Source organism: Rhinolophus sinicus, linkage group LG09 (genome assembly GCF_036562045.2).
Source record: "Rhinolophus sinicus isolate RSC01 linkage group LG09, ASM3656204v1, whole genome shotgun sequence".
Lineage (NCBI taxonomy): Eukaryota > Metazoa > Chordata > Mammalia > Chiroptera > Rhinolophidae > Rhinolophus > Rhinolophus sinicus.
Genome location: NC_133758.1, coordinates 40,825,238 through 40,969,416, shown reverse-complemented (window position 1 = coordinate 40,969,416; position 144,179 = coordinate 40,825,238). Strand labels below are relative to the sequence as shown.

The 144,179-nt window shown below is 35.5% G+C and overlaps 1 protein-coding gene across 6 annotated transcripts; it reads left to right on the top strand.

The window, feature by feature from the left end:
* The first annotated feature begins 37,242 nt into the window (after positions 1–37,242).
* On the top strand, positions 37,243–131,784 carry RBBP8 (RB binding protein 8, endonuclease). 6 transcript variants are annotated; one of them, XM_074340243.1, is made up of 20 exons: positions 55,729–55,815; positions 58,545–58,735; positions 70,778–70,820; positions 75,659–75,754; positions 84,646–84,702; positions 88,647–88,759; positions 92,775–92,841; positions 99,642–99,817; positions 101,777–101,881; positions 105,790–105,887; positions 107,526–107,638; positions 108,702–109,599; positions 109,682–109,808; positions 113,593–113,681; positions 114,986–115,103; positions 118,283–118,426; positions 122,518–122,587; positions 126,499–126,595; positions 129,578–129,719; positions 131,429–131,784. In XM_074340243.1, the coding sequence occupies exons 6-20, from the start codon at positions 88,693–88,695 to the stop codon at positions 131,524–131,526; spliced, it is 2,409 nt and encodes an 802-aa protein (XP_074196344.1). In that variant the 5' UTR covers positions 55,729–55,815; positions 58,545–58,735; positions 70,778–70,820; positions 75,659–75,754; positions 84,646–84,702; positions 88,647–88,692; the 3' UTR covers positions 131,527–131,784. The 6 variants fall into 6 exon arrangements, with proteins under 6 accessions (XP_074196343.1, XP_019596831.2, XP_074196344.1 ...); XM_019741273.2 differs by having other exon boundaries at positions 55,786–55,921; XM_074340242.1 differs by lacking the exons at positions 55,729–55,815; positions 84,646–84,702 and adding an exon at positions 37,243–37,361.
* The last annotated feature ends 12,395 nt before the right edge of the window (positions 131,785–144,179 follow it).

The window sequence follows — 144,179 nt, the reverse complement described above, 5'->3', positions numbered from 1 at the left end:
AACATTTAAAACGGAAGATGAAATTTTAAAAACTCTTAGCCATGAACGCTATAGGAGTAATGAAATCCTAAAATATGCACTATATTGTACTGAAATAAATATCAGTAAGAGTAAATGACAGAAAATGGGGATTATGAAAAAAATCTAGAAGTATGATTGTCAATAACAAATTGCTTGAAACTTCAAGTTACACAGCTAGAAAACAGAAACTTTGATAAGCAATATCAATTACTACCTTTTGCATTGAAAAGATGAAGTCTTTAAGTAGTTCTGCCCCCCTTTTCCCTTTCTCAGCTATAACTTTCCCAGTGACCTGAGATTCATACTGTCCTCATTCTCTAGGGAATAACATGAAAGTGATTGTTTGAAAATAAAATGAGGGATTGAAACACTGTACTTCAGAAGACAGAATCAGTTACCTGACATTCAATACCAACCCTCACTGTGTTAAGAATGTCAGTGTTTCACATGCTCCACTCAGGAAAAGAGTTGTTTCAATACACGCTTCTGTGGCTTTATTCAGTTTGGTTACACCTCAGGGAGTTTAATTTCATGCAAAGCTTCCAGAGAATGCTTTCCAGTGGCAGGAGCAAGTCCAGGTACCATAAGACAGCACTTAGAAGTTTAGGGAAAATGAAAGCAACCTGGGCTGCTAATGCTTGTCCAGAACTTTGGCCTTGCCCTAGAGTTATCCTTCCGGAACTGAGGAAGAAGTAGAGTGTTGGCAACTCCTGAGATAATAAAACAAATGTAAACATAATGGAATGAGAGATGATCTGGTTGTATTTGGGGTTTATATTATGTCCATAAAGGGAAACAACAATGAAAAGTGGATGTCAGAGATTTAACTAAATTGAACTGATTTCATGAAAGGCTTAAGAGTCAGCCTGGCTGGGAAAAGAGAGGTAAAACACCTGCACTACTAGTCCACACATGAACAATGCATTTATTTTCAAACAAAAAGCAGATAATGCTCAAGCTTTGGAAGGGGAGATCTATTTTTCAGAGAAAGTATGGATGCCTGAAAGAAACACAAGGGGCATTGTGCTTAGGAATGAAACATGTGATCTAGGGAAATGCCAGTTTATCCAAGCTTTGGCTGGGTTACTGCTTTGTTAAGAGAAAGGACATATTTCTGAAACAACCGTGATTAACTGAGGTTTAATGTACCTTCTTGTAATTACCTATAATTTTAAAAGATTATATTGTATCTTATAAGCCTAGTCAAAAAACAAATCAGGTGATTAAAAAAATAAAACAACAACATCACATATGTTTTAGGGTTTAGAATTTATCCCCAAATGCAGAGCAATTTTATGTTTTTCTATCTACTAAGAGTAATTTTGTTGATTCAATTTGGCTTCTCTCTCCACCTTTGGTTTCTTAACATGGTTATATCATCATGAGTTATTTAATATTTCTCAAAGTTTATGTAATCATGCTAATTGACTAAAAGTTATACTACACAAATGGAATTTCAAGTAAGATAAACTTTCACAATTTATCTTTAGTGCTCCATGTTCTGTTTAAAGGATAATACCTGAGTGAATTTTTCTTATATCATTCTATTAGTTTGTTGCAAAAGTAATTGCGGTTTAAACGGTTAAAAATATGTGCAAAAACCCCTATTACTTTTGCACCAACCCAATAGATGTCATAGACACAAAAACTCTCTGAGTCACAAGTTAGCCTAAGAATGAACACAGATTGCTAGTGCTGCTTTTTGAATCTAAAGCATTTCTGAATGAAAGGGCATTCTCCTAGATCTAGTCTTCTTTAGCTGTGTGACCACACAAATTTCATAATTTAGCTTCTCCATCCTTCTGTTCTCTATCTGTAAAAATGAAAAACCAACTGCCTCACAGGGTCATTCTTAATATTATATTTGATAGTTAGTGCTTATAAACTTTTACCAATGTATCTACCAGTCTCTTTGATCAACAATGTTTCTTACACACCACTCCTTTTCTTCAGATTTTTTCTGACAAAAATACAGTGTTCTTTCTGGAAAAGATCTGTGAGTTTTGCTCTTTAACATTTTGGGAAGTTAGTGACTTTTAAGTAACAGTTCTTTTACCTCAGCTCTTAGAAGATATTATTTCATTATATTGGTGCTGATAGAAATCTTCCATCAAACTGGCATTCATTTATAAGCAATTGATCTTTTCTCTTTATAAGACTAGAGGAGGATAATTGGAATTAAAGTAATTTAAAGTTCCTATCTTATTTATCTGAAGGATAGATATTAACATTAGCTTTGTTAAGAAATTTATACAATTTAAGAAATCCACTGAAATTATAGAATATATAGCTATTAAACCAGTAGATGGGGAGAGAAGGAACAAAATTGATTAAATCATGGAAGGAAAGAAAGAGGGAAAGCAGGAGAAAAAGAATAAATGGAAGCACAAAATAAAATGATAAAAGTAATTTTAAATATGTCAGTAATCACTAAGTGGGGTAAACTCACCAGATACAAGACAGACTTAAGAACTGTTCCTTTTTAAAATCCAGCTATATGCTGTTAACAAAAGATATTTAAAGCCTGAGAACACAGAAAGCCAAAAAGAAATATTATAGAAAAAGATCTAGAAAAAGAAATATTATAGAAAAAGAAATGTTATAGACAAAGATATACACCTTTCCAGGATCCTGGAAAGGTGGCAGAGTAGAAAACACCAGCTAGACAACAATTATACTGGCAGAATCTGTCTGCTGTTAATTATTTTGAAACTCTGGAGTCTGTCAAAAACTTTTAACTTCCAGGGAAATATTTGGATAGTAAATTGATGTTAATTTTGGTCACTCTCAGCTCTTACACACTACCAGCTACATATCCTGCCCCTTGGCACATGACAGGCAGATGTGCTCATGTTTTTGGAGCAGCTTGCACATAGATATAGGAGCCAGGGTGGACGAAAATAACTCTGTCCTCCAAATATCAGGGATCTGTTCTCTGATCACTGATTGTTGCTCCTGAGCACAGAGGTTCAGACAAACAGGTAGGCAGCCATTGTTGTTGCCCTTCCCCACATTGATGCAAGCTGTTCCTCTTCTGGCTGAAGTGATTTCCAGGGGATTTAAATAGCTAATGCTGCTCCTCAACTCTTTATTTTTATCTTTTTCCCATTTGGAGAGCCAGATATTAAAGACTATTGTGTATATTTTTTAAATTGCATATATGAAGCAAATTAGAAAGTGACCACACGTGCTCAGGGAAAGACACAGAACAGAATTAAGAATTTAAGATTACACCTCAAGCTGACCCTCAGCATAGTAATAGCCTATGACAATAAAAATAAAAAAAAGAAAGAAACAAAATTCATAGACACAGACAACAGTTTAGTGGTTACAAGAGGGTAATGGGGGAGAGTGGTGGTAGATGAGGATAAAGGGGATCAAATATATGGTGATGGAAAGAGAACTGACTCTGAATGGTGAACACACAGTGTGATATATAGATGATGTATTACAGAATTGTACACCTTAAATCTATGTAACTGCTAACAATTGTCACCCCAAAACACTTTAATAAAAAATAAATAAATAAATAAATAAATAATAACAAATAAACTAGCAAACCCAAGGGAATGGGGAAGAATATGATTTCCAGAGTTACCATATTATTAGATTAAAATGTCCAGTTTTCAACAACAACAAAGAAATCACAAGGCATACAAAAATAAAAGGAAAGTATGGCCCATTCAAAGGAAAACATAAGTCAATGGAAATGGTCCCTGAAAAAGAACTGTTAGCAGATATAATATACAAAGAATTTAAAACCATTGTCTTAAAGGTGCTCTGAAAACTAAAGAAAGATGTGGATAAAGTTAAGAAAAAGGTGTATGAGAAAATTGGAATATTAATAAATAGAAAACCTAATAAGAAATTCTTAAGTTAAAAAGTACAATAACTGAAATGAAAAATTCACTAGAGGGATTCAAAGGCTGCTTTGAGCAGTCAGGAGAAAGAATTCATGAACTTGAAGATTGAAAATGGAAATTATCAGTACAATAACCAAAAAAAAAAGGAAGAAAAGTAAGTAGAACCCAAGGGACCTGTGGTACATAATCAAGCAGACCAATATACACATTTTGGAAGTCCAAGAAGGAAAAGAGAGAGAGAATGGGGCAGAGGGAATATTTTAAGAAATAATGGTCAAAAAAAATTCCCAAATTTAATGAAACACATGATTATAAACATACAAGAAGCTCAAAAAACTTCCAAGTAAGACTAACACAAATAAACACACACTGACACACATTGTAATCAAACTTTCAAAAGACAAAGATGAAAGCAGTAAGAGAGAAGTAAATCATTACATACAATGGATCCTCAATAAGATTATCCGCAGCTTTCTCATCGGAAACTTTGGAGGCCAAGAGACAGTGGGCTAATATAGTAAAAAAGCTAAAAGAAAATAACTGTCAACCAAGAATCCTATATCTGGCAAAACTGTCTTTCAAAAGTGAGGGGTAAATTAAGACATTCCCAGATAAACAAAAGCAGAGGGAGTTCATGACCACTAGAACTGCCCTGAAAAAAATACTCGAGGGAGTCATGAAAGGTGAAATAAAAGGCCATTAGTCTGTTGCTCAAAGTCATATGGAGAAATAAGATCTCAAAAAAGGTCAATATATGTGCAATTATAAAAGCTGGTATTGTTATAAACGTGGTTTATATCTGTACTTTTTGTTTTCAACATAATTTAAGAGAATAATACATATAAGGGAAAAAAGTAACCATTAGCCTAAAAGCTAGTCTTGTTGCAACTATGGTGTATGACTCCAAATCTTGATATCTACATAATTTAAAAGACTAATGCATTTAAAATAATTATTATTAGTTTATGTTTACTTATGATTAACTTGTTTAGGAATACAATATGTAAAAATATGATTTCATAATATCAACAACCAAAGGGTTAGAGACACAGCTATAAAAGAGCACAGTTTTTGTATGTTTTTAAGGTTAAACTGGTATGAATTCAAATTAAGAGTGTTATACCTTAAGAATGTTAAATGTAATCCCCACAGTAACCACACACAAAAAAATACTTATGGAATGTCACACAAAAGGAAATGACAAAAGAATTTAAACATTTGACTACAAAGTCAATGCAAGAGAAAAGAAAACAGTAATGCAGAAAATAAGGGACAAAAAAAAGCTATAAAGAGCATAAAAACACATAGAAAAATGACAAAGTCCTTCCTTCTCAATAATTACTTTAAATATAAATGAATTCAACTCTCCACTCAAAAGACAAATTGGCATAATGAATAAAAGCACATGATCCAACTATATGCTATCTACAAGAGACTCACTTTAGTTTCTTTTTAGTTTTTTAAAAAAAATTTTCAGTGCCGGCCCAGTGGCTCAGGCAGTTGGAGCTCCATGCTCCTAATGCTGAAGGTTGCCGGTTCGATTCCCACTTGGGCCAGTGGGCTCTCAACCACAAGGTTGCTGGTTCGACTCCCACAAGGGACGGTGGGCTGCGCCCCCTGCAACTAACAATGGAAACTAGACCTGGAACTGAACTGCACCCTCCACAACTACGATTAAAAGGACAACAACTTGACTTGGAAAAAATCCTGGAAGTACACACTGTTCCCCAATAAAGTCCGTTCCCCTTCCCCAATTAAAAAAAATCTTTAAAAAAAATTTTTTTCAATTACAATTGACATTCAATATTACATAAGTTTCAGGTGTACAACATAGTGGTTAGAGACTTATATAACTTACAAAGTGATACCCCCTATAAGTCTAGTACCCACCTGGAACCATACATAGTTATTACAATTTTATTGACTATATTCCCTACTGACTATATTCCCTTTACAGCCCCATGATCATATTGTAACTGCCAATTTATACTTCTTAATCTCTTCACCTTTTTCACCAAGGCCCCCAACGCCCCTTCCCCCATCTAGCAACCATTAGTTTCTTTTCTGAATCCATGCATTTGTTTCTGTATTGTTTGTGCATTTATTTTATTTTGTAGATTCCACATATAAGTAAGATCATATGGTAGTTGTCTTTCTCTGACTTATTTCACTTACGTCAATACACTCTAGGTCCATCCATGTTGCCACAAATGGTAAGGTTTCATTCTTTTTATGGCTGAGTAATATTCCACTGTATATATGTATCACTTCTTTAGCCAATAGTCTGTTGATGGACACAGGTTACTTCCATATCTTGGTTATTGTAAATAATGCTTCAATGAACGTAGGGGTGCATATATCTTTTGAATTTGTGTTTTGCATTTCTTCAGATATATACCCAGAAGTGGAATTCCTGGGTCATATGTTACTTCTATTTTAACTTTTTTTGGAACTTCCCATAGTGGCTGCACCAATTTGCAATCCCACCAACAGTGCACCAGGGTTCCTTTTTCTCTACAACCACTCCAATACTTGTTGCTTGTTAATTTATTGATGCTGGCCATTTTGACAAGTATGTGGTGATATCTCATTGTGGGGTTTTTTTGTTTGTTTGTTTGTTTGCTTGTTTTTTGTATCTTTCTTTTTTTTTTTTTAAGGATGGCACAGGTGGGGATCGAACCGGCAACCTTGGTGCTATTATTAATAGCACCAGACTCTAACTAACTGAGTTAACGGGCCATCCCTCATTGTTGTTTTAATTTGCATTTCTCCAATAATTAGTGACGTTGAACATCTTTTCATATATCTATTGGCTATATGTAAGTCCTCTTTAGAGAAATGTCTATTCAGGTCCTCTGCCCATTGTTTGGTTGTTTTTCATTTTAAGTTGTATGAGTTCTTTATATATTTTGGTTTTTAACTCCTTATCAGATGTATCATTGGAAAATATCTTCTCCCGTTCAGTAGATTGTCTTTACATTTTGTTGATGGTTTTCTTTGCTGTGCAAAAACTTTTTAGTTTGATGTAGTCCCTTTTGTTTGTTTTTTCTTTTATTTCCCTTACCCAAAGAGATATATACCAAAAATATTACTAAGAGCAATGTCAAAGAGTTTACTGCCTATGTTTTCTTCTAGGAGGTGTATGGTTTCCAGTCTTACATTTCAGTCTTTAATTCATTTTGAGTTTATTCTTGTATATGGTGTAAGAAAGTAGTCTAATTTCATTTTTTAAAATATATCTGTCCAGTGTTCCCAGTGAACAGACTGTCTTTATCCTATGGTATAGTCTTGCTTCTTTTGTCATAGATTAATTGACCATATGTGCATGAGTTTATTTCTGGGCTCTCTATTCTGTTCCATTGAGGTATGCATCTATTTTTATGCCAGTACCATGCTCTTTTGATTACTATAGCCTTGTAGTACCGTTTGATATCGTATAGCATGACACCTCCAACTTTGGATTTCTTTCTCAAGATTGCTGTGGCTATTTGGGGTCTTTTGTGGTTCCACATAAATTTTAGAATTACTTGTTCCAGTTATGTGAAAAATGCCATTGGTATTTTGATAGAGATTGCATTGAATCTATAGATTGCTTTGGGTAGTATGGGAATTTTAATGATATTAATTCTTCATATCTATGAGCATGGTATAGCCTTCCATTTATTTGTACCTTCTTTAATTTCTTTCTTCAATGTCTTATAATTTTCTGAGTACAGGTCTTTTACCTACTTGGTTAAATTTATTCCTATGTGTTTTTGATGCAATTTTAAATTGAATTGTTGTCTTAATTTCCTTTACTGGTAGTTCATTATTGATGTATAAAAATGAAACTGATTTCTAAATATTAATTTTGTATTCTGCTACTTTATTAAATTCATTTGTCAGTTCTAATAGTTTTTTGGTGGAATCTTTAGGGTTCTCTGTATATAGTGTCATGTCATCTGCAAATAATGACAGTTTTACTTCTTCCTTTCCAATTTGGATGTCTTTTGTTTCTTTCTCTTGTCTAATTGCTGTGGCTTAGACTTCTAGTACTACGAAGAATAAAAGTGGTGAAAGGGAACATCCTTGTCTTATTCCTGATCTTAAGAAAAATGCTTTTAGATTTTCACCATTAAGTATGATGTTAGCTGTGGATTTGTCATATATGGCTTTTACAATGCTGAGGTATGTTGCTTCTATCCCCACATTGCTGAGAGCTTTTACCATAAATGGATGCTGGATTTTGTCAGATTTTTTTTTTTTTTCATCTATTGATATGATCATATGTTTTTATCCTTCATTTTGTTTATATAGTGTATCAAGCTAATTGATTTGCATATATTGAACCAATTTGCATATATTTATCCCAGGGATAAATCCCACTTGATCATGGTGTATGATCTTTTTTAATGTATTGCTAAATTTGGTTTGCTAATGTTTTGTTGAAGATTTTTGCATCTATGTTCATCAAGGATGCTGACTTGTAATTTTTTTTTTTTCTTAGCATCCTTGCCTGATTTTGGAATCAGAGTAATGCTGGCCTCATAAAATGAGCTTGGGAAACTTCCTTCCTCTTGAATTTTTAAAAATCCTTTGAGAAGGGTAAGGGTTATACAAGAGAATCACTTTAGATACAAAAACAAAAATAGACTGAAAGTAAAAAGATGGAAAAAGATAGTCCATGCAAATAGTACCCAAAATAGAGTAGGAGTATCTAAGTAGTATCAGACAAAATGGACTTTAAGTACAGGAGACAGAAAAAGTGACATTATATATTAATAAAAGGTAATGATATCAATGCAACAAAATACAGTAATTGTGAACATTTATGCACCTAATAACAGACCATCAAAATATACGAAGCAAAACCTGACAGGATTAAAGGGAAAAAACATATAGTTCTACGATAGTAATTGGAGGCTTCGATATCCCTCTCACAATAATGGTAGAATAATCAGACAGAAAATAAGTAAGGAAATGGAAAACTTTAACAACACAACAGACTAACTAGATATATAATAACAAATACATACATAACGCTCTACCCAACAATAGAAACACATTCTTCTCAAGTGCACATGGGACATTTTCCAAGCAGACTGTATGTTAGGCCACAAATTAAATCTCAATAAATTGTAAATGATAGATGCCATAAAGTATCTTCTCCAATCACAAAAGGATAAAGTTGGTAATCAATAAGAGAAGAAAAACTGGAAAATTTACAAAATTGTGGAAATTAAACAAAAACAACCAATGGATCAAAAAGAAATCAAAATGGAAATTAGAAAATACTTAGAGACCAATGAAATTGAAAATAAAACATTCCAAACCTTACAGGGCACAGTGAAGGCATGGAGGTATGAAGACATGAATCCATAAAGGTGGAAATTCATAATTAAATTCTTACATTAAAAAACAAGAAATATCTCAAATCAACAACCTAATGTTATAATTTATGGAGCTAAAAAAAGGAAGAACAATCTAAACCCAAAGTTATCAGAATAAAGGATATAATAAAGATTAGAGCATAAATAAATGAAATAGAGAATAGAAAACAATGCAGAAGTCCAATGAAACAAAAAGTTGGTTCTACGAAAAGATCAACAAAATTGACAATCCTTTACCTAGATGAACTAAGGAAAAAAGTAAAGACTCATATTTCTAAAATCTGAAATAAAATTGAAGGCATTACTATCAATTCTACAGAAATAAAAAAGATTATAAGAGAGTACTCTGAACATGTTCATAGCAGCGTTATTTACAATAGTTAAAACATAGAAGCAACCCAGTGTTCGTTAGAAGATGAAGAGATAAGCAAAATGTGATATATACATAAAATGGAATATTATTCGGCCTTGAAAAGGAAGGAAATTCTACAGTATGCTACAATATGGACTAACTTTGAAGACATTATGCTAAGTGAAATGACCAAGTCATATAAAGATGAATACTGCATGACTGCACTTATATGATATACTTGGACAGCCAGCAAGGAAATGGGCATCTTAGTCATACAACTACAAGGAGCTGAATTCTACCACAATCATATAAGTTTAGAAGAGAACCTCAGCTCTAGATGAGAACACAATCTGGCCAACCCCTGGATTTTTAGCCTTGTAAGACCCTGAGTAAAAGAATGAACAAGAGAGAAAAAATAGTCAATATAAATCAACTCTGAGATGATCCAAATGTTAGATTTAATCAAGACTTTTAGAGCTATTATAAACATACTCAGTGATATAGAAGAAAGTATGTACAAAGGAAACACGTCTTAAAAAGTGAATAAAAAAAGTGAATAAACAGCAAAGCTCAGCAAATAAAAATAAACTGTAAAAAATAAAATCCATTGCTTTGGGTTAGGCAATGAATTCTCAAAAACATGAGCAATAAAAGACAAATAGATAAATTGAACATCATCAAAATCAAAAACTGTGCTTCAAGGACACTATTAAGAAGATGAAGTTATAGTCCACAGAATGAGAGATTACATGATTTGCAAAGCATATGTCTGATAAGGGACTTATATCTAGAATATATAAAGAATTCTTAAAACTCAATAATAATGACAAACATCCCACTTAAAAACTGAGCAAGGATCTGAATAAAAAGAAGATATACAAAGGCCAATAAATATATGAAAAGAGGCTCAACATTATTAGCCATTAAGGCAACGTAAGTCAAAACCACAATGAGCTATCACTTCACACCCACTGGGATGGCTTGAAACAAAAAGTCAGATAATAACAAGCGTAAGTAAGGATGCAAAGAAATTAGAATCCTCGTACACTGCATGTGGAAATGTAAAATGGTATAGCCACTTTTGGAAAACAGTCTGGCAGTTCCTCAAATAGTTAAACATAGAGTTACCATATGGCCCAGTAATTCCACTCCTAGGTATCTACCAAAGAGAAATGAATACAGCCTTCAGCCTGTCTGACCAGAGAAGCTAACCAGAGCACACAGGGAACTGTGTAACCCATTCAACAGCCATACATATAATGGCACTTGAATAGAGAGCACAGCCCATGACTTCTCCCATCTGTACAGCAAAACTGGTGGCTTCACATGAATAGGGAATTCAGTGCACACTCTGGCCTGATTCAGGTCCCCAAACAACAAGTTGTACAGGTTCCTATCCTGCTGCCCTGCCAGGGCAGTAAAGCTAATTCATAGTACCATCTGCTACTGAATATAGTACCCAGTCTCAACCAGCTAGTAACTCTGACCACAAAATCTAGGCAACCACAGAGCTCATCTTACAGCCTCAGTTGGGTAGGGAATCAAGTCATTAATCATATCCAAATGTTCTCATCCAAGGCACACCCATCCCCATGCTCACAGCTTGAACAGTTGCCTTGCCCCCAAATAGACCATAATAGCAGGTCCCATCAGCCCAAGGACATTACCAGCAAATACACCCAAGATCCTAACTGAGCTGAATGGTGAAGAATGGTCTCTGCCAAAGCAAACCTATAAAGATTACTCAAATACATGGATACCAACATAAGAAATCAAGGATCACAAAAAAATCATGTAATATGACACCACCAAAGGAAACAAATAAAATGATAATACCCTAAATAAATGGAGATCTATGAACTGTCAAAGAATTCAGAATAATCCTCTTAAGGAAGTTTAGCGAACTACAAGAAAACAAAGATGGACAACTAAAAAACTATATAGGAAAACAATGAATGGGGAAAAAAACAAGAAGTCTCACAGGAAATAACAACCATCAAAAAAAATCAGAAATCTTAGAGTTAAAAAATATAATAACTGAACTGAAGAATTCAATTGTTTCTAAAGGAGATTCAACCTTGCAAAAGAAAGAATCAGCAACCTGGAAGTCAAAATATTAGGAATTACCCAGTCAGAGGAGCAAAAATTAAAAAATTAAAAAAGTGAAGAAAGCCTACAGAAGTTATGAGACATAATGAAAAGCAACAATATTCACATTGTGGAAATTCCAGGAAAAAAAGTGAAAAATAAAAGCCCAGAAAATATATTTAAAACAATAATGGCTGAAAACTTCCTGAACCTGGGGAAAGAAATGGACATCCAGATCAATGATGCCCAGTGGATCCCAAACAGGTTAAATCCAAATAGGACTACATTGACACATATTATAATTAAATTGTCAAAAGTCAGAGAGAAAGAAAAATTTAAGAGCAGCAAGAGAAAAGAGAGAAATTACATACAAGGGAAACCCTATAAGACTAGTTGTGGATTTCTCAACAGAAACTTTTCAGGCCAGGAAAGAATGGGATAACATATTCAAAATATTGAAAGAAAATAACTGTCAACTGAGAATTCTACTTGTATACTGGCAAAGCTGTCTTCAGAAATGAAAGACGGATAAAGACTTTCCCAAGCAAACAAAAGCTGCAGGAGTTCATTACTACCAGACCGGTCATATAAGAAATACTAAAGGGAGTTGAGTGGAAGTAAAAGAATGCTAATCAACATCATAAAAACATAATAAGGTAGCATAAATCTCACTGGTAATAGTAAACATATAATCATAGTTAGATTCTGCAATATAGGAATAGTGGTGCATAATTCATTTACAACTATAGTTTAAAAGTTTTTTAAGAAATGAATATAGCAAATATAAGCATAAGTACCAAAATCTGTCATTAGTTACATAATATAGAAAATTTGTAAATTGTAACAGCAATTACCTAAAATGTGAGGAAGAGGAGAAGTAAAGTTTATAAATTCCATTGAAGTTATTATCAGTTTAAAACAGGTGTTTTAAGTCTAAGATATTTTATGTAAACTTCATGATAATCACAAGGTTAAATTCTTTATTGATTACACAAACGAATATGGTAAATAGATCAAAGTATCCTAATGCCAAAAGACATCAAAACACAAATACACACATAAAAAAAAATGCATCAGGATAATAAACAAGGAAAAATGGGTCTACAAAACAACCAGAAAATAAAGAACAAAATGGCAATAGTAAATCCTTACTTAGCACTAATTAATTTAAATATAAATAAATTCTCCAACTAAAAGACATAGAATGGCTGAATGGATTTTTTAAAAAAAAACAAGATCCAACAATATGCCACTTACAAGAGACTCACTTTAGCCTTAAAGACATACATAGACTGAGAGTGAAGGGATGGAAAAAGATATTTCAAGAAAATAGTAACCAAAAAAAATCTGGGGTAGCTATACTAATATCAGACAAAATTAACTTTAATAACAGAAAAAAGATTACACTTGTAGCAAAAAACGTAAAATACTTAGGAATAAACTTAACAAAGGATCTGAAGGACCTATACACTGAAAACTGCAAGACATTATTAAAAGAAATTAAAGAAGACATGAAGAAATAAAAAGATATTCTGTGATGATGGATTGGAAGAATCAATATAGCTAAAGTGGCACTATTACCCAAAGCAATACACAGATTTAATGCAATCTCCATCAAAATTTCAATGGTACTTTTTAAAGAAATAGAATTAAAAAATCATCTGATTTACATGGAATCACAAAAGACCCGGAATAGCCAAAACAATCCTGAGAAAAAAAAGAACAAGACAGAAGATATCACACTGCTGAGTTCAAATTATACTACAAAGCAACAATAATCAAACAGCATGGTATTGGCAGAAAAACAGATACACAGACCATTGGAACAGAATTGAGAACCTAGAAATAAACCCACTTACCAGGGGTGCCAAAAAAATGTATACAAGTGGACACTAGTCAACGTTGCTCAAGCAGTAGTTTGCCATAATCAGAAGTGTCTGGACACTGATGGTAACCACTTTGAGCTCCTCTTGTAATTGCAGAAGTCAAACGTGACTTGTGTTCATCTTTTGTTATTGATTTTTATTGAGTATTACAACTTTAATACAGATTTCCTTTCCTTTCTTAAAATGTGTATACACTTTTTTGGCACCATATATATATTTCATGAATTATATATCTATATATCTATATCTATATACAGATATAGATATATAGATATATATGGTGAAATATTATTCAACCATAATAAAAGAGGAAATCCTACCATTTGTGACAACATGAATGGACCCTGGAGGCATTATGCTAAGAGAAACAAGTCATACTGAGAAAAACAAATACTGTATGATCTCACTTACATGTGAAATCTAACAAGAACAAACAAAAAACAACTGGTAGAAAAAGAGGTCAGACGTGTGTTTCCCAGAGGCGGAGGGTGGGGGGAGAGGGAAATAGAGGAAGATGGTCAAAAAGTACAAATTTCCAGTTATAACATAAGTTAGTACTAGAGATGTAATGTACAGCATGATGGTTATAGCTAACAGTGCTGTAGGATATATAGGAAAGTTGTTAAGAGAGTAAATCCTAAGAACTCTCATCACAAGGAGAAATATTTTTTTTTCCTTTTTTATTTCTTTCTTTTCTTTTTATTGTATCTATATGAGAAGATAGATGTTAGCTAAACCGATTGTGGTAATCGTGTTACAATATGTAAATGAAACCATCATGCTGGATGCCTTAAATGTATACAGTTATGTATGTCAATTATTTCTCAATAAAACTGAAACTCGGGGCCGGGCCAGTGGCTCAGGTGGTTGGAGCTCCGAGCTCCTAATGCTGAAGGCTGCCTGTTCAAGTCCCACATGGGCCAGTGGGTTCTCAGCCGGGGGGTTGTCGGTTCGACTCCTCGACTCCCGCGGGGGATGGTGGGCTCTGCCCCCCCAACTGGGATTGAGCATGGCACCTTGAGCTGAGTTGCCGCTGGGCTCCCAGATGGCTCAGTGGATTGGAGCACGGGCTCTCAGACACAAGGTTACCAGTTCAACTCCCTCAGGAGACGGTGGGCTCTACCTGCCGCAACTAAGATTGAACACAGCATCTTGAGCTGGGCTGCCGCTGGGCTCCCCGATGGCTCAGATGGTTGGAGTGCATCCCCTCGACTACAGGATTGCCAGTTCAACTCCCACAAGGGATGGTAGGCTGTGCTCCCTGCAGCTGGCGACGGCAACTGGACCTGGAGCTGCGCTGCTCCCTCCGCAGTGATTGGGGAGACAGCAACTTGGCTTGGAAAAAGGTCCTGGAGGTGCACACTCTTCCCCGGTGGAGTCCTGTTCCCCTTCCCCAATTTAAAAAAAAAAAAAAAACCTTAATAAATAAATAAATAATAAAAATAAAACTGAAACTCTTTCAAAAGTTTAATATCTTACACAATTGAATAAATTTAAAAATTAATTACAATAAGACATTTTTTAAATCAACAAATATTTGAAAATTAAATCACACAATTCTACTTAATACTCAGGTCAAAGAAAAAATTCACAAAAGAAATTATAAAATATTTCTGGTGTGCCCTATGACTCCCCTCCGCTTTCTTTTCCAGGGTCAGGGAAGGAGTAAACACAAAGGCTGATGAAGAGCTAATCTAAATTCAGTCTCTTGCATTCTCTTAACTTCTTATTTTTAAATAATTCCAGAATCACAAGAAATTGCCAAGACAGTACAGAGAGGTCTCACATACCCTTTACTCAGTTTCTCCCAATAGCTACATTTTAGTAATTATATTTACTCAAAACCAGAATATAGACCTTGTCATTTTCTGTAGCATTTAGTCATATGTGTATATGTATGGAACTACCACCACAATTAAGACACAGATCTATCACCAGAAAGATCTCTTCTGTGTTACCCTTTTATAGTCACACTTTGCCCTCACCGACCCTAAACCCTGGCAATACCACTAATTTATTCTCCATCTCTATAATTTTGTCATTTTCAGAATGTTATATAAATGAAATTGTATAGTATGTGGGCTCTTAAAATTGATGTTTTTCACTCAGCATAATACTCTTGAAATCCATCCAAGTTATTGCGTGTATCAATAAACAGTCCATTCCTTCTTATTGCTTAGTAGTATTCCCTGTTTGCTTAACTAGTCACCTATTGCAGGACATTTTGGTTGTTTAAAGTTAAGAGCTATTACAAATAAAACTGCCATGAACACTTATGCAAAGGTTCTTGTGTGAACATAAGTTTTAATTTCTCTGGAATAAATGCAGGAGTGCGACTGCTGGATTGTATATCAAATATATGTTTAGTTTTTTAAAAAACTGCCAACTATTTTCCAGAGTGGCTCTACTATGTAACATTCCCACCAACAACATATGAAAGATCCAGTTTCTCTGAATCCTCATCAGCAATTGGATTTTTTCTTTTTAATTTTAGCGGTTACAATAGTGTTAAAAATATCTCATTGTGCATATATTTTTTCGAATTAGCATTTTGGATTTCTCTAGATAGATACCTAAGAGTGGAATTGCTGGGTCATAAGGTAGTTCTATTTTCAGTTTTTTGAGATACCTCCATACTGACTTCCATAGTGGCTGCGCCAATCTGCAATCCCACCAGCAGTGCACGAGGGTTCCCTTTTCTCCACATCTTCATCAGCACTTGTCGTTTGTTGATTTATTGATGATAGCCATTTTGACTGGGGTGAGGTGGTATCTCATTGTGGTTTTTATTTGCATTTTTCTAACGATTTGTACACCTGAAATTAATATATATGTGTATATATATATATATATATATATATATATATATATATATATATACATATATATATATATACACACACACACACAAATAAAATGAATTAAGAAATAACCCATTGTGGTCTTTATTTGAATTTTCCTAATGATTAGTAATGTTGGCCATCTTTTTAATTTTTTAATTGGGGAATATTGGGGAACAGTGTGTTTTTCCAGGGCCCATCAGCTCCAAGTAGTTGTCTTTCAATCTAGTTGTGGAGGTTGCAGCTCAACGCTAAGTCCAGTTGCTGTTTTCAATCTTTAGTTACAGGGGGCGCAGCACACCATCCCATGCAGGAATTAAACCAGCAATCTTGTTGTTCAGAGCTCACAGTCTAACCAACTGAGCCATCCGGCCACCCCTTGGCCATCTTTTCATGCAATTATCTGCCATCTCTATAGCCTCTTCAGTGAAGGGAAGGTGTGAATGTTACCTTGGAAGAAGATCATGCAGGATGGAAGAGTCTGTTGCTGCCATTTTTAGAAAATACAGTCTAAAAATAAATGTATTTATTTATAAATTATATACATGTACCTCTATCTAATAATAGGCTGCTTGGAAAAGGTGGAACTTGAACTAGGCAGGATTTGGATAGGCAAGTAGCAAGGAAAGGCATTTTGAGTGTATACTGTTGTATGCACTCTGTCATTGAGGAATTTTAGAGTGCAGCATTTTTATTTAATCAAAAATATATAACATGAACAAAGCAAGCACAATACCAAGCAACAAGAAAGCAACACAATCTCTTCATCATTGGCCTATCTTCATTTTAAAATAGTAATAGTGTAATCACACCTGGCGAGAAACCAGCCAAAATAATTTAAAATTACTCCTTAAATATTTTTAATTAATTGCAATTATTGTTAACAATAAACTTTATTTTGCATCGAGATGTTACTAGTAATAGAGGTACATGTATACAATTTATAAATAAATAAATAAAAATGTCAAGAGTCAAAAAGGTTTAGAGACCACTGGACTAAAGCATTGGTAAAACTGTTCTCTTCACCTCCCTGACCCTGCCCTGCTCTCCTTAGACTGCCTTTGTGAAGATCAGACTGCTGGTTTGAGCTCCTATCCCGATCTCCTGAGTTCCTAAGTTTCTCTTTTCTCTCTTCCCCCAAGATACAGATGCTTAGAGGAAGTCTGGTCTTGGGTACCAACTGAATGACTTGAGCCTGTTTTTCTTTGCCTCAATTCTGGATAGATTTCCTGAGTCTGCATCTTACATTCTAGTCCCTCCTCTCAAAATCCAAAGCTGGGACCAGAGCCAATCTTCCAGGTTGACTATCTCCATCATTAGGAGCTTGATGCCCACCTGGCTGTCCTCTACCTGATATTTAGGAAAGAGTCTGGCAGCCTGTGTGGCTGAGAAAGAACTAAGAACAGAGCAGAGAAAGCCAGTACCTACCATTCTAATGAGTCATTTATAGTATTTGCTCTGAGGATAAAATTCTTAAAATCCAAAGTTAAGAATGAACTTTATTCATATGTATTTTTAAATAAAATAATGTAGTACTTAATGAAAATACGAACAACCTCTATCAATTACCACATGCCTTCCCAGTAGAAAAATACATTTACGGTGCTACTTTTTGAGTCTCACACTTCTATTTGTCTATGAGTTCCTTCAAGACAGGGACCATACCTCATGAATCTGTTTTCTCAGGCCTAGCATTGAAAATAATGATTAGCATTATTTTTAAATACATATTGCTACTACTTTTTAAATATTTTCTATTTAATTGCTACTGCTAAGGCTATTGCCAGGCTATTGCTAAGCACATTGCAAACCTTATCCTGTTTAATCCTTGTAATAATCTTATGATCCCTCTTTATGAATGAAGCCCAGTAATTTACCAAAGAACTTACACCTAATGCATGGTTGAACTGGGGTCTTTTTCATTTTGAAACTCTAACTTCTAATAACTATACGTACTATAATGCCAAGGAGGAAAGAATTAGAGGGGTAGGAAGAGAGATATAAAAGCTTGCCACTGCCTTTCGCACCATAAGTAAGGGCATGTTGCTACTTAGAAAATGTGACTTCCAGCCATTTTCCAGCTAATTACATCTTCTCTGGTATTAAATACACTGGTCAGAACACCCTCAGCCATAGGAAATCTTTTTCTAACATACATCACAGAAAAAGTTGTAGTGACACAGGTATACGAGGTAAGACAATAAAGTTCACGAATTCATCCTAGAAAAAGTGCTACATACCTCATTACTGAATATCATTATGGTCACCTTCGAAGTACTCCCCTTGGGAAGCTAATCCATGCTTCAAAGCAGTTTTGGAACTCTTTCCATCAGAGCTGTCGTCTTATTACGCTTTATGTCCTGAATGTTACCAAAATGTCTTCCTTTCAATATTTCCTTTAGCTTTGGGTAAAGAAAGAAGTCATTGGGGGCCAGATCAGGTGACTAGGGAGGGTGTTCCAATACAGTTATTTGTTTACTGGCTAAAAACTCCCTCACAGACAGTGCCGTGTGAGCTGGTGCATTGTGACGCAAGAGCCATGAATTATTGGCGAAAAGTTCAGGTCGTCTAATTTCTTCACACAGCCTTTTCAGCACTTCCAAATAGTAAACTTGGTTAACTGTTTGTCCCTCTGGTACAAATTCATAATGAATAATCCCTCTAATATCAAAAAAGTTTAGCAACATTGTTGCAAAAAGTTCACAACTTAATTGTCACGAAGTGAAAGAAAGAAAGAAATAAGAAATATGAACTTTATAAAAGTGGCTAAGGATGCTTTTCATTGGTGAGTCTAATTATTATTGTTGGCATGTAAAATGCAGCTGTTTGCAAATTCATATCTCTTAATTTGGCACAAGGTAGCAATTTAAAGGAAAAAACCATGGATGGAAAAAAAAAAAATCACTGCTTACAACAGCACACAGAACCAGAGTGAGGCAATTTTGATTGCATGTCTCCTCAAGTTGGAGAATTCATTAGCACCTATATAGTACTTAGGTAATTTCAGACGAAGCAAGTTGCAATATTTAACCACAAGTTCATTTTCCTCTGTAGTTCTATAACTTCATTTTAGAAGTTTAAATACACCAATTACTTCAGCATTAAATACAGTTATAAAATACTCATTTCAAGTTCTTTCTCTTTCAAGTCTTGATCTATCTTAAATTTTTTTAAGTAATAAATTCTCAAAGGTTTATTCTACTATTGGAAAATATACCGTATTGCTTTTTTCTATTAAATTCTAAATAAATTATAATTTACACTGGTCTTTTAATGGTAAATAATGCTTAAGGTAACTGACCAGTTCCTAACTGTTCTCACTTCACTGGAAACTGTCTCAGGTCAACAAGGATGGGACCATGTGTACTAAATAGCCTGACCCTGGTCAAAGCTGAGTTATTTATATAATCTAACCTCCATCAATCTGATTTTTCTTCCTGGGGATTTGGAGTTAAAACTCAATTAGAATCAGCTAAGTCTGCTTACTTAAGTTGAATTGCTGCCTGGAGGACTTTTTCTCCCCCATTAACACTAATAAGCAAAAGTAACAAAGGTAAAAATTTATTATCTTACCGACAAATAGCAGTGCTATGTGCTGAATTATGTCCACCTCCAAATTCGTATGTTGAAATCCTAACATCCAGTACCTCAGAATGTAATTGTATTTAAAGATAAGGTCTTTAAAGGAGTAATTAAAATGAAGTCATTAGGGTGGGTCTTAATCCAATATGACTGGTGTTCTTATAAGAGACAGGAAATTTGGATACAGATATATGAAGAGGGAAAACACAAGGCGAAGATAGCCATCTACAAGCCAAGGAGAGAGGCTTGGAACAGATTCTTCTCTTATGGTTCTCAGAAGAAACCAACCCTGCTAATACCTTGATTTCAGACTTCTAGCCTACAGACTACGAGAAGATAAATGACTGTCTGTTAAGCCACCTAATCTATGGCACTTTGTTACAGCAGCCCTAGCAAACTAATATATTCATAAAAAGATGTGTCCTTGTTTGAGTTGCTTATGATAGAATATAAAAGCCTGAGGGCATAAATACCAGAAGCAACAGAAACAAAGGAGGTGGTAAAACTACTCTATGACACCAGAAAAATCTGTTTCCCTCCCGAGGAAAGAAGGAGAAAGAATTCAGCAGCAAAGTTTAAAGTGGAAGAACTTTTGTGGGTGAAGGACCAAATGAAATTTCTCAGGAGTCACTGAAGTTATCTCCAAAAGTCACTGCTGGTTATATTGCTGTGACATAAACCGCAAAACCTTTAACAGAGGAGATCCAAGATGGCAGAGTAGAGAAACACTGTGCCTGCTTCCTTCTGTGAACAAATTAAAATTACAAGTAGATTACAGAACAATCAACCTGGAGAACCATCTGAAGTCTGGCTGAAGAGAAGTTTTATAACTAAGGATATAAAGAAGAAGCCACATTGACACTGATAGGAGGGGGTGGAGACATGAAACGGACTGGCTCCAAACCTCTATGTGGTGGTTGAGAACCAGGAGGGATATCTTGGCCAGGGAGGTTCCTCCTGGAGGAGTAAGAGACAACAGCCCCACATCGACCTCCCCAGCCCAGAGTACTGGTGTCAGGAAGAGCCCCCACAGAATCTGGCTGTGAAACACAGTGGGGATTCTGACCATCCAGGTGGGGCAAAAGCTGCAGGAAGCCCAGACATCCTCTTAAATCGCCCATGCAGACTCACTCACAGGCACTCACCTTGGGCTTTGGCAGAGGGACAGTAACTTGGCGGACGTCGGAGCAAGGGTTGAAGTCAAGTGGCCATTTTCCCTGTATGTGGTCTTTCTCCCATGCAGCCAGCAGGCAGATGCCATCTTTCCTGTGTTGAACCTGCCCCCTCCAACCAATACTGAATCTGATTGGCCTGGTGATCTCTGCTGCTCTACCCTGCTTATCCCCTGAGACACCACCCTACCCAGCTTACCCAACACCAGAGGCACTTTCTCCAAGAACAGCCAGCCCTGCCCTCATTGCATTCTTTCTTAAACAACTACTGGGCCAAGACATGGAAACACCCAAAATGTCCTTTGATAGATGAATGGATAAAGAAGTTGTGATACATATACACAATGGAATACTATTCGGCGGTAAGGAAAAATGATATGGGAACATTTATGACAACATGGATGGATCTTGAGAGTATAATGCTAAGCAAAATAAGTCAGACAGAAAAAGCAGAGAACCATATGATTTCACTGATATGTGGTATATAAACCAAAAACAACAAAAAAACAAGACAAACAAAAACTCATAGACACAGACAATATTTTAGTGGCTACCAGAGGGTAAGGGGGGTGGGGGGTGGGAGATGAGGGTAAGGGGGATCAAATATATGGTGATGGAAGGAGAACTGACTCTGGGTGGTGAACACACAATGGGATTTATAGATGATGTAATACAGAATTGTACACCTGAAATCTATGTAATTTTACTAACAATTGTCACCCCGATACATTTTTAAAAATTAAAAAATTTTAAAAAAAAAACTACTGGAGTCCACAGGACCTAGGCAAGTGGCAGCTGGCTTCGGTGTATGCTAAGACTTGCTGAGTAGCTCCAGGCATAGCACTGGCATCAGACCAGTCTACACTAAGCTGTTAACCACAACTCTTCCCACTCTAGTTGACTCCCTGAAATCCTGCCTCACTCAACTTGTGTACCACATGAGGCTTTATCAGGGGCTGAACTTTAAGAGAGCTGGCAGGTGGCAGCAGGCCTCAGGGTGTCCTGGCTTTTTGCGGAGCTACCCCAGGCCCAGTACTGGTGGCAGCCGTCCTCACTTCACAGTGTGGCCTCTCCCATGCACCTCCAGGGTTAGCACAGGCAGTAAACAACTACAGAACACTTTGTAGCTCCTACCAAGTAGTCCTCAGCCAGTCACAGGCAGTGGGTGGCCTGGGCCTGCACCGGAGCCCCTTGCAAGAAGCCTCAGAACCAACATACTTGAAGATTGGCTTCAGACCACAGCAGCGAACCACCCACTTAGCCCTACAAGTGGCAAACCCAAAAAGCGGTCTCAATAGGCACCAAAAGTCCACTCAGTGTGGTAAGCCCCCTGCACAGCAGCCCATAAGCTGTGGACATGGCCAAACCCCACAGCCAATCAGCCTGAGGGTCAATCCCATCCACTGACATGCCAATAGCAATCAGGATTCAACTATAAGAGAAAGACACACACAACCCACACAAAGGACACTCCCGGAGCACGTAGAGCAGGTGACCAGGGAGACTGTGCCACTGGGTCCCACAGGACACCTACTACATAAGGCTACCCGGTCAAGACTGGGAGACATAACAGATCTACTTAATACATAGAAACAAACAGAGAGACAGCCAAAATAAAAAAATTAAATAAAAAAAAGAAGAAAGAAATACATCCCAAAGGAAAGAACAGGAGAAAGAACTGTTCTATCCCAGAAGTAGAACTAAACAATATCGAGTCAAGCAACCTACCAGATACAGAGTTCAAAACAATAGTTATAAGGATGCTCAAGGAAATGCTGCCAAAAATCAAAGTTGTTTCTCAGCTTCAGGGCTACCTCTGCTCTGTGTTTGCTCTCACAAATGGGGTTTATCATCCCACACTGGTGTTCTAAATTAATTACGAAGAACCTAATTAAATGCCTGAACTGTTAAAAAAAGGGAGGGGGGAGGATGCTCGAGGAACATAGTGAAGACATCAACAAAAAGACAGCAAGCATAAAACAGGACATAGAAACCATAAAAAAGAACGAGTCAGAAGTGAAGAATATAATAACTGAAACGAGGAATGCACTGGAAGGAATCAATAGCAGATTAGATAAAGCAGAAAATCGAATCAACAGTTTGGAAGATAAGGCAGCAGAAAACACACAATTGAAACAGCACAAGGAAAAAAGAATTTTTAAAAATGAGGATAGTTTAAGAGACCTCTGAGACGACATCAAGTGTAACAATGTTTGCATCATAGGGGTACCAGAAAAAGAAGAGAGAAAGCAAGGAATTAAGATCCTAGTTGAAGAAATAATGACTGAACACTTTCGTAGAAAATAGACATAGAGTCCAGGAAGCACAGAGAGTCCCAAACAGTATGAACCCTAACAGTTAATGAACACTTAGATACATTATAATTAAAATGGCAAAGGTTAAAGACAAAGAGAGAATCCAAAAAGCAGCAAGAGAAAGCCAACTAGTAACATATAAGGGAGCTCTGCTAAGACTGTCAGGTGATTTCTCAACAGAAACTTTGCAGGCCAAAAGGGATGGGCACAAAATATTCAATGTGATAAAAAGCAAGGACCTACAACTAAGATTACTCTACTCAGTAAAGCTATCATTTAGAATTGAAGGACAGGTAAAGAGCTTCCCAGACAAGAAAAACTAAAGGAGTTCATCACCACCAAACCAGTATTACAAGGAACGTTAGAGGGACTTCTTTAAGATTAAGTAAATAAATATTATGAATAATAAAATGGCAAGAGCTACATATATATCAACAATTGCCTTCAAAGTAAATGGATTTAATGCCCGTCTCAAAAGACACAGGAGAGCTGAATGGACAACAAGACAAAACCCTTACATACACTGCCTACAAGAGAATCACTTCAGATGAAGACACACATAGATGGAAAGAAAGTAAAGGGATGGAAAAAGATATTTCATAAAATGAAAATGAAAACAAACAAAAAAACTGGGGGAGCAATACTTATACCATACAAATTAAACTTTAAAACAAAGGCTATAACAAGAGACAAAGAAGGACCCAGTAATCCTATGTCAGGGTATTTATCTAAAGAAACTCAAACACTACTTCAAGAAGACATGTGCATCCATATGTTCTTTGCAACATTGTTTACAATGGCCAAGATGTGGAGGAAGTATGGGTGTCCATTGATGGATGAATGGGTAAAGAGGAGGTGGTACATATATACAATGGAATATTGCTCAGCCAGGGAAGGGTTCTTGCCATCTGTGGCAGCATGGATGGACCTGGAGGGTATTGTGCTGCGTGGAGTGAAAGACAAAAAAAGACAGATGCAATGTGATTTTGCTTACATGTGGAATCTAAAGAACAAAATAAATAAACAAAACAGAAACAACTCATAGATACAGAGAAAATATTGATGCTTGCCAGATAGGAGGGGGTTAGGAGTGAGCGAAAAAGTTGAAGGGATTAAAAGTACAAATTGGCTGTTACATGGTAGTCATGGGAATGTAGGATATAGCATAAGGAATATAGTCAACAATATTGTAATAACTATGTATGGTGTCAGATGGGTACTAAGTTTGTTGGGGTGATAGATAGGAAGGGATTGGGGAGCAGGGTGAAAAAGGTGATGGTTGTTTTTGCTGTGCAGAAACCTTTTAGTTTGCTTTTGTTACCTTTGTTTTCAGTGTCAAATCCAAAAAATCATTGCCAAGACCAATGTCAAAGAACTTACCCCCTATTTTTTCTTCGAGAAGTTTTATGGTTTCAGGCCTTATGTGTAAGTCTTCAGTACGTTTTGAGTTGATTTTTGTATATGGTTGAAGATAGTGGTCCAGTTTCATTCTTTGGCATGTGGCTGTCAAGTTTTCACAGCACCTTTTATTGAAGAAACTATGCTTTCTCCATTGTATATTCTTGGCTCCTATGTAGAAGATTAATTGAGCATCTATGCATGGGTTTATTTCTGGGCTCTCTATTCTGTTCCATTGATCTATGTGTCTGTTTTTATGCCAATACCATAATGTTTCGATTATCAGAGTTTTGTAATACAGTTTGAAATCAGGGAGTGTGTGATGCCTCCAGATTTGTTCTTCTTTCTCAAATTATTTTGGCGACTCGGGGTCTTTTGTGATTCCATATAAATATTAGGATTGCTTGTTCTGTTTCTGTGAAAAATGCCATTGAAATTTTCATAGGGATTGCATTGAATCTGTAGATTGCTTTGGGTACTATGTACATTTTAACAACATTAATTCTTTGAATCCATGAACGTGAGATATCTTTTCATTTATTTGTGTCTTCTTCAGTTTTTTTCATTCATGTTTAGTAGATAGATCTTTGACCTCCTTAGTTAAATTTATTCCTGAGCATTTTATTCTTTTTGATGCTATTGTAAATGGGATTGTTTTCTTAATGTCTCTGTCTGTTAGTTTATTGTTAGTATATAGGAATGCAACTGATTTTTGTATATTGATTTTGTATCCCAAAAATTTACTGAATTCATTTATTAGTTCTCATAGTTTTTTATGGATACCTTAAGGATTTTTACATATAATACCATGCCATCTGTAATTTTACTTTCTCATTTCTGCTTTTAATGCATTTTACTTCTTTTTCTTACCTAAATGCTCTAGCTAGACCTTCCAGTATTATGTGGAATGAAAGTGATGCGGGTGGCACCCTTGTCTTGTTCCTGAATTTAGAAGACATCCTTCTAGCTTTTCACCATGAAGCATGAGGTTAGCTGTGGATTTGTCATGTAGAACCTTCTTTATTTTGAGGTACATTCTTTCTATACCTAATTTGATGAGAGTTTTTATCATGAAAGTTTGTTGAATTTTGCCAAATGCTTTTTCTACATCTATGGAGACGATCATATGATTTTATCCCTCATTTTGTTTATGTGGTGTATCACATTTATTGATTTGCATTTGTTGAACCATCCTTGCATCCTAAGAATAAATCCCACTTGATCATGGTGTATGAATCTTTTAATGTAATGCTAAATTCTGTTTTCTAATATTTTGTTGAAGATTTTTGCAACTATGTTCATTATGGATATTGGCCTATTGTTTTCTTTTTGTGTAGTATCTTTTCTGGCTTTTGTATCAGGATAATGCTGGCCTCATAAAATGTATTTGAAACTATTTCTTCCTCTCCCATTTTTTTAGAAGAGTTGGTATTAATTCTTCTTTCAGTGTTTGGTATAATTCACTTGGGAAGCCCTCTGGTCTTTTCTTCTTTCAATGTTTGGTAGAATTCACTGGTGAAGCCACATGGTCAAAAGCGAGAGCGTTTCTACTTCTACGTATTTACCCAAAGAAACCCAAATTTAAAACTTAGAGGGGACGTGTGCATCCATATGTTCATTGCCGCATTGTTTACAATGGCCAAGATGTAGAGGCAGCCGGGGTGTCTGTTAATGGATGAATGGATAAAGAGGAGGTGGTACATATGCATATATACAACAGAATATTGCTTGGCCATGGAAGGGAATGAGTTATTGCCATCTGTGGTGGCATGGATAGACCTAGAGAGTATTGTGCTAAGTGGAGTATGTCAGGCAGAGAAAAACAGAAGCAATGTGATTTTGCTTATATGTGGGCTCTAAAGAACAAAACAAACAAACAAAACAGAAACAAACTCATAGATACAGAATACATTTTGATTGTTGCCAGATGGAAGGGTAGTTTGAGGGGTGGGTGAAAAAGAGGAAGGGATTAAGTACAAATTGATTGTTATAAAGTAGTCATGGGGATGTAGGGCATAGCATAAGGAATATAGTCAATAATATTGTAATAACTATATATAACGCCAGCTGGGTACTAGACTAGTCAGGGGAATCACTTCTTAAATTATATAACTATCTAACCACTATGCTGCACACCTGAAATTAGTATAATATAATATTAAATGTCAACTGTAATTGAAAATTTTAAAAAGAGGGGGAAAAAGGGAAAGGGAATATAAAGACCAAAATTTCAGGAATGATACAAATAAGTCATGAGGATGTAATGTACAGCATAGGGAATACAGTCAATAATGTTGTGATAGCTTGGTATGGTGTCAGATAGTTGCTGGACTTACGGTAGTCACTTCATTAGGTATATAAATGTCATTGGGTATATGTTGTACACCTGAAACTAATATAATATTGTATGTTAGCTATGTTTTAATAAAAATCTTCTTTTAGAAAGCCAGGACTTTTCTTTGTTGGAAGTTTTTTTATTACTGATTCAATTTCCTTACTATTAATAGTACTTGGTCTGTTCAGATTTTCTATTTATTCATGATTCAGTCTTGATCGGTTATACGTTTCTAAGAATTTATCCACCTCTTCTAGGTTATCTGCTTTGTTGGCATATAATTTTTCATAGTAGTTTCTTATGATTCTTAGTATTTTTGTGTTAAATGTATCCCCTTTCATTCCTGATTTTATTTGAGTCTTCTCTTTTTCCTAAACTAGGTAAAAGTTAGTCAAATTTTTTAAATCTTTTAAAAAAAACAATTTAGTTGCATTGATCTTTTTTATGTCTTTTTAGTTTCTGTTTCATTTATTTCTGATCTGATGTTTGTTATTTACTTCCTCCTACTAACTTTGGACTTTGTTGTTTTTCTAGTTTCTTGCAGTGAAAAGTTTGGTTATTTATTTGATATTTTTTCTTAATTTATCACTATAAACTTCCCATTTGCAATTGCTTTTGCTGCATCCTATAAGTTTTGCTATGCTGTGTTTCCATTTTCATTTGTTTAATGATTTTTTAAAATTTCCTTTTGATTTCTTCTTTGACCCACTAGTTGTTCAGGAGTGTGTTGTTAAATTTCTACACATTTGTAAATTTTCTGGTTTTCTGTCTGTTATTGATATCTAGTTTCATACCATCATAGTCAGAAAAGATATTTAGTATGATTTCAATCTTACCATTTTCTAAAGTTTGTTTTGTGACCTACATGTGCTCTATCTGGGAGAATAGTTCATGTGCCCTTGAGAAGAATGTGTATTCTTCTGCTGGATGGAATATCCTATGTATGTGTGTTAGGTACATCTAGTCTAACGTGGATGGAATGTTATGTATATATCTGTTAGGTCCATCTAGGCAAATGTTTTCTTATTTATTTTCTGTCTGGATGATCTATCCATTGTTGAAAATGAGGTATTGAATTACCCTATTTTTTTTCCATCGGTGAGAAATGTTAATGGGCGTGAGACTAAAGTTTAAGAAAAGCAAACCATAAAATTTCAGAATTGAAAAGGACCCTGGAGAGTATCTAGCCCATAGCCCTAATTTTATAGACAGGGAAACTGATGCTCAAAGAAAAGAATAAATTGCTCAGGTAACAAAGTCAAATAGAGTTTGGTTCAATTTATGCAATATATATTTATTGAATGCTAACTCTATGCCAGGCAGACCCTATGCTAGGTGTTGGAGGTACAGTGGAGAAAAAGGCAGATATAGACTCTCACCTCATTGAGTTTATTTTTAAGTGAGATATAATTGACATGTAATAAATTATTAGTGTACATATATATTATATACATATAATATATATATAAACGATCATCACAATAAGTCTAGTTAACACCTATTACCACCCTTAGTTACAATGTTTTTCTTGTGATGAGAATTTTTAAGATCTACTCTCTTAGCAACTTTCAAATAGACAGCACAGTATACAGTTTTTTATTTTGATGTAGTCCCACTTGTTTATTCTTTTTTTTTTTTTTTTAGTGGTATTTTATTTTATTTATTTATTTATTTATTTTTTTCCAAGTCAAGTTGTTGTCCTTTCAATCTTAGTTGTGGAGGGTGCTGTTCATCTTCAAGTTGTTGTTCTTTCAGTCTTAGTTGTGGAGGGCGCAGCTCAGCTCCAGGTCCAGTTGCCGTTGCTAGTTGCAGGGGGCACAGCCCACCATTCCTTGTGGGAGTCGAACCGGCAACCTTGTGGCTGAGAGGACACACTCCAACCAACTGAGCCATCCGGGAGCTCAGCGGCAGCTCAGCTCAAGGTGCCGTGTTCAATCTTAGTTGCAGGGGTCGCTGCCCACCATCCCTTGCGGGACTCGAGGAATTGAACTGGCAACCTTGAGGTTGAGAGCCCACTGGCCCATGTGGGAATCGAACCGGCAGCCTTCGGAGTTAGGAGCACGGAGCTCTAACCACCTGAGCCACCACCTGGCCGGCCCCCCACTTGTTTATTCTTGTTTTGTTGCCTTTGCTTTTTATATCAAATCCAAAAAATCATCACCAAGACCAATGTCAAGCAGTTTACCACCTATGTTTTCATCTAGGAGTTATATGGTTTCAAGTCTTACTTTCAAGTCTTTAATCCATTTTGAATTGATTTTTTTATGTGGTGTAAAGCAATGGTCCAATTTCATTCTTTTGAATGAATGGAAAACTGGCTATCCTGTTTTCCCAACACCGTTTTTTGAACAGACTACCCTTTCCCCATTGTATATTCTTGGTTCCTTTGTCATAAATTTATATATATGGATGAAGTCCCCAGCTTTATTGTATTGCACTCTCTCTCTTCATATCTGTTAATATTTGCTTTATATATTTAGGTGATCCAATGTTGGGATATAAATATTTACAGTCATTATATCCTCTTGATGAATTGATCCCTTTATTATTTCTTAATGACCTTCTTTGTCTCTTGTTGTAGTTTTTGGCTTAAAGTCTATTTTTTTCTGATATAATTACAGTAGACCCTGCTTTCTTTAGGTTTCCATTTGCATGGAATATCTTTTCCATCCCTTCACTTTCAGTCTATGTGTGCCCTTAAAACTGAGATGAGTCTCTTGTAGGTAGCATATAGTTGGGTCTTTTTTTTTTTTAATCCATTCAGCTATTCTATGTCTTTTGATTAGATAATTTAGTCCATTTACAGTTAAAGTAATTTTGGTAAGTGTGGACTCGCTATTGTAATTTTGTTAATTGTTTTCTGGCTATTTTGTAATTTCTTTGTTACTTTCTTTTTCTCTCACTCTCTTCCTTTATGATTTGGTGATTTCTGTAGTGGTATGTTTAGATTCCTTTTTCTTTATTTTTTGGTGTATCTACTATAGGATTTTTGCTTTGCAGTTACCATGAGGCTTACATAAAACATCCTATAGTTATAATAGTCTGTTTTAAGCTGTTAATAACAACTTTAAACATATACTAAAGCTCCCCATTTTTACTCTTCTCCAACCAACATTTTGCGTTTAATGTCAAAATTTGCAAGTTTTTACCTGTGTACCCATTAACAAATTGTTATAGTAATTTTAATACTTATAATTTTTAGCTATCTTGTTTTATAAGTGATTTACTCACCACCGTTACGTTAAAGCATTCTGAACTTAACTATATATTTACCTTACAAATTTTGATATGTTATATTTTCATTATCATTTGTCTCAAAATATTTCCTAATTTCTCACTTTATTTCATCATTGATCCATGAGTTATTTAGGAGTGTGTTATTTAGTCTAACAATATTTGGGGATTTTCCGCACATTACTCACTTACTGACTTGCAATTTAATTCCATTGTGGTCAGAAAACAGACTTTATGTAACTTGAATCTGCTTAAATTTGAGACTTGTTTTAGGACCCAGAAAATGATCTATCTTGGTAAATGTTCCACGTACACTTAAAGAGAATGTACATTCAATTGTTTTTAGGCCAAGTGATCTACAGATGTCAAGTACATCAAGTGGGTTGATTGTGTTAAGCCTTCTACAGTCTTATTGATTTCCTGTCCACTTATTCTAACAATAATTGAGAGAGGGGTAATGAAATCTCCAGATCCAATTTTTAAATATAATTATGAATTTGTTCTGTTCTCCTTTCAGTTCTATAAACTTTTGCTTCACATATTTTTATTTATGTCATTAGATGCATAAATACAAGGTCTGACAACTAAGTTTGTGAACTTGTTGCAACAATGTTGCTAACATTTTTTGATATCAGAAGGATTATTCATTATGAATTTGTACCACCTGGACAAATAGTTAACCAAATTTACTATTTGGAAGTGCTGAAAAGGCTGCCTGAGAAAGTTAGACCTGAACTTTTCACTAACAATTCATGGCTCTGATATCACGACAATGCACAAGCTCACACGGCACTGTCTGTGAGGGAGTTTTTAGCCAGTAAACAAATAACTGTATTGGAACACCCTCCCTACTCACCTGAAGTGGCCCCAATGACTTCTTTCTTTACCCGAAGGTAAAGGAAATACTGAAAGGAAGACATTTTGATGACATTCAGGACATCAAGGGTAACACAACGACAGCTCTGATGGCCATTCCAAAAAGAGTTCCAAAATTGCTTTGAAGGGTGGACTAGGTGCTGGCGTCTGTGCATAGCTTCCCAAGCGGAGTACTTAAAAGGTGAACATAGTGATATTCAGCAATAAGGTACGAAGAAATTTTTCTAGGATGTGTTCATGAACTTCACTGTCTGACCTTATATGTAGGATTAGGTTTCCTTGATGAATTGGTCCCTTAATCATTTTGAAATGACCCATTTTGTTCTTGGTAATATTCTTTCATCTAAAACCTATTTTGTCTGATATTAATATAGCCACTCCAGATGTCTTTTGATTAGTGTTAGCATGGTGTGTCTTTTACGATCGTTTTACTTTTAACCTACGTGGGTTTTAATATTTTATAAAGTATGTTTATTGGTGGCAGCATATAGCTGGGTTTTGCATTTTTATCCAACCTGACAATCTCCGTGAGACCACTGTAGTCTATCTAGGTTATCCCTCTGCTCGCCATGACCTGGAAACTCTATGGAGGCAGTATTTTGAGGTGAATATAGGACTCACCTTGTTTGTTTGCTTTCTCTTAGACAGATAACTAGTCTCTGTTAATTGACATACAGTGTTTTGAAAACCATTGTTTTTACATTCTGTCCTTGTTTTTTTCAGGTGTTAAGGTAAATCTGATTCCTATAACTCCACCTTGGCTGGAAGCAGAAGTCTTAATGATTCATTCTTAATGTTATAGTGCCTGCAAACTTCTTCAAAGGAATGTTCTTGGGTTACTAGACCATTTGTCTTGGACAGCCAAAAGTGCCTGGAAGTTTACAAATCCCTGAAGTAGCCAGTAGCCGTGACTGGTTCAAGGGTGTGAACGCCTAGTTCCTTTGCCTCCAAGTGGGATAAACTCTTTCTTTATAATTTATGCTCTTGAGCTCCCTGGGGCCAGGCTGATGATAACGTCATACTTTTGCTTTTTTTTATTCTCCTTTCTAGTCCTGCCTCCCTGACTGGTTTCATATTGGAGCACATTTCTAATAAATCACTTGCACCTGAACCCGTATCTCTGTCAGCTTTTGGAGGACACAAGCTTGCGTTTTAAAATTGCTCTTCTGTAAAATGTCTCTTTGATTGGCCTATCTTGCCTTTGCTCCCATATTTTTTTTAATTATTCACTTGCCCAAAAAACTTTCAATTAAAAGTTTTGAGCTAAATAGATATTGAGAATATATCCAATCAAACTCCATCATTTAATAAATGAAGCAACTGAGGCTCAGAATGTTAAATAAATAACTAATCCATGTTTATATACCCTAAGAGTAACTGAGGCAAGCTCAAAATCAGGTTTCTTGATTTGGGCTTATTCAGATAAAATAAAGAGAAGGCTCTTAATTTCATAGTGATCATGTTTTACTAGCTGTTGGATAGTGTTTTGCAAACACTTACTTATGAATATTGGCAGATATAAATGTGAACACTTTTTTCTGCAGGTGCAAGTTTGTACTTGTAACAGTTTTATTGCCTTCCTCATTTTATGATCTTTGAACATTAACTCTTGGTGAAAAGTGAATTTAACACTTGCAATTTTAAAAACTTTTAAATTTAATTCTCATAGTAAAAACCAATCATGTTCACATCTTCTCTCTCTCTCTCTCTCTCTCTCTCTCTCGCTCTCGCTCTCTCGCTCTCTCTCTCTCCTCCTCCTCCTCCCTTTCTCCTTCCCATCCTCTCTCCCTCTCTCTTCCTCTCGCTCTCTTTCCTTCTTTCAGTCATAGGCAAGATGATTTTAAAGTAAAAATCCCAGTCTCCATAACTTACTGGTGTGCAAGGACGCTATTTGGTGCTGTGGTGCTGTGGCCGTGGGACTGGTGGCCATGTTAAACTTTAAGCAAAGAGAAGTGGAGACACTTCTGGATTCCATGTTTTCATCTTTCTTAATTTACTCCTACTTCGTAGCACATCATTTAATAGTTTCTTAATTTTACTTTCTGGTAGATTTCTTCAACTTTACCTTCCAACTGCTGTTGACTTTATTTCTGCTATCATATTTTTTACTCTCCAATACCTTTTTTATTCTCCAAAAGTTTCACTGTTAGATAGCCTTCTGTTCTTATTTTATGTAATCAGTATCTTCTGGGTTTTTGAAGATATTAATATAGGTGGGGTTTATTATTATTATTATTCTCCCTACATTGACAATTTTCTATAAATTCTTTTTATCTATTGGTTCCTTTTTTGTCTCTTTCATGTTAGGTGCCCTCTACATCTTAGAATGAGGCATAAAAATGCTCTGTGTGTCTAGGTGGGATTTATTTGTTTATATTAGGGTGATGTTGACTATAGGCTTAATATTAGGCTAGGGTTTCTCATCTTTGGTGCTATTGACATTTTGAACTGGATAATTATTTGGGGGTTGGGACAGGGAGAGGGGAGGACGTACTGTCCTGTTCATTTTAAGATGCTTAATAGCATCCCTGGCCTCTGTGCAGTAGAAGCCAATGGCATACCTCTGCCCTCCACACCCTTCACACACAGTTATTTACAATCAAGAATTTCTCCAGACATTGCCAAATGGCCCCGTGGGTACAACGATGCCTAGTTAATAACCACTGCATTAGGGTGAGGAGAGTTTTGACATTTCCTTAGAGAGAATTTCTCTAGTTTCCTGCTTTCTGAGTGAGGAGTATGAACCTGGTTACTAGCATTCAGAAACCAAGCAGAGGTATGGACCTGGGCATCTCACCATTCAATGTAGAGACTTTGAGGCAGGATACAGTCTCTCAAAGATGTCCACATTCTAATCTCCTGAACCTATGAATATGTATGTTACATAACATGGGGAGATTATCCTTTATTACACAGTTAAATTTAAATATGGAAGAGGAAGGCAGCAGAGTCAGTGTTAGAATGATGCCATGTGAGAAAGACTTGACTGGCCATTGCTGGCTTTGAAGATGGAAGGGGGCCATGAGCCAAAGAAGGCAGGCAGCCTCTCAAAGCTGGAAAAGACAAGGAAACAGATTCTCCCCCAGCGCTTCCAGAAAGGAATTCAAACCTGCTGACACCCTAACTGTAGCCAGTAAGACCCATTTTGGACTTCTAACCTCCAGAACTGTAAGACAATATATTTGTGTTCTTTTAAACCACTAAGTTTGCGGTAATTTGTTATAGCAGCCATAGGAAACTAGTACAATCTCATTGCTTTCAGTGTAGTACTTTACCATTCGCCTTCATCTCTGCCTGGTATTTTCAAGTCTAGAACTGATCTGAGACAATCTCTCCCAGCATGAATCAACAAGTCCCACCTGTCTTCTGTCAACCAATCCTTCCATTGAAAGCCTTCCCCCAAACTCCCCCAAACCATTTAGAGATACCTTGTGCCTCCAATTCCAGAAGTTTTCTAGGATTCTGCAGCAAAGATAGACTTTCTTTTATCATTGCAAGTAGACTTCCTCTTTCTCTATTCTGCTAAATCAGTCATTACCTATGCACATTCCTTCTTCCAAAATTTATGAACATCTCTTGTCTGCTACCTCTCTCATTCTGTTTGATCCTTAAGAGTTCATGCTGTTTTTGTTCTTTGCTATTTACTGTTTTTGTCATTGTAGTGGGACTTTAAGAAACAATGAAAATAAACAACCATGTCAACTACTATGTTTAACTACAGTTTTATTTTTAGCTGACATTTTATTGGGTGCTTATTGTGTACTAGATTTTTGGATAAAGCCTCATGTGAATTACTTTATTTGAACCATACAATAACTCTTGGAGGTAGCAACTATTACTTTCATCCACATTAAGTAAATAAAATGAATGCTTGACTCAGGTGACAAAGCTAATATGGAACAGAACTAGGAAGGACCCCATTTTTCTGACTCCCAAGTCCATTTCCCTAACCAATCTTGTTAATTTTCACCAGTTTCACTCTTGAGCAGTTGTCAGCAAACCATGGCCCATTGGTCAGATCCAGCCTGTCACTTTATTAAGTTTTATTGGAACAAAGCCACACCCATTCATTGACTATTGTTTACATCTGTTTTTGTACTACAATGTTAGAGTTCAATAGTTGAAATAGAGTTCAATAGTTGAAACAAAAACCCTAAAATATTTACTCTCTGATCCTTGTGGAAAAATTTGCTAAGCCCTGCTCTAGAAAATAACCTTATTATTAAGTTTTCAGGTCATGGTGCCCTCAAATACTTAAAACTTTTATTACTGTATCAAATCAAAGGCATTCTTTTCATTGTTCCCTCAACCTTATGTTATATTGCAGATATCAATCTTTGATCACGGTTAAGAAAGGAAAGGCTCTAAACCCATCTCCTTTGTGAAGTTTTTCCCCTATTCAGTCATATTTGCTCCCTTTTCTGCGCTCCTGTGTACCTAATGCAGTTTGAGTCACATAATAGTTAATAATTGTAATTCCCCTTGGATCTAGCAAGTGCTGGTGTTGAGTAGATATTTACTTAAGCATTTATTAAATACTTTCTAAGTGTCAGAGTTTTAGACACTGGAGACACAAAAATAAATGGCAACTTTGGATTAATATGTATCCTATTTAATTAAGTACAAAAAAATAGAAAAGAAGCAGGAGTCTGGGCCTGTGGTCCCTGCAACAACTGCAGCATAATTACAAGTGCTTGAGTAACACCCCAGACCTATTGAATCGAAATCTCTGGAGGTGAGGCCCGGTGATTTGTGTTCTTAATCAGCATTTCAGGAGGTACTTAAGCAGAGAAGTTTGAGAATCGCTGCATCAATAGATAGAAAAGACTGATTCGAAATGTGCAAGTATTATGACAGAATAAGAACAAATTTCACATGGTCTCCCTTAATACAAACCAATTTCCATCAAAATATGATCTTGTGTTGCTCATTCCTTCTTTCCAAAAGATTACTAGACATGTTTATCTAGAAATTTGGACATTCCTCCCATCTCTTACTAAATGTGTCTTTTTCACATTCCTCCCATCTCTTACTACATGTGTCTTTTTCACCATTGTAACCCTGTACCAGGCACAGCTTCTGGCACCTAGTAGATATCAATAATTTCAGCTGTTGCATATCCAAAGTAAAACCTCTCCAAGTTGTCCTAGCGTATAGAAATAGGAATTTTTCCGATTTTAGACTGGGATGGTATAAGGATCATTTGAGTACAAGGAAGATTAACACACCCAGGTAAATGTTTAGTCAATCTCCATCTTGTTTTCCTCCCTCTAGAAATGCTTCCTCCTAGCTCTCAGGGCCACTACTCTTGTGGGAATATCAACCTCCACGTTGAGGCTAAGTTAGACTGAATAGAGCCAAGTGGACTAGTGGAAAAGGTTAAACACTATGGATTCTTCATGTAGATATTCTCTTTCTAGAAGCTTTAGCCTGCAGAGAGCCCTAGAGTACATTTAAAAAAGGATTACCTACCGCTGAGAACGATAGATACTCACGGAGAGTATCTCCGTGATACTTTATAACAATGGACTCTTGCTATACCTGACACAGATCTACCCCTCCCACTAGAACTCTGAATTATTTTGCTGGAGGCTACAACATTCTGAGCAGTTTATTGGAAGTTGCAGGTGGGGATAACTCACCCAGTACAAGCTTAGCAGAACTGAGCCGCTGCAGCTTGTTAGGCTAGCCTTTGATGCAGACTGGTTGGACAGGTTCTGGACCTACAGAAGAACCGGTTTGACTGGCCTGTTATGCCAACATATTCTGGTTTGATTCCATGTTCCACAGACGATAGAAACCTGCCCAGCCAGTTAAATGAAAGACATATTAGGTTATCCATTGCACACTGTATATAGCTTAGATGCAGCACAACTCTTCCACATAGCAGTAGTGTCTAGTAAACTCTAGCGTGGTCCAGAGAGGTGGCTTCCACTGATTTACTGTTTTTAAGTTCATAGCTTCAGGGAAAGTCAGCAGTGAAACACCTGCTTTTGACCAAGAGCAGAGGGTTTCTAAATAAATTGAAGGGTAAGTTAATACATTTTTTTTTATATTTCTCAGTTTTCTGTGCACTTTTGGAAGGTTAAATTAAATGATGTTTTAAGAGGATGTCTATTTTTAATATGATAATAACTGCATTATACCTTTTATGTAAAACTGGTTCTATATGGTTTTGTAACACTTGCATATATGTTCACTGATTTGTTTGGATAAAGGTTATTTGGTATATAATACACTTTGGCTATACTTTTTTGTAAATTGGGCATGCCTACAAGTCATTTAAAAAGCTGAGTTGAACAATTTTGCTAAATGTATTTCACCTATTAATGATTCATCTTAAGCCATCTACTTCTTTGATAATATTATGTTTTATAGACTGTTGCTATACAGGAACAATTTTATATGATAAATCTAATTGTGGATGAAATAATAATTGTTTTAAGGTGTAAAAAAAAATAGTTTTGGCTTCCTTGGTGATCCTAAGTGCATTAGAGGAACAATTCACAGCAAGAATTGAGGAGTGTGAAAAAAAAAAATGTTGTGGAATCTGGTAACTGATTAACTATTGGAGCTCAAAAGCACTTGCTGAGCTGAATAGAAAGGAATGAAGACAGGTTTTGTCATGCCTTATTACATCTGAACAACTTTTGGGGTTAAAGAAAATTTGTATCTTCCGTTCCTTTATATTATATTTGAAAATAATTATTTTATGTCTCTCTTTCATTGATCTGATTAATTTATGTTAGGAGTTTGTGTCATTTAAAATGAGAGTTACCAATCCCTTTAGATTTATTTTGGCATACCAAACTACCCCCTTAATATTAGGTTGAATTGAACGCATGCATCTTCTTGGCATTCAATTTAATGTTACAATTTACACATGAATTTATTTGGAAATTAAAATAATTTTTTAAACAGATTTATACTGAATATTCCCCTGTCTAAAGCTATTTGTAAGCTATCTTAATATAACTTTGCCTTGAGCCTAGCAAGACTGATGCACACTTTTCATTGTCACTAGAGTCCTTACTTTGTCATTGTGTTCAAACTCAAAGGCTATAAATTTCTTTAGAATGCTAATAAAGAATTTTTTAAGTGAGAATAAATATTCAGATAAGATTTCTTTCTTTTTTTTTTTTTTTTTTACCCTTTGGATGCTTTTTCACTCCAAAGCAATTCTGCACAAAACTGCTGATAATTCAACTAAACTTCTAAAAAGCCATGTAATGTTGAATCTGCAAAAGGAATGTGCTGATTCAGCAAACCAAAATTAATTTTATTCAGCATAAGCTGTATTTTGACAATTTGAAGGAAATATGGATCAAAATTTAGTTGGGTGAAATTTTCTCTTCTCAGGTAAGATATAGACATGTCAACAGAGTATACTTTTAGTGTTTTTGGTGAATATATTATATATGGTAATTAAAATTTTTTAAATCATATAGTGTTTAAAATACAGGGCTTACTGTTTGAAAATAAACTTAACATGGAATTCAAATTTATTTATTGAGCATTTTTATATTTATGATTTTAAGAAAAGCAATTTAAAAGCTAGATGTATATTTCATAAAAATCCTTGGGCAAAATTTTAAGCTTAACTCTACATTTTGGAGAGGGATTCTACAGTTTTCATTTAATAGGATTTTCTGTTTCAAATATATGAAAGTGCTATTAAATATGAATTTTATGTATTTCCATAAATTGATTCATTTAAAATATTCATACATTGTGATGTTTTGATTAAAATTAAGGATATACGGATTTATCAATCAAATTAGGAGTGTGTGTGTGTGTGTGTGTGTGTGTGTGTGTGTGTGTGTTTTATACGGCCCTAAATTATCTCAGGGCCCAGGTCAAAAATTGTTCTACTCATTTAAAAATCTTTCAATTCTTTAAGTCTCATTGGATGAATTCCTTTATTCCTAGCGACACAGTTTCACACAATGACTGTTTTTGTCAACAATGTTACCTTTCTTAACAACAGTAACCTCTTTCCTTCCTGAATATCTTCATGGGTTTCCTGCCAAAAGCACTTAGAATCCTAACATTTTTGAGCTAGAAGGACTCTTAAATATAACTAAGGAATCCAACTCCTCATGCTTGAGTTGAATGAAAAGCCCCAACAGGTAGGTGAATCACCACTATATAACTTAAGGGTCCCTCTGGCACCAGAACATCTCAGTTTCCTGAATACCAGCCCAGACTAATAGTTTTTTTTTCACTACCCTACATTGACTCTTCTGAATGCTACATGAAATCTAATCTGTTTTCTAAAGGATTTGTAAAAAGATAAAATTGTATTGTAGAGTTATGTTAATGAGTCTTTGCTGAACTAAGAAATTATTTGTTTATTGTCCCCAAACTTTTTTTGTCATAGTGGCTAAATTTATGGAGTTACCATTGGTAATGAAGGTGACTACCACTTCAAACCCTAATCTCTTAATGCCATCATAAAATTTTGTATCAAAATGACACACTCCTTAATATTTGCTTCTTATTCCCCTTCATGTTTGAGGATCTTGCTGTCGTTTTCTGACTTAATATTGCTTTCAACTATCTCAACTGTTTATTTTCTTAGTATGCATGTATTCTTGCATTGTTTTAGTCACTCTTCTATTGATATAGTTTAGGATTTTTGCCTAAAAAGTTAGTACATCTAAAATTTGGTTAGAACTGACAGGAAAGTTTCAATAAGGTTATGAAGACCAGAACTGCAGGATTCAAAACCCATGTCTGAGATGATAGAACTTGTTATTTAAGTGGTGAGCTCTTAATACAGTGCTATGCTTATAATTGATCAAAAATTCTTTGAATGTTTTTACCTTCAGGAATTCCAAGGAAATGGGCCTGAGAACAAAAATCTCAAAATTTTCAATTCTAACTCCTGGAACTAAATGTTAATTTTCCTAATCCCCTTATCTTTTCACAGGGAAAATCCTACCTGAGGGATGCTTCTAAATTTGGTAAATTTAGTTCAGTCCAAGTGGACTCTGGAATATAATCACCTCCATTTTTTTCTTATCTTTACAGACAAGAGCAAGGGTAGTATATTGAAAAATATAGAGGTTTTTGAGATGGGTTTGAATATTGACTCTGCTGCAAACCAGTTTACCTTTGCAAATTACTGAACCCTCTGAATTCTCTTTTCTTCATCTCTAAGTTAGGGAAACTAATACCATTCTCTAAGAATTGTTGGAAGGCTTACATGATCTATGGTGTATAAAACGCCTAGCACAGTTCCTAGAACATAGTAGGTGCAACAAATGTCAATATACTTTCCACCCCATTAATAGAATGTATAATAAATTTCAACAAATGGCTTGAATAAGCAAAGTCAAAGCTTAACTTAGAACATATATTTTATTTTTGTCAGAGAGATAAAAATTAAATCAGCAACCGTGGAAAGCATTAAGATCTAATATCAGAAAATATTTTAACCTTATTAAATTAGAAACCCATATAATTGAATCCACTAAAGAGTCAAGAAGCCTTTGTTAAACAGATTTGAGAGCAATATACTAAAGTAATTAAAAGGTTTAAATAATTTTTAAAAATTCAAATTTCAATCATCTATACCAAAGAAAGGAACTATGACATACATAGACCAAATTACACTTTACTTGTGCCTAGTAACTGAGTTTTTCAAGGACACTTTATATCTATTTATCTCTATTATCTCATATGACATCAAATTATTTGTCCAATGATTTCTATATGCTCAAAGGATTATGTTCTTTCTACTATAAATTGAATTCTTCAGGGCTCTAGAATGTTTTTTTCCTCCAAAAGATTCTCTTCCAAATTAAATTTATTATAGGTCAATATTAAATTGTATTGCATTTCCTTGATAGGAAATGATAAAGAGGGTGAGTCCAAAATGTTTTGGGTGTAATACATAACATAGAATAGAATTTAACATTTTCTAAAAATAATATTAAGTTAGCTTCAGACCCATTTGTTGATTAGGAGATGGAGCCAATGAGAAAAGTTCATATGCAACATACGTATTTATGAAATGTATGTCATCATCAGAAGGTAGTTCAAGAGCTAAGAGCGGGAACATGGTTATGACTTGATATTAGAACCAACAAATAGATTCACAAACTGATCTTATTGAGCTCTTGCAAGATGTTCAATTGCTATACAAATAAGCTTAGTACTGATAATATCATTTAAATTTATATCCATGGTAAATAAATTTGTTTTTCTCTTAAATTGAAAAGTTTGTACGTAGGTGGTATACCTAAAGACAAAAGTACCACTTACCAGTTAAGCTCACTAATTATACATTCTTATTAAAACTATTTTATTAGCTACATAAGCAATTTAATCTTACGTAACTATTAATTTGCATTTATTTTCACACATTTGGAGTGGATATTACTATAAACAATTGAAAAGAAGGCAGGGAGTAGTAACATAAATTTAAAATATATTTTTTAAATGTTTCTACATAAATACAGATGCTTCTCAGCTTTTGATGGTGTAATACCCCAATAAATCCATCAAAAGCTGAAAATATCATTAAGTCGAAAATGCATTTACTATCACACTGTAGAGTAACAGTTGCTTACCCTCGTAATCACATCACTGACTGGAAGCTACAGCTTGCTGACATGCCCAACATCAAAGAGACAGTATAGTACTGCATATTGCTAGATAAGTTCGAAATTCAAAATTCCAAATATGGTTTCTACTAAACAAATTCACATCACTTTCACATCATCTTAAGACCAAAAAGTCAAACCATGTAAATCGGGGACTGTCTGTAGCTAATTTAAATAATTCAGGACTAACAACCAAATTTGCTAAGCATCAAAAATGAACTGGGAAATAGAGAATGTTATAGCTCATCATGTTAAAGACATATAGCCTTAAAAATAATCATAAAACTGTTATATTAGAAGTTATTATTACTGACAAAGTAAAAATATAAGTTGCATGGCAAATTTTTAGTTTCAAAGTTCTATCTTAAGTCTATTCCCCTGAAAGTTCATTGCCTATTGTTTCTACAACGATTTAGAGTAAGAGTGAGAAAAACTTCCTTCCAACATGAAAACATTTGAAGTCTAATGAATTTCAGAAATACATTTAGAAATACAAGACCAATAACTTTATGTAGTTTGCAGTACACTATTTTTGGAGCAATTCTCTTCATCTCTTCTGTGATGAAGTCTTCTATAAATAAATTTACATTTAATATATGCAGGTCAAAATTTGGAGGGCAGGGGTCTCCTAACTTAAAGTAGATGAAATACAAGCTGAGATGGTAGAATCATTCACTTTTCTGAAAATATAAATATTGTAATCAATTTTCAATAACATAATAAGAATTGAATGGTAAATACCATCTACATAGCATTTTAGTGAGCTGTTAAATTCTGCCCTAGTCACTTTTCAAGTAATTATCTGATAAAATGTAAAACAAATATATGTTGCTGAAGAACAAGTATACTGTTTTTTAACTATATCATAGAAAGAACCACTGGAACTTGGCTACAGGCCAGAAACCTGTGCACTAGATCTGGAACCTGGCTACACTGGAAGCTGGCTACAGGCCATTCAGTAAGAAATTGGTTCAGTCCATTCCAGCATGACAATGCCAATCTCTTTTCCCACAGTTTTAGTTCTTAAGACGTAAGTGTGTACTTCTTTGAGACGAATGACCTTTTCTAATTCCACCAGTAAGCATGCATTAAACACATCTAGCGTAAATTAAATTCTCAGTAGTTCCTTGGTACCATAACCAACCACATGTTAATACTAATGTTAAAGCCAAGTAAGTAATATCAAATCAAATTTCAACAAAGAAAGAGCAAAGTGACTCTGAAATAAAAATTTAATTCTTTTTAATCTGACTTCTCAGTCTGTGGTTTGTTGGCTCAATTTATTAGAACATGTGATTAATGGTACCATGACACTAACCGTCCCTGTGGAGTCAGTTATTTTTCATTTACTTCATAATGATTATACCCAGCAGTATTATTACTATAATAATGTAGCAATGCTTCTCAAAGTATAGTTTCTGGACCATCTGATTCACCTGGGGGTGCCTATTAAAAATGCAGATTGTTAAACTCTGTTCTAGGCATATCACATTAGAATCTCTGGCAGGTAGATCCTATGAATCTGTATATTTACATATTTTCTAGATTATGCTAATGTCCAATAAAGTTTGAGAAGCAGCAAGAAAAAATTCTCTCGCCTGTAAGGGACTGAGTGAAAGTATTTGAGTTCCTTCAAATCTAGCCATTATCAATCACTATCAGAAAAATAGTCTCAAATGCAGATGTTCAACCTATCTTGGATCATCATTAACATTCTTACAAAGTACTGCATGAAATTAATCTGACTCCCATCCATGCATGCAAACTTTCAAATTTAAAATTTTCCATTAATAACAAAGATAGTAAAATAGAAATCTCATGTTTAACCTTTATGTCTTAGTTTGGATTCTCCCTGGAAAGTAGAGCATAAATCCTCCAGATTATGTGCATACTCTCTATTTGGGAAATCATCCCAGGGAACAGAAGTGGGGGATTAGGAGAAGGAAATGGGGAGGAAAGGAAAACCAATACAGAAGTGCATTCTGGAGTGTATCCCCTACTAATGGCTAATAGGTCTCAATCCCAGTATCTTCTTAGGAGCCATGACGCTGAAGACATGAAAGAGGAACGTTTATCCACCAGTTCTGACTTCTATCAGTTAAACGTTGCCTCATGAGTTGTTACTTTCCTCACACTTTCAGGTTGTGCTTCTATTGCCAAACGCTTAGATAAGCCCCCAGGACAGAAAGTCAGGTGAGGGGCTGTCAGGTTTCACCTGGTTGCCACTGCAATGGCTGGAGTAAGCAGAGCCCAAAGCTGTCCAGCACATCACTGTTATAGGACAAATATGGTCAAACTGCTTTTTCTTTAGTTTACCAATATAATTTTTATGCCCTATACAACTAAAATGGATTTTCTGAGAAACGAGTACAGCAATTTGAATGGAAAGTGAGGAAGTTTAGCCAATTTTGTCAGATGGATTTGATCCATTCCCACAAAACCTGAGATGCACTGAAATTTGATCTTCTGTGAGAAAGGTATTTTCTAATAAACTACATTTCATTTCCTGAATTTGGTTGCCAATTTTTAAAGGGCCAAACATCAGCAAAATGAACAATTAGTGTGTATTCTAAAAATACTTTTGTGTCCAACATTGATCCAAAGACTTTACTGTTTAAGTTTACATTGGTAAAATTATAGTAAAAACAGATTAACTACATTGGACCCTCAAGTAACACTTTTCATTATAGTAAAACACAGAATTTTGAATAGTACAAGTTTGTCTTGGACTGTGTCCAAGAGGGTCTGGTTACAAGAACTAATTCATTATAACCTATAATGTGATCACAGAGCATGGCTCTGAAGAATACATTAGACAAAGACTCTAGTTGAAAAGATTAAAGATAGAAAACTAAACAGCCAGTTATGTGCTTTAATTAAGTAAATGCCATATTTGTTTGCATAATGATAGAAATAGTTTAAAGAAAATGAGGAAAAAATCGGTACAAATAAAAAAGAAATTTGATTAAAATATTATATATCATCTTTTCATTTAACTTGTTAAAATAAAATAATCATCTGAGTTTTAAAAAATAACCCTCAAAATAGGGAAATTGGACTGAGGAGGGCATAGAAATAAGAAAAAGTAGGATACACATTGCCAAACAAAGCCCAATAATAACAGATAGTATTTTCTAAAGGAAGAATCAAATATACTCAGGTCTTCACTAAATTAGCTCAGATCACAATCAACTTGATACCAACACTCCCTTTTTGGACTTGAAGCTGAGAAGATCATAAGTCTCTGTTAAATAACCACCAATTTCTGAAATAAACAAATAAATTAGTTTTCCCTTTCTACACAATTTTGCAGTTGGGCTAGATGATTTTAAAAGTACCCTGGAATAAAGTGGAAATAACAATATAATAATACTCCCTGACTTATTTAAACTTAATTATGTTAATCAAATAAGATATGTAGAAGCACTTAACAAATTGTAATTTAAGCCCTTCTATAATTATAAATCTCTCATAATTTACATAGCAATTCAACAATTTCACTATAATTATATAACTAGTGATTGGAGAGATCTCTCAGATTAGTTGTAGCTCTTAAATCTATCTACTATTAACTGCAGTTTCTTACACTATTTAGATACATGTAGACAATCATTCAATCCTATCAACAATCCTGTGAAATACCCACCATATGTATTATTATCTTCATATCATTGATAAACAACTGAGGCACAGAGATGTTAAATTACTTGCTTGAAGGATTACATTTAAAAATTAGAATCCATTAAATAAATTTAGTGGAGCTGCTGCTGATTTTCCAATATCAATTTATACAAATACATTCTATATACTTAGTTTCAGAACTCACAATGATAACTCACAGCTGAACCTTTGCACATGCCTTCTGCTCCCAATAGGCAAGCTGCTGCTTCTACCAAGCTGCTTGCTCCCAACAGGCAAGGTGCTTCAAACGTCTGTGAAATCTTCTTTAAGAAATTTCACATACATTATTTCATTCTTTAACAACCCTTTTGGACACAGAAAGTACGACTATTCTAATTTTTCAGTCGAGGATAAGACTAGTCTAGGAAACATGCAGATAATCAGAGATAGAGCCACAGCTTTAACCCTGGTCCTATCCTCCAGTTCAGGACGTACCTAGTGCCATATACGGGGAATATGGATGGCTATGCCATCTTTGATTGTAGAACACAGTCAGTTTTTTGGAGCGCTTCCTGCTGTGGTCCCTTCTGAGACTACAACATAATTCAAGGCCCTTTAATCTATTTAATTTTAAACTAACTACGTGGAAGAATCCATGGGGCTGGGAAAGCTAGTATAAACATGTTTGCTAATTCCATTAGAAGTCAATTTATACTCATCTTTCAAATGTCCACACCTATTGTAAGGCAAGTAAAAGAGCATGCGTATCACAATTGCTAAGAAATACAATTATTAAGGCAAAAAAAAGTCTAAAAAATGAACTGAAATTGATCCATATAATAGGTGCTTCACTCCAACCCTGACTGAGAGAGCCCAGTTTATTTTCATTTTCTCAATTATGACTTAAATTAAGTTGCTATCAGATGTAAAAGTCCTTTTGGTAACCTCATAAAATGTAAAGCTTTCTGAAGTAAATAGAAAAATGTACTGGAACTGCAAATAGCTTGTAGGTAATAAGAATTTTTTTAATCATAATTCAGAAACTTTATTTGTTTTCTCAAAAACATTCTCTAAATTAAAAAATAGAAAAGCACAAGATAAGTTTTATATAGATTCTACTACTCAAAAATCTACTCAAAAATAGCACAGTGTACTGCAAAGAGCATAGATATAGGATTTATGGCAAGAAGACTGGATTTAAAATCTTGGGTCAACTTATCTAGTAGTTTGTACATACAATGCTAGTCAAAGCACCCAATTTCTCAACTTTTGTGAAAAGATGAAAATTGTACCTGTTCTATTTTTATGACAGTCATTTTTAGACTCAAAAGAAAAATATTCAGGAAAAGCACTTAGTATTTTACCATCACTAATTGTTCTTGAATCCACTTCCTATCAGAATTAAACAAACCACTTCTCAACTCATAGGAATTTCAGAGCACCATCAATAAATCCAAGAATATTATGGCTTATATTATCTGTACCATAATACTCTTTAAATAGAGTTTAGATAGGTCTGTATATAGCTGAGAAAGAAATACTTCCGACTACCGTTTATTTTAATCTTCCCCTTTTTATTAGTTTATATTTCAAATTCCTTAAAGCTTCTGACCATAGGATGTATCACCAAAACCAGGATACTTTTTAGAGTAAACAGGAGCCCTATTAATAATTAGCCAGAACAACAGACATTAACCAGAACTGTTGCTGGTAAACCAGGGCATACAGTCACTTCATATAAGGAGTGCACTAAATTTGGGGAGAGGAAGTCTATCTATTTCAGTCTTAATATCCACAAAAACATAGTTTGTAAAAACTATAGTTAAAACAGTAGTCTACAAAAACAAATTGCTAGCAAGGGTGTGAAGTGAATTAAAACATAATTTAATTTCACTATATATTTCTAATACTGATTATACTTAAGTAAAATTGGAAAAGTATTGGCTGAAACTGAAGGTCTCCTCTAAGAATTTTGGATGGAAAACATTTTTGGAAAGGTAACTATCAAAGGTTCCTTAACCTTTGACTACTATCTGGATTAGGAAAAGCACAAATCCAATATTTAAACAAAGTCTTCTTTTTTCAAGCATTGTTAGAATAGGGAAAAATTGGGGTAAAAAACAGCCAATGTGTTTGAAGACATTATCTGTAACTTGTGAGGCATGCATACATTAAAGACCACAACTATTCACTGCTTTGCCAGCAGTGAATAAATTTATCAATTCACAAATGGAAAAATTAGCATTTAAGATGTGAATCATTATTTTCTTAAAAGTGGACAAAGCAATGAATATTAAACATGCTTGCTCTTGTGAACCTATCAAGGAATGTTTTAATAGACTCTAAGTGTCAGTGACTCATTCCTACAGTTAACCCTTCATAGTATTTTCCATTTATATTACTGCAAATAAATATTGTTCTCTCAGCTTCCATCATGGTAATATTATACATATCTATATAGGACAATGCAGTATAGTAGTATATTTACTAGATAGAAAGGTAAAGATTAGTTTTTCAAAATTCCCAAACTAAAATCTACTTTTCTACTCTACAGTTTTAGGAATCACTCTTAAATTCTTTTATCATCTCTACAGCAGTTAAGCCCTGAGGTTCTTATAAATGCCAGTGTTCACTAGCAGTTTTAAGTGTTAATGCCAATCTTATAAATGCCAGGGCTAACTATCTAACAAAATTCCTGGGCTTCATAAACCTATATGCATAGGTATGAGATACTGCCCAAGCAGCCACTGGATGACCTGAAAGAAAGAGATGCCCCTTTCCATTGATAATAAATCTTTCTGCAATAACAGATCATTAACATTCTTGATCAGCCCACCATCATTTAAACCTAGGCAACTACGCAATTATACAGTATACGGTATAGACATTTTCACCAAATATAATAAGATAGTTCCTAAATTGAGCAAAGTACATATCTAGTAAAGTTTTGCCCATAACTGATATGAAATGAAGGAACTAAGTGAATGATATTTAAAAACACAAACACAAAACTAATAGTTTATAAAAAGAAAAGAAGTAGGTATATGTAGCTGGAGTGAAAATCAAAATAAATAAAGCTGCTTTATCTAAGTTGGAAGTTGGCCAGACTACTTGAGGCTAATTTTTCTAATTGGAAAGCAATGTGTAATCTTTAATGTGTATTATAGGCACTTTAATGACCACCTAAGACTATCAAAATAAAATCTGTGATACTGACACCCTCCATGAATGTTAAATATATCTCATAGAACAATTATAAAACTGCTCAACCTAACTGGATCTTGGCATCTTCAACTCAAATCAGAGATAAAACATTTTGGCACTTGGGGCAAGATCACTAATTGATGTATATACCTACCCCAAACAACACTTAAGAATTACTGTAAACAACATTTTAAAAATTAAATCAAGTGTTCAAGTTGACATAAATGTTGACAGTTAACATAATTTTCTTTTGTTTTAAAGTTTTATCTCTCAAACAGCCTTTTGTCTCCTCAAAATAGGTCTAACTGTAGGTACACAGTTCACCCGTTTTTTAGTATAGTGTGTTCATATTAGAGGTGCTGACCAGTATTATGTAAATAGTCATAATGGGTTTAATCATTTACTTTAAAATTTTTGCCTGAAGATACAGGCCCTCAATGCTGGAGGAGGTGGGGGATGGGATGACATGGGGAGTGGGGGAAAGACGGGAAATGCCCAGCACAAAGCGCAGACATAGCCTTAGACTAGAAATCGGGTATCTGTGTTCCAGTCCCAGCTCCATCCCTGTTCTTCAGGTAATCACATAACCTCATTTGTTCACTCATCATTCATTTGTTCATTATGTATGCTAGGCCTGTGCTGTCCAGTACAGCGGCCACTGGCTACATATGGCTTTCAGCACTAGAAATGCAGCTAATCCAAATTGCGATGTGCTCTAAAGATAATGCACACATCCAATTTCAGAGACTCAGTACGAAGAAAAAGAAGGTAGAAAAGCTCATTAATAAATTTTTATATTACAATGTGGAAATATTTTAAATAAATTTGATTCAATAAAGTGTATTAAGTTAATTTTACCTGTTTCTTTTTACTTTTTTTAATGTGGTTACTAAAAAATTTTAAATTATATATGTGGCTCTTGGAAAGTGCTGTGCTAGGACTCACTAGTGAAAACTAGGAATACTGAGAAGAATAAAGGACAGTCTCTGCTGTCAAGGAGCCTCCCACAGCCTCGTTGGGAAGGATATAAAAATAATTACAATATAATGGTGTTAAACGCAGTGATAAAGATACACATACAGGGGTATGGGAGAATGAGGAGGGCAATTTCTGGAAGGGGGTAGGAAGGAGGGGTGAAGAGAGATGTTAGATTAGCTTCCTGGAAGCAGCACCACCTAAGCTGAGTCTTAGATAAGCAGAAAGGTAAAATATAAAGGATCTGGGTGTAAGTAATTCTGAGAGGAGAGGATTGTATGAGCCACAACAAAGAAACAGCAAATGGGATGAGGGAGGAATAAAAGCAGTTCCCTATTGATCTAGGGAAAGGGTGAGATGGGTGGTAGAAAGTGTGCAAGGCCATAGGAAGGGCTTCTGTGACATTTTAAAGGTACTGAATTTTAACCTTAGGCAATGGAGAGCCATTGAAGGGATTTAAGCAAGGGAATGCCTACAGCAGAAATAATTTAAATCTGGCAGCTGTGAAGAGATTGGATGGTGAACAGACTTGAAGCAAGGTTTTAATCTAGGTAAGTAATATCAGGTCCTAAACTAGAGCAGTAAGAGGGTGGAAAGGAAAGCACTAATTCAAAACTACATTAAGGAGGTTGTTATGTCGGCTCACTGGCAGGCCGTGAAAGAATTCACGAGTCAGGTAGAAACATAGAAGGAAGATTTATTAAAGAGAAGGGTCGGCTGGGCAGAGTCTGCTGGAAACTACTGCAAACTACTGTGTCGCGTCTTTGTTTGTTCTCAAATTTTATATTTTCTAACCAGGATATAAATTTCTTGGGCCTGTAGTGAGGGGTGGGGCGGAAGATGGGGTTGAGCTGGTTATCACAACCTTTGCATATGTTATGTAGATTTAAGTTGGAGCCAGGAGTGGATCCCATACAAATGCAAAACCTCTCCCAAGTCACAGGGCCTGCACTGGGCTGAAGTAAATAGAAAGACTGAAACTGGTGTGTGTAATGACGAGAGGGGAAAAGAGAGAGGAGGACACACGCCAGAGTGGGGCTAATTAATCAATTTAATATCTAATCAATTTATTTACCAATAGCAAAAGACAAAGGCAATTAATAGAATATGCTAATGGCAGAAAGTAAAGGTAGTTAAGACTAAACTATATACATTGATAATGATGTCATGTCAAAGAGTATACATACATATAACTTTGAGAGATCCCAACACATGTTTACTATTGGTCAAAAATTACTTGGCTAATAAATACACAAATACCATCAAGTAAAGAGTATCCAAAAGCAGTAATAAGCTTTATAGGATAGTAACGATTACAGTAGATGCCAAAAGCTCACCAAACCAGGGGCAACAGCACTGGAAAAGTCATAAATCAAAACCTTGCCAGGTCTGTAGCTGAGAGAAACTCAGGCATCTCCCACACCGCTGCTTGCTGGTTCCCAAGAATGCTGCTGCTGTTGGCGTTGTTGTTGTTGTTGCTAGAAGTTAGGGAGTCTTCTGATACAGCAAGCTGCAAACTGCATACAAGTTCCCAAAGATGCTATAATGATGACAATTCACCAATAAAAGAAGTCTCTACTGTCCAGTGAGGCAAGTTCCGATCTCTTATTCTGAAACAATCCTATCCTGAAAAGCAGTCCTGAAACAGCAAATCTTCTGAATAGCAATCTCTTGAAACAGCAATCAATCAATATCAATATGCAGTTAATGATAAGAACACATCTGGCTGATGAAAATAGTACCTACTGTTCTCGCCTGGGACCACTGGCCCAAGGCCTTCCAAAGACGGCAACGTGCCTGTCACGTCATCCTGATATAACTTAGCTACTTCTTCACTTCATCTGCTGATGTGGGGGAAACAGACAGAAAGCAACTGCATCTCGTATCTCCCCTGCAGGAATGAGACAGAAGGGGGAATTGCAACCTCGTCTCATGTCTTCCCTGCCCGGGAGAATGAGACCAAAGGGGGAATTTACTCAACCCCTGATCACAGCACAGAAATCACCTCATCTGCAGGCATAGACAGAAGTTAACACCAACCAATGAAGGCAAATTTTCCTCAACATCTTCCCTACAGTATGCATAGTAAACGTACAGCAAGCAGAGCCAAAGAAAGCTTTCAAAAAGTTCCAAGCAAAATTACATGTTAATTTGAATTATACTAGAGATCCAAATCTCAAAAATAGAAGATTTAGTGCCACCATGACAATCCCCTGTCTTAACAGAGGTAACATCAGTAAAATAGAGTGGTTGATTTGTTCTATGGAAAGGGGCTTGATTTTATTCTTAGGTGATGGGAACATCCTGGAACGTTTTGAGCACAGTAGCATCATGTTCTGACTTAGGTTTTAACGGACCACTCGGACTGATGTTAGAGAATACACTGCAAGGGGAAAACAGTGGAAGTAGAAAGATCATTGATTTTTTTTTTTTTTTAAAGGAGGCTATTGCTGCACAAGAGGTTTGAGATGATGAGGGCTTGGCCCAGGGTGTATGCAAAACTGGGGGTGAAAAGCAATTGGATTCAGGTTGCATTTTTACCTGCAAAATGGGACTGCTTAATTCACAGGGTTGAGAAAGGGAAAGAGAAGTTCAGGAAAGTCACACCTGTTGAGCTCAATTGCCTGATGTAACCAGGAGGCTCGGGTGTCTGCTGAGAGTGAGAATACTGTACAGAGGCTTGAAGAAAATAGTGAAGATTTGGGAGACAGCAAAGGAAACAGAAGGAGCGGAACAAAAGTTATTTTAAGGATTAATTGATGCCCTACATGAGGTTTGAAACTACGTAAATTTAGTGATATTAGTCTAACCTATTATGTGATTTCCATTCACAACTCTCAGCCACCCAGCTGTAGGAGTTAGGCAGATTGTAGAATCAACAGAGTTTCAGTTGTAAAATGGTTTAAGTTAGATGATTTTAAAATCTACATAGTTCCAAAATTCTGCAGTTCTAAGAATCCTAGAATTTTTACCACATAATTTTTCTTAGTGTGGTTAACTGTATATAAACATAAAACTTACCCTTTTAACCATTTCACTACACAATTTTTAAAAAAGCTTCCTAACCAGGGAAGCTTTGGGTTTTAGGTATGCTGGGACAGTAAAATCCCACCCCTCAAGGTGGCAGTTCTGGGCCTGGTGTGGCTGGAGTCCCACCTTCTGTTGCCGCTGAATGAAAGCAGCCTCAGCTTTTTTTTTTATCGCAATAAGTAATACAAGTATTCATTTTCTAAGTATCAAAAAAGTTTGGGAAGCACTATTCTAAGCCATAAAAAAATGAGAAACCCAGTATTACAAAGAGTTCAAAATAGCTGCTTCTCTATTAAAGAAGTTTTCTCACATCTTCAGGACTTCATAACTTATTCTACCATGTAGGGCTTAAAGCTTCTTATTGGAAACAAACACCCATCATTATGCCCATCATTTCCACTGTTTAAGAATCTCTGAAGAGGATCTAAGAATTTTGAATGGATTCAAGGATTTCTCCACCTACGTAAAAAATAGGAATCCTTCAAGGGATGCCTAATTCATTTATCCACAGAGTACTGACTATGGCAGGCACTGAGTTGGTTTCTGGAGATAAAAAGGTGAACAAGACATGGTTTTGACTTCAAAAAACTTAGTCTAGGGAAAGACCAAATTAATTAAACAAATAATTAAAACTGTAATAAATGTAGATGGAAAGGTACCTAATATTATAAGAGGATCTAATAGAAGAGACTACTAAAACAAGATAAAAGGATTAGTAATCACTTGGCAGGGGTAGGGGTAGGTTTGGTAGAGAATTTTGGAGGCAACAGCATGCAGAGTCCTAGGAGACACTAAAAAGCCAACAAGGCCAGAGGGCAGGAAATGTTTGGGAATGAACCTGGGAAAGTAGTAGGGGGAGTTCAAAGGATCTTCCTTCAGAGAGTTAACAGTAAGCCCCTGAAAGGGTGTAAGCAGCATAGAATCTTATCAAATTTATTTTTCAAGAAGATCACAGTAGCTATAATGTAGAGAAGTGGTCTCAAAGTGGGCACAATTTAAGGTGGGAGAACATATTAACTTTTTCTCATCTTTAGAATGTGTTATAATAGTCATAGTGTATTAGCTCAGAAGTACTAATAAGAGCTAGCTTTTTGTTGAACACATACTATGTACCTGAAAAGTGTACTAAGCTATTTACATATGAGTGTATTAACTCATTTACTCTTCATAACTCCGTGAGGTTGGTACTATTAGTATCCTCACTTTACAGGTAAGAAAAATGAGACAGAGAGGTAAAGAAATCAGTTCAAGTTCACTTGGTAAGGAAGTACTAAAGCAGGATTCAAAGCCAGGTCTGGCTCCAGAGTCTGTGACTTACTGTTTAGATTATATACCATTTTTTTCAGCAACACATGTATACAATTTAAAACTTAAATGTATACATGAATTGAGGGTAGATGCTCAAAATTATGTCTGAATACCAGTGAAGAGAAAGGTATAGGCGTGGTTGTTGGTTGGGAAAATATAAAAAGTAGACTAGCAGTAGACTAGGTAAGACATAATGGTATCTTGGAATATAGTGGTAGTAATGAAGAGAAGGGAATAAATTTGGGAGTTATTTGGTAAATAAATTTGACAGGACTCAGTGATAGATTGGATATGTGGGTTAAGGGAGAAGAAGATGCCAAGGAAAATTCTTTGGATTCTGACTTGCATAAATGGATTGGACAGTGGAGCCATTGGCAGGAGACCAGAACAGGTTAAGTCATTCAGTTCTGGTAGTTTTTCTTTGGATCACAACTACACTGTTCTTTCAATGTTGAATGACAAACTGATTACATGTTCTTTCCATTTGTAACAAAACTTTCCATTTCCATTGTAAACATTTATACAAGCAATTATGCCTATGTTGTATTGAAAATGGCATGGTCAATTTTTCACCCATTTTCTTGATAAGTGTTATGAATTAAGTCTTATAAAATTTGGAAGTGAATGCTAGTTGGTATAACAGGATAATGAAGCGTCAACAGCCCTTTTCTTTAAAGATACCGATGTCCCTATAGCATTGCTAACATGGTACTGAGACATCCTGTTATACTCAATCATATCCTGTTATGAGGAAGCTGTGATATTCATTCGGGGATGACTGGAAAAATTAACTTTACATTTTGTCTTTATGATTTTCTACATACTAAACTTTTAAAAGTTTATAATATTGTCCTCTGTCTTCCTCCCAGTTTTTAGAAGTATTACAGAAAAGTACTGAACTGGTTTAATAGATACTGTGATTCTAGACTATTCGGTTTATTTTCTTCAACTTCATTTGTAGAATTTCTAATGCTAAAACGCTTCTTTTAGAAAACAAGATAAATAGAAAAACATACTAACAGTTTGAATGTTATAAACTAACAGCCACAGGGAATGATTTTTTAAATGTTATTAACAGCATGTTGCTCCAACAAATAATGCTGGTCACTTGATTCCTTCTCATTTCAGGTTCTCCAGAAACTTTCCATTTAACCTCTGAAAAACACACATCATTTTGCCACATGGCCCCACCGCCCAGTCACATCACTGAACTGTATGTAGGTAATAGCTCCAAGGCAGAGAACTATGTTAGATTGATCCGTGTCCATTCCCTCATCAGTTCATGCTCACTTTCCATTTGGTACAGGCCACTCACACATGCTTTCCCTGAAATGCGCTTAAGTCAGACACATCGATAACCTTCCTGTAACACCAAGGAAATGAAACTTTCCAAGACAGAATGGCTTGAGCTTTCTCCAGGGCATCTCAAAAAACGCAGGGGTGGTCGCCAGCTCTAGGAGCCGCTCCGGATCGCTCAGAGGTGGCCCTCCAGCCCCCAGTCACCGCCCTCCGGGTGGCACACCCGCCCTACCCCGCTCTACCGCAGGGGATTTATGGGTCTCAGAGGCGGAAGGAAGGAGCGTGACGTCCCGGGAACTCCCGCGTGACGTCGCAGGGGCTTCAGGCGGGGCGGGTCCGGCCGCCTCCGAGCCCGGCCGGCGGCCCTCGGGCCGTCCCCACCCCCGGAGGACGCGGGCTGCCCTAAGGGGCTGACTTTCCCGCCAGGCGTTTGGCAGGTTAGTGAAGGAAAGACGAGAAAAGTGGACGGCAGTCTCTTCACCGCCCCGGAGCGAGCCCCCTTCTCCGCGGGCTTTCGAGAGTCTCGAGGCAATCTTGGAAGCCGTGAGTAGGAGAATTTCCCCCGATCCAGAGCGCTGGGTCGTAGAGGCCATTTCCGGTCGGGAGCTCCGCGCTGACCGAAGGCGTTTGGCCCGCGGGATGGGGACGGCCGTACGGCTCTGGGGCTGAGTGTGAGGAAGTAGGCTAGGGTCGGGCTAAACTTCGCGGGACGGCGGGAAGGACGGGCTCGCGCTCCGCGCTGTTGGCGGCTCCGTGCCCGGTCCGCCCCGCGCATGCGCCGACGTATTCCCGGCGCTGAGGGCGCCTCTTGCTCTTCCCGCGCCAGGCGCGCTGTTAGCCTGTGGAGCATTTGCGGGATGGAGAGGCTGCTGGCTCAGGGTCGTGGCATGGGAGCCTCTGGACCTCTGCGTTGCTAGTAAGAGAATCGCTCAACGTCCCCATTCAGTTTGTTTAGAGTTCCTGTGTGACTCAAGGCTCGGCTTTTACCTGTGTGAGACTACGTGTGGTGTGACAGGGAAGAAATATTTTATTGAGCACCTTAAGTGTGATGGTTTACACTGCCACAGGATGCTCAGAAATGTATTATGGTACTATGTACCTTTGAGCCAAGAATGCAACTTGAGAGGCAAGAAGCGCATTTCTGAGATACCAAAGGGCAACATCGTGTAGCAAATAACGGTTCATTGCCAAAAGAGATGCCAACAAAAAGTGCTGGTCATGCAGGATAAGTTGGAGATGGTTTTGTGAGCCAGAATTTACCAAGTTTACTATTGATAAATTGTTTTTATATGGGGGAAAAAACCAACAACTTTTTTTTTACTATCTCCGAAGATAGCTGTATTTCTTAAAGGACACTTTTTTTACACCGCTGGTTTTAAGCTATTGAGTACTATGCATTTTTAAATTCATTAAAATAACTAAAACTTTGTTTTACACTATTTACTTAATAGAAATGATTGTTCTACCTTTTTTTTTTTTTTTTTTTTTGGCTACTTAGCAGTATTTTGTAATTAGTTGGCATTACAATTTGAATTCCAGCCTTGACAAAGCCAAGTTGTAGCAATGTGACCTTGGGCAAGTCACTTCACCTCTTAAACTTCTTTCTCCAACTGTAAAATGAAATTAATAATGGTAGCTGTTTATGGAGTTGTTCTGAAGATTAGGTTAAAAATGAGTATCAGACATCACAGTCCGTGGTATATAGTGAACACTTAATAAATGGTGGCTTTTACTGACAGTATAGGCCCACTGATTGATCTTTTAGGGTTGAAAAATAGTAGAATATAAGCTTCTTTGGACATAAAGCTATACTAGTGCAATGTACCCAGTCTCACTTAAAAAGAACTTTATTATGGAAATAATAAACTTACACAAGAGAGAGAGACTAGAATTATGGACTCCCTCATATACTCATCCACTGCCTCACTTCAATAATTATCAAAGTTCAGCCTTTCTTCTTTCATCTCCCCACCCAACATCCATTTTTTGTTTTAGCTGGAGTATTTTTAATCAAATCTCAGAGAACATATCAGTTTACCTGTAAAGAGCTCAGTATATTTCTCTTTAACAGATAAATGACCTTTTTTTAAATTAATATGACCGCATTATCATACCCAAGAAAATTAAAAATAGTTCCCTAATATTATCTAAAATCCATGTTCTTTTCATTGATTGTCTCAAAAAAGTATAACAAATTTTGAAAACTTAATAGAAGTATTATTATTTTTGCACTGCTTTACAGTTTACCAAGTGGCTTCACACATAATCTTGCTTTCTTTAGTAATTTCACTGCTTATTTTTGCTTCATCAGAGACCTCAAGAAATGGTTAATAAGAGACACTTAAATTGGGCACTTGTTAGCAATAGTAAGGCATTGGCTAAGGAGCCAGATGTGAGGTTTAGTGGACTTGTTTATCATTTTGTTTTTTTGGTGGTAGCCAGTTAATGGTTTCAGTTTAAGAACACATTAAAATATTTATTAATCCACTTGAACTTCTTAATAGCCTGTTGCTTCCTTCAAGGGCTGTACAAAAAAACTTAATTATTCACCTTTACTCTGAGAGAGGCACAAAGTAGCTTTAGCCTAGTTGCTTTGATATTAAATGTTTCTGTATTCATAGATCTTTGCTGTGTCTGTATCTTGCTCACTCATTGCTCTTATTATGAGAAAGGTAGTCAGATGCTTGTATTAATATGTCAGTCATCTTTCTTGCTCTGTATTACGTGTGTCTTTGTATGTGTGTAAGTCAAGAATACTTCAGAATTTTTTCAGTTTTTGGTTCAATATATTGTTGCACTCTGTATTGACTCAAAAGTTTAAAAAGCTGTAAATTCTTTCGGAATGGTGAATCAATACCATGAATGATTATAAACCTCCCCATATCAGAATCCTTTCAATTTAACATAATTTAGGTAATTCCTTCTAGGAGGAATAAGAGAAAATTTGCTGGAAAATTTAACTTAACTAAAGTCCAGATTACTGAAATCAGGACTTTTCTCACTATAATCATTTTTCCTCGCTTCCCACCCCTCAAATTCTCAAAGTCATTGATTACAGGTAAATAAGGATAACTTGAGAACTGCTAGCTGGACTTGACGTCATCCTGACTTCAAATTACACAAAGGTATATGCAGAATTCATTTATGTTACAATATGTCATTTCAGGTGTTTCAGCTGTCCCAAGACAACCTGTATAATGTAACAGAAAAGGTCAGAAAACATTAGGTAAATAGAAGTGTGGAGCAAGATGAACGTCTCTGGAAGCAGTTGTGGAAGCCCTAGTTCTGCAGATATATCTAATGACTTTAAGGATCTTTGGACAAAGCTAAAGGAGTATCATGATAAAGAAGTACAAGGTAAAATCTTTTCTTCAATACTTACAGCAGTATTCTGCTGCGACTAATAATAACTAGTTATGTATGACAGTTCAAAGATCTCATTTTTAAGGGACCTTTGCTATTTATTTTTTTGTGATTCATTTTATGGTTGAGTTGTTGCTTTTTAACTATAGACAACTACTACAGCATGTAGCTCTCACACAATTTGTACCGGGGTGCCAAAAAAATGTATACAAGTGGACACTGGTCAGTGTTGCTCAAGCAGTAGTTTGCCGCAATCAGAAGTGTCTGGACATTGATGGTAACCACTTTGTAATTGCAGAAGTCAAACGTGACTTGTATTCCTCTTCTGTTTTCGATATATATTATTACAATTTTAATAGTTTTTTCCTTAAATTATGTATACATTTTTTTGGCACCATATATATTTTTATACATACACACACGGATATATACATATATACATATATATTCACGGGAGGTGGAGTACAACATAGGAAATATAGTCAATGGAATTGTAACAGCTATATTCGATGTCAGAGGGGTAGTAGATGGGGGGGTTATCATTTTGTCCACCTATTACATTGTTTTGTATACCTGAAACTTAAAAAAAAAGTAAAAGACAGTTTGCCTTCAAAGAACCTGTAGTCTAATAGAGTCGTGTAAACAGATCATTGCAGTGTAATGAAATAGGAGCTTAAAAGGCTTATATGAAGTATAGTTGCATGAACAGAGGATTAAGTCGTTGTGGTTGGTGTGAGTTATATAGATATTGTTTGTGATTGTTTTAAACTATATTCCGTATAAAAGAATTTTCTATTAAAGCGAAATTCAAGGTTTGATATTAAGCTTTAATATACCTATATAATTCTGAAACTTTAATACCTTTTTTCTATGTGTGGGAAATGCTTCATATTATATTTGTTCCTTGCAACCATAGGTTTAATTCTATAGTGCTTTTTAGTTTTAACATTACACTGGAATGCCATTAAAGCTTGATCCGCCTGAATTTGAAGTATAGTGTGTGGGTCTGTGTTCAAATTTTCCAGTGGTACATTTAGTTGCTAGCAAAACCTCATGATAATGGACTCAATTAATGGGTTCTGAAATATGAACCCCAGAAGTATTCTTGCAAGCACCAGTGCATTTGAAGATACTTGTTCAAGAAATGTTTTTTGGGACACTTACTATGTGCCAGATCTTATGAGCAAAAATGAATCATATAGTTCAAGTTTTAAGGAATTTTGTAGTGTATCATGTTATCTGGAAATATAAAGGAAGAAGCAGATGTGTGTTTAGGGGCAGGGGGATTACTGTCAGACCAGGCTTACCAATTGAATTAAGTTTGATTAACCTGTATATGCTATGCTGAAGGCATGGTTGTCATCATGCCTTGTCTTTAGGATTAAGTCTAAAACTTTTATCTTGAGTGACTATTCTCATTGATTGCAAGTGGACGAGAGAAGTGCTGTGTTGAGAAAGAGGCCATGTGATAGAGTGGTTAAATCCGTGAATTCTGGATCTAGACTGCCAATTTTCAAAAGCCATATATGTAAAGCATTTGGAAGAGTGTCTGGCATATAGTAAGAAATATGTGTGTTAGCTGTTGCTGTCATTCTGAAGCAGGAACCATTATGTATCAATTCCTGCTGTGGACTGTCTCCGAGGCAATGGGATACTAACAACAACTTGTAACAGAGGTTTCACATACTGATTACTTATTATCCCCTTTATGGTTTTTTAGACTCTTGATTCTAGAAGGAAACAGAAAAAGAATGAATGACCAAAGTAATAACATGAGAAAATTTAAATGATTAGAAAATCTTAGAAAATTCTTAACTTTCCATCTCTTTGGCAAGGGGGAGGAGTGGGGATACTTTAAAAATTGTCATGTAATATACATAACAAAATTTACCATCTTAACCATTTTTAAGTGTACAGTTCAGTTAAATACATTTTCTAATGTTGTGCAGCCATCACCACCATCCATCTCCATAACTCTTTTCATCTTGTGAAACTGAAACGCTATACTCTAATTAAACAGTAACTTCCGGTCCACCTCTCCCTGCAGCCACTGGCAACCACTATTCTACTTTCTGTCTCTAATTTTGACTGCTCTGAGTACCTCATATAAGTAGAATCATACAGTATATGTCTTTTTGTGACTGACTCATTTAACTTATCCTAATGTCCTCAGGGTTGTAACATATTGCAGAATTTCCATCCTTTTTTAAGACTGAATAATATTCGGTTGAATATCATGGACCACATTTTGTTTATCCATTTGTCTGCTGATGGACATTTGTGTTGCTTCCATCTTTTGACTATTTTGAATAAGGTTGCTATGAACATGAGTATACAAATAACTCTTCAAGACCCTGCTTTTAATTATTTTGGGTATATAACCAGAAATGGAGTTGCTGAATCATGGTAATTCTATTTTTAATTTTTTGAGGAACTACCATGCTGTTTTCCATAGTGGCTACACCATTTTACATTCCCACCAACAGTGCACAAGCATTTCAATTTCTCTACATTCCTACCCACCTTGTTTTTTTTTGTTTTCTTTCTTAGCCATCCTGATGGATGTGAGGTGCTGTCTCATTTTGGTTTTGATTTGCATTTCCCTAATGATCAGTGATTTTGAGCTTCATTTCATGCACTTATTGGCCATTTCTGTATCTTTGGAGAAATGTCTATTCAAGTTCTTGCCTATTTTTTAATCAGGTTTTTTGTTGTTGAGTTATATATAGTTCCTTGTATATTCTGAATATCAACTTCTTATGAGATATAGGATTTACAAATATTTTCTCCCAATCTGTGAATTACTTTTTCACTCTGTTAATTGTGTCCTTTGATGCACAGGAGTTTTTAATTTTGATACAGTCTAATTTATTTTTTTCTTTTGTTGCCTATACTTTTCGTATTATATCTAAGAAATTGTTGCCAAATCCAGTGTCATTAACTTATTGCCTTATGTTTTCTTCTAAGAGTTTTATAATTTTAGCTCTGATGTCTAGGTTTTTGCTGCATTTTGAGTTAAATTTTGTATGTGGTGTAAGTTCCGAGTTTAACTTCATTCTTTTGAATATGGATATCCAATTTTCCAGCACCATTTGTCGAAAAGACTGTCCTTTCCCATTGGATGGTCTTGGCGCCCTTGTCAAAACCATTTGGTCATGTATGTGAGAATTTATTTGTATTCTATTTCATTGGTGTACATGTCTGTCTTTATGCCAGTACCACACTGCTTTGATTTGTAGCTTTCTATTCAGTTTTGAAATCAGGAAGTAGGTGACCTTCAGCCTTGTTCATTTTCAAGATTGTTTTGGCTATTCAGAGTCCCTTGAGATTCCATATGAATTTTAGGACAGATTTTTCTATTTCTGCAAAAAACATTATTGGGATTTTGACTGAAATAGCATTGAATCTGTAGATCGCTTTGGGTAGTATTGACATCTTAATACTTTCCAGTCCATGAACGTGAGATGACTTTCCACTTGTGTTTTTAATTTCTTTCAGCAACACTTTGTAGTTGTTGTTAAGCTTATTCCTAAGTATTTAATCTTTTAGATGCTATTGTAAATGGAATAGTTTTCTTAATTTTCTTTTCAGATCGTTAATTGTTAATGTATAGAAACACCACTTATTTTTACTTGTTCACTTTGTATCATGTAACTTTGGTGAAAATCTCTACTTCTTAGTTGTAGTTTTTGAATTCCTAGCTGAGATAAACATTAGAAACTCTTAATTTTTTTAATGGAAGTTGGGAGTTTAACTACTACTACTTCACCTGCATCCTTTACTGCTCTATAAGCTCATTCTTTGATAGATGATTCTGATTCATGTTTGCATTAAAGCTCTCTTTCAACATATAGGATTGCTGATGCAATCAGGGCACATTAATGTTCATTTAGAAATCCAGGTATTGTTTTATCTTTGTTTTTAAACTTAAGCTTTTTTCTAAAAGTGTCAAAACACAAAGTAAGCAGTGATAAGTTTTCCCTCTCCTCCACCCCCACACAGGTAACCACTTGTATTATTTTTATTTGTGTGTGTTTATCTGTGTTCTTTTCTATTTTAAACTTTAAGTTTTTCTTTTTTTTAATTTTAGGAACTATTACACATATATGAAAGTAAAGATAATAGTATAATGAACTCATATATACCCATCACTCAGCTTCAACCATTGTCAGTACATGGCCAATCTTTATTTACCTATATTCCGTGTGCTTCTCTATCCCTCTTCCACTGAGTTATTTTGAAGTCTCTAACATAATTTCATCTATAAATAGTTACATATAGTTCAGTAGTCCTTTTTTTTTTAACAGCTTTATTGGGGAACAATGTGTACTTCTGGGACTTTTTATAAGTCAAGTTGCTGTCCTTTCAATCTTAGTTGTGGAGGGCTCAGCTCAGCTCCAAGTCCAGTTGCCGCTGTTAGTTGCAGGGGGTGCAACCCACCATCCTTTGTGGGAGTCGAACCAGCAACCTTGTGGTTGAGAGCCAGCGCTCCAACCTAATGAGCCATCTGGCCCTGGCCCATGTGGGAATCGAACCGGCAGCCCTGTTGCCCAGAGCTCGCGCTCTTAACCAACTGAGCCACCCGTCCGCCCCTCCTGTAGTCTTTTAAAAAAAAATTCCATTGTGACACTAACAAAACAAATTCTCTAATATCATCTAATAATACCTAGTAGATGATAGTGTTCAAATTTTCCCACTTATCTAAAATGTCTTTTTTAGTTGGTTTGTTCAAATATGTACTTAAAAGACATTTCCATGTTGTATTTGATTAATATATCTATTGGTTTTTTTAGTGAGGTTTCAAATTTGTTGTTAGTGATAAAGATCTTTTTTTAAAGTGAACTATTCTTTTGGTCATATGTCTAGGGACAAATATGAATATTTTACATTAATTCTGCTCTTCACTTGACTACACTGTTTTCTCAGAAAATCTAGTGTGAAACACTGAGGAAGGTTTCAAGTTTTAGAACTGATTTGCCATTCATTCAGTGAGTAGTTATTGAATTACATGCCAGGAATGGTGGTAGGTACTGAGGACACATCAGTGAGGAAGATACAATACATTTTGTGGGCATAGTATTCATTTTTCTTTAGGAAAATATTTATGCAATACAATTATATAAAGAAATGATAGCAAAAATAAGCCAGACACAAGATAGTCCGTCTTGGTAACACTGTTAACAACAATGTAATCAGCTTAATGCACTTCTTTTAAAACTAGCAAGGAATAAACAATGTCTCCCAAGGTCTGCTGAAGAGCAGCTGTATCTTCCTTTTGGCTTATTATACTGTGATCCCAGGACGTACGCTTACCAATAAGAACAGCTTCAAGTAAACTATTTATATTATAGGAGCTACGTATTATAAAGCTTATTCTTTGTGACCTGGAAGTGAAGCAAATGCAGTACTTTGAAATAATTGAAATAAAACCAGATGTACTTGAATTTTTGTTAAACATTTTATAAAGGCAAATTAGCGGTCTGCCATAAGGTTAAATTCTTCATCCTTCAAATAATTACTTTCTGTTGTTTTAAACTGGTTATACAAAGATCATTAAATTTTTATTATGCAGAGTCCCTTTTTTACTCATCTTTACATCCCTCTAGGTAAAAGTGCTTGGCACATAGTATAAAATCAATAAATGGTATCTGAAGGATTTGCATAGTTTATAGCTAGATCAATGGAACATTTTCTTGGACATCAGTTTCTAAAATCCCATAGTATATGGAAATACTTGACTACCATTTACTTTAAATTTTCTTTTTTTTTTTTTTATAAGACTGTAGAAAGTTGGGAAAGGAAAAATAAGTCACCTTTCTACAGAATGACATTTGTTTATTCTTTTCTAGTTTTAAATGATATGCACATAGCTTATTATATTGTGATAAGTGTACATACTGTTTTATATCTGGATTATTTTTGCTGTTTTATTATTTAACTAAAGTGATGTTTTTAATGTTGCACATTGTCAGAATTTTTATACATACCTATTTATTTTAAAAATAAAACTGGGCCAGTTTTATTTTTAGGTTCTTAATTTAACAGCGATAAAATATTTGGAGATTTCTTCTTCATGTTTTCTGTATTTCAGGGTCTTCAGGAGACCTCTATTTTATGATGAGGATGCATCAAGAAAATAAATAATCTATTGTTTGATAAGAACAATATGCCATATTCATCAGATTATAGAATACATAAAACTCATAAAGATTATACAGTATACAACTTTTTTAATTGTCTACTCCTCATGGCTATACTCTAATAGTCATCACACTCACAAGGGAGTTAGTTTATATTCACTGAAAACCTTTAAGAGCGGAATACAGCAGTTGTTGGTATATTTGGTTAATATTCATATGCTTTATGAGTGGTAGATATTGGATATATATTTGAGAGAAGATAACGTCTGGTACATTATATTGATCAGGCTATATTTTTTGAATCTTAAAATCACTTATGGAGTCTTAAAGGTATTAAATGAGCACTATTTTTAAAAAATGAATATGTTATTTAGAAACATTTTGGTTGAGCCTAGGCAAATTTGCTGAAAGCAGGATTTTTTTAAGAGTCCTTTGTCAATGTGTTTCACATAGTTCCACATAAAATTAGAACCTTCCACTGTGTGATAACATCAAAGACATGCCTGAAGGGTACTTAATTTTTTTTTTAAGGTGGGGAATCCACTTGGAGAAACCAGTGTAAGAGGCTATTTGAAAGACATCAAACGTGGACTTGTCCGGACTTCACAGGTTTTGAAGTATATATAGGAATCAAAATTGACTCATTACTTTTAAACTTTCACGTCAGTTTGAAAAAAGGAAAGTTACGGTAGTACTTAAGATATGTAATTTTTACTCAGGTATCCAAGAAAGTCTACTCATAGGAACTTAGATGGTGTTGTATATATCTAGAGCTTTCTTTTTTCCGTATTGACCAAAGCGTAACAAAATGATAGCAAAAACATATATACGAAACAGCGTGTACACTGATTACAAGAATATAACAAGCTACATGCATTTCTTTTAAAACTAGGAAATAATAAAATCTCTCAACTTCTGTTGAAGAATAGCGATAATGTGAACCCCAGGCCATTTTTGTTGGGAAATTTTAGAGACATTTGTGACTGAGTTTTTATATCTTTTATCTTTTGGATAATTATATCCTTTCATGATTGTTCATTCTAGTGTCTTATGTTACTTTTGTGACAAATGCTGCTAGTGTCAGGGTTAAACACAAGTTATTGATCATGTATAGTCTTTAGGCTTTGAATTCAGAAATAACAAGTTTTAATAGAATTTAATAGAAATTTCAGAATTCTTTAAATTTTAAGTTTTAGTAAAGCGTTCATTTGGGTATGATTTTATTTTTTTGCCTTTTTAAATCTCAATATCAGGTTTATTATTTAAAAAACACATAACAAAATGGAATTTAGAATATTTATTTTTCAGAATGCCACCATTTTAATAAATGGTCTCTTGTCCATGGCAGGTTCTGCAATAAGCATCCCATTTAATAATATTTTCTATATCTGGTAAATGTGGTTATCAGTTTCATAGGAAACCAAACAGATTTTGGGGGACACAGTTGAAACTCCTTTGAAGAAAAGTATGGAGGCTCTAATATAACAGGATAAATATTTCTTGATTCAGTTTTGGATTGCTCCATTTGTTTTCTCAGATGTTTCATCAACAATCCCAAAAAGATTTTTGGATAACATTTATATTAAGACTACACAAATTAACAGTGAAAGGAATTATATGTAATTTTGGTCCATTTTCATTATTAAGAATACTATCAGTAACTCTCACATCTGTTATATTTGTATTACCATCCATAAGTTCAATAAAATCCACAAAAATTAATTTATCCATTTTGAGATAATTAAATTTTAAAGAGCAAACCAGGCACAGCTTAAACATGACTGCATCTCACTTTGAATTCTCACTTTGAAGTTGAAATAATTTATTAGGCAATTAAAGAAACACTAGTAGTAGTATTTTTGGTAGAAGTTAAATTACCTGGTCTATGTATAAAGCCACTGTTTGTCAAGAAAGCTGTTATTAGGCTTATTTATAATTCAAAACCATAAATAACTTGTTTTAAAATGACAGTACATACATTATATATGGTTTGTTCTGGGTGAAAATTAACAGCAATGATTTTTATTTGGTGTATAACAAATTGAATTCCTCTTCATTTCTGAATTCTTACTTAAATTTGTTTCGTATATTATAACTATACTGTGGGCCCTTAATTGTTTAATTTCCTCCAAAATTCATATATGAATAGATGTAAGGTTAATTGTAGTACAATGCTTAGTCTTTTGAGCGCTGTTTCCTCAATAGGTGTCTCAGGTTGCCAGTGTTACAATCCTAAATACTTTGTTGAACAGACAACCTGTTCATACAGGAGCTGCATTGTTGTATAGCCTCATTCCTTCCGATGGGTGTGGAACAGGCTTAAAGCACACTTTATAGGGGTTCTAATTGTAGATGCCTAATTGACTTGTTGAATAGCAAAATGCTAAAATTTAAACACACACACACACACACACACATAAACCTGTTTCAGGGCTGATCTGCATGACAGAACAAATGCCTCACAGGTGTTGAATGCTTACAAGATAAAAGAGTAGTCTTTCCATATTTCCTAAGAATTTTCTTTTGAAGTTCATGTGGATTTTCTATCTCATTGTTTCTTTTTTAAAAATGGTTCATGGCAAGAATCCATTTCATCTTTGGATGTAATTTTCACTTCCTAAAGGCAGACCCAAGTTTTAGAAGTCAGCCAAAATTAAAAACAAGAAAATCAGTCAACAAGTAAATTTTCACACACTTTGGGAAGGGAAGAAGAGAGTGAAAAACTGCTGACTCTATAATAATCTGGCTTAGTAGGGTCACAGTTCTTTTCTTAATTCTTCAAGAATGACTTAATGCATTACTAAGTACTTCCACAGTCTCGCTAGTTTGGAATCATTACCTGAAAAAGAAGGAAGCTTCTCAAGCTAAGAACTTGACAGATACATGGAAAAGACTTTAAAAATCAAAAGATCACACCAGTTTTTTATTTTTATCATTTTTTAAATTGAAGTTTATTGGGGTGACAATTGTTAGTAGTTACATAGATTTTAGGTATACAATTCTATATTACATCATCATCTATATATCACATTGTGTGTTCACCACCTAGAGTCAGTTCTCCTTCCATCACCATATATTTGATCCTCTTTACCCTCATGTACCCCCCCCTATTTTTAGCATTCTTAAAAATTGTTTTCCCTTTATTATTATGTTTTATATTTTAAGTTTTCCAACTCTCTTAGGGCAAATATTTTTCGTAAATTTGTCTAGCTTTTTATTTTGAGCTTATTGTAGATTTACACGTAGTTGTAAGAAACAATACAAAGAGATTTCTTATATAAACTTTACCCAGTTTCCCTAATGGTAGCATCTTGTACAACTGTAACAATATCACAAGCAAGAAATTGACATTGATACAGTCTACCAGGCTCGTTCAGATTCTATCAGTTTTTACATGTGTGTGTGCGCGCGCGCGTGTGTATTTTGTTCTGTGCAGTTTAAGCACGTGTAAATTCCTCCAAGGATTCCTCAGGCCACCCTTTTAAGTCCCCAGCCACCTTCCTCCCACCTCAATCCCTCTAACTTTTGGCCACCCATAATCTCTCTCCATCTCTATCATTTTGTCATTTCAAGAATGTTACATTAAGTGGAATCATATAGGATGTACCCTATAGGATTGTGTTTCTTCTATCTAGAGATGGAATTTGAGATAGAGGGCAAAAGTATAACACAAAAAATTCTCCAGGCCCTTTATTTTATCATAATATCTGAATTTCTTGGCATTAACTCATTACCACTTGGGGCAATAGGAAAAGGTGACTTCCCTATCAGTATTTATGTGACTTAATTTTATCTCCAGTTAGCATCATGGAAGGGATGATGGTGGTTTGTTTTTTAAAACTCTTACTTGTCTTATGTTGTTCAAAAGATTGTCCTAAATTAAACAGATAATGAAAAATCCTCTTCGATATGACAAATTTATTAATTTTTCTATACATATTATCTGGAAAACTATTCTAAATGTATAACTTATTAGAATCCATAGATAAACAACCAAAGACAAACAAATCTTTGATTTTTCAGAAATCAGTCAACCTATAGCTGTATACTGGGGACTAACTCTGCCCCAAATAAATTCTTGAGTAGATATGGAATTTTTAAAACTTTCTAGTTATTATTTTTTAAAGTAAATAAAATATCCACAACTGGGAAAATTATAGAATAGTAAAAAGATTGATTTAAGTACCAGAGAAAGTACACACAGAAGTTTCCCCCCCTTTTATGAGAATCACATCGCAGAAAATAGAGAACATCAAGAAAACCAGTTTTGTTTTGTTTTCCCTTCTTCCGCCTCTGCTCACCCACCCCCACCCCCACTCCTGTTCAAGCTGTTGTTTCTCAGTCTATTTGTGTAGGACACAGCTCCACTGAGGCAGTCAGTCGCCGTCATTGGTCGAGGGGCTCACAGCAGCTCAGGGCCGCTCTCTCCCCGCTGCCAGCCGCTCAAGGCAGCTCAGCTCCAGTAGAGGACGCAGCTCACTGGCCCTTGTGGGAATTGAACCAGTGACCTCTGCGTTAGGAGCACAGTGTTCGAGCCACCGGGCCAGCCCGAGAAAACCAGTTTAAATGTTGCTAAATAGACTTAATTTTTTACTGACTTTTAACAGCTATATATTCCATCAAGTGGTTATATATTTTATTTAAACATGTCCCTATTTTATTTTATATTACTGTAAATTGTTCAGTGTTCTTTGTAACTATGGGTTTCTCTATAGTTTGGAATGTGTTCTTCACCCCCCCCACCCACATATTATAAGATTCTATTTATATGTAATGTCCAGAATGAGCAAATATATAGAGACAAAAAGTGGATTAGTGATGTATAGGGCTGGGGTGTTGGAAAAGCTGGGGGATGATAGCTAAGGGGTACAGAGTTCTTTTTGAGGTGATGAAAATATCCTAAAATTAATTGTGGTGATGGTGTTTGGTAGAAGTTAGAAAATGTAGGAGAAGGAGGAGGGGTGGGAGGCGGTCTGGAATGTATTCTTAGGTTAGAATCCAAGAAGTGAGATATTGATGAAAAAGGGTCCTGTTATATATTGCTAAATTGCTTTCCAAAAGAATTGTGCCAATTTATAATACCACCAGCAAAGTTTGGGAGTATAGTTTTACAACACTTTTATCAACATTTGGTATTATACTTTTGCTAAGTAATTTCTTTTGGTTTGGATTTATATTTAGTTGCTAGTGATGTTGGATATATCCATGTTTGTTTAATGGCTGTTTTTCTCCTTTTAATTATTGTTTCTGAAAATTAGAAATGTTGCTGTATTTTGTCTTTATCTTCCTTGCCTGTCAGCCTGCTTTCTTAACAATAATTACCTAAGTCCCAGAGGCAGTGGTCTTTTGTTACGTTTTTGTCTCAGTCTCAATTAAAATTAAAAATACATATAACAGATATCTTGAGATTAAAAACACTAGTGCCCTTTGTTAAATGCTTTTTGTAAGCAATTTTGCTCCTTGTCCAGGACTTCCTGCCACAGTCTATTTTAATCCAAGAAGGCTTGAGCCTACATAAGCACTGCTGCTGTTAGCAAGTACACTGGCTGTGTCAGAACATAGACCTTCATTTATAGTGAACTTCTAATTATATGCTTGCCCCTGCTATTAGAAAGGAAGTAACTCACTTTAGGCGGAGAAAATTTCATTCTATTTGGCTGTCATATAATAGACTAAAAGAAATATGTTACAGATACACTTTTGTGACCTCAGGTTACAAGTAAGGAAAAGTAACCCTTTTCAAACTAATGGGACTTAGCTCATTATTTAGAGGCCAGATTCAAGTGACTTAATAGTGTAGCATTAGACTCGTAAAGAAACTTACGAGTAGATTAACTGCTTTAGAAATGGTAAGATGTATAAATAAAGTACTCTGTTTTTTTTTTTTCTTTTTCAGGTTTACAAGTAAAAGTAAACAAACTGAAAAAAGAACGAATTTTGTAAGTATCAATATATAACACTGATGTCTTATTAGTAAGTAATTGATATCAATGTCCTATTTGACCTCAATGTCTTATTTATAAGGAAATTAGCTTTAGTTAATGTGGACGCTGGATATTTAGTTGACAGTGAGTTTTTCAAAATTCTAAGGTAAAAAGAATAACTTAGTCATTTTGAGTAGTCTTAGGTAACATTTGCTTCTATCTATATTTTAACATAACTTTAATATGTAATTATTTTCTGTGATGTATTAAGATGGAAATTGATCTGTAAACTCATTTTGATCTGTCAACAGCATTCTTTTCTCAACTATCATTAACCCCTGGAATTTAAGATACTACATGGGGGAGAAGAATAATTCTGGGATTTCTAAGGTCCTATAAGAAATGGGTAGTTTAGACCCCTTTTAACTCATTTGAAATTACCAATTTCCCTAAATTGTTCCCCTAAATTGTTTTGGTTGTTAAGCTCAGAATCAGATCTGATTTTCTAAGTCAAGAGCATATTTCACTCATGGTTCTTTAGAGCTTCCACATTCAGGATATAGTAGAATATTATTACTTATAACAACAGCTGTGGTCATTGTGACTAATACTGCATTTGCTTTATGGTATATACCAATGGGTCTCAGTTACTTCATATTCCTAAAGCCTCCAAGGCTATAGCCAAAAGCCAGTTTACCAACCACCCATCAAACACACCTACCTGTTTTCTTCATTATAATATGAATAATGAATATTGGAAAGTTCTTCTTTACACCTACAAAGTCATGTTGGAAGATGACTTAGATTCAGAAATACAAAATACTAAATTTTTAAAACAGTTTTTTTGAAGAATAATTTTATGATTCTTCTTAATTAGTGATAATTTTAAATGCTTTGCACTATTGATAGTGTACATGTTCTTACCTTAAAGGTGTGTTTTTTTAAAATATCCTACCCGTAGAATAATCCATTTTTCTGTTTATGCAGTAGAGCTGTGTGTAGTTCCCATAATGGAGAGATGTTTCTTATAGAGTAAATTAAATAAATTTATTTATGAATAGTAAGTTTAGGATGTGTATCTTATTAGGATAGTTTCTTACTGAGAGGGAAAAAAAAACACCAGAAGTGACTTTTACGGTAAAGAATATGTATTTTTTCATATAAAAGGCCCAAAGTAGGGAGAGTCTAGGACTGGTTATTCAATGACTCAAGAATCATCAAAGACTCCAGTTCTTTCTGTCTTTTTTCTCTGCCATCTTCAGCGTTCTGGCTGCCCTGTTAGCCTTCAGTTGATGCAAAATGGCAAGATGGCTGTCATCCTGGTTATCACTTGCAGAACCTCCCTGTGTCCCTTTCTACTAATTATAAAAGTTTTCCAGACGCAGCCTCCAGTACATTTCCTCTAACTCACTGATGATTATTTTGTGTACGTTCTTAAACAGTAACTGGCAGAGAAAATTAAATTGACAGGATTCACTTAGACTAATAAAGATATGACAGTACTTTATATGTATTCTAGGATTGAGCAAATAAGTAAATATATTATTGATAATCAGAGCCAGGTTTCTCACTGTTAGTAGAAAGGAGTTACAAATAAGAAAAGAGAGAAGGTTAGGATGAACCCTACGCTGCTGGGTAGGAATTGGAGTTATTAATATGAATTCATGGTTTTTAATATAGAGATGGATACATATAGAAATAGATGAAGATATGTATTAATGTTTGTGAGGATATATATACATTTCCTAGGCGTGGTCCTTTGAGAGGGCGTAGAAACAGTGATTCCCAATGGTAATGAGCACATCTAAAGCCCAGATACTGATTTCCAAAGAGGATTCTCCAGTAAAAGGAATCAGGTTCTTTGGAGAATTGTCTGATTTTAGGGCTTGTGGGTATGTAAAGTTCAAGATGAGCTGGAACATCTTGTGATGCCAGAAAATAAGGAAATGTGCATAAAGCAGTGGGGAAATGTTGAAAAAATACAAAAGAGAACTTAAAAAAAAAAACTCCTAATGGCAAAATCTAGGACAATCTGAACAATGAAATAATGATAATAATGAATATTCTACCCGTGGAGTAAATGGAGAATCCTTTTTTAGTAGAATTCCAATTACTAAATGTAGAAAGAATGTTAGAAATAGTAAATCACCATTTGGCAAAAGATAGCAATAATTGTTGAAGGCAAGAATGGTCAATTAGGTTAAAATTAGTGAAAGTATGATGAAAAACAATAATTGTAAATGTTGCAAATTACTCAAAGTATCTCCCACAAGATAGGTAATAATTGTAAAGGGAACATTATAGTATTACAGTTGGAGGGACCAGGCAGATCTCATCTCAATCAAATGATCAAAGTTAATATCACTAGTGATCAGATATGTCAACCTCATGTACCTCCTCGTATGATGCACTAAGAAGAACACAACATTACTTCTGTTGTATTCTTACCAAAAATGTTATCATGGGATTTTATCGTGGGAAAGACCAGGCAAATCCTAGTTGAAGGACAGCAAAAGAACTGGCCAGTACTTTTCAAAAGCATCAAGGCTGTGAAAGACAAAAAACTGATGAGGAGACATGACATTAAATGCAATGTAGGATCCTGGATTGCATCCTTGACCAGAAAAATGATATTAGAGAGATAGTTAGCAAAATTTGAATAAGGTCTGTTGGTTAGTTAATGGTATTGTATTGATGTTAATTTTTTATTTTGATAATTGTATTATGATTATATGAGCTATTACCACTTTGAGAAGCCAGATGATGATAGGTATACAGGTACTCTTTGTTCTATGTATATAACTTACTTGTAAGTCTGAAGTTATTTTAAGCTGAAACATTAAAACCATTTTTTAAGATTCATCCCTTGAGTCTGGAGAGAAGATCAACTTCCCTCCAAACAGCTGCTGGATTTTGAAAAAAAATCGCCATTCTTATAGCAAAGAATAAGAAGATGACTGTTGGATAGGCAACCAAAAGTATAACTGCATTTAGACTACTGTGTTTCCCGAAAATAAGACCTAGCCGGACCATCAGCTTTAATGTGTCTTTTGGAGCAATAATTAATATAAGACCCAGTCTTATATTATATTGTTATGTTATGTTATATTATATTATTAAAATAAGACTGGGTCTTATATTAATTTTTGCTCCAAAAGATGTGCTAAGAGCTGATGGTCCGGCTAGGTCTTATTTTCATGGAAACACGGTAGTACTACTCTTGTGGCTCAGAGAATTACTCTTGTGACTCAGAGAATAGTAGCCAATGCAGCTCTTAAGGCATGGTTTACTTTTATGGCACAAATTTTGTTTCTGTGAACAATATGGATATCAAAAACCTTTCAGTTTTTTAATGTACTTTAATTACTATTGATGATATTACCTTATGTATATGTATGTATGTGTTAAAATTATCCAAATACAGAAAATTCTGTGTATAAGTTCTCCCTATAATAAAAGTTATTCCAAAACAAAATAATGAAATTGTATTAGTTGGACGAGGAAAACAGATTATTTTCGTGTTAAGTAAAATTTCTCTTTTTCTATTCACTAGAAATCAAAAGGAAAATATCTTTGTTTCACTTAGGAATAAATAGCCTTTTCTTCAGCGGTGAAAATATTTTGAGTGGTCTGAGATTAAAAATTATTATGAAATACACTTATTCTGTTTTTTTCATTTTCATTTTTGTTTATAGCACAGCTAGTGATAGTTGCTACAAGCATTTTTAATCAGAAGATGAATGCTGTGGGTGACTTGATGTGGTGATTTAACATACCAAACTAAGTAGCTAATTACTGTTTGTCAGAGTTATTCTATGTATTTTATGTAGATAATAACACTACATAGGACGTCTGATTCTTTCTGACCTTTTCTGATACTAAAAGTGTAATGTTTCAAAGTTGATTGGTAGATGTTTGAGCTACAGTAGTCTATATTTTCAACTTCAAGACCACACAGAAAAATCCCAATTAAATTTCTAATGAATCTTCTTAAAATATATGCATATGTTATATAATAATGTGATTTTAAAAAAAAATATGATAGTGTGTTAAATATTACACAACCTTGGAAAGTAACCAGGTAATCTACTAGAAGAAAGCGTTAGATGTCTGTTTTTTCTTGACTATAAAATCGTAATAATAAACACCTTAAATAGAACTTAACAGTGTGCCAGCACTGTTCTGCATGCTATATATAGTACTTAGTCTTTGTACATGAGGTAGATACTAATATATCCACATTTTTTGAGGCACAGAGAGTGAGGGTCACACAGCTGGTAAATGACAGAGCTTAGATTCAAACTTAGGCATCAGGATCTAGGGTTCGTGTGCTTCCACTCCACTATACACCCTGGCTTAAAAGTAATGCCAGGTAGAAGTTTAAGCAGCGCAGAGATTAATAAAATAGAAAGTATAAATGTCCCATAATGGAAAGACAGATGATATGAGTAGAGTACCTACTTTATTAACTCAGTACATTAACAAATGTAGACAGTAATGAAAAACAGTGAGTGTACATTTTAATGGCACTTTTGACAACAACGTTGAGTCAATGGTGGAACACAATCCACTCCTTCATTGTGTTCCAGCATTATATAATGAATGCCTGGTACTTAAGATAGTACTTCCGTAGTACATAAAAATACTGCAGAGCAAATTCTAATATACCTTGAACTCTGATTAATAAGATATTCAAACCTTACTTTTTAAGTTGTTTGTTTTGATACAGCAAATTCATGATATATATGTAAGTGATGGGACCATACTTTGGAGTTCTTATGACAGAGCTATCCTGTGAGAAAATTTTTCCCTAAAAAAAACAAAAAACAAAAAACTTATTTGTTGACTTTCAGAGATGCACAAAGACTTGAAGAATTCTTCACCAAAAATCAACAGCTGAGAGAGCAACAGAAAGGCCTGCATGAAACCATTAAAGTTCTGGAAGATCGGTGAGTCTGGTTCTTGGATATTCTTGAGTAAGAGATGATTTCCCCCTTAGTGGAAAGTACATTGGTTTTAATTTGTAATCAACTCTGGGACTGAAAGTGATCTTTTTCCCAACCTTACGTCAACTTAGGATAAATACTTTATGAAATTAAGGATACACTCTTACAAGTTTGTTTTTTCACTAATTACAGCAATCACATCAATTTGCCCTTTAAATGGTGTTTCTTTATCTGGTGTTTTACGTGGAATGTGCTTACCAGTAGCAGTGTTCTAATTCATTTGATGTTTCAATTCCATTTTTACTTCTAGCTGGGTGGAAACTGCTTCACAATTGTATTCCTGTTTTCTTAGTGCTGCCATTCTTTTTCTTTCATGCATGGTTTTCATTTCCAGGCAGTCTAGGACTTTTTCTTTTTGAAATTCTGCCGCTTCTTTTGAAACACCTGCCACTTACTTCACCTCCACGTACAGACTTCTTTCTTTCCCACTCTTAGGAGGTTAACACCATATGTTAGTAAAGACTTCCTGATTTTGCTGTGTTCCCTTGCCTGAACTGTAAGTGCTATTTAGGACCTTGAAATATCTATAATAAACAATGTTTCTTGTTTTCTTGATAGTTAGTATTTTTTCATTTATTACTATTTTTGTTTATGTTACAGAGGGCTGGTGCTTTGAATTTGCTACGGTGCCTTTAGTGGTTAAATAAGCTAATATTCTGCACGTATGCAAACTGAAGTTGAATAATCTTCTATAAGTACTATCTCAGTGGATGAACATTTACTGAAATAGGCAGCCTATTGTGGAATAAAGTTCCATGTGCTTTAGAATCATAGATGTGAATTTGAATTCCAACTTCACACTGTATCCTTAATTTAGATTCAGCAATAGTTTTGTCCTTACTATGTTCTAGGTATTGCTCTAGGGGCTGGGGATGATGTTATCCCTAGTATGTTACCAAACCAATATTTAATTTTCAAAGGTTGGAAGTGAGTCATACAAATAAGATAATTCTAAATTTTAAGTGCTATGAAAAAAATAAAATTGAATGATGTAATTGAGTGACCACAGGCATTGGGAGATGAAGGGATTCTGATTCCCTTCATCTAAAGAGGTGGCATTTGAACTGAGACCTGGATTATACGAAAAAGAGCCAGTCATTTGAAGAACTGGGTATAAAAAGAAAGCAGACAAATGCAAAGCCAAAGGTGGAAATAAGTTTTGAAATATTGGAGGAATAGAAAGTCCGCTGTGGGTCTAACTTAATGAGTAGGAGGATGAATGATAGATAAGATTGGAAAGGTGGGAAATTACTAGATTGTTTAGGGACATGGGCAAAAAGCTTGGATTTTAATTGTAATGGGAAGCCATTGGAGGGTTTAAGGGGAATGTTAAAGGGACATGAGTGTACTAATAGCATCTTTTTCATCCAGATGGAGAAGTCAGATGGGTAGCTGTATATGTGAGTCTAAACTAACTGGAGAGATAAGAGGTAGAGAAACAAATTTGAAAGTCATCACCTGCATATAAATGGTATTTAAAATCTGAGGACTGATTAAGATCTCCTAAGGACATCTTAAAGAATGTAGGAAGAGAATAAAAGAAGTCTCAGTGCTGAATCTTTGGGCATAATGAAGGTTTAGTGAAGAATAAGGACACAGCAAAAAAGACTGAGAAAGAGAAATTATCAGAGTAGGGAAGAAGCCAGGAACAGATGGCATGACAATACTGCCTTCTTCACAGGGCTGTTTTGAAGATTAAAGGAGATAATGCTAGTAAAACTACATAATAGAAGTTTAAAAAGCCTTACAATATCCCTCCTAAGTGGCGAATGGGATTCTAGCCTTTAGCGCTGTAGTCTACCCCAACCAGATGTAGTCTCTCCCAGCTGAGCTGGTAGGAAGCTAGAAAGCCAGCCATACCTGTCTCTCCCTCAGTGCGGGATCCAAAGGAAGTCATCACTTACTCCTCCCTTAGTGTAGTGAGGTGTTTTCTCTGTATATGTAATAGAGGATTTGGGAGGAAGGGTGGAAAGCGTATGTTTCTCAGCCTTTAACTCTCCAGCAATTGAAGCACTTCCTTCTCTTATTTCACCATATTTTTTTCTCTCATCTCTACCACTCCACCACTTTCCACAAGCAATGAGGTTCTTCCTTCCCCGTCTATAATAATGGTAGTAATGGCAAAAGATTAGAAACTCTTTCTGCTCAGTGATTCCTACATCAAGAAAATTTTAAGGTTGGCTTTAACTAAATATGTTATTCCGGGTTCTTTGAGAAGCAAACATCATGATGACATTAGACATTCAGGAGATCTATTCGGGGAAAACAACTATAGGGTAAATGAGGGAGTTGGAGGAGGCTGGGAGAGCTATGGGATCTCCATATATCTGACCCTTTTGAAGAGAGGGGAAAAGGAAGGTCTTAGACTGAATTGCAATTTTAAGAAAGGCCACTGGGAGTCCTGGAGCCACAGTACCTGCTCCACTGCTTCAGTGGCTGGCACCTGACTGGGGAATGCCTAGTGTGTTGACCTGTATGAATAGGTGAAGGATTTCAGAGCACCGCAGGAGCCAGTGATTTTACTTCTCCCAGAAGGAGAGATGGTTTTTGTGGCTGCCACACTTAAGGACTTGATTTATTTCCAGCACATTTATTTATTGATTTATTTACTTCCAGCACATTTCCTGTTCAGTTGGTCATTAGCAAGTTTAGGTCCCAAAGATCCCACTGAAAAAAATCACAAGCTGGTGTTTTCATTGTGTTTTGCTTGAATTGATTTAAAACAATCCTCTCCATTTCATCCCCCAGATAGTGTTCTTCATCTTAGGCCTTGAAGAAACTCCTTTCTAGTGTCTTCCGATCATTTCTTCAGTTTATGATTTAAAGTTTGGACTTCTAGTTCTGTTATTCTTTGCATTTTGTGTTTCCCTCCTTAAATGAATTTTTTTCCCCAGGCTCATTCTGAGGCAAAATATGGATGAATACCCCCACCCTTCCTATTGATACATTTTCTAAATTACTCTCTTTTATTCAGTTAATATATTTAAATAATTGTTAAAGATAATTGTTAAAATTATCTTTTTGTGGCATATTCAGATTGGTGAACATGTGGAGATGCAGAGGGAGTGGTGTGCCTGGGGAGGAAAAAATGATTGATAGATAGATAGATAGATAGACGTATATATAGAGAGAACAATAGATATAGATATCTATATAGATGCATATATTTATATAGATATAGATATGTATAGGTAGATATATATGCACATACATATATATATATCTTTTTTTAATTCTGTTTCTTAAAACTAAATTCTTTTCTATTTTCGGTCTGTGGTCACTAATTTCATGTGGTTATGATGTTCTCTGCTGTTTCTTATCCTAAATGTTCTCTTGCCTTTCATTCCATTCACCTTCATGTCCTTAGGTAGGTGGGCCTATAATTCATTACGTAGTATTTGGTGGTGGAAGCGGGATGGGGCAAGGAGTGTAGCTCATTTATTTATACACATGCTTTTTCTCTCCTTCAAATACAAATCTGAAATTTTCTTTTGGGTGTACTTTAAGATTTATCCCTCGTTTCAGTAAGCCTTATGTAATTAAACCAAGAATGATCTAGATCTGACCATTACTTTTTTATGTAGGAATTGATAATGCATTAAGGGTTTCCTTTGAACCCATACTTTGAACCCAGGCATTTAGCACTTAATCTTCACATTAATGCTTTAAGGTAGATGGTAAATCCATTTTACATGTGAGGAAATTGAGCTGGGAATAAGTTAAGAAACCCCAAGGTCACATAGTTAATGTATAATTAGGTTAAATTTGATCCTTCAGATTCTCCAGTTTCTACTATTTCATCATGCCTGGTCTGTATGTTGTCTTAATTTTATAAATGTTGTACAAATGAGTTTACATCTTAACTGATCATCTCAAAGTATTTGTGTTTGACCTAAAGATACCAAACAGATATTCTGAGATAATCTTCACCATTGCCTATTATCTAGCCTGTTTTCTTTGCAGTTTTTTGTTTATTTTTTGTTATTTTTAAAATTGCTACTAACTAAATAGTACCTTTAAGTAAGTAGGTAGCATTTGTTAAAGTTCTATCTTATGTAAAATTTCATTTTAGTTTTGTCATACGTAAGAATGGTGTCTATAGCAAGCTTTAAAAATCTATAAAAATTAATGTTTTGCCAAGACCTTTATAAAGCAACATGTATTTTGTTAAAATTTCTAATAGCAATTCTGAAACTTGCTCTCTACACTTCATAACAGGAAGTGATTCTTATTTCTTATGCTAATGTTGTGAAAATATTGTGAAATGTTTCAATGAAAGGAATTACCCAGTAAAGGTAAACTTGATAATAAAAAGTTCTAAATTTTTGTGGCTTGTTTATGTTTTACTGCTACTATTATTACATTTACAAACTTTTTCAAGGGACAAAAGTATTTCACTAAATCTAAGAAACAGTCACTGTGCTAGAAAAGTAGATAGAATGCACTTTTTAAAAAAAGAATCTGAACAAAGCAGTTAAAACGTAGTTGTCCAGTAGATTTTAATATTTTTAAAAGCATTTTTGGCAATCAGGAAACTCATCTTATATTTCAGCCGTCGTTAAAAGGGAAAATTGGTACTCATAATTAGAGGATTTGTAGTTCTACAACTATTTTTCAAGTGCTGGACCAAATGTCCTCTTTTGTCTTGCTAACTCTTTTTACTCATTGATTTGAATTTAAGTATCAGACCTTCTCTGACTTCCTAGACTAGGTTAAGTTCTGCTGTGTGCTTTTATATTTCATAGTACCCTGTATTTCCACTGTCAAGATATGAATCATACTTTGTTGTAATTATATTTTTATAATCTGCTTTCTCTAGTGTACTGTAAGCTCTTTAAAAGATGTGATATTATGTTGGCCACTGTTGTATTTATAGCACTTAACTAGTCATTGTAAGTGTTCAGTGAAAAACTCTTTTGAATGAAAATAAATAAATTTCAGGAATCTTTTTGGGTTATAGAAAGCAGTTGTGCATATTGTTAATCTGATAAGTTTTAATTGCAAAATGAATGCTTTTATTTCTTCATCTCTATGAACAAACTGGAAAAACTCAGAACACATGTTGCTGTCTGCTCTTACAAGTGGAATTACTCTTCTTTCCCTTTACCTGTTTATAGCTACTGAAATTGCATTCTCCTGTGAAATTGAGGCAGTTTTTTTCTTTCTCTGACAGCCACAGTGGAAGATAGGCAAGAGGAAAGCAATGGAACCCTGCTGATGGAAATAGGAGCTAGCATATTTTCTCAGATCCATTTAAATTCAAACTAGGATCAGTGAGCAATTAGGAGTTGACTCACAGATATTATTATCAAGAATGGCAGTTGATTGGAGAACTCTGGAAGTACTAAATAAGCTGGGGAATATTGCTTTACTTTGTAACTGTCTATGGCAGTGGCATTTTAGAACTTGGAATCTAGGGGTCCCAAGGGATTGTTTTCCATTATACTTTATAACATTTTACTATGTAAGATATAATTTCTTAGAAACAATAAGGTGTTTAGTTTCTGATGACAGACTGATGAGTAAATGACATTAAATAATTCATTAAAATTGTTTAATGCCATTTAACTCCTTCAGTGTTTTTCAAAGACCTTTCAATGTCATGTGCTCTGTCATGTGCTCTTTGGCCTCTATAGCTTAATAGCTCTGTGTGTAAATTATTTACCATGATCAGTTCAACTATTTGAGTGTTTATTGCATGGACCCCAAGCTATTAATTTGAACAAATCTTTTATTTGTTTTTCTTTTTTCTTTCTTTTAATTTTTATTGGGGCATATTTGATAACAGTGTGTTTTTCCAGGACCCATCAGCTCCAATCAGTCAAGTTGTTGTCCTTCAATGTAGTTGTGGAGGGTGCAGCTCAGCTCCAAGTCCAGTCACCGGTTTCAATCTTAGTTGCAGGGGGGCGCAGCCCACCATCCCATGCGGGAATTGAATTGGCAACCTTGTTGAGCACTCTTGCTCCAACCAACTGAGCCATCCGGCCGCCCCGCCAGAAGCTCAGCAGCAGCTCGTTGTCTTCACTCTAGTTGTGGAGGGGACAGCTCACTGGCCCATGTGGGAATTGAACCGGCAATCCTGTTATTCACAGCTTGCGCTCTAGCCAACTAAGCCATCCGGCCACCCTGTTGTTTCTTTTTTTATTTGTATATTTTTGTGTTAATGTGAACATATCTAAAAGAGAAATATAAATATGAAATATGAAGTATTTTAAAGCAAATAGTTCAAATTGAGTTTCTTAAAACATTTTAACAGTGTTGTGGTTTTGTACTAGAGAGACTATTCTTATTTCATTTGGAATTTTAAAGGCATATATAGACTTTACTATAAGCTTTAGAAATGCTTGAAAGCCTGAAAACGTGTTAAGTATTATAACAGAAAGATAAGAAGGTGTATGTCCTTTTAGTACCTTAATTCTCAAAAAGATTTTATTCAAAATTTACTAGAATATAATATTATTAAATTAAAATGCTATCATGAAAAGGAGTATAGTGCACTATTTGGCTTAATTTTCTCTGTTTTTCCATTTTGAATTTGTATTCAAGTAATGCATGTACATTATAAAGTTGTATAGTTATAAAGAAAACAGTGATCTCTTCTTCCACTCTTTCGTATCTTTCCCTGTTACAGTTTTTAGTTCTCCAAAATTGTAGATGATGTATCTCCTCTTTAATACTTGATTTATCAATTTGAGACTACTTATTACTTGCTGTGAAGATAATACTATTTTATCCTCCCTCGACTATTTTTGAATAGTTATTATTTCAGTTCTTATTTTACCTTTGAACCTCAATACATATATATATGCAAATATATTATTATAAGAAGAAGCTCAATATATGTATTTACGTTAAAAAAAAAGAGATGTCTAAACAGTCTCCTTAGACTCACCACTATATTACAGGAAAGATATTGATACTTTTACTCTTTCTTGCATCAATCTTCCTCTCTTTCTACCTCCTGTCTTATGCCAGCTGAATATCAGCATATAAATATTGACAAGGCTGATAATAGTTATACTTTTCTGTTACCAGATTTCAATCTTTGTATTTTGTTTGTAAGTTGATTGTAGAAGTTGCAAAATAGTAAACCGTGTTTATTTATTGACTATGTAAATGTTAGCTACAGAGCTAGAATTACATTTCCCTCTTTACAAGTCTGATGTCACGGCCTATGTGCCACTCAAGGATGGTGTTTCTAATGCCTAAGTCAAATAGATTATTTTCTACTCGGTCCCAAATCAGTTGTTCAAATTAGCCCATAATCATATTACGACAAGAACACATTCACATAAGTTTGCTTTGTGTTTCCTAGAATTTCTAAGTACCTTTTTTCATATCAAGGCAAGAAACATGTTTTTCTCACTGTGTAATTAATATTATTTAATACCTTAGTTATTCTGTTTATTGATTATAATAATTTTTGTTGCTCTTTTTCTTAAAGACATGTTTCTTGGGACTGAAAAACTTTCTGTACTAATTTGAGCCATTTATTTTCTGGGCTATCCTACAACTGCCATTCTGGGATTTCCCTTCACTTTATCCCTATATTAATTCTTTTTACTCATGTTAGTTAACAAATATTTATTGAGCACCTACCTCATACTAAGCACTATTTTTGACCTTGAAGATATACCAGTGAACATGGTTGATAAACTGTGTGCCTGTTTTTCGTTTTTATTGTTTTTTCATGCTCATTTTGTTATAGGTCACCCTCAAGTAACTGCTGAAAAGTCACAGAAAGTCAATTTTCAAAAAATCCTTGGATGGCTGAAAATGTGTTTATTTTACTATTGCATTTAGTGGATATGAAATTCTAGGTTCAAAATAGTTTTCCCTCAAAACTTTGAAGACATTTTTTCAGTTTGTTACCATTCAGTGCTGATAAGAAAATTGATATTATTCTAATGTTCATTCCTTTATAGATACTAGATTATTTTCCTTTCTGGAATTTAAGATCTTTTTATCCTTGTTCTGAAATTTCATAATGGAGTGTGTGTGTGTGTGTGTGTGTGTGTGTGTGTGTGTACACGTATATACCCTTTTGTTTTATGGCTGCATCACTTCTCGTATTTCCAGGGTTACAGAATATCTCCCTCCCACCCCAAATTTATTTTGTGCTCTCTGAATTGGTTCTTTCCTCCAGGATCAGTTCTATTTATTTTTGTTTTTCATGTTACTGGTTTGCTTTATACACTAGATAATGATCTTTGGTTGTGTTTAAGAACGTGAGACTGGGTTGAATTTTCTGCATACTTGGCATGATATCCTCTGCTTTTAACTGTATATCTGTTTTACCCCAGCTCTTCCACGTTCCCCCTTCCCCAGGAGTTTTCCTAGAATAGGAATATGGACTGGAGGTTCTGTATATGTCATGGAAGTTTACTTTTCATTAAGAAAGTAGGGAGCTATTATTTGTCCTGGAGGGCCCTCAATGGGTAGGATTTTATACACTGGGGCACTGACACTCAGCTGCAGCCCTGTTTTTTAAATTTCCTCGTGATTTCTTTTTTAATTCATTATTTACTTTAGAAGTGCATTGTTTAAGATTCGTGTATTTGTGGATTTTCCAAATTGTTGATTTCTAATTTAATTCCTTTGTTGTGAGAAAACATACTTTGTATGATTTTAGTGCTTTTAAACTTGAGACTTGTTTTGTGACCTAGAAAATAGTTTATCCTGGAGTATGTTCCAAGTGTGCTAGAAAGAATGCGCATTCTGCAATTGTTGGCTAGAGTGTTCCATAAATGTCAGGTCTGGGTGGTTGTTAGTGTGTCCCAAGTCTGTTATATCTATGCTGATTTTCTGTCTTACTGGTTCTATCCATTATTCAGAGTGGAAGCCTACAACTGTTATTGTTGAGTTCCTGTTTCTTCCTTCAATTCTGTAAGGTATTGCTCTGGGTATTTTGGGGCTCTAGTATTAGATGCATATGTGTTTATAATTGTTATATATTTCTAATGAATTGACCCTTTTATTATAAAATTCACTGTCTCTAGTAACACTTTTTATATCTTCAAGTCTGTTTTGTCTGATAGTTCTTAATGTAGATGTTCCAGCTCTCTTTCGGTTTGTGTGTGTATGGTGTATCTTTTTCCATCCTTTTGCTTTCGACCTATTTGTATCTTTAAATCTCAGGTGTGTCTGTTGTGAGCAACATATAGTTGGATATTAATTTTTTGTCCTATCTGACAATTTCTGTCTTGATTGAAGTGTTTAATCAACTTATGTTTAATATTATTACTGATATGGTTGGATTTATACCAGTATTTTGCTTTCTGTATGTCTCATGTCTTTCTTGTTCCTCTGTTCCTCCTTTTCTGCCTCCCCCACTCCCCTTCCTCACTTGATCTTTCTGGAACACCCATTACTGATATTATGGACCTTCTAGGATGATCCTCTAGTTTTGTTTTGTTTATTTTTTGTAGTGCTGAAAGAGCAGTTTATTAGAAATGAAAGTACACTCCAAATAGGAGCAAGCGAGCGAGCACAAAGCAGTGGCTCAAAAGGCCTTCTACTTTTATCTTTACTATTTTATCTTTGCATTTTTACATTACTTTTTTGGGAGATTTTCACAACTTTATTTTTTCTCTCTCTATTGAGTTTTTTCTTTCCTGCTGTTACATTTTTTTTTTTTTAAATATTTTATTGGGGAAAGGGAACAGGACTTTATTGGGGAACAGTGTGTACTTCCAGGACTTTTTTTTTCCAAGTCGTTGTTGTTCTTTCAATCTGTGGAGGGCGCAGCTCAGCCCCAGGTCCAGTTGCCGTTGCTAGTTGCAGGGAGCGCTGCCCACCATCCCTTGCGGGACTCGAGGAATCGAACTGGTAACCTTGTGATTGAGAGGACGTGCTCCAACCAACTGAGCCATCCGGGAGCTCAGCGGCAGCTCAGCTCAAGGTGCCATGTTCAAGCTTAGTTGCAGGGGGCCGAGCCCACCATCCCTTGCGGGAGTCGAGGAGTTGAACCGGCAACCTTGTGGTTGAGAGCCCACTGGCCCATGTGGGAATCGAACCGGCAGCCTTTGGAGTTAGGAGCACGGAGCTCCAACCGTCTGAGCCACCGGGCTGGCCTCTGCTGTTACATTTTTAATTTCTAAGATTTATTTTTGTTTTCTGTATTTCCTTTATGGCAATCCTGTTTTCATTTCATAGTTTGGTACATTTTTATTTTTCTGAGAGTATTTATAGTTTGGTGATAGTGTGTTTTTCTTCTCCCTACATAGCTTATACTTTTTAATTTTTTTAATGGTCCTGTTTGCTTTAGTTCCTTTCACCTTATAAGCTTTTCTCAGATGTCAGTTGATACTGCATTATCTGTGTTTAAGAGAAGGAGATAAAAGTTGATTAGAAGCTCTGATTAGAATCATCTGCCTGATCTGTTTCATTGATGATCCCTAATGTCAGTATCTTTAGGTCTTTCTTGTTAGCCTGGTCAGATTTCTTAGAGAAGACTCCTTTATTCTGCTTCCTGGAATGTGTAATCGGGCTTGCTACCATTGCTCTTGAAGCCAGGTAGATGACGAAGCCTGGGCTAGGGTCTGAGAATTTGGTGTGCATATACAATCATTTCATTATTGTACTCCTACCTTTAATTGTACCTGGTATCTCCCAGACTAGACACTGTCTGTTTTAGACTCGCTAAGAGATGAAACCTCTAGTCTTCTGCTGGGAATGGAAGGGGTAATCACTTGACTGCTCAGAATACAGGAGGGAATATGTTTGTATGGAAAATATCTTGAAACATACTTTAAATTAGTCATTACTGGTACCAATTTTTGTACCTTCTATGCATTCTACAGCATAAATCAGGTTGTTTCTAGGTCAGTATTGTCCAGCAGAATTTTCTGTGATAATGGAAATGTTCTATATCTGCATTGTCCCTATGGTGGTGACTAGACACATGTGGCTGTTGGGCACTTGAGGGTGACTAGGGAGCTCGATTTTTAGTTCCGTTTAGTTTAATTTAATTGAAATTGAAATAGACACATGTGGCTGTGGCTACCATGTTAGACAACATAGTTCTAGACTTTTCCCACCATTCAGCGTTGTTAGGTCGGTTTCTATTTATTTGTCTACCAGCTATTTTATTTTCAATTACTTTAGTTTCTTCTTCCATTCTCCCTCTCCTCATGGGTTTGTGTCTTTGAAGATATACAAATATCTTTACAGTAGTTTTGTGAGATTTTGGGAGGGAGCAAAAATATATGCAAATGTTCACTTTGTCATTTTTACTTAGATGTTGCTCATTATACAATATGGTTTCAAAGATCTTGATCATCCTAATTCCTGTCTTTGGAATGTACTCCAATTAAATCGAGATGCCCAAATCTTTATTCCTTCATTCTAGAAATTCCAATTCCACTAATGCAGCCCTGTGATCTCTAATCCTTATCAACATTGTTGGTATGAGTTTTACTTTCATATAAAAAAACCCTTTAGATTCTTTTTGTTTGTTTCAGTTGTACAGTTTTCATGTTTTACCTCCTTAACATTTTTAACATTTTTAAAAATTCATTCAATATATTACCATGCTGTGATTTCCATAGACACTTAAATATTTGCATTTTATTCACTTAGGTTATTGAGTTGAAATTATCTTTGAATATATATTTTCTAAATTCCTAATGTGGGATATGTATCTTTTTTTAACCATATTTTTTCCTGATTATATAAATAATGAAATTAGAGAAATTTTGAAATACAAATAATGCTAAGAAGAAAATGTCCTATAATACTGGTACCTGCAAGATAACTTAGTAACATTTTGGAGTACACCTTTCCACACACCCCCTTTGCCCCATGCAATATATGTATTTTCCTTTTCAGCACTCACAAATAATTAGTAAAAGTTACTTGTAATCTTTTTTACATAATAATACATTGTGAATTTTTACTACCATAGGAGTTTTTTTAAAAGCTGAAAAGGACAAAGTATGAGGTGACTTTATTTTTAAACTTTGAGTTCCTTGAGTTTTTAGTATTAATTCAACTAAAAAAATTGTTGAGCACTCATTATGTATTATATGCTATGCTGAACAAAGCAGATGCAAGCTTTCTTAAGATATAATTCTGCCCTTCAGTGCTGTCCTGGGGTTCATATTTTGGCTATAATAAATGAAAGCAATTTCAGTTTCTTCAATAAATAAGTTCCCTTAGGTAGAGTTTACAATTGGCAGATTTTTATAGAATTTCACTCCAATTGCAGTCTGTAGATAGTAATGTTGTAGCATGATTTCAGCCTTTGAGAATTTGTTAAAGGTATAATACAGCTTTAAAATAGTTAATTTTCTCTGTGTTTGCCAAGACAGTCTTTTAGATCTTCATAAAACATAAAAATTTTGGAGTTCAAATATAAAGAAATATCTTTTAGTAGTTGAAAAATATTTTGGGTTTTTTTCCTTTATTTTTCAGCTTTATTGAGATATAACTGACAAAATTGTAAAGTTAAGAGTACATCATGGTGGGCAGCCAGTTAGTTGGTTGGAGCGTGCATGTTAACAAGGTTGCCCGTTCAATTCCCACATGGGATGGTGGGCTGCGCCCCCTACAACTAGGATCCAATATGGCAACTGGGCTTGGAGCTGAGCTGCGCCCTCCACAACCAGATTGAAGGACAACAACTTGACTTGGAGCTGATGGGTCCTGAAAATAACACACTGTCACCCAATAAAAAAATTTAAAAAATACACCATGGTGATATGATAGACATGTACATAGTGAGAGAATTCCCACCACCATCTGGAGTTAATTATTAATTAACACATCCGTCACCTCATTTATTTATGAGAACATTTAAGTTCAACTCTAAAAATACTTTGTTTTTGTTTCATAGATTAAGAGCAGGATTATGTGATCGCTGTGCAGTAACTGAAGAACATATGCGGAAAAAACAGCAAGAATTTGAAAATATCCGGCAGCAGAATCTTAAACTTATCACAGAGCTTAGTGAGTTTCCTTTCTTCATTTACTAAGTATTTAAAGCATAATGTACTGTTGCTGAAACCTATTAGTAAAGCGGTTGTAATCAAATGGACTGTTTACATATACTTTTGTTAATTTAGGCAGAGTTCAAATGTCCTTTTTTCCCTTTGTGTAGATTTAATCTCATGCTTATTTTAGTAAGAAATAGGGTACAAAAAAGTTTGTGTAAATACTGTCCAGTTGGCCTTAACGTCTCACCAGCTATAAGACAAAGAAAGTTTCCTTTGGATATGTCCATATTTGTTTATTTGGTTTTATCTTTATTTTATGTAATTTGATTATTTAGTAAAGTTAGATACAAAGCAGACAATTTAGTATTCTATAAAGGTGTACACTTTTTTGGGTTTTCATGACACACTGTTGCAAGAATACGGTTTTCAGTTAGGCTCCTTCCCCATTTAACATAGGATTTTCTTACATTCTTAGCCTTTTTTTTTTAACCTTTTTCTTTTAACCTTTTTCTCTTCTAATACCTTTCTTAACCTTCTTCTCTTTTAACTGTTTTTATACTCTCCTACTAACCCTTATCTGGATTCCCTATAAGCAATTCATAATCAACATGTCCAAAATCTGATGAATTTATCTTCTTTCCCAAACAAATTCCACCTTCTGACTATACATTTTTCTATTCATGATATTGTTATCCTCTGGATACTCAAGGAAGACTATACGAAATATATGCTCATTATTTTAAAAAGAGTTAGGAAGAACATAATTTTATTCTACTCCCAGAGATAACTACTATTAACAATCTGATACATATCTTTCCAGGTCCAGGTTTCTCTGTTTCTGTCTGTCTGTGTCCTTAGTTTTTCCCCCTCTTCTTTCTCTTCTCTTTCAAATTTTGATGGGATCATACCATATTTCTTGTCCTAACATGTGTTATTTCATTTTATACTATGTCTTAGAAGTCTGTACATGTTAGTATATTTAGCTGTATAGATTCTATGGTTTGTATGTGTAAATACATGCATGTGTTTATTTAGTAATATAAGAATATTACCAAAGTGTAGAAATTACATTTATTACATCTCAGTAAACGTAGTTGAGATCTACCATTATATTATCATTAGTACTACAGATAATTTTCAGTAATGTCCACACATCTAATAGTGAGATTTCCAGCAACTTTTAACTATCTGAAAATAGCTGAAAACTCAAAATAAGCCAAAAAACCTAGATGTTAAGGAATAGGACAGTGTTTTTCTTTTCCATGGCTGCATTGTATTCCATAGTGTAGATGTCACTTACTTAGCTATTCTCATTGATGGACAGCTCAGTTTTTTGTTGGAGTGTTTGAGAATGTCCATTTTCCTGCATCTTCTTCAGCTTTGAGCAAATGTAGTGATTGCTAATATTCAAACTGGTGGGCAAAGAATGATCCCTTTTTAAAATTAGCATTCTCCTTATTACTATCCAGGTCAAGTATCTTTTCACATGATCTTCAGTTTGCATTTCTTCTTGGGTGAATGGCTTGAATATCCTTTGCCTAATTTTCAGATAGATAAAATATTTTGTGAGTTCTTGTTGAAAATTCAAAAACAAGACTATAGATGTTTTACTAACCTCTTTAATAAAATCTGTGTCTCCTTCTAAACTTGAGTATCCTGGTTCTCAAGGACACAGGGATGAAAAAATTAAAATATTCCCTAACTATTCATTTTTAAATCTCGTATTATAAACTAGTAGTCTCAGATAACACAACTAATAACACCACCAATGTGATTTCTGAAAAGTTCAGGAAAACTAATTTTACATAAAAACGAGCAAGAGAAAACTTACTAAGGTCAAATCCCAAACAAAGTTGTTGTAAGAATAAAGACATTAAGAGCTTCATGTTTACAAATTTTTGGTATTTCTGTCTCATTGCTGCTTTTTTCTTCCTGTCCTGCCTTTTTTGTTGTTATTTTTACTATTCCCAGTTACTGAATTTAGAGGATATTTGGGTTTTAAATTTCATTTTTATTTGATCCTTTACTATTTTCTTTAATTCTTTATTTCTATTCTTTTTGATCAACCTTGAAATTTTACCATGCTTTCTGAAAATGTAAAGTTAATATCTCAACCCTCTTCTGAATCACTTTGGTTCTGATGTACCAGTGGCACCCTTTCTGGCTTTTCAGTGTTGCAGATTGACGTACTTTTAGAGTTGTTTTGTCATTTCATTAGATTTGGAGAGGAAGAGTCAAGTAAACCATCTTAATCAGAAAGCTAAGGTCACCTTTGACTTCTCTTACCCTATAAAGGATGAGTTGCCAAATAACTACTGCTTCTGCCTCTGTAACAGCTCTTCTGCCTGTCCTCACTTCTTATTTCTCTACCTTGGCTACTTCTGCAGCTATTCCAGATACTCATTTATTTTAATGCAACATTCAACTAGAGTCGAAGGATATTGACTTCAGTGTTCGACTTTACCCCATGAGCTCAAACTATAGAAAATCTTGTCAGTGTTCCAGAAAGGAAGTTTAGGAAAGCAGATGTACATTATTCTGTATTTTTGTGTTTTTCAAGAATGAATAGCAATAGGAAATTTTTATACTTTAGTCATTTATTTTAATAAAATGTAGCAATTTACCATATTTACTTAAAAATATAAATACTGTAATTATTTTTTGTGGATTTTTTACACATTTTGGAGAACAAACTTGAAATGAAGTAATGCAGTAAAAGGGTTAACGATAACCTGACTTGTCAATGCTTTCTTCTCACTTTGGTATATATATAAATACAAACAAATTAATCTTCCTATCATTCATCTATGAAAAATAACTGATAACTTTTAAGATAAATTTCAGACTTCTTAGCTTGCTTTTGAAGGCTTTCGACCATTTATTATACCCAATCTTTCTAATTTTGTTCCATTAATTCTCTGCATAGAATAGTCACCTATCAATCCAGCTCAGTTGTCCTCTTTGTGATGAATTATTTCCTGATCTTTTCAAGGGCCCAAAGCAACCTTTTTCTCCTTAAAATTTTCTTTAGTATTTTATCTGTATCTCTCTAATGGCCTTGTCACTTTCAGCTGTATAAAACACGTCTATGTAATAGCTTGTCTCTCATTACACTGCACTTTCCTTTAGGTCATTGTCCATATCTTAAGTTGTTTTTTAGATCCTCCATAGCAGGTAGTTTAGCAGCCTCACATATTGTAGATAGTCAAAAAAGTTTATTTACTCAATGTATGGAAATATGTTTAGATTTGTAAAACAGTGAATTAATTAGTCACAAGTTTTGGATGATAATTAACTTTCTTTGGTAGAGACTAATTGTATTTTGTGACTTGATCTCTTGTATGTATTCCTCCTAGTAAAACACACACTTAAGCTGCGACATCATACTAAAGATTGATAAGACTTTTGTGCTGACTACAGTGGAAATTATAGCCCAAAATTGAATTTCTGCTTTATAAATTAAATAAGGATGGATAGGAAAATTTAGTTGAGGTAGATTCAAATAAACAGATACTACTTCAATGGATATGTTTAGATTACTGATACCATAATTATTCATGAAATATAGCATATGACTAAGGTAGAAAACTTGACTTAAGTATATTTATATTATAAAAATTACACTGATATTCAGTGTTATATTACTTTTATAATCAGATTTATTTCAAGATGAATGACTGTCACTAAAATGGTATTTGAAATGAGTAGGGCTGAGTAACCAGATGGAATGCTTCTTGTCCTCAGTATGAATAATTAGACTCTACTCCCCAGTACATACGGTACTCTTTCTTTTTGCCCAGAAGCATTACATAAAATTATCAGTTAATCATTTATATGGAACTGGCACAATAGGAGATGTAGTAATTGCAACCTCGGAACAAATTAGTTTTGCACAGTAACATTAACCCTGACTAACATTGTGACTTAGAAATTCTAATGTCTCTGTAATTGTTGAAATTATTTAAAAAGCCTGATATACATGTTAATAGAGTTATTACATGTGCCTTCTTTTTCACATTATATTTAAGTGAATGAAAAGAATACTCTACAGGAAGAAAATAAAAAGCTTTCTGAACAGCTGCAACAGAAAATTGAGTAAGTATATTTTCGAAATTGCACCAGAAAATTGATATTTCCCCGTAACTTTTCTTTCTTCATTTTACTTAGCTATACAAACTGTAAAGATGTATTAAGAGTTGCAGATTTCATTTAAAAAAATTATAAAGTGTTATGTAATAAAAATAGAAAGAAAATCGTTATATTTTTGTTCATGTTTTTGGTGTGTATATGCATCTCTTAGATTAGTGTGCAAGTTTATAGAGAAAGTATCCGAACATTTTAATTTAAAGCATTTTAATTTTTACAATGATTATTATACACAATACATTATTAAAACACTTATATTTCAAGTAATATTTGAGTTTTGTTACCTCTTCCAGCCCTGTCCCAAAGCTTCATAAAAGCAAACCGAATAAATATTTCCTCCTACACAGTTCTCAGGCCTCAAGAACTTCCTCTCTCTGATCCTCTCCCCGTCCCACCATTTTTCTTAAAGAATAAAAATAACTTTTATCCTGTGTACCAGTTACTCTTCTTTGTATGTTATCTTTGTTATTTCTGATCCTCACTGTGATTCTTCAAGGTAATTTTATTATCTTTCCTTTATGGATGAGGAAACCAAAGCTCACAAAAGTCAGATAACCTGCCATGGTCCCACAGCTAGTAGGTTCTCAGACCATCACTCAGACCTGTATTTTCTGACTTAAAGGCCTCTGTTCTTTTCATTATGAGACAGTGTCTCAAACAAATAATCTATTTTCTGGGTATAGTCTGACTGATGCAGAGCAGAGATACAACTAGTTCTTATTTCCCATGTATATAAAGCTTATATAGTGTTTTTTAAGAATTAGGATTCAGGATAGTCTTAATGGTTTTAAAGGGCTCTTCAGGATTTTGTTGCATTTGAGTAGGCAACAACTTTGGTACAAACTGTGCAGATGTAACATTATTTTGAATAGTTACTGTCTTATGTATAAACACGTCTCACAGATGGAATTAACATCCTTATCATTATACTTTTAGGTAGTAGATATTCAGTAGAATTTTAATATTCTTCCCATGTGATTAGTTCACTGTATATTGGTGGCCAAAGGGAATTTTGAGGGAGGATGATAGATGAAGAAAGAAGGCTAGGGAATCAGACTGAGGTTATCAAACATGTGTATGAGAATGTCAACACTGAACTAATTTTACTCATGCTGTATATTGAAGTGAGGCTAGAACACAGATCCACAGTCTTTTAAATATGATTCCAAAACCCAAAAGGTGTTTTTTTTAAATGTTATTCACAACCTAACTTCACCTCAACTGACAGGATGCTATTTATGATCCTTATTTATCCCACCACATTCCTATGCTTTGCTTTGAAAATATCAATGTGCTTGACTACAGGATGCCTCAGGCTCCCCTGGATGTGTTAGGTAATAATCTGTATATGCTCTGTATTACCCTTCATGTAAAAAAAAAAATGTGAACTCTGAATCACATTTGTTTCCAAAGACTGCAGATAAGTGATTGTTGACTTATATTAATTTATGTTATGTGAAGTAATTTAGCACAGGTAGCTTACAGTGTTTTGAACACTTTAGGCTTGATATTTATGAAACCAAGGTGTATAAATATATTAAAACTAGATAATGTCATGTGCTTGGTAGAAATACTAATTCGAATTAATCATAATTAGTTGTTTTTTTTTAGTGTTCTCAAATTCATATTTTTCCTGTTGAAGCTGATTGATATTTTAGAAAAGATGAAGTTTGAAATTACAGTAAAGATTAATCATGTAGATGAGCTCAGGGCAAGTATGTTTTATTTAGGGCGTGCCTTAGAACAGTGTAGGAGATAATCTATTGTGTCTTTAAGTTCTGTTCTGAAATTCAAGATAGTTATTCTCATAATTCAACTTCTGTGGCTTGCTCTCCTCAAACAAATTTCCTTTTGTTTGGCAGTTTAAAAAAAACAGCAAGTATTACCTCGTAAAGGCACCCTACTTTCTTCTGACTACGTAAGCCACTCTAACATAATGTTAGTGCCTCAATTCTGCTGAATTTTAGGGTAAAAAATACTATTTAGCTTGTACTTCATGTGAAATACAGTAATTCTAACTCATCTAAGCTGGTTTTGATGTTACAGATGCCTTATGTGGTAGGACAGCTGTTTCGTGATAGTGACACTATAATGAGAAATTATTCAGTAACAAAATGCTGTTATAAAGTTTATATATCTATATATTCGACTCTACCAATCACAAAAAGCAAAGCAAATAAATAAGGTAGGCATTGAGGTCATGACTCTTTTCGTTTGAGGAAATGGATGTGCTAGTTTAGTGAAAGTCAAAGGATATACTTAAGTCTATACACTTAAGGACTGCAGGATTCATTTCATTCAGTGCTCTCTTCTAGATCGAGTTCCTTGTATGGCTTCTTTAATAGAAAGCATTGTTTGAACACCTCTGGTACAAGCCTGTTTAATTTTAGCGAGATGAAATTATTACAAAGTTTTTTGTAAGTTTGTAGAGAAATCACTCTAACTCACAAGTTATATTTGTTGATTCTGATTTTGCCCTCTGGGACCATCTGGAACAAGTTTACCCCCTCTTTTACTTGGTGTTCCTTTGTGTGCATGCAGATAGCTATCATGGCCCTCCTGAGTCATCTTTAGAATAAATATCCTCTGTTCATTAACTGTTCCTCATGTGGTATTACTTCAAGACTCTTCAAAATACCATTTCTCTTTAATGTTTTAGTTTTGTCAATGTGTTAATGAACTCAATATTCCACATAGCTTCATCAATAGAGTAATGCTGCCTTCTCCATTTTTCTGTATCCTTTTTGCTTATATTAATGTCAAAACATACATATATTACTGGTGATTCTTTCTTGGGTTTACTACCTATCCTCTATGTAGATTTGTTTTAGATATAAATAAATAAATTCAGAGTCATGATTTAATCATGTTTTTCAGCCTTACTCCTTCATTTTAAGATAATAGCACTGTTGAGAAATGCCTATTTTCTGAGTATTTAATTACATCTTTATATAATTTTTCCTTTTCACAACTTACCTACAAAAATGAAGTAGGAAAGTATATAGTACCATATGAACTTTACATGTAACAGGCTCAGCAAGGTTAAATAACTTACCCAATGTAATTAGGAAGTGTCAGACCCAGGATTTGAACCCAGGTACCTCACTTGAGAGTTTGTATAGGCGTTCTGTAGTTTTCTGCTAAAAGAGCCACAGAAGTTGACCTATTTATTACACGGTATCACTATGTAGATGGCAAGGCCTGAATTCTTTCTCTTCTGACTCAGTTCAATGATGCTTATATCTCACATTTATCCTTTTTTGTATCGTTTTATTAGGTTTGGCCCATTATTCCAACTTCTGGGGGTCTTTTCATATGTTAATTTTATTTCCTGCTATGTAGTAGGTTAGCTTTTATTCTCGGCTTTGTGTCTTCCACTAATTTGATGAATATTCCATCAGTGCCCTGCATCAAAAATCATTAATAAAATGTTCAACAAAACCTGCCTGAGGATGGAGCCTTGAGGCATGCTACTACAGATTTCCTTTATTAATGATAATTCTTTATAGGATATTGTTTAGTCAGTTAGGAATCTGTTAATACTGAGTTTATATTTCTTTTTGTTTACAATGAGAAGATATCAAGAGAATCATTATCAGATGCCTTCCTGAGTGCCAGCTGTAGAATAAACGAACAGCTCCTTTCATAGCGCTAATTTTTAAAATTAGTCTTGTTTGAATTACTCATATGATAAGCTTATACTGGTTTTAAGAGCTGAGGGTATCAAAGTCACTGGTTTGTATTTTAGGGAATCCTTTCTTCCCTTTTTTGAAAATCAAAATACCTAAGTGAACTTGATGGCTATAATTGCTTCAATTAAGTTTAAATTATGTTTTAACTGGAAATACAGAAGTACTTTAGAGGAGAAAAATTGAATTTTAAAAACTTTTTTACAGTCTTTATGAAGAGAGACCCTGTATAGATCAACTCTTTTGACAGGAATTTAAGGGGGGGGACTACAGATAAAGTAGACAACCAAAAAAAAAAAATTCTCAAGCCGTTAGGAGGAAAAGTAAGAGGAGAAAGATGACCAATGTGCATAGTTAATTTAACCAAAAGCTGTGGTGTGAATTTATCTTTCCTCAGCAAATCAGAGCGAGACCTAAGGCTTTCAAGAAGAAACTTGGTTAACACATGGAAGTTGTTTTGTTTTGTTTTACATTCTTTTTTTTTTTAATGACGAAGGACAAAGGAGGACAAAGCCAGCACCTGTTTACTTAGTTTGGACACATCTAGTTAGAGCTAGTTTTTGATCGTTTTTTTCTTTCTTTTGTGTGATCCCAGCTACTTCCAGATCGGCTCTGCCAGGAAATCAATTTCTTCTCATGACTCATTCATGTTTCAGGTTGAATTTTTATGACTAATAGGCAGGTAGGCTGTGATGTGATTAGTTAAAGTGAGGTCAGATAGATTTCACACTCCATTAATTTATAAGCCTTTCTCATATGACTAGCTTACTCTGTTTTTCCAGAATAAGGCAGTAGAATTTGTAAGGAAAGATTAAAAATAAGATATTAGCTCTAAAGATTTTCAATATAGAATATAGAATTATAGACCACAGTAATGTTGATATTATCCAGGAAATTAAGATATAAATCAGTGTTGGGAAAAATTTATCTTCTAGTTTTGTGAAAATCTCTGTTGGTTGTAGTTGATAAAATTCTCATATTATTGTTTGTTTGGAAATAGTATTACAGATTGATAATGAGTATAATAGAACAGACTTGTTTTGTCACGTAAAGCCTAAATTCCTGACAGACCGGTAAGAATTGTTTGGCAGATAAAGTCAGTAATGTTTGACATGGGAAAGTCAATTGAGTTAAAATTAATTAACTTTACTCAATAACCACAATTTAATCCATACCCAGTGTTTAGGCACCACTGGTCCTGAATTGAGTTGAACGTATATGTAGATCAGAACAAGTTTATTTTTCTGGTGGAATCTGAGAATCTCTCATATTCGTTCATTCAATCATTCTTTCATTCATTCATTCAGGAAATATTTATTGAGCACCTACTATGTGCCTAATCTTGTGGACACATATCTCGGTAAACCAAAGATCCTTATGCTCTCAGAGTTTACATTCTGGCAGGTGAGCAATAGCTAAGTCAATTATATACTAGTATGTTAGAAAGCAGTATTTGCTATGGATAAAGCAAGTAGAATGGCATAACCAGGAACCAGGAGTACTAGGGTGTAGGAAGAGAGTTGCAATTTTAGTGTATTCAAGGTAGGCCTTGATGAGAAAGTAAAACTGCAGCAAAGACTTGAAGTAGATGAGGTAATTAGCCATGTGACATACCGTGTTTCCACAAAAATAAGACCTACCCCCAAAATAAGCCTCAGTTAAGATCATCAGCCAGACAGACGTATTTAGTACGTTATGACGATGTTCCAGAAGAAGATGACATGACTGTATTTGAACAAATGTAGATTGTTGTATGTGAAAAAATAAGACATCCCCTGAAAATACGCCCTAATGCGTCTTTTGGAGCAAAAATTAATATATGACCCGATTTTATTTTCAGGGAAATACGGTATAAGACCCGGTCTTATTTTCGGGTAAACACGGTATGCCTGGTGTGTTTGAGGAAACCTGAGAAAGTGAGGGTGGCTGGCATGGAGTATGATAGGAAAAGAGGTCAGGGAGGATATAAGGGAAGGGAACCGTAAGATCATGTAGGACCTTGTAGATCATTAAAAGGAAATGGCTTGTGTGTTCTGTGAAATGGGGAGATGTGGCAGGTTCTAATCAGAGAAGTGATACAATGTGACTTAAGTTTTAATAGGATTGTTCTGACTGATGTGTTGAGAGTAGACTGTACGGGGGCTTGGATAGAAGCAGTGGCAGAAACTAGAAGGTTGAATCCTACTTGTAGTCTGTCGTTAGTCTCATGGTTTACACTAAGGATAACACATGGAGTGGTTAACAGTATTGTGCTGGCTGTCTGCCGGGATTTAGATCCTGGTTCTGTGATTTACTATTTTAGTAAATGACAACTTCTGTAGCTTCATTTTCTCATTTCTACAATGAGAGTATTCGTAATAGCTCATACAATTATTATAATTAAACTGATACATGTAGCACTTTGAACAGTGCCTGGCAGTGTAAACCTACAAGAATGTTGGTAATTATCAGTGTTAGTATTATTTTTACCCTGTTTTTGTCCTTTGCAAAGTTATGTTGGTTCTTCTACCACAGTGTTTACCATTGGTCCTGTCCTTTCCATAGCTATTTTTAACATCCTGGTTCAGACCCACAGCAGCTTTTGCCTGGACTATCACAGCCACTGCCTAATTGATTTCCTTGCCCCTTTCTTTCTGTCCCAGTCAATCTTAAACACTACTGGTAGGTTGTCATGTTACTTCCGGGCTCTAATTCCTTTATTCCTTTCTTCTTGCTTTCTAACATATGCGCACAGTTAATCAAGCCTCTTCTTTGTGTAGTTCCAGCACAGGTACACAGACTGTGTGGATCCTCTGCTGACTTTCTCTGCCATCTGAAATTTTTAAAATTTCACTTCAGGTGCCAGTAACTACACTTTGTACTTCACTTCTCACAATAATATTCCCCACTCTAATCATTTGAGTATTTCTGTAATCTTTAGATTTTGAACATTATTTGCAAGGAATTACATCTGTTATAGTTTCATACCCGTATTTTGCTCTAGCTCCATAGCATATGGTAAATATTTTAGTAGATATTTATTAAATTAATTTTCTTTCAATTGTCATTACTTTCCTCTAGGAATGATCAACAGCATCAAGCAGCTGAGCTTGAATGTGAGGAAAATGTTATTCCAGATTCACCAATAACAGGCTTTTCATTTCCTGGCATTAATCGGTTGCGAAGAAAGGAGAACCTCCATGTCCGATATGTAGAACAAACACTTACTAAACCAGAGCACTCTGTTTGTACAAATGGTAAGGATTAGAGTTGTACTTTAGTTATTTGGTTTTGCAAAAATAGTATTCATCTGTTGTTTTTATGTTACTCAATCTAGTGGACGGTCATTGTTCAGGTAACTTACGTTAGAATTGTAAATTTAACTTCAATTAGTGAAGTGACTGGGCATGCACTTTCTGCTTGTATTATATAAAGACATGCGTTGCTTGCTCTTCTGAATATGTAAATGCATGTAGTAAATAGTTGCCTTTTTTCTTTTTCTTTAAAAAATATTCTTCTGTGAATATACATGAGTGGGATAAAAGGAAGGAGAAAAGGAACTTAACATTAATTTCTGCCTACTGTTTGCCAGGTATTATGCTGAGTGATTTAAATATACCAGTATATTTTAACTCTCATGACAGGCTTGCAAGGTAGCTATTAGCACCTATGTTTTAAAGGAAAAGATGCTCTTTAGAAGGGTTAAATAACTCACTCAGGGTGACCTTTCAAGTAAGTAAATGAGTCCGAATTATAATGTAGATCTTCCTGGCTCTAAACTTTTGTATTTTCCAGGTTTTGCCCACAGCTATTCCCACTATTGGAGCTGTCTTTAACTGGCTTTTTTTATTTGTTATAATTTGTAGCAATTGGTGGTAATCAAGAAGTGACTTTATAATGTATCTACTTTGTGCCTGATCAGTAGCATATTTCTAATTCCAGGCCAGTTACCGTTTCTGTTAAATGCTTTGGAACTACCTTTTCAATGTAGTCGTGAAATTTATCATGTGACGTGATACAATGATTATGCCTTTCAATATTGATCTAAAGTAAATGGTAAAGACTAATTTTTAACCTAAATTATTTGTGACAAGGAAAACATTTGGGGGTGAAGGGGTGTACTTAGTCCTAGAGATATTTTTATAATGCAAAAAAATTGTTAACAGCTATGCCTTTGAAAATATAAGTAGATCTTATTCTTTGATATTGGAAAGCTGGCTTAATATTCCTCATTTTATATGCGTTTGTATCACCATCTAGTGGAAAACAAAAGAACTGTTAAAATCTTACACATACTTAGGAGCTAAAGTTAAATGTAAGATCATAGCTCTAGAGTGAATATTCATTGGCCTTTTCATCTGCTGTCAGATAGGACATGAATCACTGTAGATAAGCATCTGCATAATTTAGATCATATTTAAATCCATGTATAAGAATATTCAGAAAAACAAATTACAGCAGTTTTCTTTATTACCGGTACAAAGTCTTCTTTTGTATCTATTATAAATACTTCTGGTTTATTTCTTCATTGTTTGAAAATAACATATAACTATTTAAAAACTTAATTTGTCTGTTTTAATCTTGTTCTGATAATTTTTACTTGGAATCTGAAATTTTGGTTTAAAATACAAGACAACTTTTGAGCCATGCAAATTATTTTAAAACTGACTTAATGACTGTTTAATTCTTTTCTCTTTCTAACTACCATTGCTCATTTATTTTAAAGTTCATAGTGCTTTTTTAGTACTGCTTTCAGGTTATTATTAGTAAAAGTCTGTTTCCCTTTACTTAGTCCTTTTGTTGTTTGTTTTCTTTGAATTAATTCTGGTAAAGCATGTTTCAGGATTTCCTTCCCAAAAAATGAAAACTAAAACAAAGATTGTGGAGATATATGATGCAGCGTTCATTTTAAATTAACCTACTGATTTGCAACAAATACACAGGGGAAAGATACATTAAAATATTACAACTCCCAGAGACTTAGGTTAGAAGATGCTTCTGTTCTAGGTCTCTCTTCTACTGTCTTAACTTCTTCCAGCTTTGTTTCTTAGTGAAAATGTAGGAATGAACTTTTTATTAGAATATGAAAATTATATCAGTAAAATAGCACTTCTGATGCATTGAAAGACAAGTTTGTATTGGCTTGTCAAAATAGTAGTTTGATAATATTTTTTATCGTGATTGTTTATTGGTAATCTCTCCTTTTTCCCCCTTAGAATTGAAAAGAGTTTCAAAATCTTCAACTCATCCACAACATAAGCCTAATGAAAATGAAATTCTAGTGGCTGACACTTGTGATCAAAGTCAATCTCCAATGGCTAGTAAGCAAGATATTGAGATTACTTTATAAGTTTACAGTTTATGGGTATTGATGGGCAAGAGTGGCCAATGGTCTGAATTACATGATATTTTAAAGTATTTTTTGTTAATTTTGTTTGTATTACTAGTTGCTTAGCAATCTTTTTCACATTGAAAAATAATGTTATTCTATTATTCATATTAATATACCTATCCATATTAATACAAATTGCTAATAACTATAAGTAAACAGGGCTTTACTCTGGTTTACTCACTGATTCAACCAGTATTGTAGTGTTTACTGTATACTAACCACTGAACAAAATAAGCCCTGAACCTCATAGAGCTTACAGCCTCATGGGGGGAGAAAGGAAATAAATATGTTAGGTGGAGGAAGCAAGTACTCTGAAGAAAAATAAAGCAGGGTAAGAAGAGATGTTAGAAACCCTCATTTTAAAAATGACATTTGTGCAGAGACTGAGGGACATGTAGCCTGCTGGGGGCAGGGCCGCTGGGGGCAGGGCCTCCGGTCACAGCAGTCAGCCAGCACAAAGGCCATAAGGGGTTGCTGTCTGGCTGTTTGACCTTGAGGATGCCTGTGTGTCTGGGCAGAGTGAGCGAAGGGCGTTGGTTTAGCAGAGTTGCTGTTTACCGAGAAGGAGACTGTGAGCAGCAGGTTTGTAGGCTGGGGGTGGCCATAAATCAGGAGCTAGCTTTTTAAGAGTATTCTGTAAGATGCTTGATAGACATTCAGTAAAGATTTTGGATGGGTAGGTGGATGTGCTTTTGGAGAAGTCTAGGATCGAGGAATGGAAGTTGTCAGCATGTAGGTGGTATCTAAGCCATTAGACTGGATGAGATTACCAAGCAAGTGACTGTAGGTGGAGAAGTCCCCGTACTTAGACCCGGGGCACTCCATTGTGTAAAATAGTAATTCTCAACTTTTTTTCATTGTCACCCCACCCTAGCCTTTGTAGATATTTTTTTCCTCTAGTCACTTCTACCTTGGAGTTTTAATACTGCAGCTATACTGTATGAGTGTATATATGTCTGTGCCTTACACATAAAAAGAGATTTTTTTAAATCTCTCAAGAACCATTTTTTGGATGTGATATCACAACTGTAGAAGTGGTGGTTTAGAGATTGTTAAAATAAGGAGGAATCAACCAAGTAGCCAGTGAAGGAGCTGCCAGTAAGATAGGAAAGCTAAGATAACATGGTATCCTTTAAATCAAGTGGAGAGAAGAGAGGGTTTAGCCCTGGCAAACAGGCTCATAGGTCAAGGAAGATGAAACTGAGGACTGACCATCAGGTTTAACTGCAGGGAGATCACAGAGCGTTAAACTCATCACGTGACCTGTTGAGAATGTACGAGTGATCAACCAGACGACTATTTCATGTTCAAGAGAAACTAGGATCAGAGAAAGTGGAGAGAGCACTTCTAAACATGTCCCTCAATACATGGGATATTATATAGCACATTCAGCATATTTTTATGTTATTAGAATTACCAAGTAAAGGGAGAAAACTGGAGTGCTTCTCAGCACTCTGGAGCCCCTTCTCTTCTGCTGCTGCTAGGACTTTACTCCATTAGTTGTCCTCTTTTCCTATATCTCCAGCTTCTCTGTAGGTTCTTTCCTTTCAACATGAATATATGTTATCTTTCATTTTTTTAAAATAATACTTCTTAATTTTCTCCACCCTTACCTACAGCTTCTCTTCAGAGCTGAGAAAGTGATCTATGTTCAATATCTCTTCTCCTCAACTCACATTCACGCCAGTTGAATTCATTATAGTATGGATTCCACTCCCCCCTCCTATCCCCAAAGAGGATGGGGGAGAGGTACAGGGGAAGAGAGATGGGCGTGGTGGGGGGGTGAATATTCTCACACTCTCTTCTCTAACTCATTAGATTGGAACTGCTTTGGCAAAAGTTATTAGTGATCTCCTGTTGTTAAATGTAATGACTACTTCCCAGTCCTTATCTTACTTGACCTTTCTGTGACATTTGGCATTATTGAGCAAGTTCTGTCTTCTTGAAGTGGTGCCACTTTCCTGCTTCTCTTACTTCTTATTGTTCTTTTTTCCCTTTTCCTTTATTGGCTATTCTTTCTCTATCTTTTAACTGTTACTGTCCTGGATATGTATGGATTTTGGCCTATTCTTGTCTCACTTCTTATCTCTTTTTGGAGGAATATCACTTAGAGATAGTATATGAGAATAAATCCCAAATCTATATCTCTGTCCAAGATTTTTCTCCTGAATTCCAAACCAGTGTATCTGTGTACCATTAAGCATTTCTACCTGGATATCCTTCAACTACAGTATGTCCAAAATTGAAATTTTCCTGTCAGACCTACTCCCCTCAACCTTTTATTTACAATCTCGGTGAATGACAATCTACATACCGTGTTTCCCCTAAAATAAGACCTAGTCAGACAATCAGCTTTAATGTGGCTTTTGGAGCAAAAATTAATATAATACCCAGTCTTATTTTACTATACTATAAGACTGGGTCTTACATAGTATAATATAATGTAAGACCAGGTCTTATATAAGACCAGGTATAATATAATATAATACTGAGTCTTATTAATTTTTGCTCCAAAAGACGCATTAGATCTGATTGTCCAGCTAGGTCTTGTTTTCGGGGAAACACGGTACCTCTCTGAGTTACCTAAATCAAAAACCTTTGAGTTATCCTAGCCTCCTGTTTCTTCATCTCATATATGTAAACAGTCTTCAAGTCTTATTGATCCCTCCTCCTACATATCTGTCCTACAAATTCTTCTGCACCCCCACTGTACTAGTTTAGGCCATCAGCATCCCTCATCAGACTATTGTAGTAATCTAATTAGTCTTCCTGCCTACTAGTGACTGCTTCTTGCTCTGTTAGCCTATCATGGCTAGAATTACTCTTTAAACCCAAATATTTCATCTATCCTACATTAAAAACCCTTGGATAGCTCTTCATTGCCTACGGGATAAATTTTAAACTCTTTAGCGTCTGGGCTCATGTCCTACTACTACTATTACTAGTGCATCTTTTGCACTTCTATTTCCAGCAGTTGAACCACACATAATTTTGTTGCACATATGGACCATTACACATACCTAGTTAACCTGTCAAATTCCTCTTCTCTCAAGGGTCAGCTTAGGCATCACTTGGTGTAGCTTTCCTTCATTTTCCAAGGCAAATTTAGAAGTCCTTCTTCTATGTTTAAGTCACCCCTTTTTTATGTACCTTTATTCTAATGTTTATCACATTTTATTGCATTTCTCTTTTTACCTTTCTATTTTAACTAGAGCTATAAGCTCCTTGAGGACAGGAATCTTTTCATGATGTGAACTGTGCCTGGGGGTGCAGAAGAATGTGTATGACAGATATGTAGGAGGTGGAATTAATAAGGCATAATGCCTGTGTGCTCCATAAATACTTGCTGAGTTAGTGGAACTCTATGTGCATAAAACTTTATACAATATTTGAACGTAAGTGATTTCTGTATAAATATGTGATAACTTAAAACTTCAAAATTATGCAGTGCTGTAAATCTCTCCCACAAAATATGTTTTCATGAAAGGTACTATAAATGTGGTTTGATAGCCATACTATATCTTAGATCATAGTAAATCCATTATAAATATATATGGTTTTTTCAGTGGCAATAATAAGAATAATCTAGCTATTGCATTCATCTCATTTAGGATAAATAGAAAACTTAGCTGAAAAGGTTTGACAAGTGTAGACAATAGATATCTGTAACTTACTGCCTTGTATAGTAGATATTTTGGGCTTTTTTGCACAGAATTTAAAAAATTGTCCAGTGCCATCTTGTTCAGTGGTTCTTTGAGCCTTTTACTCCTTTTTTGTATTATTTTTGTACATCAAGTTTCAACAATTATATAATTGGTTTTTATTTTTCTTACTTAGAAACACGTGGAACAAGAAGTTATCCCACTGATAAGTCATCTTTTAATTTAGCTACAATTGTTGCCGAAACGCTCGGACTTAGCGTGCCAGAAGAATCGGTAAGTAGTTGTTTAGTTTGGTGATAATATGAATTAATGGTGTCCTTTTCGGTCAGTTTTTAGAGAATTGAGCAAGAGAAAAACTATTCTTTCTGAAAGATCATTAGTTAAAAGTCTAGGACAAAATTGATGTGGCTAGAAAGGCCCATTTATATTTTCCACCCCAGACAGTCCCACAAATCTAGTCTTTAGAATTCTTGGGATGTAAGTTGTTGGTTGAGTCAAAATTTAGAGAAGTGATAATGGCATAGAGGATTTAGCCAACTCTCTTCCTCGCCCCCTCTCGTTTCCTATTCTTACTCTGTTTCATCTAAGAGAAGACTTAAACCTTTAGGTTGATTTCAGAATTTATTGGATCTTTTCATCATCCTTTAACCTGTGGTTGGATTTGAAAACCAGGCTGCATTCTTGAGATTACTATGTGCACTTAGTTCTTTGTCCTAAGAAGTGCCTATCCAAATAGGCCGAGGGTTTGGGTCAGTAAATGATCCCTTGATTTTTTCATTATTTTAGTACTTCCTTGCATCAGTCACATTTACTTTTTTTCTTAATTAACCCCTAAAAAACGAAAACTTGAATTCTTCAATCTTAAGGAAGTTTCACTTTGATACAACTTTAAAATAGCATTCCGTTGCTTTAGTTAATAAATGTATATGGGCTCTTAAATTGTCTTGCTGTTGAATTTGTAAAAATTGAATAGTACTTTTCATTATATTTGGATTTTTTTGTTCTTTCTAGTTTTAAATCCATATTCAAGTGATAGTGGGTAGTTTTTAGCCTTTGAGCTTTAAATGTGTTTTAACGGTTTCTAACTCCCTCTTACCCATAAGCTTGGCGGGTCAGTAGTTTAGACACCAAATATGTTAAGATTGCTGATCTCTAAAAACTTGCTGCTCAAATGTGATGCACAGGCCAACAGCATTTGCATCATCTTGAGGTTTTTTAGAGATACAGAATCTCAGATACCACCCCAGGCCTACTGAAAGACAACTTGCACTTTAACAAGATCCCCAGTTGACTGAATGTGTGTTAAATTTTGAGGACCACTACTCTTTAAAGGATCCCTTTCAGTTCATCTCCTGTCAGTATAAAGAATCATCTCTGTTCCCTTCACCTCATTTTAATGTGTTTTTTTTTGGAATTGGAGTTTAATATACCTGTAATAGGATGTACTTACCAAAAGTAGTAAAATATTAATGCTTTTCTCTCTTTAAACTTAAAATATGTTTCATATTTTTTATTGTGGTGAAATGCACATAACATAAAATTAACCATTTTAAAGTGTACAATTCGATGGCATTTAGTATGTTCACAATATATGTAACTACCACGTTTATCTAGTTCGAAAGCATTTTCATCATACTGAAAGAAAACCCCGTACCTATTAAACATTCAATCCTTATTCCCCAATACCTGCAGCCCTGGCACCACCAATCTGCTTTCTGTCCTTATGGGTTTACCTATTATGGATAATTCATATAAATTGAATCATACATTATGTGGCATTTGAGTCTGGCTTCTTTCATTTATCCTATTTTTCAGGTTTATTCATATCGTAGCATTTATCAGTATTTCATTCCTTTTTAAGGAAGAAAAATCTTCCATTGTATTTATATACTTTATATTTTACTATTGAAGGAATCTCAAGGTCCCATGAGCCCTCTTGGTGATGAGCTCTACCCCTGTCTGGAAGGAGATCACAAGAAACAACCTTTTGAGGAATCTACAAGAAATAATGAAGATAGTTTAAGGTACTTTGCGGCACTTAGGTAAAAATTTATAAGCTATTGGTGAAATCCCATTACCGTGAGTTCCATATAATTAAACTTTTTCTCTCGGTCCATATATAGTTTGTATTAATTTTTATTTAAAAAAATATCTTCTCCATTTTATGACTAATTGAGGGCTTTTTGCATTACTGGAGAGAACAGTACCTGCTCTCTATTTTTAGATTCTTTCTGTACTTCCATTACACAGTACCTAAGAGATCCCCCTCTTGTTGCTCTGCCCCTTTAAAGAACCAGTCATCCCTTCTTGGTTTGTATTTCCAAAAACTGGATGTTTTACAAAATGCATCTGTAAGCTTGGATAAGCTTCCAAGATTGTGTTGCATCTCATTTTTACTAATTTCAGAACATTCATTAGTAATACCTATATTTATGGGGCATTTTTCTTTTAAAAAAGCTTTTAATTTTAGATACATGTATCACATTTAATTTATCATCATAGTAACTCATTAAAGTAGGTTTTATTACCCCCATATTTTATAGTCGACAAAAATGCAGCTCCAGAGAGGTTAAATGTTTAAGGCCACATAGCTATTAAATACTAGGAGGCAGAGCTCTTACCCATCCCATGTCTTCAAACTTAATGCTCTTTTTACTACCACAGATGTCTCCTCTGCTAGAGGCATCCTGAGTCTTAATTTACGTTCAGTTCTGTAGCATAAGAATTATGTTTCTTGGAGTTACTCATGACAAAATTTCATAACAACCTCCCTAGTGGAATTTATTAAGATATTATTTTCTTATATAGTGTATTTAAATTATTTAGGAAAGGTATTTATAGGTAGGAATATCATGGTATTGAGAGATTTGCTGTATCATTTTCCTCTGCTTTTTGTCAGCCAAGTGAAGAGAAACCAGCAACTATATCCTGTTTTAATTGCTGGTTAATTATCTGCCTCTAATACATGGATAAGACCTTACTATAATAATTATGTATTAGCAAACATTTTCTCATTATGCTTGTCTTTTAATTTTTACCGTATTTCTTTAGTCGGAAAAAACATTTTACCACTCTTTATTTTTTTAGATTTTCAGATCCTAATTCAAAGACTCCTCCTCAAGAAGAATTGACTCCTCGGGTATCATCTCCTGTATTTGGAGCTACCTCTAATGTGAAAAATAGTTTGGTTTTGAATACAAGTTTGTCGCCTTCTCTTTTAGAGACTGGGAAAAAAACTCATCTGAAAACAATACCTTTCAGCAGCACTTCTAATTCTAGATCAGAGAAAACTAGATCAAAATCTGAAGATAGTGCCATTTTCACACGTCATAATCTTGGGTCTGAAGTGAACAAGATCATTAGCCAGTCGTCTTCTAATAAGCAGATGCTTATAAATAAAAATATAAGTGAATCTGTAAGTGAACAGGGTAGTATTGATCACATTAAAGATGCGATTACTGATAAAGATAAACATGTGGTGTCCTTGAAATCACTGGGATGCAGAACATCCAAAAGGAAGAAAATTGAGGAAGAAAGTGAAGATGAAGTAAGCTGCCCCCAAGCCTCTTTTGATAAAGAAAATGCTTTTCCTTTTCCACTGGATAGTCATTCTTCTATGAATGGAGACTATGTAATGGATAAACCCCTGGATCTGTCTGATCGATTTTCAGCTATTCAGCGTCAAGACAAAAGCCAAGGGAGTGAGACCTCTAAAATCAGATTTAGGCAAGTGACTCTCTATGAGACCTTGAAGCCCATTCCAAAGGGCTCCTCCTCAAGCCGAAAGGTCTTGAGTGGGAGCTGTGTGCCAACCAAAGATTCCCCAGAGGAGCCCTGTTTGCAGGAGTGTGTCCTCCAGCCCTTGAGTAAATCCTCTCCAGATAATAAAGCACCATTACAGATAAAAGAAGAAAATCCTATCTTTAAAATCCCTCTACGTCCACGTGAAAGTTTGGAGACAGAGAACCTCTTTGATGATGTGAAGGTTTGTGTTAAATGTTCAAGGATTTTGGTTTAAATAGTTGTTTGTAATTTCATCTAGATGCTAATAATTCTTTCTGTTTTAGGGTGCTGGTTCTCATGAGCCAGTAACAATAAAAACCAGGTCAGTCCATGGAGCATGTGAACTTGCATCAGTTCTTCAGTTAAATCCATGCAGAATCGCTAAAACAAAGTCTCTTCAAAACAACCAAGGTATGTACACTATAAATAGTACTTCCACTCTTTACATATACTATCTTGACATATCATCTTAGTACATATAATATATTAATATCTTAAATATATTATTTACATCCTTCGGATGGATTGAATTGTTTGGGAGAAAAAAATATTTTCTTTCTTTTTTTTTTTTTAATTAAAGTTTATCGGGGTGACAATTATTAGTAAAATTACATAGATTTCAGGTGTACAATTCTGTATTACAGCATCTATAAATCCCATCGTGTGTTCACCACCCAGAGTCAGTTCTCCTTCCATCACCATATATTTGATCCCTTTTACCCTCATCTACCACCCCACTCCTCCTCTTACCCTCTGGTAACCACTCAACTATTGTCTGTGTCTATGAGTTTTTGTTTCTCATTTTTTGTCTTGTTCTTTTGTTGTTTTTGGTTCATAAACCACATATCAGTGAACTCATATGGTTCTCTGCTTTTTCTGTCTGACTTATTTCGCTTAGCATTATAATCTCAAGATCCATCCATGTTGTCACAAATGGTCCTATTTCATCTTTTCTTACCGCCGAATAGTATTCCATTGTGTATATATACCACAACTTCTTTATCCATTCATCTATCGAAGGACATTTTGGTTGTTTCCATGTCTTGGCCACCGTAAATAAAGCTGCAATGAACATTGGAGCACACGTGTCTTTATGGATAAAAGTTTTCAGATTTTTGCGGTAGATACCCAGGAGAGGCATTGCTGGGTCATACGTTAATTCTATTTGTAATTTTTTGAGGCACCTCCACACTGCCTTCCATAGCGGCTGCACCAGTCTGCATTCCCACCAACAGTGTATGAGGGTTCCTTTTTCTCCACAGCCTTTCCAACACTTGTTACTATTTGTCTTGTTGATGATAGCCGTTCTAACTGGGGTGAGGTGATATCTCATTGTGGTTTTTATTTGCATTTCTCTGATCATTAGTGATGTTGAGCATTTTTTCATATGTCTATTTGCCATTTGTATGTCCTCTTTGGAGAAATGTCTCTTCAGGTCCTCTGCCCATTTTTCAATTGGGTCATTTGTTTTTTTGTTGTTGAGTTGCATGAGTTCCTTGTATATTTTGGATATTAGCCCCTTATCAGAGGCACTGTTTGCAAAAATCTTCTCCCATTCAGTTGCCTCTTTATTTTGTCGATGGTTTGTTTTGCTGTGCAGAAGCTTTTAAGTTTGATATAGTCCCATTCATTTATTTTAGCATTTACTTCCCTTGCCTTTGGAGTTAAATTCGTAAAATGCTCTTTGAACCCAAGGTCCATAAGTTTAGTACCTATGTTTTCTTCTGTGCAGTTTATTGTTTCAGGAATATTTTCTTCCTTTCTGCATGTTTCTATGTTTACAGAGTAATTCTCATTGGGTTCATTTTATATATGGTTTTCCTTCTCGTGCTTTTTGAAAAAAATGAATTGAGATCTTTAATACCTACTTTTATTGGTGATTTTGTGGATTTACCTATTTTATGTACTTACTTTTTCTTTACAAAAGCTTTAAAAAATGTATACAGAATTTTAAAATACATAAAGTAGAATTCTCATCATCCAGATCTTGTTCCTCATACCATAGATAGCCTGTCCTTCTTCTTTGCATTTATGTCTACAAATATATGCATATACAGTGGTACCTCGGTTTTTAAAAGTCTCCATTGACGAACATTTCTGTTTATGAACGCCGTAAATTTTATGGATCTATGGTATCATTAGATAGTAACATCCATGCTAAATTTGCAGTTTTAGGGGTTGATTTTAAAGGTCTGAAATGGATTAATCCATTTTGCATTACTTTCTATGGGGAAACTGTGCCTCGGTTTTCGAACATTTCAAAACTCAGATGGTCTTCCGGAATGAATTACGTTCGAAAACCGAGGTACCACTGTATACATTTATATGGGTTTTTAAACTTCTTGTTTGAAAACATTGTTTGCTCTAATATGTATATTAATCTCTTCATAATTTTGCAGTGTTTAAAAGGAGTCTTTTGGGGTTTTTTTAGCCACCAAATATTTCTGTACTTCATATGTAGTTTTCTTTTACTCTTCATTGGAAAGTTATTCCTTCATTCTGCGTTTATTTTCCTGAAGAACAATCTTTAGTTGTTCTTCCAATAAGATTTTCAGTCTCTGTATAAAAACATTTTTTTCACCCTCATTCCTTTTCTTTTTTAAATATTTTTTTTTTATGGTTCTGAGGTTTGCAGTATATACCTACTTAACCTTTCATAATCTACTTAGAGTTAATATTGTACCACTTTATGTTCTATGACTATACGAAGTGTGATAAAAAAATATGGTGAATGTTTAAGTTAAAAAAAATTACTGTAAAAGACACGTTGCCATTAATCGCCCTCAATATACTCTCTCGCTTCAAACACCCTTATCCCATCATTCTTGCCACTTTCTGAAGCAGTTCTGGAAGTCCTCTTTCATGAGAGTCTTTCACTTCTTCCTCTATCATGACAGTGCTCCATGTCACACATTGTTTCTGGTACAGCAATTTCTGTCAAATAAAAACATTATGTATGTCCTCATCCACCTTATTCACCAGACCTGACACCTTGCAACTTTTGGCTCTTCCCCAAAGTCAGAATGACCATGAAAGGTAAACATTTTGAATCAATTCAGGACATTGAATCAGCCATGACAGCTCAACTAAAGACATTCACGAAAGAGGACTTCCAGAACTGCTTCAGAAAGTGGCAAGAACGATGGGATAAGTGTGTTCGAAGTGAGAAGGAGTGTTTTTGAGGGGGATTAATGGCAATGTGTCTTCTCCTGTAATTTTTTTTATTTAAGCATTAACCATATTTTGTGATCACACCTTGTACTTTTATATAGTTGTCAAGTATATCTACAGACATTGAAAGCCCCTCCAAACAATGTTACAATTTTAACTTAAAAAAAAAATTATTGTCATAAAAAATTACGTATTAAAGTGTGCAATTCAGTGGTTTTGCTGTACTCACAGAGTTGTGCAAACAACATTACAGTTCTAAGTTTAGAACATTTTCATCATCCCTAAAAGAACAGTACCCGTTAGCGATCATTCTTCATTCCCCCACCACTCTTCTCCAGTCCTAGGCAACCACAATCTACTTTCTGTCTCTATGGATTTTCCTTTTCTGGAATTTTTATGTAAATGAAATCATACAATATATGATCTTTTGTGACTCACTGTATCACTTTTTATACTATTATGAATAATGCTGCTATGAACAGTGATTTACAGTTTTGTGGAGGGGGTGTTTATTTTCTTTCTTTCTTTTTTTTTTTAGTTATACATAGTAGTAGAATTGCTGGGCCATGTGCTAACTCTGTGTTTAACCTTTTGAGGAACTATATAACTGTTCCCTAAAGCAACTACATCATTTCACATTCCCACTAATAGAATGTAAGGGTTTCGATTTCTCCGCATTGTTATTCGTATTTGTCTTTTTGATTAGAACTGTGAAGTGTTATCTCATTGTGGTTTTGATTTGTCTTTCCCTGATGACTAATGATGTTGAACATCTTTTCATGTGTTTATTGGCCATTTGTATATCTTCTTTGAAGGACTTTCTATTAACATCCCTTGCTCATTTTTAATTGGGGTATTTATCGTCTTATTCACTTGTGAAAGTTCTTTAGATATCCTAGGTACAAGTCCTTTACCAGACATGATTGGCAAACCATTTCTCCCATTCTGTGGGCCCCATGTTTTAAAGTGATGAGAATTTTTTAAGTCTATTTTTAATTGGGTGTTTTTTTCCTCCTTATCTAAGATGTATCCTTTGAAAACATCCAGTGGAGTATAGATCCAGCAGCAGACCTTTCTCAGTATAAAATGGATATTACTGTAATAGATACAAAGGTAAGTTAGAAAGTAAAACCAAATCCCATGAGATTGTTCTAGTGAGCTTTTAATCACTCTCTTCCCCTGACGTAGTTTGTGACCTTGAGATAATCACATACTTCTTAAAACATACAATTATTTATTCAGAAAAGTAAAAAATAAAAATACGTATTCTTACAACTTTATGGTATCTTTGAAAGAGTAATAATACTTTCTGACTTTAAAGGCCTTTTCTGAAAAATGCTATAGTTTTAAAATAATACAAATGCTAGTTATATATTTTAAATAATTATTTATCAAAATAATTCATTATATGCTGATTAACTTTTAAATAATCTATCAAGAAAAAGAATTTTGCAGCTCACCCAATGGCTCAGGTGGTTAGAGCGTTATGCTCCTAGTGCCTAGGTCACCAGTTCGATTCCCACGTGGGCCAGTGAGCTGCGCCCTCTATAGCTAAGGTTGTGAGCAACAGCTCTCCCTGGAGCTGGGCTGCCGTGAGCAGCTGGAGGTTGGTGTAAGCTGCCGCAGGCTTCCGTGTGCTGCCAGGAGCAGCCAGTGGCCAGCGTGAGTGGCCAGCAGCCAATGAGAGCTGCCGTAAGCTACTGTGAGCGGCCAACCGACGACCGACTGCCTCAGCTCAGGGGGGCGCAGTGAGCACAAGGCTCATGGTGCCAGCATGGGCCAGGGAGCTGTGTCCTACACAACTAGACTGAGAAACAACAGCTTGAACTGGAGTGGGCGGGGGGAGAAAAGAAAATTTTTTACATTTTCCCAATTGGCTAGGTTTTAAAATACTGTGTTTTTAAAAAAACTTAAAATTCATAGTGGAAATAACTTTTTTGGCTTGTATTTAGGTTCTCTATAGTTTGAGAAGTTCTCTTTCACTTATTAGTATATTAATATAGTATTTAAGAGTTTTTAAAGTAATAATATATCTATCAAGACACCAGATTTGATTTATGAAATTGTCCTTTATGTACATTGATGTTCATTACTGTGAGGTAGATTGAAAAAGAAAGAAAGAGAAACTCAAGGGAATTCAATGGTATTCTCCCTTCCCTGGCAGCATCCCTCCTTTTCCTAGGCTTGAGAGAAGATGCTTGCGTATTGAAGCTAAAATGTTTTACAGGCAGTAAAACCTGAATCTGTCTATATTCCTAGTAAAAGTAAATACAACTTAATGCTACTGAAGTGTACACTTAAAAAATGGTGAAAATGGTAAAATTTTATGTTGTGTATATTTTACTAAAATTTGTTTAAAAAGTAAATAAAAGGCCGTAAAGGGATAATTTTAAAATTTTGAATTTTTAAATATTCAGGATGGCAGTCAGTCAAGATTAGCAGGAGGAGAGACAATGGACATGGACTGTACATTGGTTAGTGAAACTGTGCTTTTAAAAATGAAGAAGCAAGAGCAAAAGGGAGAAAAAAGTCCAAGTAAGATTTTATTTATTTTTTTATTATTTTAATAAAAATGTAGAGGGAAGTTTATAGTCGTACCATTGCACTGATAAGCCAGCTGACCTTTTCCCACAAACCAGGTGTTTTTTTTCCCCCCATCTGATAATATTAGATTACTCTTAGTAACACTGAATTTCAACATTTCTGCTAAAAAATCTTTAGCCAAAATAATGTTCATTTCAAAAAGAATTCAGATTGTTTCCAGGGATCAGCAAACCATAGCTGGCTGCCTGTTTTATAAATAAAGTTTTATGGGAACACAGCCTCACTCGTTTGTTTATGTATCACCTATAGCTGCTTATGTGATACAGCAGCAAGTTGGTAGAGCAGAGCTGAATAGTTGGTGCACAGACCTTGTTGGCCCTGCAGCCTAAAAAGATTTCCTGTCTGACCTTTTAAGAAAAAGTTTGCTGATCCCTGGTTTAGATATTTTTTTAATAGAATGTATAACAGGACTTGAGAGTCCCGTTTCAGAAATACGATTTGCCACAGCAATTTGGTAAGGCAAAAAGGCAGAGTGGGGGTCCTACTAAGAAGTATTAGTATAGATTTGCAAGTTAGCAGTAAACTAAGAATGATAGTGTATATGCTGAGTTACTCTGCCATATTCTGCATTTTCAGTAAAGGGAATTTGGCTGAATTGGGGTCTACAGTCCTTTGTGGTGAAAAACTGTTAATTCTTCCTCTAAAGCCTTGATTTTCCAAAAGAGATGGGAACCATGGAAGGATTTTGGTTGGCACCACGCCAGCAACATTCCTAACTAAAGAGGCATATGCCGAGAGATCAACTAGATTGGGACTAGTATACTCTGAGGTATTGAGGTTTAGGACCCGCCACATGGGGATGCAGTGCTAAAAGCAGAGGCATTTTCCAACCATCATCTGTTAGAAACTGAGGACATTCAGACTATATTTGCATTCCCTATGTACTGCTGAACATTTTTTAGTCCCCCCTGCCCAGGGCCAAATAATAAAACAGCTAGTCTTGTCCCTTTTGAAACACTTTATCTCTTGCTTTCCTAAATGCAGTAAGTGAAAGAAAATTTTAACATTTTGCCTCAATTCTTTGTTGTTTCATAAGGAATAACTATGCATATGATCAGGTAGCTGGCTGCCTAGGTTGTGAGAGGACAGTACCCATTAAAACGAAAACCTTAACAGTGATTTATTATCTTTTTATAGTGAATGACACTTAATTTTCTTCTTAAGAAGATACTTTGCTGTAAATTTTTTTTTTCCATGATACTAGCTCCTGATAATGTTTGCCTCATTTTTCTAGAAAAGGGGAAAACTAAAGTATGACTACTTTGGCTTCAATTTTATTTAGTTTTTTCAAAGAACATGATAATTTCCCAAATATATTTGAAGCGAGTATCGTGTAGAAGTGAGATTAGACCTTGTACTATAGAGTGGAGATAATTTTGGCTAAATAAGATATTGTGAGTACTATTGATGCATAACAAATTACTCCTGTAACTTAGAGGATTAAAACAACAACAGTCATTTTCTTATCTTTCATAGTTTCCATAGTTCAGGAATTCAGGATGGGCTTGGCTGGATGGTTCTGTCTCAGGGCCTCTCAAGCAGTTGTAGAAAGCTGGTGGCTGGAGCTAGAAGAGCAGAGGGCTAGACAGATGGGGGTGACTTGGCATCTCTCTCCTCATTCAGTCTCAGGGCTTCTCTATACTTTCCCCATGGGCTAGTTTGAGCTTCCTTATCACATGGAGACTAGATTCCAAGAGTGAGCATCCCAAAAGAGCAAGATAGAAATGCATGGCATTTTTATGCTCTGGACTCAGAAGTTGCATAGTGTCACAAAGACTCGCCTGGTTCAAAGCAAGAGAACATGGTTCTCACTACTCAGTGACAAGTGCTGAGACCATTGTAAGTATAGCACATGAGATAGAAGATACTGTTGAGGCTATATTTGGAAAAAAATAATATGCCCATTTTACCCATAAGGTAAACCTTTTCAGAACTTAAAATTCATTAAAAATGGAACATACCAAAAAAAACTCCCAATTAAATTGCTGCTAATACTTCAACTCAGAAAACATTTTTTTTAATAACCCTATTCTGTATTAGACTTACTAGATGCTGTGATAGAACAATCAATAAGGGTATAGTCTCTGTCCTCAAGTATTTCACAATCAGAAGTCAGGTCAACAAAAAATAAATCAGCACCTTACTGTGACTCTAACAGCACATACAGAATGCTTTGGGAATGCCTAACACACTGCGTGGCACATAGAAGTTCTATTTTATCTAGAAATTTGACCCACAAAAGGAGAAATAAACAAATGTTTAATCATTCAGTAAATATCGAGTTACATTTCTATACCAGGAAGTGTTTCAGGAACTGGAGATAGTGTATAAACAGAACAAAAGTACCTACCTCATGGAACGTACTTGTAATTGAGAAGAAACAAGCAAATACTTGATAGTATGATAGGTGATTGTAAGTGCTGGAGAAAGATAACACAGGGTACCGGTGCTAGAGCACCATGGATTGGGGGAGATGGTAGTTGTTTTATAAAGTAATCTCTGCAGGCTTCTGTTCTGTCAGATTTGTTAATCAACTGCATCTATTTCTGTTTTTTAGTAAATCCTTGTTTAGTAAATTCTGTGTTTTAAAATGTGATTATATAATGGGAAATGTAGTTAGTTCTCTGAAGATGAATTTGGCACTTTGCATGTCAAGTATGGAATTGAATTCATTATGTCTATCGACACTAAACTACCAAGTGTTAGTGATAATGCAAAAAAGTACTTTTTTTGTTGTTACATTAGAAGAATAGCAGGTAAGCAGAATTCTATAGATTTTAATATCAGCTATTTATACACATTTTATTTAAACAGTATTTTTTAATCATACATTATGATGTATTTTCTGTTCCTCAGTTTTTTAGGAAAGACGCCTTTTGATTTAGTATGAATTATAAACATAAGCTGATAGAAAAAGATTTTTAGTGTTCGTCATGAAAATAACAAAAATTAGCATTCTCTTCACAAGAGTAAAGGACATTTAAAGCCATAGTATAAAGCTTTTGTAAATGTACACAATTGATTTGTGGCAGTTGCTATAAGTATCACATTCATTGACATAGAAAGGAAAAAGCTTCCATGTTGCCCTGAGCCAATGCTCTTTTACATAGATGGAGAAAGAAAAATGAATAATAGTTTTGAAGATATGTTTGATCGGACCACACATGAAGAATATGAATCCTGTTTGGCAGATAGCTACCCCCAAGTAGCAGATGAAGAAGAGGAATTGCCAGCCACCACAAAGAAACCAAACAGTAAGGCTATTTTCTTTCTAATTATGGCTTCTCAGTTAAACTGAATTCAGTAAATCAAGTCATCAAGCTAATTAACAGAGACTTGATGGAGTATATTAACAATTAGTTTCATGTTTCTTGTAAAATTTCTTTCTCAGTTTTTTTTGTTTTTTGAGATAATTTCAGACTAATAGAAGAGTTAAATAAATAGTTCATCAAGTTCCCCTATATGTTTCACTCAGCTTCCCCTTACATTAACATCTTATATAACCATAAAATATTCATCACAACTTAGAAATTAATCTTCATTTAATGCTATAAATTCCTTTATAACATATGCATAAAGTTTATAAAAGTTTCAGAAACTTCTTTTTTAAGTAATAAATTAATAATTGTAATAGAGTGAAAAGAGAAAGTTTTGCAGAAAACTCAGACCCATTTTCTGCTTGAGTATTTTACCTTCCCAGACAAAACATACACACACACACACACACACACACATATAATATTAGATTTCTTAAGATCTGTTTTATTATAATGTAGAGTAGCATCTAAAAGAAGAATACTCTAAGTGAGGCTCTTAAGTAGATAATCTGAATTGAAAATTAGTTAAAATTCTTGCTAAATGTTTTATTCTAACTATGTGTAAAATGGTCAGAATTTTTAATCTTGTGCAAAGGTTATTTTATACTGGTTTAAATGAGCACACCTTCTGCTATAGTACAGTCTGTCTTGATTATGTTTTCCTTGTGCTTCCATTAGGTTTTTAAAATGACAGACCTTAGAATGAATGAGACCCTAACCAAAGATAGAGGACAGCATGCTTTGCTTCCTCAGACTGTGGCAAAAAACTTGATCAAGGAAATTTTGTAATAAAAATTTACAGCTGTTCGATTCACTTTTTCCCCCCAAAAAAGAGCCTTTGGCAGATAACTTCACACACACACACACACACACACACACACACACACACACAAAGATACTCTTTTGCAAGATACAATTATTAATTTGTCTTTTTGTTGTTGTTGTTGACCAATCCCAAAATTTCAAACCGGCCATCCCAAAATTTCTTCTCACTTAGCTTTTGTGGTGATGCTGCACTGTTCTTTGGAACTCTGACGACTTGTTTTTTGTAGAGTATTCCCAAGACCCTGTTTTTCTTACACTCATTTTCTCTCATGGCTTTTATTAACCACCTCTGAAAATATTCCAAATCTGCATCTCTCATTTGACTTCTGATAAATCCTAGTCCTGCATTTCTTAGTATTGCTACATTTGTGTCTCTTTAGCAGCTGAAACTTAATATATCTAAGCCAAGTTCCATTTATTTCCTACCAAGTGACTTTAAGACAATTTTATATTGCTCAGTCACCCAGGCATATAATTTAGGATTTACTGTCTATTTATTTCATTTTCTCAACCCTCGTATCACAAATTTTTACAAAATCTTCCTTCAGAGGAAGTACTGTAACAGGTTTCTGGGAGGAGATCAAAAGCTCAGTTCTGGATATGTTAATACTAACTAGACAGTCAAATGGAGGTATTTAGTAGGCAATTGATATGTCAAGTTTGGACAAGAAATCCAGAATAAACAAATGATTTGGGGGACAGGAGGGCAACAAGTAGATGGTGCCTAACTCCAGTGAAACGAGATCACCAAAGTATTGTATATAAATAGAAGAGAGAAGCATTTCAAGGTATGACCTCTGGGGTGTGGCAATGTTAAAAGGTCAAAGAAACGAAGAACCAGCAAAGGGAATAAAGAAGGAGCTGCGCCTGTGAAGTAGGAGGGAAACCAGAGTATATGGTGTTCTGGAAGCCAAGTAAAGATGCTGTTTCTGCCTATTCATTGCTCCCAGCCTCACCCTCTCTCTTCTGAACCCCAGACTTGAATCCCACTTCCTACTTGACATCTTATAAGCCCTCTTAACTGAATATATTTAAATCAGAAATCTTTATTTTTCTATCCGAATTTGATCTTCCCTGCCTTTCAAATCTCATTAAACCTCAGTAACAATCCTCCCCATTACTAACAATAGAAATGTGAGCGTCATACTGGACTTTCTTTCCCCTCACCTTCATGCCCAGTATCCTACTGCCCTGGCTGTCCTACTTCCAAAGTACATTTAATGACACTTCACTCCGTCTCTGTAGCCATCACTCTAGTCTAAACCCCTCCTCTCTCTCCCTATTCTGCCACAGCCCTCCTAACTAATCTTTTCATGTCAGTTACTTTTCCTCTCAGTTTCAGTCTCTACAGAGAATCAAAAGTGAGTTATTTTAAATGTAAATTGGATTGTATTATCTTGCTTAAAAGCCCTTCAGTGTAAAGAAGATGTTTGAATGGCTAATCAGCGCATGGAAAGGTGCTCAGCATCACTGGACATCAGGCAATGAGCTGCCACTTCATACCCTCTGAAGTGGTTAACCGAAAAGACTGAGAATTCCTAGCATTAGCAGGGGTGGAGCACAGCTGGGACGCTCGCTGCAGGTGGGAGTATAAAATTGCAGTTTGGAAAACAGTTCAGCAGGGTTTTTTAACAGTTTTATCGAGGTTTGTCAGTTTTCTGTAAAGATAAGCATACACCTATCCTGTGACTCAGCAATTTCTCCTAGGTATACACACCCAAGAAAAATGAAAACATGTTTATAGAAAGATGTGTTCAGGAATGTACATAGCAGTGCTATTTGTAATAGCTCGAAACTGGAAACAACCCAAATGTCCATCAACAGGCCAATAAATATAAATTGTGGTATATAATAGAATACTACTCAACCAGAAGGAGGGAACTACTAGGCTCAGTAATGTGGATGAATCTCCAGAACTTACTGAGCTAGAAAAGTGCAAAAGATGAAAAAGAACACATATTATGTGATCCCATTCATATGAAGTTCTAAAACAAGTATGACTAAGCTATGGTGATAAAATCAAGTCGGGTTGTGGGGGAGGGGAGAGACATGAGAGAACATTCTTGTGCATGAGAAACAGTAAAATAGGAGGAAACGTTCAGGGGTGATGGAAATGTACTCTGTCTTGATTTGGGTAGCAGCTACACTGCAATATACATTTGTCAAAATTCGTCATAGTAACTAAAAATCAGTGTATTTTACATATAAATTATACCTTAATAAAGTAGATTCTTTTTAAAAGTCATCAGTGGCTTCCTACAGCACTTATAATAAAATTCAAACTCCTTTTGGCCTCCAGTGTCCGTTGTGATCTAGTAACCTGCCCACCTCTCCAACCACATCTACCCCAACACCTCTCTTTCCTAGCTAAATCTCAACCACACACTGCCCTTCTCTTAGTTTTTATAACAGACCAAACTTTTCTATCTCAGGACCTTTACCTAGAACATTCCCCACTCTACCTCTTCTCTGGCTGACTTCTTATTGTTCATCGGTTATCACCTTATGTGTTCTTGATAAGCCTTAACTGTCTGCTTGCTTAATGTCTGTTTCTCTCGCTGCATGTAAACTCCATGAAGACAGGAGACATGGTCCCTTTCATTCTGCACTTTATGTCCAGAACTTAGCACTATGCTTAGTAAATTTTGATTATTTGAATAGATGCTAGCAGTTGGCTGTTTGAGTCTAGACACCTTGGGATGTAGGTCCATGAGCCCTAGTTCTTATTTGTCACCAGTTTTCTAATATTATTTAATCTCTTTATTTCCTAGTTATAACCTGCATCAAGATGCATTATAAAAATCAACAGGGCTAATAAGTGAAGCATACTAAAAGTTATCTTGTTGTTTGGTGATGATAATGAGCATCTGAGTAGTTCTCTTAAAATCTAAAATATTTTGATAAAAGTCTATGTAGAGTGAGACTTCCATATATAGTGTCTAAGTCTAAAATACTTTTATACATATGATTTTTATCTCTAGTAACTTGGAGGTAAGTGAGATAATCAGCACTCTCTTCATTATGCAGATGAAAAAAGCAAAAATTAGTTACAGAAAATTTAAATAAGTTGCCTAGGGACGGGCATAGGGTATGAAACTCAATAAAAATGGAAATTTTGGTACCTGTCCTTTTTTTCTAAAACTAATAATTTCTCAGTAAGTTCTCCATTCAGTTTGTGATATGCTTGCTTGTTTTGTTTATAGCTTACGGTGATAAACAAGATAAAGTCAAACAGAAAGCCTTTGTGGAGCCATATTTTAAAAATGATGAAAGGTAAGTTGCTCTTGATTAATACCAGCAATGTATGTGATTGGCAGTAAAACAGCTATCTTTGTCAGAGTGTCTCTGAACAGTTAAAATTGGTACTTTGGTTAAAATAGAATGCATATTGTTTACTCTAGGACCATAACAGAAATGGAACTCAAAGTTCATAAAAACAAATTTTACAAATACAGATATTTTCACCACCATGACCCCCCTTTTTTTTTTTTTTTTGACAATGGTGATAGCTGTTTTCTCTGCTTTATAACAAATATTTTATTGTGAACTTTGGAAATTTTTTTTTAATTGTATACTGTAACTTTTATATAGTATAAGACTTTAAGTAGCAAGCCTTGGGTTGTGCTTCAGAATTATTTTATGAGGATTTTTTTTTTTAAGATTTTATTGGGGAAGGGGAACAGGACTTTATTGGGGAACAGTGTGTACTTCCAGGACTTCTTTTCCAAGTCAAGTTGTTGTCCTTTCAGTCTTAGTTGTGGAGGGCTCAGCTCAGCTCCAGGTCCAGTTGCCATTGTTAGTTGCAGGGGGCACAGCCCACTATCCCTTGCGGGAGTCGAACCAGCAACCTTGTGGTTGAGAGGACGCGCTCCAACCAACGGAGCCATCCGGGAGCTCAGCGGCAGCTCAGCTCAAGGTGCCGTGTTCAATCTTAGTTGCAGGGGCAGAACCCACCATCCCTTGCAGGACTCGAGGAGTTGAACCAGCAGCCTTGTGGTTGAGAGCCCACTGGCCCATGTGGGAATCGAACCGGCAGCCTTCGGAGTTAGGAGCTTGGAGCTCTAACCGCCTGAGCCACCGGGCCAGCCCTTTATGAGGATTTTTAAACCTTTAAAAAAAGCTTTAAGCATCTTGATTTGAACCATAATGTCACATTCTGCCTTTTATCAAAAGTTTGTAAATTCTGTAACTTTCAGTCATGTACTAGTCATTCTAGAAGTGAATTAAGGCATAGTAATTCATTCCAAAAATTTATTATGCTTTTTTTTTTCCTTTAAGTTAACAATGTTGGCAAATTGAGTCACTCAGTAAGCAAAATTATACCTTATACTTCTGTTTCCATTGATAGTTACAGTAATCCGGCAGGCCGAGATAAATTTTTTTGATGCTTGTACGACTCTAGTAGATAAGAGCTGTCATTTTGTTGCTAAATGATTCTTTATTTACCAGTGTTCAAAGAAATAGTACTCTAGCATCTCAAATGTGACTAGGGAGTTTTTTGTTTAAGTATCATTATGAACTCATGGATTTAAATATGTTAGTTGTGTTTCAGTCCTTTTCAGTTATTACCCTTATTGATACTCAAATTGTCCCATCTTTGCCCAGTGGAAGCCTCTTTGAATGGATACTACACTAGTCTTTCATAGCTTTTTTGCTTCTGGTATATAAGACGTTCTAGGCTCTCTTGTACACTTCCTGCCATAGGCCTGGAATCCCCCATTTCTCCAGCGGCCTTAATTTCTTTTAGTGAGAAATGGTATTTAGACCATAGTCTGACTGCTAGAGTTGCTCATTGCAGCTGTTAGTCATTGTTTCAAGACCTTTTAGGTAGACAGAGTTAAAAATAAAGTTTGTGTTTCATTTTGTTTTTTCAGATAAGCTACACTCGTTTATACTGATAGCTCCAGTTCAAGTTTAGGACTATTTTTTATGTATCTCCTTTGTCACAGCTACTGAAAATTCCACTTCTCAGTGCCACCAACATCATTCCTCATTTAATTTATTCTACAATACACATGTAAAACAATCTCAGAATGCAGACTATTACCAATAATATGATTTATGAAAATGGTATAAGACATTTTCATGTGTGTTTTTGTCCTTAAGATACATCCTATCAGAAATATGCAATCAGATCACTGTGTTTTAAGGTCACTTAGGATCATTATTTTCGGTATAGTTATGCCACCAATTCAGTACCCAGGTTTGTTTTATTTTGGTTTTGATTTTTCGGGAATATATTTTTCTTTTTATCTTTAATTCCTGTTTAAAATTAGGTAAATTATGTACATGGGCTCCAAAACAAGGTATATTCAGATACGTCTAACTTCTTATCTGTTAACTTCCTATCCCCAAAAGTATCCATTTGTTAAAATTTCATGGTTTTCCATCCATTTAAAAAAGTTAAAACCAAAATTTTATCTACATATATCTACATAGATGTAGATAGTCACACTTTCTTCCCTTGGATAAATGGTAGAATGTTTTATATCTACTTTGCTTTTTTCATTTAACTACATGTCCTGGAAATCACTCATAGATAGTATATAGTGCTTTCCTCATTTCTTTTCTTAGTTTCATACATTGTTTGTACCATAGTTTATTCCCAGCAGTGGACATTTATTTGGGTTGGTTACAGTTTGCTGTCATGCATAATGCTGCATTGAATAGCCTTGTGCATTCTCTTTTCAAATTTTTGCCTGTGCATTTTTGAGATAGTTTCTAGTCTGCTGCTAGAAACTGTCATTTCAAATGTTTTATATTAGAGGTTCACTAACTTTTTTAAAAAATATGAGTAATTTTATTTATTTGGATAAATAAAACTGAAACCATTTGAGATAGGTGGAGATGCAGGAGGTGGATAAAGGTGTAGGAGTTAGTGGATCCTTTCCACACTGAGAATAGTAGCAAACCCTGGAAGATGAGTTGTGTTATGTCAGGGACAGGAAGCTTAGTAACCTTTGGGGAGATGCTTTGAGGTCCCTACAGATGCCAGTCTGCTCGTTCTTTCCCTGCTGTGGTATAGTACACGTTATAGTACACACACAAACTGCATTCTACATAAGCTTAAGATTCCGTAACTGTGAAAGAAAATATAGTTATGGCAATAGCTTTTCCCTGTCCTTTCTTGGTCTCCCTTTTTTAATTCACAGATTACTCCTGAGTTAAGAGTTTTTGACTTGATGCACAAAAGAGGCCTATAACCTCATAGATTTTGAAATAGAGCAATTAAGGCTTTCTTTTGAAGGAAAGTGCATGCCATCTAGAGGGTAATGTGATCAAAATACCTTAAAGCAATATATAGGTCACCAGCAAGTCATTTTAAAAATCACTTTTTGTGAGTCGGATTGTTTAAACTTCCTGGGGGATATTTCTGGTATTAAAAATATGTATGTGCCATCACATAATTATTTACCTATCTTATAAGTTTGGATTTTTTTCTATATTCGGTTTTTTTTAAAAGGATACAAGTATATTAATTTTAAAAAATGGTCCGTGCTTCCTGATGGCTTTTTCTTCTCAAAGTACTCTATCCCTCTTTAATCCATACCTCAGTGGTTTTGACCCTTCCTAGGTTTCCAGTGGTTCACATAGGATCTGATCCAGTCAGGGACAAGTGTAAATGACAATTTTCCCTAACATTTTGAAGAATTCAGGGTGGATGGAAGCAGCATAACGAATTTTTAGAGGAAATAGCATATGGCATAGGAAACAGATGAATCTGTTCTTTGGCAGGAGTAGCTTAGCCCTGAAATATGGGTTCTTAGTTCTAGAAAAATGAGTTAACAGGGGCAGTATTCTCTTTCCTGGTTATGTTATATAATACTAATCCCTGAGTTTAATAATACAGTATTCCTTTTTAATTAGACTATTTTATATTTTACTTCCTAGCCTAATTATTTTCAGCTAATCAGAGGTGAAAATAGATAGTAGTTATTTTTTCAGAGAAAAAATATCCATAAAAATACCTCACATATAGTAGGCTTAATAAATATTGACTGAAAGATGAAAGGAGAAATATTATTTTTCTAACATACTGAATAAGCATTTAAAATAAAGTGAATGAATGTTTTGGTATTATATCTCTCCTGAACTCTCACTTATGTTAATTTAAAACCCAAACCAAAGATCTTTGTAGTAACAAATAGATTAATTTTAAATTTAATTTATTTCCCCCCACCCAGAGAGACTGGCTTACAAAACTTTCCTCATATTGAGGTGGTTCGGAAAAAAGAAGAGAGGAGAAAATTGCTCGGACACACATGTAAGGAATGTGAAATTGTAAGTACTACTATAAATACTGTTCAATTGGGTTTTTTTAAAGTATGGTTTCATAGGTCATAAATTTATGATTTAAAAAATCATAGATACAAACCTTATTTGTATCTGGGAACCTAGTTTGAGCCAGGAATAACAGAATGAATAAAGTATATACTGGCTAGAACCTGAGAGATATAAATAGATACAAAGGAAAGCCCTCAATTTCTCTTAGATTTTTATTAAGGAAATCTGGAGCCTAACCTCAAGTTCTTATTAGAGCCTTAAGACGTTTGTGCCATTTTTCTATATTTATTTGTATTTCTTTTAATTTTTTCCCCTGAGTTATGTTACAGCAAGGCTCTTATATATATACTATTTGGGGGGAATTTTAATATTTCAGTAGGAAACTCTACTATAACATTTATTACTCATACTAGCACTCTTGGGAAATGAGATATACTCTTAATACTCTAAGTAATAGGTACAGCCATAGGCTCTTTTTTCCCCCAAACATTTTCCTTTCTAAAAAAAAATGTATAGACTCTATTTCATCCTTAGAACACAATTATATTTTCCTTTTATACATTGGCTGTCTTGGATAATACAATTATAATATATAGATAGCATTATGTTGTCCTCTTACTAAATAGTTTCAGGCAAGTTCTGTGTTCTTAAAACATACTGTTTTTATTTCTTCCCTATTATTCATTAGCTATCAGATGCCTGCTTCCAGCAATTTACTTCTCTTTTCAAATTTTCTTTTTAACAACCATAAGCTAGGAAATTTGGTAACCAAGCACATTAAAGTTGTATGTGAATAGATTACCATACAGGTAAGCATCTGAGGAGAAATGTGCTCTCATGCACCAACAGTGGGAGTGTAAATTGGCATCACTATTTTGGAAAGCAGTTTGGCAATACAAACAAAACATCCTATATCAGGAGTTTTCATAACACAAATTGAATGTATCATGTTTTCTTAACTAAGGAACACGGTCTGTACTAAATAAACCTCCAGTTTTTAGTTACAACCATAACTCTTTAAAATCTGGAACTACTATGACCAGTTAGAAAAAAGCTCTTTTGCTAGAAGCACTGTTAATTTGCTTTCCTTCTCTTAGGAATCATTTCCTATGCTATTATCTAATCTCTGAAAAACGTTTTAGACATTTTATTCCGTTTTTCAGTTGTTTTAAGGTAGGACGGTAAATCTGTTCCCTGTTACTCCCTCATGAGCAGGAGTGAAAGTGCCAGTCCCATGTATTTAAATATTATCTATGTGCTTATGGATCCCATTAATTTATCCTATTGCCTATTCCAAATGTGGAATGTGTAATACACATGTGGATGTGTAGCAGTCATCGCAAATTTCACATGTCCAAAAGTAAACATATTTCTAACTTAGATTCCCAGGCCTCTGAGTCTCCCACATGTCCATTCTTCTAGTTGTTTAAAACAAAAATCTTGTAGTTATCCTCTACGCTTTTCTTTCGTATCTCAATAACTGATCTATCAGCAAATCCTATTGATTGTGCCTTCAAAAGATATCCCATTTCTAGCCACTCCCACCATTAAACCCCTGGAGCAAGGCACCATTTCATCTCATCTGGGCTATTGAAATAGCTTCTAAGTGCCGTCCTTGTGTTTGTTTGTTTATTAATAAACAATTTTTTAGAGCAGTTGTTCACAGCAAAATTGAGCAGAAGGTACAAAGAGTTCCTGTATACCCCTATCCCCATTCTTCTTTTCCTTTCATTCTTGTCTCTTCACAAGTAATTGCAACACAGGAATGAATGGATGTTTTTTTCCTAGTGATCTTTTTAGAATGAAAACTAAATCATGTCACACCTCTACTCCAAACTTAAATGTCTTTGCATCTCACTAAGAAATAGAATCTAAAGTCCTTATCAAGGACAGCAGACTCTGACACCCCACTTTTTCTCTGACTTCATCTTCAGCTACTCTCCCACTTGCTCACTGTTACAGCCACACACCTACATTGTTTTTGAATGTGTTGTCATTTGGTGGCAGTGTTTCCCTAATATTAGTTGATAACCATAATTCTCTAAGGGCACCCCATCTCATTTCCAGGCTAAAGTAATGAAGGCTTCTTATACTCATGGCAATGAGAATGATGAAAAAGACACCCTCCAAAAAAAGTTATTTCAGAGATACTCTAGTATGAAAATCCTTTACTTCAAACTTAAATTCAAGTCCTAAGTCTGCCACTTTCAATGATAGCTTTGGTAAATTACCACTTCAATTTTCAGTTTCTCAACTGTAAAATGGAATTAACTAGATTGCGTGGTCCTGTATCTGTGTTCTGTTAAACTTTACATTACTGCTTTTTTTTTTTTCAAGGTCTGGAGCTTGAAGACCTGTACAATGTTTACATAGAAGTTTTTTCCTTGTTTGTATTACGTTTAGGTTCTTTATGATTGCAGTTGCAAGAAATAATATGCTTTTGATAATGATTGATAAGTACAGATTAAGGGGGAAGTAATTAAGCCTGTGACATTCAAAGCTAAAGTTCTATTTTGAAAAACTAGAGATAGGAAAATTACTTCAAAACACACATTATATCCAAATAATTGAGAAAAGTGCTATTCAAAGTGCATTTTTTGTTACTGGTCTGACAAAGATGAAGAGTTTGCACTGGTATATAAATCATCTACATCATTAAGCACACTGTAAAGAACAACTGGCATTTTTATTTCATTGTAAGACTTTATTGACTAAGGAAGCAGTATGTTGATTTACATTGTAATACAAGCTCCTTTTCTCATTTTGTGAAGCAGACATTTCACAGACCAGCACTAATTACTACTAGTAAGTAATTAATAATATTATCATCAGGAAGTATTAAGTTTTCTGAGACGGCCTAATACTTTAATCAATAGCTTTCTTAGCTTCAAGTTTTAATCAGTAATCAAGTTTATAATCATTAATCATAACATTCCATTTTTACTCCTAAATGAAAAACTTACCTGTTTTTATTATTAGTATTATGCAGATATTCCAGCAGAAGAAAGAGAAAAGAAGTTGGCTTCCTGTTCAAGACACCGATTCCGCTATATTCCACCCAACACACCAGAGAATTTCTGGGAAGTTGGCTTTCCTTCTACTCAGACTTGTGAGGAAAGAGGTGAGAGTATAGATTATAACATTTTGGAATTAATTTTTTTTAATACTGTATGTACCCAATTCTAACTTTCTCTCATGGCTCTTTACCTTCTGCTGCAAGTTGGGTACTAGTTTTGTGTCATAAAAACAAATTCGTAAAGATAAAGGGCTTACCTTCAGCTCTTCAGGTAATTTTATTGTAATCAGAGGAATTTTATTGTAACCTAAGGTTGTTTATAATCACTTTAGCATGATTGTGTGTGCATTATCTTGGTTTTTATTCAAATTTCAGAAAGTTATTTCTCTTTCATGGTATAATCAAATGACTTTTAATAAAATAAATAACCTTACAAAAGTTGCCAGTAAAATTATATTGTTAAAAAAAAAAAGAGCACCTTTTTTTAAAGCTGTCCCAGGTTTTTTTTCTTTTTCTTTTTTTAATTTTTATTGGGGAATATTGGGGAACAGTGCATTTCTCAAGGGCCCATCAGCTCCAAGTCGTTGTCCTTCAATCGAGTTGTGGAGAGCGCAGCTCTGCTCCAAGTCCAGTTGCCGTTTTCAATCTTTAGTTGTAGGGGGCACACATTCTATGTGGGAATTAAACTGGCAACCTTGTTGTTGAGAGCTCGTGCTCTAACCTTAAACTGAGCCATCCGGCCGCCCCCCAAAAAAGCATCTTTTTAGAGTGACTACTCTGAATTTTAGGTTTTAAAACCTCACTTACCCAGAATGCTGGGTATTTTTAAACAATACATGAGTAAAAAGGACTTTCGTTTGTTTGTTTGGAAGATTGTTGACATGCGTCTCGCTCCTTCAAATATGGCACTTATATTTAATATAATTTGAGAATATATGCAACTTGAGAACTCCATGTATTTAGTTGTAAGATAGTTTTCCCAAAAGATGCAGTTCTTTGACAGACATTATCTGTATTTCCACTTTTGCCATTAACAAGCTAGGTTAAGTCCTCTTTGACATGATATCTCAGCCTGGTCATCAAACAGAACTAGGACAATCTGGATACAGCCTGTGTTTGCACCACTAATATGGCCCAGGGGTGTGGCAGGGCACCGTCCTCCCCGCAAACTACATGATTGGACACACCTTCAGAGAATTGAATAGTCCGAAGAATATAGGGGCGTGTCATATCATGAAATTACCACTACAAAAAGTCTTTTCTTTCTGTTAATTTTTGTGCAACTTTTCTGTAACCTAAACTTACTTCAAAATAAAATTCTTTTAAAAATGTCTTTCTGATAAGCACCTGGAATTTATCATAATGGTAAAGAGTTTGTGTTTAGCCATTGACCCTATTGCAACCCATGGGAGGGCAGAGGAGGAAAGTGCTTAAGAGCTCTGGTTTGGGAGTTAGACAGATGTTGGGCAAGGTCGCAGCTCTTCCTCTTCCTAGCTTTGATGACTTGAGTGATTTAACTTCCCTGGGTCTTCATTACCTCATCTGTGAAATAGGTATAGTGGAAGCTACTTTAAAGGAATGTATTATCTGAGATAATGTATACAATACGTCTGATAAATATTTGCTGCTATTGTTAGTATATATCAGGCAACTGACGCTAAATAGTAAAATCATTCATTAGCATCACTCAGCTGATAATCGGAAGAATCATGTAAACTTAGAAGGCATGAAATAAGACACATGTGTACTGGATGTATGCTGAAGGAAATGTATGCTGCAAATATAATCTTTTAAATTTGTCTTTTGTTTTTAAGGTTACATTAAGGAAGATCTTCATCCTTGTCCTCGCCCAAAAAGACGGCAGCCTTACAATGCGATTTTTTCGCCGAAAGGCAAGGAACAGAAGACATAGATGTTAGAGCAAAACAGGCTAGAGAACAATATTGTTTCTTTTTAGTTATTTATAGCTAAAGTTGGTATTAAAAACACTGATTTTTTTTTTAATCTTCTGTAAACTGATTTATAAATGATTTTTCTATGGAAAATATTTTTAAATGGCATTTACTCACCACACAAACGACTATTTAAAATGTGGATAAGTGAATGTTGTATTTTCTTGCTTTTGCACCAATAAAACAATAAGGTGCTCTCATTTTGCACTCTAACTTAAGAGTTGTTTATCTGCTTTATTTGGTATAACCTAATTACAATTTTGAAAATAATGATAGTTATAGTCTGTGATTTATTGCCCTTCAGATCTTTACTTTTTACTCCACCTGCCTTTGGTATTAGGTTGGTGCAAAAGTAATTGCAGTTTTTGCAATTGTTTTTAACCTTTTAAACTTTTTTTTGGTGCAATTACTTCTGCACCAACCTAATATTTACATTCAGCCTGACTGACTTCATGTTAATCATTACAAATTTTCATTTTTTTCATCAGTTGCTCTTCTGTAGGTCATTCCAATGACTGACATTTAAGTCTTTTTTTTAAAGACCTAGTTTTAATAGTCCTTTTTAACTTTCCAGGTTTTTTCTTTTACTGACTTGAAATGAGGTACTACTCTAGTATATTCCTTTCAAGGTGACCGCAAATACCAACTTTTTATCCTTTCACCTATAATACAAATTAATATCATCCTCTGATTTAATCCTAATATTCCAGCTTTCACATGTTTTCTTTTCATTATACTTTTTTTTTTTTTTCTGGTGCAGCTTTCAAGCTGAATTGGTTGAGTTCTCTGCCCATGTGTGCAACTTTAATTGTATTGTTTTTCTGGATTGACTAACATTATGAACTTCCAATTTGGCAACAAAATAGATTTCTCTACTTAGCAAACTTTCTGTTCCTTTAGGATTTGGTGTCTGAGTCATTAAGGTGACTGACCACATCTGTGTCACCTTTTTTAAGTGGTCTTTTTTGTGTATTCCTGTAATCCATATGTTGATAGTATTATATAAGCAGGAGTCCATGAGACACTGAGTGGAATGCCTCACTAAAATCTAAATAATCATATAGATAAAACCTGTACTTCTCAGAGTTCCTAAAATTCTCTTTGCTTAGTCTTGTTTTTCTCATTGATCAAGGTTCTTATGTGAATAAACTACAGCAGTTTGTGGTCTCACAGAGAGGATCGGAAAAGAAATCACCTGTGTTGAGTGATCTACCTACTATATGTCACATCCCATATGCACATTGTTTGGCTCTGAATGTGCTTCTGAATTTTACAGCCCTATCATAGTTTCTGTTCAGCATTTTTCTTCCCTTCCCAAATTGTTTATCCTGTTTGATTTTTGTTCTCTGCTGGCAGTCATCTAATCTCGCCAAAATAATAGCAACCATTCATAGGTCACTCGCTTTATGCCAGGAACTGTTTTGTTCTTCATATAGAGTTTTCTCTTTTAATCCTTAAATCTTACGAATTTATGTATCAGCTTAACATTAAGCTGCCAAAAGTGGATCCAAGAAACAGTTAAAACAACAAATGACAGGTTTTATTTTTCTCACATTAAAACGTGGAGGTCGGCAGTCCAAAGCTCCATGATGCCCTCATGGAAATTTCTTCTAGCTTTCTGCTGTTTCATGTTCTGTATGTGGCCTTCATCCTTGAAACTATAAAATACTTAGGCCACCTCTACTGTCATCTCCATGTTCTAGACAGGAAGAAGGGAAAGGAAAAAGAACAAAAGCACACATCATTTGTTTTTGTTTCTCTTTAAAAAGTTTTCCAGAATGCCCCACCTGATAACTTCCTCTATTTCTCAATAGCCAGAATTGTCACTTGGCTACCTCTAATACCTGAGAGATAAAATTAGAGCCCAGTATTGCATAATTCCAGAATCAGAGCTTATATCTACTATATAGTATAGTGCTTTTAATTTTAAAGGCCAGGAGATTGAGAGAAACCTGGATTTGAACAGGGTACGAAGGATGTGCAGTTAAAGCTATATATCTCTAGTGGATTCTGCTTTGTTAAAGGCGGGCTAAGCAGAGACGGCAAGAAATTGCCTACCTGATAGTAGCTGGACAGCAACCCAACCCTTATTAACTAGCATTTTGCATTTTTCACTTCATTCTGTCACCCAGTATGAAGTTGGGTAGAGGTCTCTCTCCCTTTTTATCAGCTCTTGACTAGTTCTGCCTTTAAATGAAGTCCTGAAATGGACACTATTTAAAAACACTTGAGTTAGAAGATGTTATTTCAATGCAGTTGAGTTAGAAGGATGTATTTAAATGCAAAACTGAAGTATATGATGCATAATACACTCAAACTTTTTAAAAAATATAATATATATAAATGGCTCTATTCATTTGTAAAGCATTATTATACATGTTAAACAATATTTTCATACGAATATATGTCAATCGCTGTTTATATATGATTATATATAGTTTCAGGTTGCCTGTGAGCTTTTTAAAGTTGAAGACTTCTGATTTAATATTTGAAAGCATTCAGAACCATATGTCAGACTTAACATTTGAGTAACACCTTCCTGCCTTTAAACAATCAGGTATTTTGATTAAACCATTTGAAACCTAAGATTATCAAAAGCAGCCATTTACATGGGTTAATCACAGGGCCAAATGTATATAGAGGACATACTACCTCGAAAGCGAAATAAAACAGAATATTCCCTAACACTTTTCATTATAATGAAAGTCCAACTAGAAAGGCTGCTGTTTATAGGCTCAGTGTATTAGTAACTCAGTTTAAACTGCATCTAGCATATATATTCAGAAATGCAGGCCGGCCCGGTGGCTCAGGCGGTTGGAGCTCCGTGCTCCTAATGCTGAAGGCTGCCGGTTCGATTCCCACATGGGCCAGTGGGTTCTCAACCACAAGGTTGCCAGTTCAACTCCCACAAGGGTTGGTGGGCTGTGCCCCCTGCAACTAACAGTGGTAACTGGACCTGGAGCTGAACTGCGCCCTCCACAACTAAGTGAAAGGACAACAACTTGACTTGGAAAAAGACCTGGAAGTACAGTGTTCCCCAATGAAGTCCTGTTCCCCTTAAAAAAAAAAAATAAATATATATATATATATATATGTGTGTGTGTGTATATATATATATATATATATATATATATATATATATATATATATAAAAGAAATGCATAGAGAACATTCTTAGGTCCTCTAAAAGAAATAACTTGGAAATACTGCAAAGATTCCTCCCCAGATAGTCCTTAATTCGTAATTCATTCACAAAAAATGGAATAGTATTACATAAACCAAATACTAATAAATTTATTTAACATTTATCAAGCACTTCACCAGGCACAATACTAAATACAATATCATGTTCAGGCAAAAGTTGGGAAATTTTCTCCAAAGGAGCAAGCTTTTAAAAAAACACACACCTAAGAATCTTATTCTGTTATCCCTGACAACGTAACAAGCATGAATTTAATTTTGAAAAGTATCTCTTCAGAAATAAACATTAGAGCCCAGTATTGCATAATTCCAGAAATAAACACCATCCAGCTGTCTGTTCGCAATAATTCTAAGTTTAAGAGACATCTCAAAATCTTTCGTTTTGCAGAGTTGATGGTGTTAGAATGGTTCCCTAGAAAACTGAAGGTGTCCTTACACTGGAGTCCTGTAGCGTGCACTTCAGCAAAGAATTAATGAAACAGTTGTTTGCTATCACACCAGGAGAGGCCAGAAGAGAGCTATTTATGGAGAATATCAGTGGAAACTTGGGGCTGAATGGGAGTATCATGAAAGAAAATTTCTAGAATAAATAGGATATGAGTCGGGAACCTTTGGAACAGTAATGAAAGCTCATTGGGCAAAAAACAAGCTTTGAACATAGCTATCGTTGGAATAAAACAAAGGGCAGAGGCAATAATTCATGGTCCCAAGAAAACATTATCAACAAGCATTGTGAACTTACCACATGCTAGGCATTTAGGGATACAAAGAGATATGTGAGATGCTGTTATTTCCCAGTGGGAGACCGGACATAAACGTTTTAAAAAAAGAGATGCCTAAGAGGTCAAAGGAACTTAGACTGAGTACCAAGGAAATATTAAGGATGATGAGAATCTGAACTGTGCCTTAAGGATTAGTTAACCTAAAGAAGCAGAGGGGAAGACACAATGCAGTCTAACTTGGGAAACTAAGCTGAATATGGAAATGTTAACATACCAAGAGTCAGAAGGAGCCTTAGAGATTCTAGGCCCTCACTTTATAATGAGGAAACAGAAGCCCAAAGAGAATCAGGCCTTGTAAGGTCCCCGTGGGCTGGAACTGAACTGTAGTCTAGAAACTCAGTCTGGTTCTTTTCTCCCTTCCTAGGTGCTAGAAAACGCATATAGGTATGTGTTAGAGCTGTGGGGTGTAGCAGTAAACTTGTGTCTTAAAAGCAAGACTAAAGAATTTAGACTTGAGTGTTTAGGCCTTGGTTTTTAAACCATTAGTAGTAGCTCCCTTTATTCAAATTAAACAGAACCCCAACAAACAATGATATTTTAAAGGCATAAGTTTATTTCAAGCGTTCAACTTTATCAACTTATTAAATCAATCATACTAGATAAATACAAAATTGTGAAATGAGTTATGGATGACAGGTTACATTGACTTCAGCTTCCGTGATATCCCAGTCAAATGCTTGGTGTACCCCAGACCGATTAAATCAGAATATTTGGGGGTAAGTTGGTATTTTTTTTTAAAAGCTCTTCAGATGATTCTAAGTGTGCAGCTGAGTTTGGGAATCACTGCCCTAAATCATTGTTACAGGCATTAGAGCTGATATTCAAACTTTAATGTACATCAAATTCACCTGGAAGGTTTATTAAACTACAGATTGCTGGGTTTTACCCCCAAATATGTATGGACCCGCATTTTACATTTTTTCACATGGTCCCAAGGGATGCTAATGCTGCTGGTTCAATCATAAAAGTCACCCCAATGCTTGATAAATAGGGTTGTTTATGCTCCTCCTGTAGAGATTTTGATTACGGTATACCCTGAGCATTTATATTTTTAAAAAGTTACCAGATTGTTAGTATGAGGCAAATCTAAGAAATGATGCTTAAGACAACAGGGTAAACTAAATATCAAAATGTTAAGTTTCAAGCATCCCCTGACTGAAAATATTTGAGTTGTATAGTAGTGTATTGATTTAGATAAAATCATCAGACAGCAATATACAGTTGTCATTGAACAGTACGTGTTTGAACTGCGTGGGTCCACTTTCATCCGGATTTTTTACAGTCAATATACAGCTGGGCCCCCTATAGCCCCGAGTTTATATCCATGGATTTAGCCAACCTCAGATTGAAAACCTCAGTGTTGGGGCCGGCCCGGTGGCTCAGGCGGTTGGAGCTCCGTGCTCCTAACTCCGAAGGCTGCGGGTTGGATTCCCACATGGGCCAGTGGGCTCTCAACCACAAGGTTGCCAGTTTCACTCCTCGAGGGATGGTGGGCAGCGCCCCCTGCAACTAAGATTGAACACGGCACCTTGAGCTGAGCTGCCTCCCGGATGGCTCAGTTGGTTGGAGCTTGTCCTCTCAACCACAAGGTTGCCAGTTCAATTCTTCAAGTCCCGCAAGGGATGGTGGGCTGTGCCCCCCGCAACTAGCAACGGCAACTGGACCTGGAGCTGAGCTGCGCCCTCCACAACTAAGACTGAAAGGACAACAAACTTGACTTGGAAAAAAGTCCTGGGAGTACACACTGTTCCCCAATAAAGTCCTGATCCCCTTCCCCAATAAAATCTTTAAAAACAACAAAAAAAAAACCCACCTTTAAAAAAAAAAAAAAAAAAAGAAAACCTCAGTGTTTTTCATCGACATTTGGGCATCTGGATGCGGAGGGCCTCCTCTATGCATTGTTCTACCACACGATTTTATATAAGGGACTTGAGCCACCCATGGACTTTGGTATCCGTGAGGTGTCCTGGAACCAATCCCCCACAGATACTGTTTCCCCGAAAATAAGACCTAGCCAGACAATCAGCTCTAATGCGTCTTTTGGAAGAAAAATTAATATAAGACCCTGTATTATATTAATATAAACATATTAATATAATATGATATTGTTATACATTGTATTATAGTAAAATAAGACCGGGTCTTATATTAGTTTTTGCTCCAAAAGACATTAGAACTGATTGTCTGGCTAGGTCTTATTTTCGTGGTACCAAGGGATAACTGAAGTTTTGGGAACAATAAAAGTTATATGCAGATTTTTTACTGTACAGGGGGTCGGTGTCCCTAACTCCCACCTTGTTTAAAGGTCAACTGTATATATGATGATTTTTTTTTTGGGGGGACAGCGGGTAGTCAGTCATAGAGTCACATGTGCAAGAAAAAAACATTAGTAACCTATTGTAATATTCTAAGCACAAGGAATATCTGGGCCAAGATGGTGGCAGTAGGAATGGGAAAGAAGCGATTTAACCACTTAATGACTGTGCTTACCATAACTGTGACAACTGAGGATACAGAGATGAATATGACATAATTCCTCCTCAGTAAGCATATAACCAAGTCAGTGGTAACAAGGAACATTAGAAGTAAGAATCAATTGGACCAAGTCTTCCATTGGTAATGGGGAGAGACCCTTGTTCTACATGCCATTTATAATTGTAAAATTTTTAAGAATAGGAATGAATTCACACATTATTCTAAAGCAAACTTTTTTAAAATAAAGACTTCAGCAACAATTACATGGTGGATATTTGCCCAAAGCAATTTATTAAATCATTGGCAAGTTTATTTTATAGGGCTGCAGCAGTTGGCCTAGAGTATCCTTTCTAATGCATTTCTCTAATATATGTTACTCTCCACTGAAATTCAAGGGTGCCCATTATTCAGTTGGAGATTTGTGCAAGAGATGTGCTTTTTTTCCCCCTATTCTATTTATTCATTGATTCACTCAGATCATTCATTCATTCATGCTTACTGATTCTGTGCCCTTTCAGTGTGTATTACCATTTCCACCAAAGGCTGGCAGGACTAATAAAAAATGAAACTCAAACCAACAACCTTAGACCATTAGTCTATTTTGGTAAGATATTTGGGAGAAAAAGTAGACTCAAAATTCAAGGATGATGGGGATTTCTAGGGATCCACACGTTGGCCTAACAACCTAAGTCAGTAATTCTTGAGAAGAAAAGGTACCAGGCAAACTAGGGAAAGCCTCTCAAATCAGAGAAGGGTATTCCGGTTTCCAGGTAGGATCAATTAGATTTAAAAAAATCATCTCTGACATGCACTAGAGAGCTGCTGAAGCAACAATGGCTAGAGATACTAAGAGTATAGAGAGAGGAGAAACTTCCGAGAGGTGAGCTGAATTCTGCTAATGGTGTTTTCCTGGATCAGGAGGCTGAGAAATCCACACTTTACCAACCAGAAGGTCGCTACTAGGAAGCAGAGAACCCAACAGAACTATTAATTAGTCTCACAAGGCTACAGTGACAAAATTGGAGGACAAGCTTGGTGACTTCTATACACACACGACAAAGAGGGACAGAGTCTTTTGGCATTGGATTAGACTTAGTTGGCTAAACTAGGAGTCGTGCTTTCTGTTTTCTGATGCTTGTTCTTCAAATAGTCACTTGAGCAGCATAGAATTACCTTCATAAGCAGGACCTTTCTACGCTCTCTGCTTGGCGCTGTCATCCAACACCTTCCCCTCCAGTCTCCAACACCCTCTGGAACTGCAGCTGCTCGGAGCGTGAGTCAGGCCCATGACCAGGGTACCATGCTGGGGCCATGGCACTAACGCACAGAGCCGTGCTTAGAGGAGGCAGGGGTCACTCACTCGCCATTTTAAGGCAGCTTTGTGTGTGGATTCATTGAACTCAACAGGAGCAGCCAGAGAAGGTGCAACAGGAAAGGAGGACATGCAGGGCCCAACACAGTGCCTGCAACACAGAAGGCTTTCATATGTGAATGTCAAATAAGTGATGAATGAGTATGAGAACCAGGCAAGCTGATGCTTGCCCAGGCATTGTCAACATTTCACTCTTACCTTCATCCAGTCTGCCTTTTTGGATTTTAGGTTCTTCATCTATCAATTGAGAGCACTGGATGTGTGGGGGCAGAGCCCCAGAAAGTAGTTTCCAGGCTCTCGGTCTCACATAGACAGGTGCTGGCTGAGGTAGTAAATGGCCATCAACTGTGATGGGATGGCCATCAGCCATGGCTAGTTGTCCGTCAGCTGTAACCAGTGAGCCATTGGCCACTAATATAACTGCTGTGGCTACGCTAGCAGAGAGAGAGAGAAGAATGGGGGCTAGCAAGAAGATGGTGGCTGGGCTGGCAAGTGTGGATGGCGGTTTGCGGACAGTGTGGATCCAGCCTCCAGTGAGAGTATAGTGCCGCCAGAGAGAATATAGTGGTATGACTCCCCTACCTATGGCTCCGTGGGTGTTCCTTTTTGGCCTCACCATATCCTGCATTCTTATGGGGGGAGCGGGACCAGAGACCCCACCGGGTCTCCTGCATGACAGGATGATAAGACTTTTGAGGTCTCACCTAGCTTCATCAGCTTCTCACAACCAGAAGATTAGTACCTTTCGGGAGGCAGATGGGAGAGTGGTTAAAAGCATGCCCTTCAGAGCCAGGCAAACCCAGGCAGGAATTCCAGCTTTGTCACTTAGAGTATGACATGGCCGGTGCACTCAGATTCACCGTCCAGTAACAAGGTTATTGTGAGGATTGACTGAGATGCCACAGGAGCTTATTACAGTGTCAGGTAGGTACATAGTAACTGTTCCATTATTGATAGCTGTTATTATTGTCAGTATTGCAGAGATGGTGGTGATGAGTCAATCAGAAAGCAAGCCTCTTAGAGAAGTCAGAATTTAAGCCGGGCCTTGAAGACTAGGTAAGATTTAGAGAGATGGGGAGCAAGGTAGGAGGGGGTGTTGAACAAGGGCCTGGAGGCAGTAGAACAAGAGGGGCGTTGCAGGTTTTGGTGGGGGCAGCAAGGAGAAGACAAAGCTTGGTAGGAGAGGCCAGTAGGGAAGTCAGAACCCATAGGGCACATGTGGGTGCTTGAGCCAGGATCTCGAAGAAAAATTGCACAAAGGGGGCTCCATGAAACCTGGATCCCCCTCCCTTTCTAAATGTTCGCACTCTGGAGGAGGGATCCTGTGGGGACAGAGCCAGGAGTGCAGTTTCCAGGCTCTCGGCCTCACGTGGAAAGGTGCTCACTCGGGTAGTAAATGGCCATCAACTGTGATTGGATGGCCATCAGCTGTGGCTGGTTGGCCGTCAGCTGTAACCAGTGAGCCTTTGGGCACTAATATAACTGCTGTGGCTACGCTAGCAGAAAATGGGGGCGAGCAAGAAGATGGCAGCTGAACCTGCAAGCGGTGCAGTGAGGGTTGCGAACCGTGTGGCTCCTGCTTCCTGTTTCTCCAACCCAGCCGCCAGCAAGAATATAGTGGTATGACTCCCCTACCTATGGCTCCGTGGGTGTTCCTTTTTGGCCTCACCATGTCCTGCGTTCTTATGTGGGGAGCGGGAGCAGAGACCCCACAGGCCGCACCATGTGACAGATACAGCGCAGGTGTCACCTCTAGGCCACAGAGCCATTTCAAATGCTGTCATTTTTGAAGAGTGAACTTAATTCCATAAATTTTATTCCATATTAATTGACAACTACTGATTTGCTCATCATAAAGTCAGCAGAGGCTAGAAGAAGAAGTGAAAAAGGCTTCCCAGGCCAAGACGAAAACCAAGAGACCAAATTAGTACTTATAGAAGAACACCCACAAAGGGATTTTCCAAAAGGTGTTCAACCTTGTTTCATAATTCAGGGCTTGAAAGAGAAGCCAGTGCGACTGACCACAGATGCAGCACACAGAATGCTGATAGCTCAGCTGGTGGGTGTGCATTTCAAGGGCAAGGTGTCTGCTTGTCAGCACTACTTGTCCCTCACACGTACCTTCCTGGGCACCCCATTTGTTACAGACAAGAGGAGTAGCCACGTTAACCTGACACAGCTGCTGAATTATCCAAAGATGTCCCTGGCACACTCCTCCCTCTCAGTGTGTAGAAAATAGGTGAAAGCCTCCTCAGTCAGAGAAACAGTACAGTGGGGAGGCATGGGAGGACACTTGCCCTCCGAAATATTAAAGCATGAGCTACTGAAGTAATGTCTGAACATCAACAGAGAGCAGTGTGGAAATGTAAGAAATTTGATCATCCATGAAATTGGCTGTGTAAATGAGATGTATGCCATGGTGCTATTTGTCCAGTGACAATGTAAAACATTGCATATTTTCATTCATTAGAAACAAGTGAAAAACAATAGCCTTCTTCTCACAAGGAGATAATCCACTCCCGGGTAGATCTGTATCCCTCCCCCAATCATTTAACCATCCAATTCCCCTGACTTTGTCTCAGCTGAGAACCTCCCCAATTTGCCTGTGACCCTAACCTGCAACGCTCCCCATCACAGCAGTATCTCTTTCTGTTAAGGCCGTCTACCGAACCCAGGAGTCTCCTCTTAAAATGTGATCACGCCTACCTACCACACTGAACATTTCAGTGGTCATTCTCACCTGGGCAGCGATGCATTTCTCAGGTAACCAGCTGACATTTTGGAAAACAACAGGGTCTTAGCGAAGGGTTTTCTGGAAAGTAAAATATTAAAGAAAGGAGGGAAGAGTCCAAGGCACAAAGTACATGGAGTGGAGAGACGAGGCCTTGCCCAGGGAAGGAGAGTGGAGTCCATAGGACACCCCAGAGTTACTGCCTTTGGGTTCCTAGAGCTGTATTGAGCACAGCAGTGATGATGGCAGGTTTGCTCTTCTGTACCTGTTCCTTAAGGCTACGCAGGAAGCCCAGGGTACCTGGGATGCTGGGATGAAGACATTGAAGATGAGGTTTCTAGGAAGATGCAAGAGGGTGCCATGGTGGTTCCTGTCAGCTCCTGGTTTGGGTATTTCTTCTAGATGGAAATTGTGCTCATCTATGGAGAGCTTTGAATAAATATGCCCCAGCTGTCAGTGCTGCTGCACCAACTGTAGCAGGTTTGGTGCTGAAAAACACCGTCTGAGTGCTCTACCTCTCCACTGGGAATTTGCATGGTATATTCCATTGCCCCAAGGAGGCCCGTTAACATCATTTTCATAACAAGGCTAACACAACAATTGCCTTTTCCTCTGTGTTGACATTTTCACTGATAACATAAAAACAGTAGATAAAACTGGTGCCTTAAGGCAATAGTCACTGTATTTTTCCCTGCTTTGCACTATCAAGGAAAAACAGCCATTTCCACTTAAGAATGTCCTTGCTGAAGCAGTAAAAAAAAAAAAAAAAAAAAAAATTTATTACATTTCAACATCTTTTTAACATTCTGCATAGGGACAGTTGTCTTCAGGGAAACCACTTGCACAATTGAATTGCAAGCTGAACTAGCCACTCTGCATGGAATGCCATTTTGAAAAGACTAACAGAAATATTATGATTATTCAGACTTGATAATTTGGCAGACATTTTCTGGAAAATGAATGAAGTAATCCTGTTACTTCCAAGGAAAACAGCTGTCCATCATTGCTGCCAGTGATAGAATTTGAGCTTTCCAGTAAAAATCAGAATTTGGGGAAACTTGTATCTTTCACTTAATGACTCTTCTGATGAAAATGGTAGTGATATTAATGAATGTGATTTTCTATCATACTGAAATGTGTCAACATCTAGGAGATCTGCATTCCTCAGTTAAATCAATATTTTCCAAATGAGCAATGATTTGTTACAAATCATGCATGGGTAAAAGATCCAAATTGCAATAAAGACCTATGGATTTTAATGTAACAGGATATAAAAACAAAGAAAAAAATCATTGATACGGTTTCAGATTCTACATTGCAACTGACCTTTACGAAACTACAGCTTGTCGAGTACTGATACAGTAATATCCAAAATTACCTGAACAATCTATTAAAAGACTGGGTAAGGCCTGGTTGTCTTCCTATACCTCAGTCCACATAAGATATCACAAACACATTGAAAGCAAAAAGCAGATATTAGAATCCAGCTATCCTCTGTTAAGCCAGGCATTAAAGAGATTTGAAACACCTCCCTAAGTTTATTGTTTGGAGTTATATAGTTGTTCTTCATAAAAATTTTTATATTAAAATATAATGGGTTTATTTTGTTATTTTTAGAGGAATTAATAAATACTTAAAATATCTCTTATCTTCTAATATAAATATCAATTGGTATAACCCACATTAATCAAAACTCTTTAGGATCCTCAATAAGTTTTAAATCAAAAGATGTCCTGACCCCAAAAAGTTTGAGAACTGCAGGTATGGCGGAGAGAGAATGCACTTTGGGTCAATCAACCTGGCCTCAGTCCTGTTCCTGCTACTTATTAGCTTATGTGACCATGGCACAAAGTACATGTGACCATGGGCAAGTGGCTGGTCCTCCATTTTTTTTATATAGATAAGATAGCAAAACTAAGTCTCCCTCATAGGCTTGTTAAGAACATGAAACAAAGCAAAGTAATATGCCTAGTGTCTGGCACATAGTAGGAACTACAAAAAAAAAGAAAAAAAAGAAAATTCAGTCTCTTTCGTATAAAATGATTTTGTGTC

Coding starts and splice junctions, on each gene's coding strand:
- RBBP8 (XM_074340242.1), top strand. CDS start 58,627: ATGAACGTCTCTGGAAGCAGTTGTGGAAGCCCTAGTTCTGCAGATATA. Junction 92,842..99,641: donor CAGCTGCAACAGAAAATTGA/GTAAGTATATTT, acceptor ACTTTCCTCTAG/GAATGATCAACAGCATCAAG. Junction 122,588..126,498: donor TATTTTAAAAATGATGAAAG/GTAAGTTGCTCT, acceptor CCCCCCACCCAG/AGAGACTGGCTTACAAAACT.